This window comes from Vipera berus (genome assembly GCF_964194415.1).
Source record: "Vipera berus genome assembly, chromosome: 2".
NCBI classification, from domain to species: Eukaryota; Metazoa; Chordata; class Lepidosauria; order Squamata; family Viperidae; genus Vipera; species Vipera berus.
In genome coordinates this window covers 43,738,480-43,875,077 of record NC_138203.1, presented here as the reverse complement: position 1 = coordinate 43,875,077, position 136,598 = coordinate 43,738,480, and the positions used below count along the sequence as shown (strand labels likewise).

The 136,598-nt window shown below is 39.2% G+C and overlaps 3 protein-coding genes across 5 annotated transcripts; 1 reads left to right on the top strand and 2 right to left on the bottom strand.

The window, feature by feature from the left end:
* Window positions 1-1,299: 1,299 nt before the first annotated feature.
* On the top strand, window positions 1,300-36,090 carry LIX1 (limb and CNS expressed 1; the record flags this gene model as incomplete). The annotated part of the gene is made up of 6 exons (XM_081316433.1): window positions 1,300-1,503; window positions 14,917-15,080; window positions 27,389-27,529; window positions 32,039-32,134; window positions 33,638-33,715; window positions 35,806-36,090. Exons 1-6 carry the CDS (start codon window positions 1,422-1,424, stop codon window positions 36,088-36,090), a joined length of 846 nt encoding a protein of 281 aa, XP_081172559.1. The 5' UTR covers window positions 1,300-1,421.
* A 3,037-nt stretch (window positions 36,091-39,127) lies between these two features.
* Window positions 39,128-50,294, bottom strand: LOC308662718 (2'-5'-oligoadenylate synthase 1A-like; the record flags this gene model as incomplete). The annotated part of the gene is made up of 8 exons (XM_081318860.1): window positions 39,128-39,284; window positions 39,723-39,932; window positions 40,313-40,502; window positions 40,710-40,834; window positions 40,959-41,119; window positions 43,814-44,004; window positions 45,599-45,785; window positions 50,247-50,294. 8 exons carry the CDS (start codon window positions 50,292-50,294, stop codon window positions 39,128-39,130), a joined length of 1,269 nt encoding a protein of 422 aa, XP_081174986.1.
* A 9,933-nt stretch (window positions 50,295-60,227) lies between these two features.
* LNPEP (leucyl and cystinyl aminopeptidase) lies at window positions 60,228-135,918 on the bottom strand. 3 transcript variants are annotated; one of them, XM_081315719.1, is made up of 18 exons: window positions 135,219-135,918; window positions 109,032-109,872; window positions 107,201-107,339; window positions 102,963-103,094; window positions 102,079-102,199; window positions 99,366-99,520; window positions 98,344-98,457; window positions 87,522-87,653; window positions 86,498-86,629; window positions 84,162-84,322; window positions 81,861-81,949; window positions 77,771-77,957; window positions 75,875-76,031; window positions 74,600-74,784; window positions 70,696-70,857; window positions 69,099-69,239; window positions 67,933-68,014; window positions 60,228-66,777 (listed from the first exon to the last, which is right to left on the bottom strand). In XM_081315719.1, the coding sequence occupies exons 2-18, from the start codon at window positions 109,847-109,849 to the stop codon at window positions 66,646-66,648; spliced, it is 3,039 nt and encodes a 1,012-aa protein (XP_081171845.1). In that variant the 5' UTR covers window positions 109,850-109,872; window positions 135,219-135,918; the 3' UTR covers window positions 60,228-66,645. The 3 variants fall into 3 exon arrangements, with proteins under 3 accessions (XP_081171845.1, XP_081171844.1, XP_081171846.1); XM_081315718.1 differs by lacking the exon at window positions 135,219-135,918 and adding an exon at window positions 119,783-120,664; XM_081315720.1 differs by lacking the exons at window positions 60,228-66,777; window positions 67,933-68,014; window positions 135,219-135,918 and adding an exon at window positions 119,783-120,664 and having other exon boundaries at window positions 69,156-69,239; window positions 70,805-70,857.
* Between the last annotated feature and the right edge of the window lie 680 nt (window positions 135,919-136,598).

Genomic DNA, 136,598 nt, shown 5'->3' with positions numbered 1-136,598 from the left:
CAGGTAAACCCTAAGTTTATGACTTGCAGATATAGCTGGGGAGAGTTTCTTGATCGGGGTATTGCTTCCTTGATCGTTGGTCTGAAGTTGACCTTGGAGTTAAGCTATGCTGATCTGAGTGCTGATTACTGGTGGAGGTGCTGGAGTCAAGTAAGCAATACCCCAATCAAGAAACTGCCAACAAGCCATTAGTAAACAGCCCAACCAAAGAATTCCCCAAGACTGCCCCCACCCACACAGAGAGGCAAAACAACAGAATATAAACTGACAGCAAACAGCTCTCCTTACTAGTGCTGATGATGTTACCTAGTTAGGGTAGTGAAACGTCTGCAAGAAAACAAGCTCAGAGAGCACCATATGAGCCTGCCCAATTTTAACATCCTTGGAAAAAGTCATCCTTTGAAAGCCACAGCCACCAGAAGCCCATTTCTGGGGAACTGAATAGCTTGGAGCCTCTGGAACTATGGGCTACTTTCTCTCAGATATCCTTTTGTCAGAGAAGAATGTTTCTATTCAGACAACTTTTGGCAAATAAGCCAACTTATTACCAAAGACAACTGAAGTGTGAAAGTGCCATTTATTTCTCACTGAAGTATCTTAAATTTTACTTTCAATTAATTTGTAATATCAATTTTGCTTTTAATTAATTTGTAAGTGGGGGCTTTTTTACATTTTATAAGTCTTACTTTTATTTCTTTTTTTACTCTTCCTGGCTGCCTTGAGTGCTATTTTCTACAAAAAAAAACAGTGAAATGTAAAATGAAAGAAACCATGATGATCTACCAACAGCTAGTCTGCAATTCATCTTAATGCTAAAGTGATTGTAGGATGAAATTCGGAGGCAAGCGTAATCATGAAAAGAATATTTGGAGTGGGGCTAAAATGTTTGAAGGTGTCAGGAAATAAAGGAGGGTATTTAAATCCAGGCAGAGCATGTTTTCATTTAAAACGACAGCATTATGGATATCTGTTTGCATTTTACCACTGGTTGAATATGTGAAATTCTATATACCTTTTCAATCTCTTTAATTTTTCCCCTTTGTTATTAGCGTCATGAGGTTGGATTCTTATTTAAGTTAACAGAAATCCAAACTCTGGGTCTGTCGATGTCAGGATGAGAAGAGGAATACCTTTTTCATGATTAGCTTCTCCAGCTAGCCAGTAGGGGGTATGTTTCACAGAGGAAAGCAGTAGTCAGCCTCCTCTCACTAATTAGCTCAGCCAACAACAAAGATAAGTGAGCCAGGGAGGGAGACCCCCTGAAGGGTCTTTTGAATCTGGCCGATGTCTGATTGGCAGATGTTGAAAGGGATTCCTTGGTAATCCAGTTCATCAATGAGCTGCATAAATTCAAGACAGGACTGGAAGAATTCTGGCATGTGGGCACTTTGTGGGGGCAGTCTGGAAAAAAGCAGCTCAAGATGGACAGAACTTTGGAATCTCTACAGCACATCATTTCTCAAGTCTTGCCGCACAGAGATCCTACGCTAGCATTTAAAGACTGTAAGTACCAAAGTTTCTACACTGCTGAGAGAAATTGCTGAAATCTGTAGGACAGAGACATTGCAAAGGTCTGTTCGCAATATCTTACGTACAGATTCAATATTGAGAAAGATTAAGAGACTCTATGGTATTTTACTTTCTATCAGTAGCATATTTGACTTTATATTAATTTACTGCTTTTAAAATAAGCCTCTTAGAATTCAACCAAAAAAAATCAACTGATATATGGTTTATTATATTGGGAAATACCTTTGTCTCTAGGTAGCTTTAATGTGTCTTATAAAAAGCTTATTGCAGAATATTAAGACTACATTGTGATCTTTATATGATATGATATATATAGTTTTGTGTCTGGGTGTTAATACATTTAATGCAATTCAGAATCTCAGTAAAATATGATTTTTTGTGATTAGTGTAATGTATTCATGCAGACACACAATTACTGCATGGAGCTTTTAGTTTGTAGTAAATTCTAAATTGGTGTTAGTATTTGTGCTGTGTTTATTTTTCCTATTAAAGTTTATACTATAATAAATTTAGCTCTAAAAATGCTAGATATCGGTATCTAAAAGCTCCCTTTCTTCTATGTAATCTGAGCTTGCTAGTTTTGACTCATGCTTCTAAATATTCAAACATGAACTCTCTTTTTTTAAAGACTAAGTATTTTACATCTGAAAGAGGATCGGGATCCTGCAATCCTAAACTCTGAAAAGTAAAATTCTCGGAACACTACAGAAAATCAGTTTTAAGCACTTTGCGAAAAATGTCCTAGACTTATTTAAGAATGTTCCATCACCTTCTTTAATATCACTTTTTGTTTACTGTGAGTGTGAGGTGGAGAGACAATGGAGAGAGAGAGAGAAAGAGGAATAGTCAGTTATCCTAAATTTCACATTTTTTCCCCAGAATTAACATTTTTAAAAGTAGCTAATCTTGAAATATGTTACTAAACATTAAGGATATGCTTAATTCTTACGTTAAATGACACTGCACAGAATGATTCTTTCTAAACTGAATGGCATTAGTGCTTGAAATAAGCAGCTGGCAAAGAACAGTTATGTATTTTGTTACTGCATACAGAGTTTGTCAGAAATCAACAGTTATATAAACAAACATGAACAGAACTTCCTTAGCCCACCCAGAAGAAAAGCTCCCTCCTGTTGCAACCATCCTACGTTAGACTGAGTTTTTTTTTTACTCTGAAACCTTGTAGGAGCAGATGCATCTTATAAAGCAAGAAGCATTGGGTGAATAAAAGATGGGAAGCTTTCTTTCCCCTTCTTTGTGGTGAATTCCTGAAAATCATCTGGCAAGGTTTTGATTGAAAGTATATTTACTGGCCTCTCAGATGGTTACTGTGACCACCCACAGATTATAGGGTGAGAAAATGGCTATAATAAACCAGAAAAAGCACATGTCAAACAAGAAGGGTTTAAAATATCATTTTAATGGAATCTTACCACAAAAGTGGAGCCAATCATCAAAAAAGTACTTTAGCAATCTTCGCACTCTTTGATTATGTCGTTACTTCTTATTTGCTGTGTTATGAACTGACAGCTCTAAATCACTTCTAAAGTAGAAACTACCTTTTAGTACAGCAGGGGGTTTGAGAAATCTGGTAATCATATTTCAGTATAGGTGGCAAGTTTCCTAAACTTGAAAATGAATGTGGAATCCAGTTATAAGTTACAAGTTCTACAGAGTACTGCAGAAGTATTCAGAATACTCTACAGGGAACTGAAAAGTAATGGGACCTCATCAAGCTATTACTTAGTCTCCAGTTGCCCCTCAGGTTTTCAGGCATCTTATGTTATGGATCTTTAAAGCGTGCTCTTTCTTTGGTAATTATATTTACTAAGGGCAGATTTACATTTTGTATCCCACAATTTATATTCTGTGTTTATATATATACTGCTCAAAAAATAAAGGGGACACTTAAACAACACAATGTACTGTATTTAATAGGATGTCTTATTTTGTGTTTATATATATATATATATATATATATATATATATATGTATGTATGTATGTATGTATGTATGTATGTATGTATGTATATGTATATGTGTGTGTGTGTGTGTGTGTGTGTGTGTGTGTGTGTGTGTGTGTGATAATAATAAGTTGGAAGGGACCTTGGAGGTCATCTAGTCCCACCCCCTGCTCAGGCAGGAAACCCTATACCATTTCAGGCAAATGGCTGTCCAGTCTCTTCTTAAAAACTTCCAGTGTTGGAGCATTCACAGCTTCTGGAGGCAGGTTGTTCCACTGGTTAATTGTTCTAACTGTCAGGAAGTTTCTCCTTAGTTCTAGGTTGCTTCTCTCCTTGACTAGTTTCCATCCGTTGCTTCTTGTCCTGCTTTCAGGTGCTTTGGAGAACAGCTTGACTCCCTCTTCTTTGTGGCAGCCCCTGAGATATTGGAACACTGCTATTATGTCACCCCTCACCCTTCTCTTCGTTAAACTACACATACTCAATTCCAGCAACCGTTCCCTATATGTTTTAGCCTCCAGTCCCCCAATCATCTTTGTTGCTCTTCTCTGTACCCTTTCTAGAGTATCGACATCTTTTTTACATCGTGGTGACCAAAACTGGATGCAGTATTCCAGGTGTGGCCTTACCAAAGCATTGTAAAGTGGTATTAGTACTTCACTTGATCTTGATTCTATCCCTCTGTTAATGCAGCCTAGCACTGTGTTGTGTATGTATGTATATGTGTATATGTATGTATGTATGTATGTATATGTATATGTATTTAAAAAGTGGTACTATCACTTGTTTATGGGATATCACTAGTGGAAGAATTTGCTAGTTATATTATCAAAGAAAATCAAGATGGGAAAATCAGTTTGGTAAAGATTAGTTTGGTGACAATGTCAGTGGAATTACCTTCCAATTCTTTTATTCTGTTAAAGGTTTCTTGTTATAAATATTGGTACTATATAGAGAGACATCTACAGTATGCAGGACAAAATATATTTCTGCCATTGTTCTGTGTGTAATCAGTTTTAGATAATACCTGAATAGGAGTTACAGCTTAGTGTGGTGTATGCATCGTTTAAATGTGCAAAAAATGTCTCTTTCAACTTGGCGCTTTGGGCATAGTGATCTCAGAATCCATCATCTAACCCGGATATTGACATGCTAGCTGAAAATTCCAGGAAGTATCCTAATGCAACAGGAGGACAACAAGTTGGAAAGACAGCCTCTGACTTATGGGAATGTTGTTAATTTATCTAAAAATACCAGAGACAAGTTACCAGCCAAGCCCTTCATTCATATTCTAGTATGGCTCTGGACTAGCTTGACTAATTACTGGTAGTCCTCAACTTATCTGTCACTAAGCAACTGTTCAAAGTTATGACAGATCTCTCTAAAAGGTATTTACAACTGGCTTCCGAAGTTTCAATGGCTGCCCCCGCCAGGCATATGACTGCATTTCAGGTGTTCAGCAACACAGTTGTTTGCAGCATCATATTGTCACATGACCATGATTTTAAAAAATTTTTTTATGGAAACTGACATTTGCTTCCAGTTTTCGGTGAAAATGCCCTTAGCGAACAATTGCTTTGCTTAATGACAGTGGACTCACTTAATAACCATTATGATTCACTTAATGATCACTGCAAAACAGGTAGTAAATTCTGGTTGGTCATATGATGACCCATTATATGGCCATCACTACTTATGACCATAATGGACAGGTTCCATTATGGTCATAAGTCAAAGACCATCTGTAATCAATCAGCAGCTGTTTCAAATTGAAAATAAATAGGAAGCCATGTGCTTTTTCTCTTCTCTTCTTTACAGGGACTTTTCATGAATCTGTGTGTATGGTTGGGTTGATAGAAGAAATATATGTTGGTAGACAGGTAAAGACACCTGTATAGTTGTCAGGGTCCTAAATGTTGCTCACCTATACAGTAGAAAAAAAACATTATTGTCTCCTTTTTCCCCCCACACCAGAACAATTTGAATTCAACCCATTAGGGAAATATCTATGGAGATTCTCAGTCATTCAGGTCATGGTTGTCCCAAATGTGCTTTTTCAAAAGGCAACTGGACTTCCTTTGTTGTTTCTTGAAAACATTTCATTTCTCATCCAGGAAGCTGCTTCCGTTCTGACTGAATGGTGGCAGATGGAAGGATTTATATTCCTTGCAGTCATCCGGTCGTTAGCACTCTTTCTGAGAGTTGTTGAGGCCACTTGGAGTTTTATCTATTCTCTCAGGGTCCCCTGTATAGTGCAAATGAGTGTGGAACCTTCTTGGAATTGCTGAAAGGACAATGTTGTAAACAGGAGATAGATGGTGTTGTATCCCTCCTCCTCTGTTGAGAGAGACCTGTTCAGTCTTAATGTAGATGGCCTCTTTGACCCCTTTTTCAAATTAGTGGTTCTCTCTGTCTACATTCCTTGCTTCTCTAGGTTGAATCTGCTCACCTCTAGAAATCAGAGAGTTTTCCTGAGGTTATCATCACTGAAAGAATCACACTACTACTTAGGACTCAAGCTTTCTTGATGTTAGTGCCCCCGCCTTTGAGGCACCCTACCACCCGTTATTCAAATCTCATCTTTATCAAGCTTCCAATCCAAAGAGTTGTAAATGTAGTCTAGGAGGACATTTTGGAATAAATGAAGACCTTAAAGAGAGATGTATTGTTTTGTTTGTCATTGATACTATTTACTTGGCCCTATTATTATGAAGAATGCACTTGGCTGGACATGTGCTCTGTGACATCTAGCAAAGACCGCAATCCATTGGATACCACCAGATGGTCGGACAAAAAAAAAAAGGCCAAACAAAACCTGGTGCCAAACATTTCAGCAAGACATGAAAAACATCAGTCTTAAATGGAAGGATATGAAGATTGTAGGTGCGGATTGAAGCTTTTAGAGTATGCTTGTAGCCCAATGTGCTTAGCACAGGACATAAAAGAAAAAATATTATTATATTAATCCTATTCATTTTAGTTTGCTGTAAGCCAATGAAAAGCTTTTGGTGATGATTGGCATATGCATAAAAGTAAATAAACTGTTTTGCTTTTGTTGTTATTCCTGTACCTATATAGCTATTGCAGTATGCATTTTTCTCTTCATTTCATTTAATATGTATGTGCAGAGCTGAGAATACTTTTTGCAGCTTCAGTGTGAGGTATTGGTTAAATTATAGCCCCTAATGGGAGGCAGCTGCCAGAAGGTGAACATTAAAGTTATGTATGTTTAAATTATCTAATTTTACTTATTACATGCTGCAGATTGATTGAGGAAATGGAAGGCAATTTTAGTAGCCTTGCATTAAAGAATCTTCCTTTAAAAAAAAAGAGGGTGAGGGGATCTTGAATATATACTAAACTCCAAAGGACTGTTATTTTTCCTACTCAATAGTCAAACGGTTATTTAATATTAATCTGACAAGTTAAATAAAACAACCTTTCTGTTGAAAAGTCTTTACAATTGACGAAGCAGAAAATATACACTGCTTGTCTTCTTTATAAATGGTTTTTTACTTGTGACCATGAAAGAGTATTAGGATTCTGTCTCAATACCAGACACAGCTAGAAAGGCTGCAACAGGCTTCTGCCCTAACATTCCTTCATCAGTTCTAACAATTCATTCCTCAGCTTTGGGTGGCTTCCTTCACTTCTGTGTGGTCTCTTTATTGCAATTTAAACCTGAAACTATTATCTTCTTTGCCTCTTTGATGCTTTACATAGCCAATGTAAGTCTATTAATTTTGCTGATTTCCAAGGGGCCCACTTCCACTTGATTGGTAAGGCCACTGACCTAGGAATAAACCTCCGCTGAAAACAACATTTTTTGCAAGCAGTCCTAAACAGAACTATTCCAAAGCAAGGATGTTCTTGGTGGTGTATTATTTTATCAACAAGAACATAAGGGAAAGGAAAGGATAGGTTCCAGGTTACATGCTCGTTAAAAGAAATATTTTTCATTAAAAAATAAATCTTTCCCAAAATCTAGTGAAAAAAAATCAAGCAATCATTTTTATGCGTTCTCTGTTTTGTAATGAATGGTCAAGAATAAAGATACTTGTCCTTCAAAATATGAAAGCCTTGTAGTGACACTGCTTGAAAATAGATAGATAGGTAGCTAGGTAAGTAGATAGGTAGGTGAGAGAGAGAGAGATAAAGATATGGAGAGAGAGGGAGGGAGGGAGGGAGGGAGGGAGGGAGAGAGAGAGAGAGAGAGAGAGAGAGAGAGAGAGAGAGAGAGAGAGAGAGAGAGAGAGAGAGAGAGAGAGAGAGAGAGAGAGAGAGAGAGAGAGAGAGAGAGAAGCTAATTTTCTTGGTCTGCAGAATAATTTTGTTTTCCTAATTCACACATCTTGTTCCCCTTCCATATTGAAACTGCAAGCCCAATTTGTATATGGCAGCATAGTGCACAGGAAGAATGTCACAGAGATGAATAAATGTCATGACTGGAGGGCCAACAGAAACAGAGAATCCATGACCAGAAATCCATTGGTTTCTCTACTGGAAAAGCAGTCATGCTGTAATGGTTCTTCAGCCATTAATATTGACCATTTCATCATTTCTTGTTCTATAAATCGAAGCACATTGATAATTTGTGTGTAAGTAGCAATAAACAAATTGTACAAAACCATAATGAAGTCTGTTTGTCTTTATCTTTCTAAAATAAATGATGCACCAATTATGGCTTAGATTAATGGGTAAACTAAGGGCACTATCGTGTGTGCGTGTGTGTGTGTGTGTGTGTGTGTATGTATGTATTATGCATGTCCTAGCTTTGTGAATGCAGTCAAAATAAATAAAATACAATTTGAGATATACAGGATGTGATGTACAATCACAATTGAGCCCAAAATTTGTCTTATTAAGTGAGACATTTGTTAAGTGAGTTTTGCCCCATTTAATGACCTTTCTTGCTACGGTTGTTGAGTGAATCACTGCAGCTGATAACATAGTAACCCGGTTGTTAAGTGAATCTGGCTTCCCCATTGATTTAGTTTGTGAGAAGGTGGCAAAAGGTGATCATATGATTTTAGGACACAGCAACGATCATAAACATGAACCAGCTGCCAAGCATCTGAATTTTGATCGCATGATCATGGGGATGCTTCAAAGATCATAACTGTGAAAAATGGTCATCAGTCACATTTTTCAGTGCCTTTGTAACTTTGAATGGTCACTAAACAAATTGTTGTAAGTTGAGGACTACTTTTACTTGCCTGTTCGGCAATTTTTGGCCAATTCATCTGATTACAGCTTGTGCATCAGAATGGGTGGAGTATAAATGTCTCATTTTCAATTCCATTTCTTTCAACTTTTAAAAGAAAAAGAAGTGCTATTAAAAATATCAGCCCCAAACTTTCAAGGGCAGTCAGACCAGACAATCCTAGGCTTTAAGAACAAATAGATTAGGTAGTATCCCTTAGTGCTGATCAGAATTCAATTTTGTTAATTTTCTGTATCAGATCTTAATTCTACTATCTACTACTATGAAATCACCTGTTTTCTATTTTAGTTTTTGTTTACTTGGATCTCCTTGCTCTTCTGAAAGGTAATCAACAGCCTTTCCCTAATCAGGTACCTTTCTAATTCTTTGGGACAGCGAATCTAGAAAGTTAATCTTACTGGTAGTTCTGGCAGTCTGAATTGCTCCAGGATGAAGAATGCTTTTTGATAGAGTTGGAGATTGTCCATTAGATTACCCATAACAGGATTGCAAAACAAAACTAACTACAAGATTAGCATTATGTTATCCTTATATAAAGCTCTTCAGTATAGCCAGACTATACACATTTTTGAAGTAGCTATCATTATTTTGATGGACGACATGAGACAAGAAGAAAATAAGAATATAAAATGCATGTAGTTTCAAAAACATTTAGAACCTATTCTACAGCAATGGGATTTTTCATCAGAAATTGCATTCTGTTACCACTCAGCTATGTACTAAAGATAGCTATCAAACACTCTTGCTTCCATTAAATTTTAAATGGATCTAAAACAGGTGAGGTCAGCTCAAAGCTAGTTTGAAAGCACATTACTTTGTTGTAACGGAGATCAAGAAGCTAAAAGGAAAAATGTACACAACTGATACTTTGAATATCACATTTGAGGTTTGCTTTGAGGTGTGTTGGTTGACTATGATATGCAATGGAGGTAGAGTTTTTGTGATATTTTTCTATGCATGTTACCATTTTAATTTACTCTTTTACCCCCAAAACCATTTATTTCCTGACAGTGTGAGCTATTTGACAACAGAAATATTAAGAAAGATATGATTTAATTATTACTTTTATATTCTGTTGAATACATACATACATATACATACATATATGTATATGTGAAGGGATGCGGTGGCTCAGTGGGTTAGGACGCTGAGCTTGTCGATCAGAAAGTTGGCAGTTTGGCAGGTCAAATCCCGAGTGCCGCATAACAGAGTGAGTGCCTGTTATTCGTCCCAGCTTCTGCCAACCTAGCAGTTCGAAAGCACGTAAAAATGCAGGTAGAAAAATAGGGACCACTATGGTGGGAAGGTAACAGCGTTCCATGCGCCTTTGGCGTCTAGTCATGCCGGCCACATGACCATGGAGACGTTCTCGGACAAGCGCTGGCTCTTCGGCTTTGAAACAGAGATGAGCACCATCCCCTAGAGTCAGAAACGACTAGCACGCATGTGCGGGGGAACCTTTACCTTTATGTATATGTGTATACATACACACACACACACACACACACACACACACACATAATCTCAGAAGGCTGGGAAGAAACATATTCTCTAATCTTAATAAAATTTAAATTAGGTCCAGTTGTCTTTATGATTAAGAGGAAGAGAACATGTGGATTTTAACTAAAATTATCCAAACAAGAGGCATGTGGAAACCGCACTTTCAACCCAGAAGATACTGGCTTCCTTGAGTTATATTCCATGGACAGGAGAAGGAGATGTAGGAATCTGAATCCTGACTTCGCTATAAGTAGATTTTTTATTTAATATGCAGCAGTTGCTGGGATTACTTCATAATAGCTTCATTAGCTGTTTTACAATAAATCTAATCAGAAGTTCTTGTAGTCTGTATATCTTGTTTCCAGTTCATCTTGTTAAGAAAAGCACTAATCTCACAGGATATGATCAAGAATTATTCTCTCTAAATCCAGAGTGCAAGACATGGAATTCTGTAATGGATTTAAGTTTTATTTATTCATTCATGACAGGAGCATCACAATTAAAATAAGGCACTATATGACATAAAATTTAAAACATAAAATACAAGATTAAAATGTGTACAAATTAAACAGGTCTTGCCCCAAAACTAGCAACATTAATTGTGTTCTGTCATGCTGCCATGAGGAATGGATTCAAGTGATAGTAAGTCAAGACAGATTCCAACTGAATGTTAAGGGGGAAAATTTTCCCCAAAACTAAGAATAGTTCATCAGTGAAACCAGTTTTCCAGAAAGATGGTAGCCTGTCTTTCCCTGGAGATGTTCAAATACAAACTGGATAGCCATTACATTTGTTTTAAACTGGATTCATGCACTGAATAATAGGTTGGCCTCAATGACATACTCTGCCTCTTCCAACTTCCAAATCTGAAACATTGAAATAATTATTGAAGTTCTATTTTAACTAATCAGCTTTTCTACCTTGAATGAAAAATGCCAGTCTATGTGAATACTTCAGAAACAGAATCATACTTAGCAATGCTTTTTTTTCTTTAAAAAAAAGGTGCCAGAACTCAGAGGTGCTGTCACTGGGAGCGATACCGGTGTCTTGCAATGGCGTTGCCACCCGTCCTTTGCACCCCCACCCCTGGAACTTGTTCACTTACTGTCCCATCGCTTCCAAATGCAGTAAGTGAGTGAGCAAGCAAGTGGCGTTTGGAAGCGTTTGGAAGCGATGGGGCAGTAAGGAAGTGTGTGAATGAGCAAATGGCATTTGGAAGAGACAGGGCAGTAAGTGAGTAAGTGAACGAGCAAATGGAGTTTGGAAGCAATGGGGCAGTAAGTGACCAAGCGAGCAAGAGGCCTTTGAAAGAGAGAGTGAATGGGGAAGAAACGGAACGAGGTGCCTTTGAAAGAGATGGAGAAGTGAGTGTGAGCGACGGGAGGCTTTTGTGAGCAAAGTGTGAGTGGGTGGGGGGCTTTTGCGAGTGAAGGGTGAGAGAAAAAGGGAAAAGTGAGGGGGAGAAGGGAAAAAGAAAAGGCACTGACTTCTGACTTCCTCTGTTGCAGGAGTAGAAGGAAGCATTAACATTGAACCTCAACTTTTTGCTTTTCTATAATATTATAAACTAGCCATTTCTATAACAATAAATGAATCTAACCAATGAAACCCAAAATACCCCCCCCCTTTTTTTTTAGTCATCAAGTTTTTGACACCTTGTTAAGCACTAGTGGTGCTTGAATATTGTCATGTCCTAAAAGTGCTACAATTTCTGAAAAGGTTGAAAAGCCCTGATGTAAATGCAGCCTTAATTGTTTATTGCCATCCTATTTGCAAATAATATCTTTCTTACCTAGTTGAGATGGTATAGTTGGGCAGCAGGGAGGGGTGCAAAGTTCCTGCCTTCGCTGCAGACAACTTGCCTGTGCAACGTTTGCTGACCAGGTCTTTTGGTGTGCTCAGCAGCAATTCCTATTGGATTTCGAAAGCCAATAGGCCAGGTGTAGGCAACCTTGGCTCTTTTATGACTTGTGGACTTCAACTCCCAGAAGATGTTACATAACATAACATCAACTGGAAGATGTTAAACTGTCCTTCTGTTTCTTTCCTTCCCAAAAAAATGTGTTAATGAGTCCTCTCTAAGCTCTACTGATCAGCTTGTCCTGGACTGTTTTGCCGCAAAACGGAATGGTTTGCAAGTTGCAGTTGAGACAGCCCATCTCATTTTAGATATATCACATATAATTGAAGATTGTAATTAGTTGCGTGTGCACGTTCAGCAAGTGTGATGTATTTGTGCTGGCATTTCTAGGCCTCTTTCCAACCACATCCAGAAAAATTTGTAACAAACATTGGAATTCTGAAGGCCATGTTTGGTATTTCCCAGCAATCTGTTACTGGAAGGAAAAAGCAATCCCTGCTGCGTTACTGATCACAGAGAAGCATTTGCATGTATGCAGGTATCCTTCGGGTGCCATAGTTATGGATGAGAAAAACTGGTTGCAAAGTTGGCATTTCTGGATGTAATACAGATATTTTGGACTTATATTTGTTTCTTTGTATGTCTGATATTTTTAAAAAGGCATATGCTAGTGACTATGCTTATGCACATATGTAACATCTTTTGCTAGGATACATGACCACTGCTTGTCCAGAATATGAAAAGTGGAAGATTGTGATTAAACAAAATTTTAATGTACAGATAATACCACCAGAAATTATTTTAGCCTTTTTAATAAATGTTGTTATTGTTGTTGAGCTCACCATGGACCCAGATTGTTGGGGGCAATTAAGCTGACTTTGTAATAATGCCGCTTGGGGTGTGTGTGAAAGCCCTAATAAGCAGGCATATACATAGAATGAAGGCTACTGCTAAGCTTGTAAGCCGCCCTGAGTCTTCGGAGAAGGGCGGGATATAAATGGAATTAAAATAAAAAAATTAAAAAATCATATATTGTTATGTATATACTAGGTTAATTATTTAAAGACTGAAGTGCAATATAACTAGATTCTGAATAATCTATTTTTCAAAACACACAACAGTCCAAATAGTAAAAATAAAGTCCAAATTAAGAATATTTCATTTTTAAGAATTGTTTAATTTAAAGTGTAATAGAAAAGTTGTAATAGAAAAGGGACATGGTGGCTCAGTGGGTTAGGACGCTGAGCTTGTCGATCAAATGGTCGGCAGTTTGGTGGGTCGAATCCCGAGTGCCACGTAGCAGAGTGAGCGCCTGTTACTCGTCCCAGCTTCTGCCAACCTAGCAGTTCGAAAGCACGTAAAAACCTAGAGTTGGAAACGACTAGCACGCATGTGTGGGTGAACCTTTACCTTTACCTTTAGTTGTAATAGAGCAGGGCTTTTCAACCAATGGTACTGGTACCACCTGTGGTACATTGGCACCTGGTAGGTGGTATGCAACCATCCTAGAAAAGTGGTAGCCAGGGAGGGGAATGAGCTGAATTGGTGGCAGCACTGAGAGATGGCTGGAGCTGCAGGGCTGTCAAGGCTCAGTGGAAGCACCAGGATCAGTGCCAGGCTTCAGCTGGAGCTCGGCACTGATCCCGGCACATCTGCTAAGCCCAGAAGAAGCACCGATCAGGTGGAATGTTGCAGCATCTCCAGGGTCTTGTGATTTACATTCAGATGCTTGACAATTGATCCATATACATATGATGGTCACAGTGTCCCAGGGTCATGTGAAGTGACCAAAACCTGCTGCAACCACCCAACAAATGGGGGGAATAAAAACCAAACACCCCACCACCCCACCCCTGCTGCCAATCCTCAACAGAAATGCTCACAACAATGAAAACCTTGGACAGGAAGAAGAGTGCTGCCAGGCGGGTGGGCAAGTGTCTTTCTCGGCTGTGGCTTGGGGAGCACTTTTTCCAGTGCCATTGTAACTTTGAACAGTCACTAAGCAGACTGTTGTAAGTCGAGGACTACCTGTACTTCATCAGTTTTTCCCTCTTTTTTTTTGGTCATCAAGTTTTTGACACCTTGCTAGGTGACTAGTGGTACTCAGATATTGTCATATCCTAAAAGTGGTACAATGGGTGAAAAGGTTGGAAAGCCATGTAATACAGTATGTACAAAAGATACTATTTTTTTTCTAGCATCAGCTAAATTAGACATATTACATTGAGAAAAATGTTTCTCATTTCTTTCCTGTTACCTTTATTGATTTCCTTGCAGAGATGTTAACATAGGAATAGATTATTTTGTTATCTAATTTTACCTTCCAAAAGACAGAAGCAGATGAAAAATGTGAGGTTCTTTCCTGTTGGCTTTTTTGAATTAGCTGTTTTAGATTCTAAAAGTTTAGTTCCTAAAGAAGTAACCTTGTAAATAATTTTAATGTCCTCTTCTAGTGCAGGGTTAGGCAACCTTGGCTTTTTTATGACTTCAATTCCCAGAATTCCTGAGCCAGCATGGCTCAGCTTGGAAACCTCTCTCTTTCCCCTCAGCGTGGCTGGCTCAGGATTTCTGGGAGTTGAAGTCCACGAGTCATAAAAGAGCCAAGATTGCCTACCCCTGCAATAGGCTTAGGAAAGCCAATGGAGGGGATTGAAGCTCCATGCATGTTCAGGTTGTCAAGATTGGGAACCCCTGACCTAGACAACTGCTTTCTAGCTACAGGTTGATCAGTTCAACAGCGGCGTAACTCTTTCTAAATATTTTGCTTTTAGTATAGTTAAAAGACAATTTTTAGGCAATGAATTGTGACTAAAACATTCACTCCTATATTTTGATAGTGAACGTTGTGGCAATACTTCAGGAATTCTGGGAGAACAAGCAGAAACAGAAAGGTGTATTTTCAAGTGAAGGCACTGTGGTATATGAGTCACTAAACTTACCCGGGCCTCCGTTTGTAAGTTATGTCACCCTGCCTGGAGGAAGCTGTTTTGGTAACTTTCAGGTAAGAATGTATACAGTAGTGTATTTAATGATGAAGTATGAAATATGGAAGAAATCTGGTTTATCATATAATGAGCTTATCAGAATTATGTCAACATCACGAGAGCCAAAGTGCCAATATATTTAAAAGGCAATATGGGAAAAAGATCAAATGACCTAGTGAAACCTATATGGAATTTCCCTTCCATTGGAAGCCTGGACTTTTTCCCTATCTGTTCCTCAAGGTCTCCCTATCTTCTGGAACAAATGCTCAGGAGACTTCAGAAGGGTGGAAGAATCAATGATATCATTGTCTCCCTTGCCCAGTTTGGTCTCTGGGATTCCTCAACTGGCCTCGAACCTCTTGGGGTTGGAGATAGTTTCATTTACAAAACAAATCATTGATACATCTAACAAAAATAGCAACATATGGAGGTCAGTTGCTAGACAGCTTTTTCAAAGGGAACATTGGCAGATAACAATCACCAACTGAATCCTTTAAATCCAAATATAATATTTGACCCCCTGTCATATGGCAGGCCAAAAAAGGGAACAGTCTTCACCTTCTTATCCATTTCATGTAGACATCTGATGGGATCTGACTTTTAAAAAAAATTCTTCCTAAAGTACAGTGTACAGTTTTCAAATTAACTAGAGTATTAGATTATTGGATCTAATACCTAATATTAGATCAGGTCAAGATCACAAAGCAGTCAAGAGTATGTCACATTTGAACAAAGCAAATATGGAAGCTATTCAAGTATTATAGTTTAAGCTTTCAACTTCAGTCCTTCTATATTCTCTCCCTTCACCCCAATGTCAAGCCACTAGCAGTTCAAATATTATATAATTCTATATTGTTTATTTCCAAATGTAGAATCATATATAAATAGTGATGAATATGAAATGTTCAAAAACCAGGAACCAGAAAGGTGCCTTCCTTTTTAAGAATATGTGTCTAAAAGAAACCTGTATACCACTAATATTCTTGTACCTGTAACCTTTAACTGGGTGAAACATTGCATCATAGGACAACCATTTTTGAACCAAGGTGCCTCAAATAAGCTAACTTACAGAATGTGTCCAAAATCTGGGTCCCATGACTCCTATTGAATTGAAAATTGGCAAATTTTATAAAACATTTTATACATAAAATTATGTATTTCGTGACACTAAAATTATCATAAAGTTTATAATGCAAAACATCATAAAACATTTCCCACACTGATATTTGACTGCTATAAGTTCAATATGGGCTGTTTTCAAAACAGGTACATCTCTGAATGTATTCCAATTTTTCCAGTAAAGGCAGTCCTGTACATTAGAAGTTCGGTTACTGTTGAAGGTATTGAGGAAACTGCTAAGGAAACATCTCTGAAAGGATGACCCAATGAGTCATGAATTGTCTAGCACACATCATAATAACAAATGAAAGTTACTCTTTACTGTAAATGCATTGTATTAACAATTCTTCTACCTTGATGCAAGTGGGATTGAATTATTTCTCTGAATTTGGAATAGTTGTAGTTTTGGCTACCAGGGATTTGCATCTAATAGGACAAACATAATGGGAAGATTGTCACTAGTTTTCCTTTAAAATTTTTCATAAAAACTATGCAATTACTACCTGTTATGCCACCATCACTGTATAATATTTCACTTTGCTTTGCTAACATTTGCAACTGCGTCAGTACTCCTTCTATTAGTCTCATCACCTAAACCAAGGGTGTCAAACTCGCAACGTCACATGACATGTCGTGATGTATCGTGACTTTTTTTCCATTGCCGGCAATAGGGTGGGCGCGGTTTCGCCATGTTGCATCCGGCCTGCAGGTCAGCAGTTTGACACCCCCTAATCTAAACTAATATCTCCTAAATGCATTACAAAAGAGCTGATGATACACTTTGGATGCTGTTAGTTGAAATGGAACATCCATTCTATTTAGCCTTCTTTATCGTAGATATGATTCATTACTGAGTTTATCAGTGGAAGTCTTGAAAGGGTAATTAGACTGATTAGACAAGATAAGCATTATGTGCTCTTTAGATGGGCACCACTACTTTTTTTTAAATAGATTGTTTCAGGAACAAAGTAAAGGGAGAAAAAAATCCTAATTGCAAGACCAATTTCCAAAAGAGGGAAGCGATAACACTGATTAATGGGTTGGCTTTTAATGTAACCCAATGCATAAGCCACCTGTCTCCTTTCCTACCTATGATACATTCTCAACAATAACAGTATACAGGCAGTATACTCTATTCCATTGACTAGGAATCAGACAAAGAGCTTGTGAGTATTTCTTTTGGGTGCATGTGAACTATCTTGCCAAGGTTTTTGCCACATCCGCTAATCCATTGATGTTACCTAATAGGATATGGGATTTCAGCATTAAATTTATCATCTTTTTTTAGTATTTGGATAAAAAGAAAAAAGCCTATTATAGCATTGCAATGGCTTCACATTAAGACTAGGAAGAATGACATAATTTTATTCTTAATAATTATAGTTAAATTAGCTCATATCTCAGCTAGAGTGCTTTTCCTAATTACGCGGTGGCTCAGTGGGTTAGGACGCTGAGCTTGTCGATCGGAAGGTCGGCAGTTTGGCGGGTCGAATCCCGAGTGCCGCGTAGCAGAGTGAGCGCCTGTTACTCGTCCCAGCTTCTGCCCACCTAGCAGTTCGAAAGCACATAAAAATGCAAGTAGAAAAATAGGGACCACTACAGTGGGAAGGTAACAGCGTTCCGTGCGCCTTTGGCGTCTAGTCATGCCGGCCACATGACCACAGAGACGTCCTCGGACAAGCGCTGGCTCTTCGGCTTTGAAACGGAGATGAGCACCGGCCCCTAGAGTCGGAAACGACTAGCACGCATGTGCGGGGGAACCTTTACCTTTACCTTTTATTGTGTTTAAGGATTTTTTTTAAAACAGAATCAATTAAAATATCTCTCATGCACATTTGAACAGTAGCTCTGAAAGGTCTGGGAGCAATGAAATTACCTGCCCTTCATGACTATGTAAAGTCCAAGAAATTCCATGGATCCATATAATTCTTATTTTCTTGATGCCTCTTATACCAGGCATTAGCAGAAAAATCCACCCATGAAAATGGTACTTCATTTTCCACTTACTATACAGGAGGGCAACCAGAGGCCTATCTGATAAGCTTTTGGCTCCCCTTTCACTGAACTCTGATGTCAACCCACTCATTACTCTAGCAGATGGTTTTGCTTTTTCACCAATACAAATGTCACTCACAAAAGTATTTACTTTCATAAACTGAAGAAATTTAATATATCTTTAATTTTAAATAGGGTTTAAATTTTCTTTTAACATTTAGGAAATAAAGAATTCTTGTAAAAGCCCTAATTAAAATTCAACTAGTATTGACATTAAGCTACAAGTTCCTACACTGCATCATTTGTGGGCATATTTACTAGGTATTAAACATGTATCTGCTTTAAGTTCATTCTAGATGTTTATATATATGATGTTATAAACAAAAAGTTTCTACAAGTTGTATATAGCAGTAATCAGCTAATGAAACCAGGAATCCCACCTCAAAGGTGATTTTATTGTTTGATCAATCAACCAAGAATTATTTCTTTATCAACCTCTATGTTGCCTCAAACACAGGAGTAACTCTGGGCAATTTCCTCTTTAGATTAAAACAACTTGAAAGTAATAAAATACAAAATAGTAAACAGCCATATATCAGAGAGAATAACCAATTCAAAATAATCATAACAATTGGGAATAAACTACAAAGGAGTAAATCACTGCACTGCACCTGAAGAACTAATTCAGTTGGGCCAAGATTCTATGAACCTCAGGGCACATGAAGCTTTAGAGAAGACACACCTTCAAGATTCCACAGGATGACAGCATTTTACTGTAGCAACTTGAAGCATGCAAGCTGATCCAGATTTTATTGGTCAGGCAGATCCCCCATAGGTAGCTAATTGCTAAGGCATGTAGACCTTTATAGGTGAGCCAACACTTTGAACTGTATTGTAATCAAAATGCCACTCCTATTCCATCAGAGGTCATCCACAAGTATGGTGAGTACCATCTTGGTGTTCTACTCAAACTAATGGGACTTTTTTCACCTATTTTTCACTTATTACTAAAAGTTCCTCTTTCATATTCTGTTTTTATCCAACAAACCTCCCCCCTTTTGTATTCTGTTTTTACCTGCTTAGGCACTAGCTAGGGACCTAAATTTATTTTAACTGGGTTCAAACTTATAACAACAGCTGAAAAGTGTCATCGTGTATGCATTTGTCTTCTATATGAGCGGTACACTGAACTATAAATTAAAAAGGAAAACTTTTAGACATAAATGTCAGTGCAGGAATCATTGTGCAGGCAAAACTCATGAAGGAACAATTAAATAGTAAATATGATCTTACTTCAAAAAAATCAAACATCTTACTCCAAAATCAATCTGACATGATTTACAATAATATAATGTATTGATGGGAAATTTTGATTCAGAGCATATGCTGTAGTTGAGGTGCCACTGACTATAATGCAATCTGTTTCACATTTTAGCTGAAATATGATCATGATAAATAATGTTCTAAGAGAAAGTTGAACTCTTTATTTAGATGAATTAAAGGAAACCTGAATATAAGATTCAGGGTTTGTATTACAGCTAAGAAAATGAAAAGTAGCCAATAGCTAGGTCAATTTATATCTTAAGATGCATGTTAAAGTTAATGCAGCAAAAAAAGAAAAGAAATGTTTCTAGAGGTTATTAAACTTTTGCATGTTTGCAGTTGAAAATTGCTAGGGAGAAGTGAAAGTAATATTACAGAGAAAAGACCAATATTTTATTTAAGGGATTGATCTAACAGTGTCATATTGGAAAGTATTGTTTTATACTTAACACTATATGTTTAGATTTTGTTTGTAATCCATGGAATTTTTTAAAACTATCTTGGGATTAGGCAAAGAATTATAATTCCAGGAAGATTATTTTTTCTAAACAGCAAAAGCTACTGGAGAGAAAAATAACCCTTCAACAAAAACTGATACTAGCAATCTTGAATTTTGAAGGAATATATTAGTGACTTTCACCTTAACCATAAGGCTTAGCCTCCCAACACACAGGAGTATTGCATTCAAAGGGCTTTTTGGTTATCAATCTATTTGATGATAGAGTACTTTGCAACACATTGATTTCTGAGAGACCAATCTTGTGAGCCATATTTTTCACAGATAGGTAGAAAATGCTTTCACGGATTTGAAGCATAACAAAGAGAAATGGGGTTAGAATTGCCTCAGTGTTCACAGAGTGTTTCATGAGGTCTTTTAGATCCCAGCAAAAGCATCTGGCATATTCCTTTATCAAATTTCACTGTCTCAAAACATGGGAAGCATCTGCAATGATATCTAAAGTTGATTGCAACTGCTAGGCACAACTTCAAAAGATCTTGTGAAGCATAAATATCATGAATGTTTGTTTAGCAGATAGCAAAAGGTGTACACACTACAATATTTCACCAATATCGGTGCTGAAGATTGATTCATGAAGCATCTTAAAGTTTGCATTTATTTATTTAAATGTATGTAGCTGCCCATCTCACAAAATGTGACTCTGGGAGGCATAAAGAATCAAATAACAACAAATATAAAAACAGACAATATATATATTTAAACTAGTAAAAAATCATGCTAATTATAGCTATCATAAGGGATAGAAAAAGAGACATCACAAAATAATACCTTTGCTGGCATGTGCTATTTGTACTTAAGTTGATAACTCCTTCTATCATGGTGACTGACCTGCCTTCTCAGCCTGCTCCTTAATCAGATTTCTTTCTGTTAAAAAGAGAATTAAAATGTGCCTGTTCACTCAAACCTTGTAGGCAAAGATCCTTAGATCACCCTAAGACCCAACAATATGTAGAAGCTCATATATCTTGTTGTATAGTAATACCTGATTTAAAAACCAAAATCCCTCTCAGGAAAAAAAAGAGACCACTGCAATTATTACTAGAATGTAATAATTTAATTTCTGGGAACAAGATACAAATATATAAAACACAATTTGGTGGAGGGTAACGTAATGAATACATTAAGGAACAAAATGCAAAGATTCTACATGAACAACCTTAAGGCTATTTCTGTCAGATATACTACAAGATAATTTTCTATCCCTCTTTATTTTAGTTTCTTCAGATTTTTATAAGCCTACTCTTTTCAAGAAGTGCCACCTATTTAGAACTGATAACCTAACCTTTTCCACTCCCTGAAGATTCATTCATAATTAGAAAAGAAAACAGTGCTGAAGCAATGTTTAAACTAAGTACTTTTAGCTTGAAATATATTTCTACAAAGCTTTGAGATATATAATAGATCTTCTGATACAACTTATTTATTTCTACACTAGGAAGAGCTCAGATTTATTATCCCCAGTTTATTGTGATTTACAGAAATCTTTAATCCACTGGCCATGGACAATCATCACCTAAAATATACAAACATGTGGTTTTCATCTTCTTCATTGTAGCCTTAGGTAACTTCCTGAAACCACATCCTTGGCTCTTAGAAGGCATATGCAATTGGGCCCCAGTCTCTGCCTTCTGTTTCTATCCAGTGATATTTTGTATAGCCTTCCTTTAATCTCCAAACTACATATAAGCTGCTGTGAGGATTGCAATAAATAAAGTCTTTCAATTATAGCCCCCAAACTGCATATTCTTCAGTTTCATTTAAATAAAAGGATTTGGGCAACTGAGTAGCTGTATCATATTCCCAAGTTATGCCTTCTTGGGTTTATGCCTTCTTTTAGGCAACCTAAATATATCCATAGACCTGTAAAATATTTTAAAAGATGCAACCATATTTCCAGTATTCAGGTTCAGTGGATCAAATAGCCATTAGGAAGCTCAGCTATGTGTGGAGGTGAAAAACAAAGATCTCATCATAGTTCTATGGTATTGCATTCTCATTTCTGCTGCCTCTCTGAAAGTAACTCTGGACAAAGAAGTGTCATAGCTCATTCTGATCTTCTTGAAGAAGCACAGCTCAAAGAAAGTTATTGGGAAAATGGGAAAGCACAATATTCACATATAAAATTCCTGTGATAGATGAATTATTTCTTATAAGGTCACTTTCTATGTTCCTTAGACAATGCAGGTGTAATGGGTTGGATCCAATTTTCCTTCCCATGGAAGTATAAACAGATGCTGACATTTTTGCTTTCTGTTCTCATTGCCATCTCTTCCATGCTTCCTTAATTATGAAACACTTCTCTGAGATGTCCTCATTTCTTTACATGACAGTTGACATATCCCCTAATCTTATATATGTAGTGGTGAGGATACTGGTCCATAGACAGGAATAGGAAAGCGAGCAAGTTCAACTTCCCTATATTCACTTTTGTTAAGAGATGGATCTAGATCTAATATTATCAAGTAGCAGTAGCCATAAGGATAGCAAAAGCTTACAAAGAAGATCAACACAACTGATACACAAACAGCATATTCATGGAACAAGCAGAGAGCTTTCAGTACAGCAAATATGCCTCTGCAATTTAGAATCCATTGGTTGCATCAGGCAAGCAGTAAATGGACACGTGATTCTGTTCCTCCCAAAGTCAATGTGAAAAGCAGCATTTTTCAGAAGATGCTTTACAATGAGAAGAGCCTGAAATAAATGGCAAGAGAATATGAGAACTTCTAGGATCACTTTTTGAATTTCTTGTTGGCTCAAATCAATTTCTACCCATTCTGCTTTCACAATTATAAGTAGTTTTGCCTGGATTTTAAGGAGCAATAGGATGGTGCATCTCCATTCAATTATGTGAATTGCCATTAAAGATATTTTAGATCCTTGTGGTTCCATCTCTCCTTTATCTATGGAAGAGATAGAAATTGTACTACTGTAAGAGTGTTAGTATCTTAGAGAAATCTAGAAGCAAAGACTGAAATATGGAGAATTGGGAATATCAGTTTAGAAAGCAAGAGAATGTGTATGAAAAGCTGTAAAACAGAAAACAAAAGATTCACTTTTCCATTTATTAATCTGGTCCATACTATGTACCCTTGAAAATAAAGTTTCACAGAGTGAGGATAAAACAGCAGTGCAGGATTTAACAGGATCTAGGCTATTAAGTCCCATTTGAAATCATCCTATAAAAAAATAGTAATTGGGACTGTAATGTATTGGCCTTTCTTATATGTGTAAGTGTTTGCTTATGTTGCACTGCTTGCTAATTGCTTGAACTCAACTGTTAAGTGCTAGTTCACGTGTATGCTTGTAACAGTTGCTAGCCGGCCCAGACTGGTTGTCTCCAGCTGGCTAAGTAGGTCTTTGGGCGGGAAACCTCTGCTTCAAACCTATTGGTCGCACCTATCAGCCAACCGTATAAATAGCTGCGCAGCAGCTCCCTTGTTGCTTCTGTTATGTCTGACCTTCAATAAAGCCTGTTGCTGTTTTGAACCTTCCGTCTCGCTCAATGCCTCCAAGAAACTGGCTACACAACAGGGACTACCCTAAATCCTATTGATTTCAATATATCTGTATTACTCATTGTACAATACATTACAGACTAAGGCTGGACACATGCAACGGATTGTCCACAGAGCTTCTAAAACTCTTCAGTTCCCATAAAAAAGGTAATCAAATTGTTTCGGATTTCAAAGGGAATCATAAGGAAATGTGTTTACTCTGCAGGAGCTTCTACTGTTTTTGTTCAGTCACTAAGACATGTCCAACTCTTCACAACCCCATAGGTCATAGCACACCAGGCCCCTCTATCCACCACTGTCTCCCAGAGTTTGCCCAAATTCATGTTCATTGCCTCAATGATACTATCTATACATCTCATTCTCTGCTGTCCCTTTCTTCTACTTTCAATCTTTTTCAACATCAGGGGTTTTTCCCCAATGACTCATCTCTTATTAGCTGGCCAAAGTATTTGAGCTTAGCTTCAGGATCTATCCTTCCAAAGAACAGTCAGGATTGATTTCTTTTAGGAATAACTTCTATAATCAATTATTAATGCAGTTTGTCAGTCAGGCTGGTGGTGAGAACCATTTAAAAATTATACTGTATTGGACTTCTTTTAGGCTGAAAACACCCACACAACAAATTACCAAATTCCTTGACATTCTGCAAAGTCCACCTTGCCCAGCCAGCCCTCAGCTGCCTGGAAATTTTCCCCTTTGCCTTATATACTTGGTTCCTGAACCTCATTTATATTGCCATTCCATTGTCCTGACTTAAAAATATGTGTTCCTACCTAATGCTGAATATTGAAATTTCTTTCATAGTTGTAGAGTATCAGCTGTAAACAGTTTGGTGTACTACCACATTGCTTGACTGCATCTCATATCACCAATTGTTTTGTTCTTTTAGACCAGACATCTCAAACTTGTGACATCACGTGAGGTCGCGCAACATATCTGGACAGTTTTGCCATTGCCAGCAATGGGGTGGACGCAGCTTCCGGATGATGCGTCTGGCCTGCAAGCTGGCAGTTTGACACCCTTGTTTTAGACCAATACATTGCTGTGAGGGAGTCTAACATAGCATACAACATGTCCATTAATTTATTTATCTAGCGTATGGCATACAATGTCATATGTGCTAGGCACAACGCAGTCCTGACAGCCTAAATTGCTAGTCCATTCTGTTTGGCGCTTACACACCTATCCTTGGTGCACTGCAGGGGAAAAACTAGCTTACACCAACTGACTAGTGGAGCTCAGTTTGCTAGCTCTTCCAGGCTCCTCCCACCAGTCTTGCCTTGCCTTGTGTTGCTTTGCCTCGCATCCAGCCAGGTCCATTAATTAAAACGAGATGGACACCCCCCCTCATGTTCACACTAACTACTTAGTTCTTTTCACCAAAAAATGTTGCCACACTTATTTTAACAAGTCTGTAGAACAATCTATGGAAATACCTTTGCCCTCAGAAAAAAAAATGCTAAGGTTTCCACAGTTCTCATGGATTCCCAGAATGAAGAATACTGCTTATATGAGGGTGGGTATTAAGAAGGTCACAGGACAAAACATAAGTACAGGAACTAAAATATAATGTTCAAAACTACTTAAGCTTTTGTGTCATTGATTATTTTCAAAAAAAGAGGTAAGAATTATTCTTGATGTGAAAATCTCTCAGCCTGCAAAGATTTTCTATTTGCTTTTAAATGTATGCAGCCTCTTTGATCTGCTACTTTGCTGGTCGTACTTAAAATAAATAGTTTCTTTTATCTTGCCTTTTTACTGGGTTTAGCCTTTGCAAAGATGGTTTAAATCCAAATTGTTTGGGTTGGTTTCTATTATAAGGTTTATTATTAAAAGCATGCAGTTCTGAATTTGGTCTAGGAATTTGAAAAAGTAAATATTCATATAACCCACAAGAGAAGGTTAAAACTAATAGAAGAAACTGGTAAGCTACATTGGCTTAGGCAATTCAAGAAAGTTGTAAAAGATGTGCAAGAAAAAGTTCAGATTGTTCAAGAGTGGTCTCATGCAGTACTTCTTACCAGTAGTAGATTTTTTAAAAATACATTTGAATTAGTAAGTAAAAAAGAAAATGAATTTTACTTTTCTTTTAAGATTCTATTTAAGGAAAAATGCTAGCAATTATAACAAGCATAGGCCAATGCTACCAATATTTAATCACACTGAAGAATGAACAGTCTTCACTGCATCAGGCAGTGTTGAAGCATCTGTTTCTCTACTAAACTAGACGTATGCAAAATTCAGCATTGCAAAAATTTTGCAGGGGTGATGAGCTTAGATGGTATTCAAAAAAAGATTGCACAAGACTTTAGGAAATGGAGCAAAAAAACTAATACTAGCCATTCTCTTGAACTATCCAATTAACCATAGGCTAACGATGTAAATTGTGGAAAACATCAGTAGATAGGACTAACAAACTATGTACAACTATAGCTTATCTGTAGTTTGTTAGCTGTTTTTGCTAGTCTTTCCCATAACTACAGTAGTGAGCCAACATTCAGCAACCTGAATCTGCTGAATGTTAACTTACCAGGGAATCAGCAGTATGCTAGCACATGTTGCTTTGATTACATCCATTAGTTTCTTTGCCAATGGACACCAGTAAACCAATTATTCATGGGTCTCCTTGTAGTTTTATTACTGGGCTCTCCAAGCTAGGAATTTTAAAAAAAACTTTGTCAAATATTCAGACCTCCCATCTTACTCTCAAAGTGGCTCTGGGCAGTGTACTATTAAAAATGTAAAAATCATGTAAAATACTATATCTCAATAAAATGATATAGATAAAACAGAGATGGGTTAAATTAAAAGTTTAAAAAAATATTGGTAGGGCCTTCAATACCTAACCAATCCCAAGGTTGCATGCTCCTCTGTGAGTCCAATGTGAGTCAGCAGACTCAAGTCTTCAAACTCTTTCAAAAGGCCAGGAGATTGGGAAAGTAATTTTTTTAGTTATCCAAAGAAATAAACATGGTATAGATTCTTTCCCTGACTTGTTTCAAGTGGAACAAGTGCTGGATACTATTGACAAAATGAACAAGTGTGCACGTTTGTAAGACAAGCAAGAAACATTGGTGAGGAACTGCAATTTCATTTGCACAAGCGTCATGGTGCATATGACATCATTATGACTTCTATAGTTGTAAATAAGCCACCAAGCTACCTATAGTTTGCTTCCTAAGTTGTTGATCGGAAGGCATGTAAATATCATGTATTAACTTAGTGCTTGTTTTCTGCTAAGCCAGAATCCTGATAATTATAATTTGGCACGGCATACAAATATGCATGGTGTTGTTACTATTTGCCTGTCTCAATATATGTCCCATAACCTTCACTGCATTTACCTTGAGTTTAAATATTCCACCTGAGTGGGAGAATGCACCTTTTATTCTCATCATGCACCATTTTATAAATCTCATCTTCCCACTATCACTTTTTTTCCTAAACTTTAAATCTCTGAATATTTTAGTCCTTCCACAGAAGGAAGGTGCTCCATCTCCTTGATTATTTTGGCTGCCCTTTTCAACACCTTTTGCAGCTGTCTAAGTTATTCTTGTGAGATGGGTGAGTGACCAAAGCTTCAGAGTATTATTGGAATCTGTACAAAACAAGCAGTTCCACATGAATTACAAGGAAACAAAATGGTTTTTCTAACCCCAGAAGAAGTGAAAACTGGCAACCATGTGGGAACATTCAGCTGATGATGACTCATCTCAGAAGAATGATTTTCTTTTTAAAATTTCAGGTCATCAAGTATTCCTCTCTTTGGTGTTAAGTACAATAAGGACAACTTCATCTTATAAAGATAGGAAATATGCTGTCTCAGGTCTTATATTTATTTGTATTTTAGTGTTCCCTGAGTAGGGCAGAAGCACGACGAGATGCTGCAAAAGTGGCTCTTATCAATTCTCTGTTCAATGAGTTGCCTTGTCGCAGGATCACAAAGGAATTCATTATGGAGAGTGTCCAGGAAGCTGTGTCTTCCACCAGTGTAAGTATTAGCCATCATTTTGTGTGCTGTATTCCTATGTATTTTTGATAAAATTATAAATAGGAAGGAAATTATTCACATAAGGACAGTATGAGAGGGTCTTGATTGATATATTTTTGCCATTATGATGAATGTTTCCCTTTTGACCCAACCACCCTTTCCCTCACTACATACATGTCAAGGCTACATTTTAAAAATTGATAATCTGTTTTGTTTCTTAAGAGGAACATATCAGGTTTTTCTAGTGTATTGTTGAGAAATAGAAGTTATAAGCACTCATGTTACTTATGCCAGAAATAGGGATTATTATTTTTTAATCTGAGCTGCAGTTTAGGCTTTAGGTACAATAGAGATGGGAAGATGGTGATGATATGGTGGTGTCAGTGGGTTATAGAGTTGAACGTTTTTGATTGCAAGTGGGAAAATAGGTATTTAGATTTAAGGCACTCATACTGTATTTACACCAATGTTACACCATTGATTACAGTTTGCTTGCGATGAGATGTTGAGTGACAAAATGGAAGTGAAGTGTATGAGCTCTGGTGCTCTGGAAGTGATAAAAAGAGGGGAAAACTGCATGTGGCTCTGATTTAGCCTCCTGACATATCCCAACGACTATAGAAATAGCAATGGCCCTTAGACTTATATACCATCCCATAATGCTTACAGCACTCTCTGGGCCTTTTATAATGTCAGCATTTCCCCCAAAACAATCTGGGTCACCATTTTAGCAATCTCAGAAGGATGAAGTCTGAGTCAACCTTGAGGCCATCAGGATCAAGCTACAGGCTGTGGGCAAAGTTACCGTGCAATACTGCTTTCTAACCACTGTGCTACCAGGGCTCCCACCATCATTATCATTTCAAAATAAAGCTGTAATGATAAAAAGTAAAATAGGCACCAAGTCCTGAAGAAGAATATTGATTTGATTTGATTTGACTCTGAAAAGCTGAAGTCTGAAAAGATTTAGATTGGGAGACACATTGGACATAATTTTCACATTTTAGTGGAGCTAATAGCCACTCATGCTGTGTAGAGCACTCACCAAAAATAGGACTCAAGAAGTTGACCACATCTGATCTAAGTCAGTGGCTTGATTATCCAGTTTCAGTACAGAAAATGTATTTTGTTTCAATAAAAAGTATACAATCCAAGCATAAGCCTGAATTAGAAATATTGCTTGACTTATCATTAGAATATTGATGCAATGAAAGAAAAAATGTACATTGAATATTCATTCATGCATACTTAGTGTATTAATTAATTTTAATGTTATTAAGACAAATGCTTAAAAATGTCTAGTTATATACTGCCATTCCCGCAGAGAATATATACTTTCTTGAAATGTATTATAAAATATAAGGAAAGTCAGTAATGGCCCAAAGGCTAAAACAGAAGTATGAATTATCTGAGCCCTTTGATTCATTTTCCTGTATTTCTGTCCTTTTTTCTTTATTATTTAACTGCCTCTGGCAAGGAAATAAGTTGGCAGGAGCTTTTGTGAAACAGAAACAGACTCAGATGTTAACATCTGCATTTGAGGTTACCTCCATATTTTTCATGTGTTCGTTTATAGCTACCATATGTTGTCATCAGCTATTCTGTTCCTATCATGGAAGTTTCTGCATTTACTAATAAATGATTTTTTAAGTCATCATTATGCTCATCCTGAACAGCCATTGTATATGTTTCCTAGTTATAAAGATATAAAAACATCAAGTAAATGCAGGTTGTACTATAGGGATTTAAAAAAAATATTCTATTTGTATTATGGATTTATTAAATACTAAATCCATTAATTTCCTTGAAACAAGACTCTGAACAGTTCTAAAACTCAGTCACCCCTCTAGATTTTCTATATGCCAGCTAAAGTTTCCAGTTTTTTACTGCTGCATAAGTAAATATTGTAAGAGAAATATATAATCTTGGTTTTGGTGTTCCAAATATTTCTAAAGGACAATTAACTATGTATATATAGAAGCCCTATACATATAACAAGAGTAGGTGATCTGGGACTTTAGAATGCCTTGTCATAGCCCCAGAGACTCATGGGGAGGGAGGGAGAGAGGGAGGGAGGGAGGGAGGAAGGAAGGAAGGAAGGAAGGAAGGAAGGAAGGAAGGAAGGAAGGAGGGAAGGAGGGAAGGAAGGAAGGAAGGAAGGAAGGAAGGAAGGAAGGAAGGAAGGAAGGAAGGAAGGAAGGAAGGAAGGAAGGAAGGAAGGAAGGAAGGGTCTTCCTCTTTTAAAAAAGGAAAGATCAGATAAATTAGAAAATCTCACCCACTTTACATTACCTTTCCAATCACTGCAGCCCTCATCCAAACAAATATTTAGTGCAATTCAAACGCAACATAAGAAAAAGTTGCTGATTCTAGTTATGGAGCCAATAGGCCCACTTGGTTCCTGTCAACTTCTGTGATTGACAAATAAAATAACCAGAAGGAGAGAGAATGAAGTCATCTCCTCTCCATCTCCATCATCATGATGGAAGTAAATCTAATGAATGTGGTACTGATGGGTAAAGATAATCTTACTGGAGCCATATTATATCTTACAGTTTTTGCTAATAGGGGTAGAATTCTATTTCAGTAAAAGCATGTGGATAATCTAATCAATAATTCAACAAAAGTTATGGGAAGAAAATAAATATGCTGACTTCTGCTGAATATATTACTTTAGGCTCCAACAAACTTAATGAAATCTTCCCTTTTCTATGGAAGAAATTGCTGAAAAGTTGAATACTGTAAATTATAAAATGCAAAGTTGCTGATAGGAAAGGAACAGATAGACTGGAATTACTCGGAGAGGGACAACCCTCTGGTAAAATAGATAATACTGTTCCTCCTCTACTAAACAGTTTGATGGAGACGGTGTTTAACATTATGGTGAATTTATAAAGCTTTCTTTTCAAACCACTTTACAAGTCCTAAAAAAAGGTTTTTAAAAGTCCTGTTTTATTTTTGAAAACAATGCTATACATTTGGGGAAACTAAGCCATTACTAATTTACACGTGACTTTTTAAAGAAAATTCATTTCATGCAATATGTATTTTTTTCAGTGGAAATTTTTTAAGGCAAAAGCTTAAAATCCCAAAGTTCTATGCAGTTATCCTCAGGGATATTTAAAAGCCAGCATAAATATTGTAGCAGCAGCATGCTCACGTTCTTGCATTTCCAAAGCTATAAATCTGCTAACAGTTCCAGTGCAGAAACCATTTTGTGGACAATGCTCTGTTCAGCTTTGCACAGCTTATCCAGAAAGATTGTGAAAAAGAAAAGAAAAATAAAATCAGCAAGTATTTCATTTTCACATGGTTCCTACAGAATGGAAAACAATAGCACTGGATATAAAGCTTTGATTCAAGCAGCTGCTTCCTCCCCCAGATGTGGCTCTATGATGCTAAGGTGTGCTATTGCATGAAATAAGCTATGAAATAACTGTGCCCTCATAATTTAATTTAAATCTTCACCCTTTCCATATTGAATTTGACAAACTCCACAAGTCTGCTTACAACAATAGTTTTGAGCTGAACTTTAAACCCCTCATGAAAAGGGAAGAAGGAGAAAGGCAGAGAGAGAGAGAGCAAAGGAAGGTTCCAGCAAGTATTATTCCTTCCACAAACGTATAGCTTTCTCACATCAGTTGTGTGTGTACAAGGGAGGGAAAGAGAGAAATGCATATGAATGCAATTCCATTCCTCATCTAGCCCCCCTTCCGGGACAAAGGTCGAGATGGTAGTTGAGAACAAATATTTACACACCCCATTTTTTACATGTGAAAAGGGCTGTGCTTTCAATGAGTGATCCCAGTCTCCACCTTGAGTTGTTTGACTCCTCCTGCAAACACCTCTTATATCAGACCACAATTTCTAACAGCGCAATTCTTCTAATTCCTCTTTTAAAATATGAAAGAAAGATGTGGATAAATGCTAAGAAAGTAAGATAGGCTTTGATTTACAACCACAATTGAGTCCAAAATTTCTAAGTAAGACATGTTGTGAGGTGAATTGTGCCCCATTTTATCATTTTATTTATTTATTTTGCTACAGTGGTTAAGCAAATCACTGCAGATGTTAAGTGCATCATGCGGTTGTTAAGAGAATCTGGCTTACCCCATTGGGGGAGAAGATTATAAATAGCGATCACATGACTCTGGGACAATGCAACTGTCATAAATACATGCCACTTACCAAGTGCTCCAATTCTGATCATGTGAACATGGGGATTCTGCAATGGTCAAGGGGTGAAAATCTGACATGAATCACATTTTTCATGCTGTTGCAACTTTGAACAGTCACTTAATGAATGTTTGTAAGTCAAGGACTACCTGTTCACTTAATTAAGGCTCAAACTAGCTTTTCTATTCTGGGCATATATATAAAAAGTATCTCATTGCTTTTGTTGGAAAAGACTCGTGCATATATGAGGTGTAAAAACTGCATACATTTTTTCTCTCTGCTTAAAATGAGCTTTCATAATTCAGTTTTAATTTATCTCTTTTTCCTTTCCAGGGTACTTTAAACGATGCAGATGATCCAAGCACAAGTATTGGAGCATATCACTATATGCTAGAATCAAACATGGGGAAAACAATGCTAGAATTTCAGGTATTTGTGGTGGCTTTTATGTGATTTGTTTGATCCGGACTGTCCAGAATTTTAAAGATATACAGGAATATATATATATTTCCTGAAGTCATGGGAAAACAAGTTTCTATTAAGGGAAGCCATAATTTTTCCTATCAAAAATACAGCTTCACTTTCTTGCTGTTTTCTTTTTCTTTGGACCTTTCATAAGGTGGCATTTGCGGTGTTTCATTTCAACACTGCAGAAAATGATCTTTCAGCAACAATTACAATCTGTGGAATTTGCATATTGACATTTCTCCTTTTCTGCACTGCTTTCCATTTTGGAATCCAGATGGACAAAGTTGCATTTTAATTATCTCTGACATGATTTTTATATGCACTGTTTTGTTTTGTTGCTGTTGTTTTGATGTTTCATCCCTCTAACCATGTCTGTCCAATGAACAAACTTCCTTTCCCAGTTTAGCTCTTTCCAAGTTTAGCTCTTGGTTTCTTTTTTCTTGGGTTTCTGTAGTAATCTATGAAGAACTTGATTTTTATTACAGTAGTAACACTAAAATCAGATAAAGTGTTATTTTACATAAAATAGAATAAAATACTAAATCAATACTACAGTAGATCAATAGTAAATTAACTAAACATACGGTATACTAAATCTTAAAAAATCAAGTCAGTTGTCAATTTAGAACAGTGGTCTCCAACCTTTCTTGCGTGGCAGCCCAGCCCAGGGAGGGAGGGCGTGTGAGTGGCAGGCACACGTGCACGGACACAGCTCCATTTGTGTGAGCGATACGCATGTGCCCTTCACTCAAGCAAATGAAGCTTCGCACATGAGCGGAGGGTGATTGTGCTTGCGTGAAGCTGCATTCATGGCAAGCAAAAGGTGCTTGAGTGGAGGGCACTTGTGCTCACATGCAAAGCTCCACTTGCGAGAGTGGAGGGTTCTCGTGCAAGTGGAGCTTCCCGCGCCTGCGCACTCGCCCATCTCTCCCATGGCCTGCTTTCTAACAGGCTGCAGCCCAGTAGTGGGCCACAGCCCAGGGGTTGAGGGTCCCTGGTTTAGAATATCCATTTATTAGTTATTGCTTTTTAAAAAAAGAAAAAGGGCAATAAAATAACGTAGCATCTCAAAAGAAAGTCCTATTTCTTTCGATGGATGCACTTCCAATAAATGCGTAGGATATTACAACATTAACAGAAAAAAAGGTTTGACCCTAGCAATGAACTAACACTGTTTTTTAAAAAAAGAGCTCTAGAGTTAAAGTAGCTTTTGTAAAAGTAGAGAACTCAGTAGCTTGAGTTCTACTGTTCTAGTTCTACAGTGCTTTGCAGAGGAAGTGTAATTTCAAATCTAATCCACAGCTTACATACCAAATCCTATATTTTCATTTAAAAATGCTGTGCAATAATTATTTGTTAATAAAAATATATACATTTTCTAAAATTGATTTGAAACCAGATTCTAGTTCTGGGCTTCTGAATACATTCTTCTTGTTATCTCACCTCCACACCCCATTCCCCTAGGAGCTTATGATCGTGTTTCAGCTTCTGCACTGGAATGGAAGCCTTAAAGCCCTGCGTGAAACCAAGTGTTCCCGGCAAGTAAGTAGCCTTCTAAAATGCAACACTAATTGTCAGTTATTCCCAACATTTGTTTTAAAAAAAAGTCTTCTTGAAGTTCTGCTGTGTAATATGCTTCCTCTTTTCTATAAGTCATTTATTGTGGTTGTCTGGTTTAACCGACTAGTGATTTTCAAATCCCATTGCTAGAAAATGTTTAGTTTAAGTTTACCACTTTTCCAACTGAGATGCCATCCTTTGCAATCAGTGTTGCATCTAAGACATCAGAGCGTGAACTGGGCATCACAACTCAGGAGAGCAATCAATGAAAATACAATATGGAGGCAGAGAATGCCCAAGAAAAATGTTGTAAAAATGTATAATCAGAAATTGTGAACAAGAGTTGGGGGTGGAATGAATAGGATCTACACGTATAAACAATGTAAAACATATATACATAACACCAAACATTTAAAAAAATAAATAAACACAAGAAATCTTTGATTTCAAGAATATATAGTTCTGGCTTATATTAGTAGTAAACAGAAATGAATAGGCAAAATTCATTTCATATTAAACATGCTGAGAAATATCCCATACAGTCCAATAAACATGTTTTATTTTTATTACTGTAAGTAATTGCTAAGTTAATTAACAATCACACCTAACTTCAGTTTTTGTTGATGATAAACTGGTAAGGAGGAATCCTCTCAGAGATTGCCTGGATTCTAATAAAACTTCCTGTATCTAGATGAAAAGCTGAAATGTTAATTCTGTAGCATAAAAGATCCTATTTTTAAAGAATCATGGCAACCCTTATCAACACAAGCCCGCACACTATTTGGTGATGCACTTTATAGACAGCCAAAAAGCATGCAAAATGAAAGATTGCGATCTGGTAGGTGAAGAAATGGGTATGGAAATATGAAAGCAATAATTAAAAGGGCTTTTAAGATATTTTAAGTACAATTTCTAATTTTATGGCATTAGAAAATAATTCAGTCCTTGCTGTACATTAACCTAAGGCTTTTGGGTGTGCCTTCAAGTCAGTGATGACTCCTGGTGACTTCCAAGACTGCTGCCTTGTATGAAGTAAAAAAAGGATGACCTTGACAGGTGAAGGAAGTGCAGACCCGCAGCATTCTGGTACTATAGCCAACCTTAATAAAAGTATTTTTAGCCCTATGGGGATTTTCTTTCTTGGTCTTTCTTGTCATATGGCCAACATTGCAGTATTCTTGGCAATATTTTCAGAAGTGGTTTGCTATTGCCTTCGTCCTGGCCCAAAATCTTCTACCTAGCTTCATGCCTAAGGCATGACTAGAACTCATAGTCTCCTAGTTTCTAGCCTAGTACCTTTAGTCACTACTCCAAACTGACTCACCACCCTCTTAGTTGCTCACATTAAAGCTCCTACACAACTAGGACTGCAGTTCATGACACGTTTCCAATAAAGGAGAATATTTGTAGCTCAGGGTTGAAATGAGGGGTCCTTGGTGCTCTCTGAGGTTGCTTGTTTTCTTGCAAACATTTCATTACCCTAACGAGGTAACATCATCAGTGCTAGTCTAACATCATCATCAGTGTTGTTAGGTAACTAGGTAACTAGCACTGATGATGTTACCTAGTTAATTTTAATTTAATTTTAATTTTAATTTTATTAGATTTATATACCGCCCTTTCCCGAAGGACTCAGGGCGGTTTACAGGGTATTTAAAATCAGCAATACAAAATACAAAAGTTAAAAAACAATTAAGAAAGATTAAATTATCCCTTAAAATAAAAACCCCAGTTAAAAAATTCTCAGCCTGGGCCGGAGATCTCAAAGAGCCAGGTCTTCAGGTCCCAGCGGAATGAATGAAGGTCAGGGGCAGTCCTCAGCTCCACGGGCAGCTGGTTCCAGAGGGCAGGCGCACCCACAGAAAAGGCCCTCCCCCTGGGTGTTATCCGTCGGCAGTTAGAATAATGAAATGTTTGCAAGAAAACAAGCAAGCTCAAAGAGCACCAAGGACCCCTCATGACATGTTTTTTTGGTGGATATGTTACCTGGTTCTCCAATATCTATATTTTAGGATGTATTTAATTTGCTATATTGATTACTAACTCTTCTTTTTGGGGTGGGTGGGTCATAGGAAGTGATTTCCTACTATTCCCAATACAATTTAGATGAACGGATGAGAAGTCATATGGCACTGGACTGGCTCATGAAAGAGCAAGAAATTCCGGGCATTATATCACAAGAGCTACAAGTGGCACTTAGAGAGCTCGAAGAAGCAAGGAAAGCTGGGCAAGAGTTGCGGTTTTACAAAGAAAAAAAAGAAATCCTTGGCCTGGCACTGAGTCAGCTGTACAGCAATTCTGCAACTACCTCTGCAAATGATGATCGCATGAGCCTAGTCCTCAGTGGCTATCGTTAGCCTACATTTGAGAGATGGGGTTATAGTATGGTTGCATCTTGGTTATTCATATCAATATGAAGTAACTGTTTACCTTACCTAGTGTACTGTGTAATGTTCTACCATGTTTTTCCTGAAAATAAGACCCAGTTTTAGTTTTTTTTTCCTCCAAAAGAGGCACCAGGTCTTATTTTGGGGGGGTGTCTTTTCCATTCATTTCGCTGTGGCAGTATGACAGCCCTGCCCAGCTGGCCCACTTTTGCGGCCAAGGAGCAGCTTCATTCTGCAGCTGAGAATGGAGCTCAAGCCTGCATTTTGCAATCAGAGGCCTTTCCAGAAGGCCTTGGCAGCCAAGAACCGAGCTACGGATTGAATCCATAGCTCAGTTCTCGGCTTTCTTCCGGAAAGGCCTCTGTCTGCAAAATGCAGGCCAGACCTCCATTCTCAATGGCAGAATGAAACTGCTCCTTCAGCCGCAGAAGGTGGGCCAGTGAGGCAAGTGTCAATCCATGGCTGCAATTGTAAGGTCCACCCCTTAACCCCACCCCTGCCGTAGCTTGATTTTTAAGTGTGTGCCTCAACCCAAAATTAGGGCTTATCTTTTGTGGTAGGGCTTATATTAGACCCACCCCCAAAAAAACAAACTAGGGCTTATTTTCAGGGTAGGTCTTACTTTTGGGAAAACACGATAAGCTGAAAGTCTCAGATTTCTTCCTTGATGAGAGGTATTCCAGGTACATAAGGAATCCTTGCATATCAAACTAAAGTTCCCAGGAAGTATGGAAAAGACGTATGCTTCAGTTTATGTTTCTTGCATTGGATGGGCAATGCCTAAAACTGACATGATACAATCTGAGAATGGACCAAGGGACTTTTTATAGTAACTGTTTAAGTAAAACTAACATTTAGGCTTCCACCTTCTTTAAAAAGAAGCACAGTCAGTTAAATATTGTTGTTCAGACCTTTTAGTGTATTAATTGAGTTTATTCATTGGGGAGACATTCAGGAAAGAAGTGATAGCCTTGCAATATGCAAAAAACCAAAACCCTGTAAGTTTACTAACCTTTTTAATAGAGAACAATACAGTTTTTATATTAAAAAGTGACATGTTCTCAAAAAAACAACACAATGAGATAATTTAAAATATACTCAGTTGTAGCAAATCTATATCAATTTCTTTTTACCCAAGAAGAGGAAAAAAACCCTACAGATAATTCAAAGAAACCAAATTTGATCCAATTTGCTAAATAAATTAGGGAAATAACACATCAAGCTTGTTGCTTCTGAATATGGAATCAAACCATTGTTTGTTAGACTATTTTGTTTTCCTCTGCAAATCAGAGAAAGAAGGTAATATCTTTGAAACGCAATTGAAATAACTACACATCTTATTCAAATTTCCCATATAGAAATAGGCTCTGTAAATACTTAGCAGGCAAAGACTGGCTGCTATATCAACACAATGCCCAATCAATGCTGGAAGAGTCAGAATAATACTGGAGTGTACAGCTACCAAATCTGGACTGCAAAAATTCAAATTAGGATCTCTTAAAGCAAATACATCCTTTTTCAGGATTGCACAGAAGCCTCAGAAAAGATGACTGTCACCACAGCAAAAGAGCACATGTATTTTGGCACTGAAAACAGTAATTTAGAATTATTCAGCATATTTCCTGCAACCGTGTTTTCCATCTATCTTCACATGAAATAATGATAATTTAACAACCGACTTTTTAGTCTGCTTTTAAGATTGCTTAACTTAAGACCTTCAAGCAAAATTATTCAGTACTACTAGCATTTCATTTATCATAGATTTCTGATTTAGCAGTAATCTTGACTGGTTAGCCTTTTGTTGTTTCTGTATCACAATACATTGTTTGTCACTCACAGTCCAGACAATCTACTCTGATTGTCCGATGCACTGTGCTTATCTATAACACAAAAGAGTCAAGTATATTACTGTATTATTGTGAATAATCTTATGTTCACAACATTGCCACAAAATGCTATATATAGCATACCACATAAATTGGGTGGGGTTTTTAGTATTCACAGTTGTCCTCCTTGTGCTACAGCAAATATTAAAATGAGAGCCATTGTCTACACGGAATTACAAGAATGGGCAAATGAAGGAACCATCAAACTAAAAATGGCTATTGTGTATTAATGTATTCTGTTTGATCATCCTCCTATGTGGAATTTGGACAGTAATTCTGTAAAATAAAATGTTCTGAAACTTTCTCAGAAAATAAAGCAAATGAATGTTTTGCATACAGGTAAAACACAGAAAAAAGAGAGTTACTGTGATAGCTTATTTCTCTAGGGCATAAAAAATTATTGTAAGGCTTCTTTCATTCTGTGATTTGTTTTAGGCAGGGCTTTTTTTCTCATAGAATGCTCAGAACGGAGTTCCGGCACCTTTTTTGGATGGAACCTTGTAGGGTAGGCAAAGCGGGTTGTATGACGTGTGAGTTCTGGCACCTTTTTCTTTTACAAAAAAAGCACTGGTTTTAGGATAAGTGTTCTTGAAGCCTAACTTTGTAATCAGATGTCAAAGATGTCAAAAGAGAAGCAAGTTTGCCAAGGGAGAAAACTAATCTGCCTCTTGCAAGGCAGGAGAAGATAGAGGAGGACAGAAGTTCATCTGATTTTATTTTCAACATAAAAATATGAGTCTTCTGAAATCTCTAAGCAGTCAGGCCCATTGATTTGCATTCAGTGTGGCCAGTTGATTTCAACCTAAATGTTCTCCTCTTGCCATTTCTTATCTTACCAAATCTAAACCTATGTTTACCTTGGAAACATGGGGTGAAATATCGTGGAAACAAAAGCTGTGTGCATCTGTTGTGGATATGAGGAGCGGAGTAGAAGAAAAGGTCATAGTTTATGTCAGCTTCTCTGATTCACTAGATGCCTTCCTATTGTATTTTTGAAAAGGGGAAGAAGTTGCAAGTAAAATACATGTGCCATGACTCTTTGTCTGGTAATTTCATTTCCACAGGTGGCTTTCTCCTAGCGGTAGGAGACCTTGCTGATTGTAACAAAGACCTACTTGAGTTCACCACTTGTTTGTAAAAAGCCAAGGCTCCTTTGCTGCTCTGCCATTGAAGAGGGGCTTGAGGAGGCTCTGCCTGGCCACGTGGGCTACTTCATCCCAAGCATTGCTATTTTCACACAAATTGAAGGTTGGGTTAACAGGATCCAGCACAAATGGCCTAAGAGAGAGAGAAAATATCCCATGTTGACAGGTGATGATTTATTGGACATTCAAATATGCCATGCGACAAGACACTTGGATGAGTCCATCTATTCCTAATGATCAGATATGCATACATCCCCTTCCATCCATTGTACAGTTCCAGTTCTACCTGTTCATCCTTTTCACAAATCATCTTTATTTCCGTGGACCATTGCTTTGGTACAGTATTGCCTTCTGCAGTAGCAATTTAATCCTTCAGATGGCTATTAAAATATGCCTGGAACAAAACCCAGAAATATAGAGCAAGCAAACGTGTGCTCTATAAGTCTAACAGAGCCATTCACTAAGAACAACATAGAACATTGATAAAATATCACAAGCCCAGTCCTTCTTCCTGCTTGCTAGACTGGGTCTATAAGTGAAGAACAGTCAAATGTACAGAAGTTTTACTTACCTGCGTTGCTTCAAAAACATTTTCTGGAAAATTGAAAAATTTGGTCTGTAGTGTCTGTGCCATGTGATGCATATCTCTTGATACTGAGTCAAAAGCTTCAGGACAGCTCTCATCCCCTGTACAAAGCTGAAAAAGATGGGCTTTCCAGCCAGTTCCCAGACATAAATGGTGATCAATTCAATTGTATAGGAGGAGGGAAGCCTGCGAAACCTAAAGGCAGAGAAAAGATATTCAGTCAGAGAAGTTTCAATTGCAAGAAATTGTTAAGAGCAAAAGTCAAAACCCCTAAATGCTAAAAACGAACAACAAAATGTCATTTTGTTTTTAATTTTCAATTTGTTAACTGTTCCTTGCATAGGAGCAGCTGTGGGCTTAGCATTTTTCATAGTTCTCCTGTTGACATCAAGCTTTTGATTTATATTTTCTAATTTACAAATTAGCCATCAAATGGAGCTGAAAAAGACATGGGAAAAATTATAAAAATCTATAAATCACACCTCTACTGTGTTAGAAGTGTTTCCCGTTATAAAGCTGGGAAACATGAAAATATGAAGATGAAAAAAGGAGAGGTTTAGATGCTAGCAACTTACTTATTTTCTTTAGTTGGTTCAGCAAATGAAGTTTTGAACCAGTGCTTCATTAAACGTATGAAATCCTTCACCATTTCTGTTGATGCTTTAACAAATTCAGCTTGGTGCTTCAATAACACCATGGTGTACATCTGGATCTTATCATCATCATTGCAAAGGTACAGCTTATGATAAAAGCTCTCTTTTGGACCTGTTAACACCAAGCAATCTATAAGACTAATGGTGCTTCTTTGACCTACTGTATCTTTAGATCTTAACAAAAACCAAACCTTACAAATTGTGAGCGCCTGGAAATATTGCATCAATCTAAATCTAAATACTAATGTAGAACATCCCAGTAGTGATGTTTTGGTGAGAGGAAAAAGAACTGCTTTTGTAAATAATAGCCACATCTTACCTGTTGATAACACAGATGCAAACATGTCACAGCAAGGCATGACGTCAAATGAGTGACCATGATGATTTTTATAACACTTAAAATAGAACCTCAAGGAAAATTTTGTCCTTTTCTGCATGACTAACCTTAAAAGAGGAGGAAAATAAAAGATATAATGATGCTTTAATGTAACAGCTTTAATGTAGTTAGGAGCTGGGGGGGGGATGAAAGTAGAAGAGAAAAGAACATGAAACAAATAAAAGTTCATACCTGGCTGTCCACGAGGATTTTATCAGGGCATTTCCTAACTCTTCTAGGATCCCTGGAGTTGTCCTTTGGCAGTCTTCTAAACTGGCAAAAGCTTTGCTAAAAAGAACTATGTCCACATCAGAAAAGTCTTGGGTGTCCGTTCCTTTTACATATGAACCACCCTGTTGCGTGGAATATTACCCCAAAAGATGGTTAACACTTGATTTTAATCCACAAAGTCTTGAATACTTTAACAGCAAAACAGAAATACCAGCTGCACACATGCAGTATTTTAGGCTATTAGCGGAAAACAGGTACATCACACTAACTGCTTATAGAAAGCATTACTGGACCTTCACAAAAATAGATCGCGCCATGTATCCAAGTGTCTTTAAGAACATGCTTACTCTAAAAACAGGGATCAAATATGAGGGGGATTGTTTTTCTTTACTATTATCCCCAGCAAAGGAACTTTATCTCATCTCAGCTCTAAAATAGACAACTGAGAACTGGAGATATCCACATTAGACCAGTGCAAACCACTATGGTGCATCATGCAGACTATCTTGTAATCCCAAAGATTTACTCACTAGCACAAAGAGGAAGCCAAATAAAAGAACTAGGCTCCTGTCACAAAGGCAATCCTTGTAAGTCGTGTGAATGACTATAAGTGAATAAGCCATATACAGGCTTATTGCCTAGCTTTTTGACAATTGCCTTAGTCATAGACCAGGATATCCAGAGACTATCAAGTTTTGTTTGCAATTATTTGAAATTCTTCAATTGATAGTATCATTTCAATATGGATTTTTGTTCCTGTTGATTAATACAGTTACTTCTGCTTTTTACATGATTTGGAAAATGATGAATTTAACCTGTTCAACAAATACTATAGAAAAGGACCATTTTCTATCCTTTATACTGGATTTGTATTGTCATTAAGAAGACATATGCTCTCATAATACTCTTGATTAATTTTTAATTTAGAGCAACATTCTAAATTATATAAATCTTGTTTATATAAATTTCTTTGTGATTCATCTATCAAAGCATCTGAGTATCTTATGGAGGTTGAAAAACAATTTTGGTTTGAACAGCCAATTTTTCTTTGCTTTTTGAAAGGGAGCAGTTACTATTTGCTTTTCCTTGTGTAATCCAACACTACTCATACACTTGATAAATCTCAATGTACATGTCTGGAGATACTTCAGTAGTTTAGTCTAACATTACAGTTGGATGCATTACGATTTACCTCATATTGCCACACTTTTTTTTTCTTTAGCCCTCCCCCATTTCGCCTGCATTTCTAACAATTTTCCTTGATGAAGAATTCTTTGAAATGTGGAAGCTTGCTAGAAGGTCTAATCTAATCAAGGTATTACTATGGTATGGATTTTGGGGTTATGGTTAGAACTTAAAGAAAGTTCCTTGAGCCCAATGATCTGGAAATGATCCTGTTATCCCCATTCTCCTGAATTCTGGATCTGTATTGGATGACTAGGTCTCCCTGTTCCTATCAATCTGGCCTTTTGCCATCTTCTGCATCTTGATTTTACCACTGAGTGTTGGCTAGATGCATTAGTTATGCATGGGCTTTACCACCTTAGAACAGGATAATTAACTATGAAGCTTTACAGAAAAATTCCTTAATGAAATGTGGCATATTTCCAACACATATCTCATGCATCATTGATCCATAAAATTAATTGCCTGGGGATGCAAGACTATCATCTGCTTTATCAGTTGCATTGCTTCTTACAGATAATACATACAATATAGCTGTCTTGCATAATGCCCATCCATGCGTTCATTTTGCTTCCATATGCATAATAGCTCACTGCCATACATGTGAATGGAACACATTTGTTCAAATCAATTCCACATGCTCTTTTCCTTAAACAGAGATTAAGATGAAGAATATAATGCATGAAGAAATCTTAAAACACTTGATTTAATTAGACACCAGAGACCTCAAAAGTTCAGAAAGCGACAGTGATTCAAAGGAATTATACTTTATTCAAAAATGTATATACTGCTTCCCATGAGATATTGCCTAATTCCTAACTTTGGTCATGGTAAATCATATCCAGCTTTTGGTGATATCTGAATGTTAAAGGAGGAATTATTCAGGTCCCATATTCACTTCAGTAACAGTCACACTGACACAGGCAAGATTGTCCTTGTTTCAAACTCATGAGATTGAAAGAGCCAGGTTACTGCAATAGAATTTGATCAAAGGGCCACAGATTGGTAATTTACAGAATATCCAAATATTCCATCAGATAATAATATCATAGTAAAATATCCTGGCAAAATCTCTAGCCAAGGGAAAAATGCATATATTTCTCTAAGTAAATTGAGCGCTCCTATAACAGATCAATCTCACTGCAAAGCATTACTCTTGAGAGAAAATATGAAATGGATGATACTGATGAGAAGCTAATGTGCACACAAACTCGCTAATCCAATTATGTGGACAGTTAGTAAAATATGAAATGTCAGATTAAAAAAAGAGTAACTTTTTAATAGGGAATGAGAATGTACTTTTGTGATCAGAGAGCCTTGGTGGAGCAGTGGGCTAATGCCTCCTTAAGTAACACCAGCTGCCTGCAATTAGTGCAGGTTCGAGTCCCACCAGGCTCAAGGTTGACTCAGCCTTCCATCCTTCCGAGGTAGGTAAAATGAGGACCCAGATTGTTGGGGGCAATTAAGCTGACTTTGTAATAATGCCACTTGGGGTGTGTGTGAAAGCCCTAATAAGCAGGCATATACATAGAATGAAGGCTACTGCTAAGCTTGTAAGCCGCCCTGAGTCTTCGGAGAAGGGCGGGATATAAATGGAATTAAAAAAAAAGATGCATAGCAAATATAAATACCTTGATAATGGAGGTTATTGGCAATGGAAAAATTTCTTTGATAAATGCAATAATGCCTTCAACTTCTGAGGTACAGGCTAGCCTTAGAGGACCCAAAATGGGTCTGAGTTTTTCTTCCACAAATGCATTTATCTCCATTGGTGTTGTATACTCCAAGAAGCTTTCAGGCTTAAATTTAGTGGCCATTTGAGCTGTACCAAAATAAATAAATAAATAAATAAATAAATAAATAAAAATAAAGACAAATTACAGGTTTTCTTAAATTATGATTCATGGCTATTCTGCACTGAATTAGTAACTCCTTTGGAGCTTACTGCTATCATTAGTACCCTAACATAGATTTCTAAGAAAAAAATGTGGGGCTCTTTGCAAGAAATTTCTCTTAAATTTTGGAATGTTCTGCAAGCCAAGATAACTCTGTGTGAAATGGATGATGCCATTTGAGCTGGGTGGCTTTAGAGTTGTGGCCAGAATGGCAGTTCTTTTTCCCCATGTTCAATTACTTGAAAGGAGCCAATTTGATCAGCCACTTATCTCAGCTCCTTACAGCACCAAGGTTTTGTGCAACTGTGGAGAGAAAGCACAACCTTTCATATCAGAGTAAATATCCCAAATGCTGTTAGGGCCAGGATGTCTTCCCCTCAAATCCTTGTATTCCCAAGATGTTCCTAACCTTAACCCATTCCTATTTATTCAGCATACTTTAGTCAGTCAAAAAAGAGTGAGGCAACATGCAAATTAGATGTTTTAATCTGAAACTTTCACAACTAAAACAACGCCATTCTGTCAGGCATGCCATACTGTATGAACTGATCTGGTTGATAACTGCCCCTTCTCCATTTTGAGATAGAAATTAAAATCTAGAAAAGCTTTCCAAAAACAGACCAGCTTTAAGACGTTTGTCTATGTTTCATTTTAATTTTGATTCCTACATGATTCTCCATAGTTCAATGAGTAAAAATTCTGGAAAATAAAAGTCCCCCACTTGCTTCTGAGATATGTCAGACTACTTATGAGAAAATGGTCACTCATTAGTTGATGATCATTGGAAATTGTTACACAGCCAATGTACAGAGTTGTGTCCATAACCAATATATCGAACATGTGGTGGAATGTAGCCTGGATTCCAGGAGGGAAGGCTGCATTCCAGAGGATCAAAAGACAGCAAAGTTTAGATAGTTTGGTTTGGAGGAACAGGATCAAAACAGCTCCTTCCCAAAAGTTCTCAGAGTATAGTGCAATTAATTTGCTTTAGTTTGGCAAGATTCTGTTTGTAGGTGAGGAATAATAAAGGAAACTGCTTAGAACAGGTGTCCCCAACCTTTTTGATTCCATGGACTGGTGGCAGTGGCGGTGGTGGCTTTGGCAGTTTTGGTGGCAGAGGGGAATGGTTTTGTGCACGCGACTTAAATCCCATGCACACACAAATGAAGCTTTACATGCTTGCCTGCCACTTCAGCAGCCCAGTTCCCAACAGGCTGCTGCCCGGTAGTGGTCCGTGGCCCAGGGGCTGGGGACACTTGGCTTAGAAAAAACTTTGTTTGCCTTTCCTGGTCTTTGGGCCTGATAGAACATGATCACCATATGTTTAATAGCTTGCCCTGTTGTTATACTGAATATTATAATTTCATGGCAACTTTTATACTGGTTTTGGAAGGCCATAATTTGCATACCTCATCGCAGGAAAACACAACATATGGGGCAGTTTTAAAAAGTAAAACTGAAATCACACAGATCCTCAGCAATGAAAGACTTCAGAGCTAAAGTTCAAAATAAAAATATCACCTCTTTTATTGGCTGTAAAGTGGTGCTTCTGTTTCTCATGGTGTTCCCTGGCATGGACTGATCCAAACTGCTTGCAGCACATTCTGCAAGATATGGCTGTTCCCATGGCTACAAATGTTGTTTCCCTTTTCAGTGTCATATTCCAACAACTCCTTTGATTGTTCGCCAGTACCACTTCATGCTCATCCTGTTAAACAGTGATCTATATGAGTGAATTAATACTGAATCACCTGGATCGGGGTGAAAGAAATTAATAACTGGAGGAAGAGAAAACATAACACAAATTTAAATTTTATTGAGGTAGATTGAAAACCATGGGAAGCTAACATTCTGCTTCTACCATAGCCAATCAGACACTCATTGGAAACCCTGCAAATTTTACACAGAGGCATCATCTTCTCCACCTATGCAGCAAGTATTAACTGGAATTACAGCTAGTCCTCATTTAGTGACCACAATTTGGAGCATTTGCTCAGTCATTAAGCAAATCTGTTAATAAGTGAAACTGCAGCTTTCTTTTGCTTTAGAGACGATGTAAGTTGTAAATACAAGAATTGGTTGCAAAGTTACATTTTCCTCACTATTGTATCAGTACATAGTTGCTGTTGGAGGCAGTTGTTCAACAAAGACTACCTGTAGTAAATGTTTATCATGACTTTATGAAGCTTTATACTCCTTGAAATTGTTCCATGAATCTGCTGGTCTTTGCAGTCCTCCAAAATAGTCCCATCACTTTATTTGCGGACAAAGAGTAGGTCAATCATTTAATATGGAGAAATATGTCTTTCAATCTGTTCCAAATTTTCCACCATATAACTTCCATGGATGTCTTTAGTCATTAGGAGGGAAGAAAGCTCCATTTTTCCATCTACTTTCTCCATATGGCATACAATATTATGTAACTTTATTTATTCCCCAAGCCCCTGAAAATGTTGTAATACTATCTCACAGGAAAGACCTTTGATCATTTTGGTTGTTCTTTTCTCTCTTTTTTCTGTTCTACAATATACTTGTACTACACTGTAATCAGAACATCACAATGTTTAAGACACACATTTTGTATTTAAATCTCCCCCCAGGAAGGCAAATTCCCTAATTTTGACCCAGATTTAGAATTTTCAGCATGCAATGAATGCTTTAAGTTTTTGTAAGACTTAACATAGTATTTCATCCCTTAACACATCTTCCTCTTCAAAGAGGGGGAAACCAATAGCCTTGAACATCTGAGAATATTATGTTCTTACAATGTATGTCTCTGCAGCTGGTAGCCAGGAAAAAAAAAGATACTTCTATGTTGTATGTAGGGGGTCTGTATTCAAACAGATCTTAGTAGTGCAATTAGCTCAAGAATGATAACTCAAGGTAAACAAAGAGATTGCTAAGGAACTTGCAGATGTCTCAAAATTCGTTGCTTCAGGCTTTGAGGAATCATGGAGAATGACTATAATGCCCATGATTTCTTAAATGGTTATATTGAGAGGAAAAATTGTTCCTATCTTCAAAAGTGCATTAGGAAAAATCAAAGGTCTGAGTATGGGATGGGGGAATTCTATTGGTAATAGTGCACACAAAAAAGTTCTGAGTGTCTAGCTATATCGCAAGATGAACATGAGCCAAAACTTTGACACAGGTGCAAATAAGAATAGTAATAATAGTAATAATAAGCATAGTGCCAATATGACAAGAAATCATTATTCCTTTCTATTCTGCAATGTCCAAACCTAGAATATTGAAATCACATTTTATGAAGGACATTGTTAAATTGGAGTGTAGTTAGAAGAGATGAACCAAAAGTGATTAGGGGCCTGGAAGGAAAAATGTATCAGGAGCAGGTGAAGCTGTTGAGTATATTTAGTCTGAAAAAGCCTAAGACTGCATATATATCATAATTGGATATATCGTAATTGTTTTCAAGTTTCTGATGTAGTGCCTTGCAGGAGATAAGCCAGAGTTGTTCTAGAGGACAAGAGAATTAAAAATGGGTCTAAATTACAAGGAAGCAGATGTCAGTTGGGCATCGGGGGGGAAAAACCCCTCCTAATTGTAATAGCTATTCAGCAATCCAGCAAGCTGCCTCAGGATGATGGATGATGGATGCTTCACTGGAAATCTAAGGCTAAATGGCCATTGTTGGGGACTGTGATGCATTTCCATCCTGAGAATGCTATGCTTTAACGGCATGCAATTTGTACACTGACAAATGCCTTGCTCAGTCACTTGGCCACCTCATTCCGTGCCATCTGCAGGTTTGGAGGAAGCACAAGGATATCCCCATATGTACAATAAAATGAAAGTGGATTAACTATTTCATGAACAATTACAGCTATGCTATTTCTATTCTATTGGAATTAAGATTGCCGGAAGAAATATCAACAACCTAAGATACGCAGATGATACCACTCTAATGGCAGAAAGTGAAGAAGAACTAAAGAGCCTCTTGTTGCGGGTGAAGAAGGAGAGTGCAAAACTTGGGTTGAAACTTAACATTAAGAAAACCAAGATCATGGCATCTGGCCCTCTCAATTCCTGGCAAATAGATGGGGAAGAAATGGAGGTAGTGACAGATTTTATTTTCCTGGGCTCCAAGATCACTGCAGATGGGGACTGTAGCCAAGAAATTAAAAGACGCTTGCTCCTGGGGAGGAAAGCCATGACAAATCTAGACAGCACACTAAAAAGCAGAGACATCACCCTGTCAACAAAAGTGCGTATAGTCAAGGCTATGGTCTTCCCAGTTGCAATGTATGGCAGTGAAAGTTGGACCATAAGAAAGGCTGAGCGCCAAAGAATTGAGGCCTTTGAACTATGGTGCTGGAGAAGACTCCTGCGAGTCCCTTGGACTGCAAGGCGATCAAACCGGTCAGTCCTAGAGATCAATCCTGACTGCTCTTTAGAAGGCCAGATCCTGAAGCTAAAACTCAAATACTTTGGCCACCTAATGAGAAGGAAGGACTCACTGGAGAAAAGCCTAATGCTGGGAAAGATCGAGGGCAATAGAAGAAGGGGACGACAGAGAATGAGGTGGCTGGATGGAGTCACTGAAGCAGTAGGCGTGAGCTTAAATGGACTCCAGAAGATGGTAGAGGACAGAAAGGCCTGGAGGAATGTTGTCCATAGGGTCGCGATGGGTTGGACACGACTTCGCAGCTAACAACAACAACAATTTCTATTCAGGAAAGGGCATAAAGGACATAAATATATAACCAAAGGACATAAATATACATTCCTAGCCACAAAGATTATTGGGTGATTGTAGCATCCTCCATTATTCATTGATTCATTCACTCCTTAATTCATACCAATAACATTCCATCCTTTTTCTTTTGTTCCTCAAAGTAGGTAAAAGTAATAAATATACTTAGAATGCTACTGCAAAAGAGGGGAGGAGAGTGCAGATGGAAATAGAAAGCTTGCGGGAACCTTGTCTCTTGTATACCTAAAAATGACTCTCAGAAAATAAGGGAATTTCTAAACAGGTTCTTGTGTTGACCTTAATGTCTGAATCTATATACTACTAAAACTTTCTTGTCTGTGACCTTTAACTGGGTGAAACAGCATCATAGAGCAACCTTTTTTGAACTAAAATACCTCAAATAAGCTAACTTAGAGTATGCATCCAAAATCTGGGACCCATGACTCTAATGAGATTGAAATTGAGCTTCACCGTCACCTGAATTTTCAGTAGACTGGTCCCATCCTAGCCTTCCAGGTAGACTGGCCCCTCTGACCATTGGAATTTGGGTAGACCAGTCCTATCCTAGCCCTCTAGAGGCCCGGTAGGTTGGTCCCATGCCAGAGGGTGATCAACTGCAATCAAGACAGCAGGAAGTCAGAAGCTGTTCCTATTCCCACTGTTTGTTTTGCCCTTGACCATTCTGCCTCTCTGTTTAGGTAAGAAAATATCTCAATGAGTCACAGGTTGTCTAGTGGTTCATATTTTCATAGGCAGCCTCCCAGATTGCCCAGCATTAAATCAATCATGCTTAGAAAGCAATCAAATCAATCCTGATTTTTCAGTTTGGGTATAATTTGTTCCTAGTACAATAGTATTCTCATATGGCCTTTATTCCCCCCTTTGTTTCAAAAAAGCACTTCCAGGTACTTAATAAAGTCATTCAGTGACAACAACAGCAACAGAACTTAGCTAAGAATGAATAAAGTTACATCTTCCAGCTTACCTTTGAGTCATGTGAAGGAGCCTCACACAAAAACTCTGTACTGCATGTTTCACAATGAACCCTCCCAAGATGCTTAGCATGAAAATGATATCTCAGAGCCGCACGGCTAACAAAGTCATTCCCACATCTCTCACAGTTATATGACTTCTGCTTTATACCCCACATCCTGTAAAAACACAGAACCAGGCTCTTAAAAAGTACTTTTTAAGCCTTTTGATCATAATACAGTACAATAATATAACTGCTATGTACATAAGAGCAATCAAATCTGAAAAAATTGCCACAGATATCAGATAGTCTCCATATTTAGAATAACCTGATTCAGTTCTGATCAGCCTGGAAACAGAGAAACCATCTAGATCCTAAAACTATCTAATTTATTTTAAGAGTGCTGATTCCTTTTTCACATTCATTTCCATCTCCCTAGTTTAATTAGAAAGGAGTCATTTTCTGCCAAAAAGAAATCTTACTTGCCAAAGCCATTGTGTCCTTATTTCACGCAAGTCTGTTTGTTTCATTATTGCCCAGTTACCCTGCCAGCTGGCCAAATCATTTCTGTACCACCCCCACTGGCTTGGAATTGTGGGTGTTGTAGTTTATGCTACCTTAATAAGAGACTTGGAAATTTCACTTCATAACAAACTTGGCTCTAATAGCATTGGAATAATAGCTGTAAACAAGCAGTATGCACTGCAGCTCTTGTGCATTTTTACAGTGCCTGGAAGAAGGGTTTAATATGAGACCTTAATCCATATTATTTATTTATTGTCAAATTCCTGATATTTTGAATAAAGTATAAGTGGAAGTTGTGACAATGTGGGGCAATGCTTTATAACCAATTATTGGATGTGTTTTTCTCCCATATTTCCCATCACATAAACTGTTTGATTACAGTGAAGAAGCTGGCAGCTCCTTTTGCTTTGTTAGCAGAGAAACAACTGGCAGGACTGAAGATCTGAAATCTGCAACGTTTCCTGGTGGGGGTTTATTGAATGATAAAATTCTAAAATTCACATACTGGGCAGATTACAGGTAAAGAATTGATTCTGTAAATTAAGATAAAAAGAAGGCAGGAATGTGATCTCTTTCTGTTAGTCTACTTCTGCATGCTTAAAGAATGTATGCTAACTAAGCCATAGTTCAGTTAATTTATGGTCTGATGAACAAATCATTTCACTGGATATACATATGTTTTTTGCATTAAATTGCAATTTTGTTATCTCTAATATTTATGTTGCTTGCTACTATTGGGATTCTCTGAGCTGTTATTTCAGGTTTTCTTATTGATGGTATGAGCTGCCTAGAATTATACAGAGGCTATTAATATTTTCAGCGAATATTAATAAATAATAAAACATGGTTTTCAGTGTTCCATATGGCCTAGTTCACACAACAGGCTAAGTCCAAATAAAGCAAGCCATATTATACATTAAATTTGATGCACCAACCCAATCACTGCCTTATTGCCAAATCAGATCATTCCACTATCTCCTTCATCATGGCCTGTATGGTTTCAGGACTGCCCTCCAGGACTTCTGATAGGCTGAATGAGTATATTAAACATTAATCTGAGAGGGTTTTGTTAAAATTTCAGGTATTCGGACAACCTCAGGCTTTTATGTCCTGCTTTCTTTTAAGTCAGGAAAATAGGCTGAACCTTCTGATGTCAAGCTGTCATTGAATACAGAACCCTGGTCAGCTGGGAATTCTCAGACCCTAGAATGCTGGGCTGGAGAAAGGTTGGTGACAGAATCAGAACCAGAACCAGAAGCATAAGAACAAGGGAGCATGGAAGTCACATCTCTTTGATTCTTGAATTCAGCTGCTTGGGATAACAAGTATATTTATTATTTTCATATTCCCCAGACTAATGTGAATACTAATGTCTTTCATTGTAAGAAAACATCAAAAGAAGGAATTCTGGTCAGTCTTGCCCAGAATAGGAAGACTTGATATACCGTATTTTCCGGCGTATAAGACGACTGGGCGTATAAGACGACCCCCCAACTTTTGAGATGATTTTCATGGGTTAAAAAGTCGTCTTATACGCCGGAAAATACAGTATATATATTTTGACACTTGTGTATGAAAGTGTTTTTATTTGATTTTTTTGGATTTTTCAATTATCTATGCAAGTATATCAGAATGTAATGTAATGTAATAATTACATCAAAGAAAATAGAACTACTATTTTTACGGCCTTTTGGGCGGAGCATTTTTTACTATGTCTTTATGTATCTATTCTTTTAGCCCAGATAGTTTAGTCATGGTAAAAAAAAAATCCTCTTACCTAGTCCATTCAAGCTCTCTTCAAAGTATTCCCTCTGGTCTCAGTTTTCCAACACTCTCAAGGTTGGCTGCTTGCCATCTCTGCCAGTCTCATAATATGTCAATTATGATGTGTGAAATGGAGACCAGATCTACCCACCCTGCCAATAATAAACAATCACAATTGCCTATACAGACCCATTACAAGTCTTTTCAATTTACCTTTTGTCTCTGTCTTCACTTTCCATTCATAAATCCTGGCAGCTAATTTAGTAAATATTTGCTATGTCTGAAGAGAACATTTTGGGGCACATGCACAAAGAGTGTGAACGACAGATATTTAAGGTTGATATCAGAAGGGATAATGATTTGTATCTAATGAAACGAGATGAAGCACTGCTAATCAAAGCCAGTTTTCCCAGAATGGTTTTAGAAAGAACCATTGGGTAGACACACATTCCAGCACAGATTCTAAGGAATATTTTTCAAAAATGTTCATTTTACCAAATACTTAGTGACATAGCCCAAAACATACAAAGCTTACAAAGCTGTAAGTAAAAACCATATAGAAATGCAAAATAATTAAAAAAATCTAGCTTACTGTAAGAGCTCCCCACCGCAAGTATATATCCTTGTTGATAAATTATTTATATCAGCTAATGGCTATTGGGGGGAAAAATCTCTAAAGAAGTGGAAGGAAATTGGTAGAGGTTAAAAGCTGGAAGGCCAGAAAGGAGCATGATTGCATACAATTAGAAAGTGATCTCTTCCACAAGGTAAAAGACCCACACACATACTAGATTTATTCTATTTGCATTAGGCACAGGGCACTCATGATGAAATAATAACATAATCACTACAACTCTGCATTTCATTCTGCTCTACCTCCTTCTATCTTCATTTCTAAAGAAAGTCCAACCAGTATATATGTTTTCTGCCTTGTTTGAAGCAAGGACACAATAAACATGAATATTATGTTATTCAGATGACCTGCTATTCAAATCAAGATCCTTGAAACATAACAAGGTAAAAAGAAAGATAACTCTTTGGAAACATGTGTGGGCAGACAGTCCTGCATTAGAAAGAGAACATAATTTGATATCAAAACTAGGAAGAAGCATAGGAAGAGTGTGGGAAGAAAGTCAAAATGGTAGCCACAATCATGTGATCGATGTTCTTTTTTCTTCTGCACACCACCTTGGACTAGGGATAAATTGTCCTGTGATGTTAAGCCTTTGGACTAAATAGTTTCAAGAGCATGGTCAGTTTTGAAAGCTTAATAGGGGATTTGGGGCCAACCTATGTTGTGCTATTGTGATTGTAGACAATAAAGGAGTATTGCTATACTGCCTTGAGTTCCTGAATAAAAGGTGGGATATTTACGAACGCAATTCAGAAATAAACCTGTTTGGTTATCAATGGCAGACACTCGCAGATACAGAACTTTTATTATACACATTAGAAACTTACAAATTATATTAACTTTTTGACATAATCACCATTCAAATTGAGGCACTTGTCATAATGTCTTAAAAGGTTTGAAATTCCTTAGTAGTAGTCGCTCAGCGCCAAATCTGGGCTATGGGGGGGTGTGATCAAAAACATCCTAATGGAACTGCTTCAAATGTTCCTGGGTGCATCTAGCGGTGTGTGGGCGAGCATTATCGTGAACCAACACCACACTGGAAGTCAGCATGCTCCGATGCTTGTTATGGACTTCTGAATTGATGGTCGAACCATGTTCCATGTACTTTACTAGAAGTACTCCTTTGGCATCTTCACATTTGCTGGGATTTTCTATGGCACCACTTCCAGTGTGGTGTTGGTTCACAATAATGCTCATCCACGCACCGCTAGACATGCTCAAGAACCTTTGAAGCAGTTCCGTTGGGATGTTTTTGATCACTCCCCCCCATAGCCCAGATTTGGCATTGAGCAATGACTACTAAGGAAAAAACTTTCAAAATTATGCAATTCTTCATCAGATTTACCCATATAAATCCATACCATCTGGATTCAATGAGCTTGCTAGAATCCCATCATAGACAGTAATATGTGTTGATTGGAAATACTATCACATATTTGAGTGTAGTTTAGTTTTATGGCAAGAACAAATGTTCTTGAGGATACGCAAGAACAAAATTGGATTAAAAGATGGAGGAAGGAGACCATTGAGAAGGAATGTCATTAAAGGAGGATGTGGCTGAAAGATCCAACCTCCCTTATACTACTTGGAGGAACATGAATAGGTTGAGGGTTGGAATGCCTAAATGTAAAACCAATATGTTTAAATGGAGGCTCTTAGCAGATAACAACATGCTATGTAAATGTGGAGAGTCACAGAGTCCAGCCCCTCTATTAGTATGTCAGCTACTACCAGATAATGACGTATTTTGGCCAACAGCAAAGCCAAGAAGGTGACTTCATTCCAGCAGTTTAAAAGAAGACAAAGAAGATGAAGAATTTATTGTAGTTGTTAAGGTGTTGGGCTAGAAACCAGGAGACTGTGAGTTCTAGTTTTATCTTGAGCATGAAAAAGTAGCCGGATGAGTTTGGAGCAGTCATTCCCTCTCAGCCCTATTCATCAAACAGGGATGTTGTTGGGAAAATAGGAGGCAGGAGCATTAGGCGTGCTTGCTGCCTTGAATTGACCAAAATATACATTAAAAGGCAGGATAAAAATCTAATAATATTAAATATCTTAAAGAATATATTTTTCAATTTAAGAACATGAGCATTTGTGACTATTTAGAAGCATTTTAGCCAACATAAGTTAGCTAGACATATCTACAGTATCTATCTATGTAGCTAACTGGCTATGCATTTCAGCAACTTGCTGGGAAGGCACGTGACAGTTCTATTCCTGTTGTACTCAGACAATAAACATTGTAAGGGACAATCATTCATCTAAAATAAACCTGGATAGCAACTATTTTACTGTTACCCAAGAGCACAAACAAAATAATCTGCTACAAATCTGCCAGCATTTAAATTAAAAAAACCCTGCTATTTCATTATTTTTTTTGAAAAAAATTGCCCCATGGTTTGTTATTTTAAACATACACAATATAGTCAGATGTTGAAATAGAAATGTGTACCATGTGGAGGAGTAAAACAGCTCCATGAAATGTGATATTGAAGGTCCAGGAGTTAACATATACATCCGGATACATAAATGCATACAAAAGTATATGGCTAGATGAGGCATTGTGGTTTTATGTTTCAGAGTGGAATGAATGATAGCATCAGGAAAGAAAGAAAGAGTGAAAAAAATGTGTTCCCTTTTTAATAGGGATCAAGCAAAATATGTCCATATAAACATGTACACATACCTCAAATTTTGCTTCTTGAAGCACAAGTGAAAGTGAATCTATTTAAGTTAATTCTTATACTGTATTTTATCTTGCATTTGAAAGGCACTTTATTGTATTTTATTTAACATTTGAAAGGCACATTAATTCAACCTTGCTGGATTTGTCTGAAAAAGCAATCAATCAGAACGGGAAACATTTGGTTTTAATGAGAGGTTGTATTTCTTCTAGCTATATGCAAAATTAGTTGCATAAGACAATGAATAACAATCTGGCAGGAGTTAGTGTTGGAATAGGATCTGGGGTCAAATATGCATTAGGGCATAAACTAATTAAACTAGATAGTATTTTCCAATCAGAGTGTCAATGGAGGTTAAAATAAAGGAGAAAGTCTACCTGCTTTATATTAACCTTTTTGGAAGAAGTGGGGTAACTAATAACTTAAATATGGGATAGTTTTTTGCATCCTGTAGGTATCTTTTGACAAACAGACCATCATTCTTTCAAAGAAGTATAGGTGTTCTTTCAGATGTTAGTGAGTTACAGTTCCTACCAACTCTTATCATTAGGCATCCTGGCAAGAGGTTGATACTCAGCAAAAATTAGGGATGGTTCAAATTCCTCAGGCCTAGTTTAAATCAACTTGATCAGTAGCATCAATTGGAAGGCTCTAGAAACAAGAATAGTCTGTTCACACATTATTCAAAGCCCGTTAGTGGAGTTCACATAATCTGCTAAAACAACAAATATATTGTTTATAAATTAGAATGCCTGGATTATCATCCCACACTAAGGCGTTAGAAGCCACAATCACAACGCTTGGATTTACACATTGTACTAAACTGTACATTTATGTGTTGCATATCTTATATCTACATACCCAGGGCTTTTTTTCTCATAGAACGCTTAGAACGGAGTTCCGGCACCTTTTTTGGATGGAACCTTGTAGGGTAGGCAAGGCAGGCTGTATGACATGTGTGAGTTCCGGCACCTTTTTCTTTTACAAAAAAAGCACTGTACATACCTATCTTCATATAAGATATTTACGTAGTGTGGGAGAACATGCAAGTGACTGAAAAGAAACATTGTAAACGATTGGTTTACATGTGTCCATGCTGCTGACTGATCAAGAAACTGGTCTGAGAACTTACGTTCAAGCCATTTTCTCAGTTTTACTAGAGTTTTGCTGTAAATCAGATAATGGAACTGAACCACGTCTCTTGTTATTTATACTCAAGGATTAAACTGAGACTAAGAGATGCTGAAAGAATAAAAATTAGTAAAATCACAGAGTTTATAAATCATAAATGGAATATATACTGCTTGAGCATGTAAAAGTGAAAGAAATGTAAGAAAAACAAGGTACTAATGTAACTTCTCAAGTGATAACTTAATAAGTTCAGAAATAAGACTCACAGTAAGAATTTTGTTTTTTCTGAGTCACCAGATCTCCCCATTCCCGTCAAGAGGTAGCTGCAAACTTAACAGTTTCTCTTAGAACTATTTTTTTAACCAGAGGCTCAGCTGACCATGCTTACTCTTGAGTGAAAGGAGAAAACTTCAGATTCAGAACAAAAAATTGCCTTTAAGCTTGTCAAACATATCTTGGTTACAGAGTTAATGCTGGGAGAATGCACAGTGAGCTTTGGGAGTTGAAAAATATTAAACTTTTATGCTGCTACTGAATAATCTTGTTTTTAAGCTTAGGAGTGCTGAAATGCAGATGTTAACAATTTGTAACCGAGCTCCTGATCTCATTCAATAACACTGAAGGGTTCCTTCCCCCCCCCAAAAAAAACCCATCCCTAACATAGTTTCTTTTGCTTTAAGTTTATTAAGCAATGTATTTTCTTGTGCAAATCTGAGTAACTTTGGAAAACTCACATTGCAAGTTTGAAAAGCCAGGTAGCTTAACTGCAGTGTACAGTTAATAGATCTGCTATTCAAGTCACATCTGAAAACCACACACACCCCCACACACACACTCAGAAAAAGAATATTGAGGTAAGAGATTTCAGATAGTTGAAGGGGGGCTCTCCCTGCAGAAAGCAGTTCTGTTTATTTCAGATTGACTAGCATAACTGCAGTGTAAGCATTTCATGTTTTAACGTTTTCCCATCAGTCATCCAGTCACTACATCATCTCTTCCAGGTGCAGAAAATGACTTGCTTTGAAGAGAGTAATGTAAGAAATAGAAGTGAGGTTGGCTATCATTTCCAGGTGGGAGCACTTGAAAGGGGGAAAAAAGATCTTTTATTTATTTTTACATTTAGGTTCAGTGATGCTGGTTTGAATGCTATAACAATAATTAAACACAGTTATCAGATCTTGGTAGAACAAGGCTATAAAATGTGGTTTTTCTTCCTGTGTGGTTCACATGGCCACACAGGATGTCAAATCCTTTTTGTCCTCATTTTGTCATGATTATAAAACAGCAAGAAAAGTGTAGAGAAAACAAATCTACCACCCACATATCCAAAGTGACAGAATATATAAAACAGGAATACTGTAGATCTTTTCATTTACCTCTGCAAAGCTGCAACGGGATTTGTTGAGCGTATTAAATATGATCCTGGCAATCACTTTTTAGACTGTAATGTGCACATTGAACCCAAGAGAATAGTTGATGATAGTAACTCCCCAAAATCTAACATACCATAATTCAGTTGACTGTTGGAGAAGTATGTCATGTATAAACACAGCTCTTGTGTTTTTATTTCAAAGATCATGAACTTTAATCTACTAAAAATGTAGGTCAGAGATTCAACCTTTTGGGAGTGCAAAGAGTTCACCGGAGATAGAAGAGATGCTAAGAGGGAAAAGCTAGGATTTTCTTTTTTGGGATTTATTGAACCGAATCACTTTTAAAAACTATATTAAATTATGTTGAGAAACTCTCAACCTGTATTTGCTAATGCAAGGAGATCTATGGAGCTGGGGGAAAAGAATTTAGGAACTGTGTGTCCCCTCCTCCTCACAAATATTATTTTTTCTTATCACTATTTGTGGATCTGGAAAGTCCAGTCATACAATTCTCCTAGATGAGGTCATCTTTCCTTAGGTAAAATGAGATCAATTATTTTGGATCACCTGAAAAGGCAGCAAATTTGTCTTTACAAAGGCTTACTTCCAGGATGAGAGGTAAGATTCTCTACCTTTTGACCTCAATTTTATTATTCAATTTATATACTATATTTCTCAAAGCAGTAATAATTATGTCAGCCTCACTTTACACAAGAAAAATTTGGTGCGAAGGAACGTTCTTTGCTGTTCCAGCTTTGTTTTCCAGCCATTTGGAAAATGGATACTAGCAGTCCTTAGTCAATATGTTCTGGGATTTGAAGACAATAAACTCACATCAGGCTGAATGTCAGAGATCTTGTTGCGTTTAGATTAATGGAATTATTGAAGAAAAAGGAAAATATACCAGATCACATCCCTTGTCAGGTACCCTCAAAATGTCAGCAGAGCTAACTTTCTGCTGCCTAACACATACCCAGGTTTTCAGCTCTATCCCTAGATAGGCTAGATAATACATGTTCAGAGTATAGAGAACATGAAAAGTCTAAAACCTGGACTGATAACGCATATAAATGACTTTGTTGTAACTAAGTTCACTAACAGAAAGATCTTAAGATATTGTTACTGATACTTCCTTCTCAAATGTAATGGAAGCACAAGCTGTGAGTTTTTAGATAAACGTGGGTGTAGGCCTGGAGGAACATTGTCCATAGGGTCGCGATGGGTCGGACACGACTTCGCAACTAACAACAAGGAATTTTATCTTATGGGGGGGAGAGAAAAATTGTACACCACAGAATGCTCAATGCTTCTTCTGGAATGAAACTACAGCAAACACTTCAGTTTTAGCATCCTTCCTCATGCCGTTAAGTCTAAGAACTTCCAAACCTCTCACATTTGACCATGCTGCCTGAAATCCAATGTTGCAATACCTGCTCATCCAAAGTCCCAAGTAGGGGAAAGCTGTTATATGCGTTTTCAATAAAATTAAATAAAAAGCAAAAGGCCAATCAGAGGTGGTTTAAGAGTTATTTAGAACAAGCAGAAAGATCCTTTAGGCTGGTGAAGAGGAACAGATGCCAAGCCACCAACTGGAACCACAATAAGGTTTAAGGTTTATTAAATTTTTATACCGCCCTTCTCCCGAAGGACTCAGGGCGGTGAACAGGGCATATCATAAAACTACAAAAATACAAAAGTTAAAAAAGAATTAAATTATTGCCCACAGTAAAAACAATAGAAAATATAAATATTAAAACCCTAAATAACTCCCCATCAGGCCAGGCCAGCTTGTTCAAATAAATGGGTCTTTAACCCGCGCCGGAAGGAGCAGAGATCCGGTGCCATCCGGAGCTCAACCGGCAGCTGATTCCACAGAGCCGGGGCGCCCACAGAGAAGGCCCTCCCGCTGGGGGCCACCAGCCGACATTCTTTGACTGGAGGCACCCTGAGGAGGCCCTCTCTGTGGGAACGCACGGGGCGGAGGGGAGTCGACGCCGGCAGCAGGTGGTCCCCGAGGTATTCCGGACCCATGCCATGTAAACTTGCAACCCCCTCCCCAACATCAGTGAAGGAATGAAGCAGTATTTTAAGAACTTAAAGGGGAAAAAATGCTTCATGGGACTCATTTTAATACTTGGCAGAACTACCAAGAGAGAAAGAAATGTTTACAAAAAACTATAGTGAAAGAGAATTGTCCATAAATCAATGAATGCATTAAATCTGTGACTTAGAAAGTCTCTTTTTCTAAAGAGAGAATTTAATTAAAAAAAATGAAGGCTCATGCAATGAATTTGAACTACCTCTATTTATGTAAAGATACACGATAGTCACAAAAATACAAGAAAGTCATAATATTTAAAGAGTTTTATTTTTATTTCACAAAAAAAGCAATTGTATTCGCAATATATATGCCATTCAGCCAGTGCTGGTTATACACATACCATTTTATTCAAAGTATAAGAAAATAGGCTTTCATTTGTCCTTTACATATTAAGGAAACCCACAGATTTTCATATAATGTGTATATCTATATACAGACACAAACACACATCTTGTTTTCTAAAATATTCCTCCTGAAAGCAAATATTCTACAACTTGGAGTTACTCTTTTGATAAAAATGTATGCTATGTTTTCTATAAAGATAACAAGGAAGTCTGTTGCGTCCAATTCTGCATCAATTCTGGTTACGTTGCTATGAAAAAGATGTTGAGACTCTAGAAAGAGGGAAGAGAAGAGCAACAAAGAGGACTAGGGACCTGGAGGCTAAAACATACGAAGAACGGTGGCAGGAATTGAGTATGTTTAGTTTAATGAAAAGAAGGACTGAGGTGACATGATAGCAGTATTCTAATATTTGAGGGGCTGCCACAAAGAAGAGGGGGGTCCACCTCTTCTCCAAAGCAGGTGAAGGCAGGACTAGAAGCAACGGATGGAAATTAATTAAGGAGAGAAGCAACCTAGAACTAAGGAGAAATTTCCTGACAGTGAGAGCAATTAATCAGCTTGCCACCAGAAGTTGTGGGTGCTCCATCATGGGACATTGTCTATAAGAGATTGGGCACCCATTTGTCTGGAATGCTATAGGGTTTCCTGCTTGAGCAGGGGTTGGACTAGAAGACCTCCAAGGTCCCTTCCAATGCTGTTATTCTGTTAAATTTAATCCCATTCAGTGTCTAATACTTTGATATTACTATTATTCAGCTTCCTGTTATCAACAGAACAACAATCTCTCCACAGATCTGGTGCAAATTTACTCTTAAATCCATTTTTTTCTAAGGCCTTGTAAATTAAAAGTGTTCAGTGGCTTTCAATCATTCATTCCAACTTCCTCACACTCTTGCACGTTTTATCAAGGTAACTCTTAGATTTCAACAATAATTTGTTACATGTGCCATGACTAACTTAAAAAAGATGCCCAACCATTGCTTTGATCAAAGCGGCGATTTCATGGGTAAAGATCTAAATTTCTTCTGTAAATTGCAGGTTTTAGTAACATTTTAGGAGGCTTAAGTTCTTAAATATAAAGACCTGAGAGTATGGCAAAACACCATTTTTAATTAGCTAAAATTTTAAATATTTTATTGTGGATAAAACATTATAAACATACAATGGACAAAACATCAGCAAACATTTTTTAAAAAAAAAAAACAAACTATGCACGTTTGGAGGATTAGCAACTAGCATTTGAAATGGAAATTAAGTAACATGTATCTAAACATTGGTTGGGAGCGACCATTTGTGAAATATGTACAAAAATGTATCCTTAAATGAAGCAATCTTTAAAAGTTCAGAGTGCAGTAAAAGATAACATCTTCCAGAAGGATTTTTAAAAGCCAATCTATCATCAGAGGGAGAATTGTTCTAACACAGAACAGGTGGAAGACAGTCATATAAACATATAAGAGTCAGCATGCTATAACATGATGTTATTAAAAAAAATAAGGCCACATTCTTTCAAGTATTAGCCTCACAGTGCATGTCCAATTTCACCTGTAATGGAGCAGGCCGTTTTTAAAAGCAGCAGGATCTATTACATGAATTCCATCTCCCACAGCTATATAAAGATACTAACATTACAGTTAAAATGTAGTAGCTTTGAGAGCATTCAAAATAAAACAGTTTCATTATTTGAAGTAAAAAATAATAATTACTTTGGGGATGGGCAATTTTAAATGGCTAGATTGCTTTGTGTACATTTTGATAGAATTGCAGCCATAATATGGCTATAGATGTACACATTTATAGCTGAAACCTGCACTTTTAAGGCCCTTTTACACTCACCTACAACAACCATCATGTAATATCTTTTCAAAAACATTATTTGTAATACTCTCACCTATTCTAAAACCACAAGTTAAATGATAGTTTACTATGCATCGCATTTTTTTCCAAAATTCTGTAGAGATCACAAAATGGCACAGGAAAATTTTGTCTCCCAATGCTTTGCTGGAAGAAAATAAACTTTAATGCTCAAACTTGATAAGTGAATTCTAGGTTGAATACAAATTTGGGGCTTATGTCTGGCACCTATTTCAAAGAGAATAAAAACTGATTCTAAATATTGGAGTAGGTATACTTTACACTGAACTCCATGCATTCAGCCAAATATGTAGAGAGCAAACATACCAATCCTATTCTTAGTGTATGACTTCCCCATATCCAGTGCAACTTTTGAGAAAGAGGCACATACAAGTGTAAAGCAATAGATCTGGGCTATTTTTTGGACCAAGAGTTAATTTACTCTTTGGGTAGCACGCCTGGGGCCTCCAAAATCAAATAGGTGGAGACAGGATAAAAATGGTATTTTCCTTTACATTTTAAAAAATTAAATATAGCTACTATAATGACTCTCTAGTTATACATATCTAGTAATTTTCTCCCCAAACATGTTGAAAATAATTTGGTTTTTGAGAACCACAACTAAAACTTTGGGGTGATTATGATTTCAATGTGAAATAAAATAGGCAGAAAAGTTATCTGTGATACATACATATATTGCTAGGCATGTATATATAAACATATTTAAGATGCAAATAATTGAGTATTTCTCCAAAATTTGTAGACTTAAAAGATGTGCTTTAAATATATAGAGCCATACATTTTATTCACAAAGCCAGATTATTGGGACTAAGCCCTATTTAATTATCTCTTTAATAAAATGCTTCAATGCAAACTTTTATAGAAACACACAATGCTCCATGTGCAGTTTAAGTATACACACTTCTTAACGCTACAGAGAACAAACTAGCCATTCATATACAATGCCCTTGGATATTTAAAGTTCTATGGGACTCATGGCTACAAAGACCAAAATTGTTGTTTGGTTTTTTAGACATTCAAACTGACATGTTGATAAATTGAACAAAAAGATTTTCCTTCACTGATTAAGTGCTAACATTATAGTTCTCAATAATCTTCAAAGTTATGGAGATTCATAACTATGAAGGGCTTTTAAGAAAAATAGACTTTCATTATATATATTTTTACAATACTTATAATATACTTTAAGGCACATGAACTATATTTTCAAACAGATTGAAAACACAACCAACTGATCTTGTTTATTTTTTTCCTCCAATACCAATCTCATCTATTACAGAAAGCTTTGAACCTAATTGGGGGATTGGAGGTACAATGTACAGTTTGTATCACTCTATGCTGTATTTCTGTAGTAAAGTAAGTGATTTTAGGAGGGGAAAAATTCAAAACAAAATACACTACTGCTTCCGACAGCATACATGTAGAAAATGTTAAGATTTCAAAGCAGCACAAAAGCTTTGATCAAGATTTTAGAATCAGGCATTTCTAAGCTAAAAAGCCATAAAGAAAAATGAGGACATTCAAATTACTTTAATTAATCCTTGATGTAGTAGAAAATTCTCTATTCCATTAAAGTCATCCCTAATAATTGAACTGGATAAAAGCATTTCATACTATTACAGAAAATTCTTCTTCTCAATGGACTCAAGACAATTATATTTAAAGTATAATACCTATCATTTATGGTTTCAATATATGTACAAATGCACATGCACAGAAAGTCCAACTCTTCCAGATTACCCATTGTTGGAAATCAAACTTTTATTTTATTTTATTTTATTTTATTTTAATCCCATTTATATCCCGCCCTTCTCCGAAGACTCAGGGCGGCTTACAAGCTTAGCAGTAGCCTTCATTCTATGTATATGCCTGCTTATTAGGGCTTTCACACACACCCCAAGCGGCATTATTACAAAGTCAGCTTAATTGCCCCCAACAATCTGGGTCCTCATTTTACCTACCTCGGAAGGATGGAAGGCTGAGTCAACCTTGAGCCTGGTGGGACTCGAACCTGCACTAATTGCAGGCAGCTGGTGTTACTTAAGGAGGCATTAGCCCACTGCTCCACCAAGGCTGTGGTTGGAGGCTATTTTTTGGAAACTAATAGGTGTATTAACTATTTTGATAAGGACCAAATCCAGAGATTATTATTTTTAAATAGTTTCTCCATTTAAGCACAATTAATCAGATGTAAATCAAAATCAAGCTACAATCATTTTAAAAAATATAAATAATTGAAAGTATTTTCAAAATATCAGTGCTTCATTTAAAATATTCTAATTTAGAACATATGTGTACTACATTTTCAAATCCACTTCACATTTCCAGTAGCAAGTACAACTATATATGATTTTAAGTGTCAAATGAGCCAACAAAAAAGCAGAGAGGGAGGGAGGGAGGGAGGGAGGGAGGGAGGAAGAAAGGAAGGAAGGAAATATATAAAACATATGAAAGAAATATAGCAAACCTTGTGTAACAACCAGGTTAGATGTTCTTCACATTGTGAAGTCAGACAATTTTCATTTTGGGGTTATCAAGATAAGTTATTTTAAACCAAAATTAAGAGTTGAGCTATTATTAAATTAAAACAACTTTATCTAGTTTATGTTTTTATGTTAAATTCATAACAAATTGTTTGTTTCAAATGATTCTCTTAATCTAGAAAACTGCATTTTTCTTATTGACCCCAAGGTGCTTCAAACACTGAATTTTGTATATTCTTCAGCAATGACCCTCACTTTGAATTATTTGTAACACAAAGGACATATCAGCTTTTCCCCACTTATATTTCAATTTCTGGAATATAAAGAAAGAAAACACACTACCTAATACTGATTTATGAAACATTGGATTTTATGGCACAGATCTAAAATGTTCCAGGGTATGTAATCCTCCATGAAAAATGAAGTAAAATCAGTAGTAAAATATTGAACCAAAGAACCAACTCCTGATTGTTTCTATAGTAGAATCTATATAAATTTCAAGAAAAAATGGGATTTCCGCCCCCCAATCCTGAGAAAAAGACATGTCTCAAAAGCAGCGTCAAATTGGATCCATATCTTTCCAAGTAGAAAGTACTCTATAGTTGTTCAAATTATTGAAAGCACTACCCACCTGGCACCCTTTCAGATGTGTTGGAACTGCAATTCCCAGAACTGAAAATCTCAACATGATAGCTAAGCATTTCGGAATTTATACTTCTAAAACGTTTAAAAAAACAACATGTTGGGGAAGCTGGCCTAAATCAACACATTTCATTTTTTAATCTGTTTTTATTCCTCTCAATTCTTCTATAATGTAACATTTTATTGGGGGATTTTAGAATTATATTGAACAACATATAAAATTGTTGACAATAATGTCTCAAATGCCAATTTCTTACTTTACTATAAAGGTCAGCACAGGGTAGAAGAGTTTCACAAGTATAGGTTAATTTGTTATAATAATATGGCATGCTTTATTTTTAGTGAAAAGTTTTAAAACAGGGATGGGTGACATAAACAGCATGTCTCATGATTTAACAGATAGTGACTTTGGTCAAAGCATAGGCATGATCCACTTTCAGAAATAGCTATTTACAGAAAAATGTGAAACATCAGGGCAGTATTGAAAGGAATTGAAACCAAACCAATAATTCTGAGATTGGTCAATCAGTGTACTACATACTTTTAGGAAGCTATATCAAAGGGAGAAACAAGTCTGAAAACTGTATAAAACATTCTTCAACCTATAATTTTTAATTTTTTTGAAAACCTCTATGGTCTCTCTCTTAACACTTTACTTATGTTTACAAAAGGTAATTTAACTTATTCAGTACACAGTACTAGTAACATCTAGCCATGTTGTACACAAATTAAAAAATTCTGATATTTGCATAATTTCTAGATAAATCAAAATCCAGAACTCAACGAACCTTACTTTTTACTTCATCTATTCACCTTATTGTGTTTTAGCCACTGCGTATAATGGTGATAAAAATGCTTTACAACAGAGACATTATTTACATTTCAAAAAACTATGCGTAATGAGAAAGACCAAACTAAACTTGCAAAGAAAAAACAGGTCTCAGGAGTGTTTGTCTTGCTCTCTTGTCTTTTCATTTAGTAAAAATGTACTGTATATGTAGAAATGGAATTCCATATTTGTATAATGAAAGGGACCTGTAATTAAATTTTAAAAGTTATTACAGTATCCTTGTTTTATGTAAATATCTGGTCAAAATGAGCTTTCCCCTTAATTAGCAATTATGTCCAGTCCACAAATACTCCAAAGAGAGCCAATTCAGAAGAGATTAACCCTGAGCTAACTACAACCCTCTCTCACAGTGCAAAAAACAAAAATTGCATTGCTCATGTTTAACTTTTTTTTTCTTTTTTTGCAAAAGCAAAAGACCAAGAGTTGCAGCATTCCTAGTGATTAATACAAGTTGTAAGAGAATTGTGATTACTATAGCAATTTTTCAAGGAGTGCCAAGTTTTGTTCCATCCACTGCATATTCAGTTGAATTGTCTCAATAGCTTCTTGGACATATTGCAATTGAGCAGTTTCTTCTGACTTTGATTCAAAGAATGACTTAACCTAAAGAAAAGTAACACATGAAAAAAGAGAAAGAAAAAGATCTCAGGGCAATGAAAAGAAATAATCCCTTAAACATTTTAAATAGTCCAACCAGCTGTTATCTAAATGTATCAGCAAATGAAATAGGAAATGAAAATTTCATTACATATAGTTCAGCCCTAATTACATTATAGAAATGGTAATTTTTGAAATCCAGAGTATTTCACCCTATCCCTAACCCAATTCAAATAATTATCTTAATGATTTCCTATTAGAAACAGCTTCTCTGATTTTGAACAAAAGATTTTTCACATTATTCTATCCCCAGGATCTCTTATGAAAATTTCTTGTGTTCCATAAGAGCTTGAAAGCCTGGCTCTGCCAGCTGGCCTGGAATCCCAATGAGGGAGTGGCATCTTGGGGGTAGTTAATAGATTAGACAGAGTCCACCTCATCCCCATGCATACTTTGTTTCCTTCCTCCCATTTTGGTTTATTGAATTTCAACTTAAAATGTTTGGCTGTTATTTAGTGTTTTAAGGTTTTACATTGTATTTTAATTATACGACCAACTATCTGGTGAGATGGGCAGTATAGAAAATGATAGATAGATAGATAGATAGATAGATAGATAGATAGATAGATAGATAGATAGATAGATAGATAGATAGATAGATAGATATTGAGATTGTAGGAGAAGGACTAGCACAGCCAGGAGAAGGAATAAAAAGGAGGGATCACCCTAAAACAGGGGTCTTCAAACTCGGCCCTTTTATGACTCATGGACTTCAACTCCCAGAATTCCTCAGCCAGCATGCCTGGCTGAGAAATTCTGGAAGTCCATGAGTCATAAAAGGGCCGAGTTTGAAGACCTCTGCCCTAAAATGACTGTAAGTCCACAAAGGAACTAAGTCCAATCTTTCCTTCACTTTTGTTGACCCTTATCTAACTCTAATCAGGGGTGACCATTAGTTGATTCTTGTGCATAGGCTTTTAGAAATAAATCAGTTAAATTAGCCCTTCACGTGTGGACCTGGTCTTTCATGCCTGACACAATTATTACTACTGTGAAGCAATGTTATAATATAGAATTGTAATCTGTATTACATATTGCCTTCTTTCTACTTCAGTGACAGTATTATTCCAAAATACTTTCAGAACAATTTATCCAACTAACCTCTAGCAGATGTTCTAGTGTTGAGAACTGACTCGTTGTTGAAGTTACAATGCTTTGAATAGTGTATGATCCACGATGAAACCTGAAATTTAGAAAAAAATGGAAGAAGAGTAATCTGTTTCATTAATCTATGCTAATCTGATATATATTTCACTAGCTACACAGGTAGTCCTCAACCTCTGACTACAGTTGGGGCTAGAATTTCCATTGCTAAGCAAGGCAGTTGTTAAATGACTCACATCCAATTTTATCACTTTTTTGCCCTACTTGCTAAGCAAATCACTGCAATTGTTAAGTGAACCAAGCAATGGTTAACTGAATCCAGCTTTCCCATTACTTTGCTTATTGGAAGCCAGCTGGGAAGATGACAAATGGTAGCCACATGACTTGGGATGCCATCATAAATCCTGGGTGCCAAGTGAAGGGGGGGATGCTGTGATAGTCGTAAATACCACAATCAGTCATAAATTCCTTTTTTCAGTGTTGTTGTAATTTTGAAAGGTCGCTAAATGAATGGTTGTTAAGTCAAGGACTACCTGTATTAATCTAAAGCATTTCGTATGATACTAACCAATTTTGAGGATCACAGAAATTCCAGAATCAATTATCTTACATTCATCATCAGCCACACAAAACAAACTTTGGTAAAATCATTAATATGCTCAATACTTTTCACAATTCCAGAAAATACAGGCTATCAAACATATGCTCTCCCATTCATGCATTTTACAGACAGCAGCAGCTGAATTATACTGTATCTGGAGTACAGAAGAATCTAAATCAATCTCATCCAACTTACAATTAAAATAATTAAATAAATAATAATTTTAAAAAATAATTAAAATAAGCATGCTGGGTAGTCTTCATTTGGAAGGTACCAAATTGAGAGGACCATAGTAAAGGCTCTTAAATGTCATGTTTGTCACAAGGTACCAGATCTCCACGCACTAAATCAAACTGTCTTTAAATAACTCAGTATTGAAGTACCTCCCTCTGACTAGTATAAATTATAGACAGTGATAAGGGCACAGTGGATGATATAAGAAACTAATGTGAGTCCCAAGAGAATAATTACTCATGTCAGAGGTTAGCAACTACCTGTTTCATAGCTCACTCATATAGGGGGACAAGGAATTATTATAATGAGAATTCAAGCAAAGTATTACTTTTTGATAAGCTGATCCCAATTTTCTTTGACAAAATCCCATGCCAATAAATGTCCAGGCAAATTCTGACTGATAGTTTTTATGACCGTTGGAAGATCCTGTGATCTGATTACAACTCCTTGAAGGCTTGTTTGCATTAACCTATGAAACAAAAAACAAGAAAATCACATTTTTAGGCATGTATGTAGACTTTTTCCAGAGAACTATATCATCTATAATTTCAGCACTGCCATAACTTTGGATAGTTGCTAAACGAATGGAAGATTATTTGTGTGTGTGTGTGTGTGTGTGTGTATGTGTGTGTGTGTGTGTGTAAACACATGTACACACTATTTGATTAGATATTATCATGCCTGCCATCTTTTATTTTTATTGTTTTATTGATTTTATTGTATTTTTATTATTGTGAACTGCCCTGAGTTCTGAGAGTCAAGTGCCATACAAGTTTAATAAACTATTATGACAAATATCAGCTGTAGTACTTCAGATTAAAACATGAAAAAGCGCTCCTTTTGACATTTTTGGGGTGGAGGGATACATATATGGATTCCAATTCACAGCCCACCATTTAGATGATTAAAGAAAAGACATTTCATGGACATCCAAAACAAAATGTTTCAGATCACAAATCTCCTAGCAGCCTAATATATAGTAAAATATAGAAGATGCATGAAAATGCATGCACATACAAGCATAGGCCTAGCCCTTTTGCGAAGCACACAGAAAAAGCCAGGAACAGCTTCTAAAGACACTACTGCTGCTTTAACAATTTGAAAAGAAATGCTCATTTTGGAGTCATGTGAATGAATGCACAACACTCTGGTATTAATAAACTCAAGTTAAAGTGTATGTGTGTGTGTCTTATAACATGAGCATGCCCTTAGCTGACAAAGTTCTCAATATACTGAGATCAATGCAGTAAATTACTTAATCCATAGACCATAATAGTATAAAATATCCTTGAGCTCCTAAAGAAGGAAACTGAAGTGGGTTAGTCTGAGAGGTATCCTTGGTGATGGAGGTCAAATGTGAGCAAGAACCTGGATTTAAGAATTAGTTCACCAAATCCCATTGCATAGTTGAGAACCTCTTATGTTTGTTTAATAAAAACATACTTTTTAGTTTCAGTTGAATATTAAAAAATTGATTGATTTTATTAAATTTAGAGCCACTTTGATGATGCTAGTTATCTAAAACTTTGCAATTGCACCTCACTGAATATTTTAATTATAAGACAATAAAGCTATAGAAAACATAATCTGTTTTACCAACTTTAAAGCAATTGAGTTATATAATTAAGGGAAGAAACAACGTTCCCCAGATACAGGTGTTTATAAGCCAAAACATCTGTTCATTAATCCAGATGTCAGTGCATTTCTCTCATTGAATGTAAAAGATTTGAAAGATTACAGAAAGCATGCTAAATGTTCATGTACTTTCTTAACTTCTTTGTACAATGATGTAGAGGAATCTATCAAATTTAAATAAGTTAAACCAATGATTACTGACCATAACTAGAAAACTAACTTTTATTTAAGATTTAAAATCTTCAATTTTAAAAAATACTGCGTATGGGAATAGGAGAAAGGAATTGTACCAGATGAGTTTTTTAACATCACTTGTGCTGGCCAGTGATTCAAGAATTTTGAGTTTTTCTGGTTCAGAACCCACAAAGGAATACATTTTTAAAAGGAATTCCCAGCCACCTTCAGTTTTTGCTCCAGCTGTGAATATGATCTTCATAACATTTGGCGGCAGGCTGCAGAGATATAAAAAAAGAATGCATATGTATTCTTAGAATCTCATATAAACATCCATGTTAAACATAAAAACAGTATGAATACTAACTGATAGAGCAGTGTGTAATAGGACACGGATATTCCCCCTTGTAGTTAGTCTTTTTCATGTTCTCAAGTCATTTTTTCTTTGCCATTTGTTCTCAGTCTTCTCTTCTTGTTCTCAGTTGGGAATGAAGAATTAAAGTTATTTAATACTCAGAATTTGATTTTGTTATGCCAAATGGAAAAAAAGACCCTAAAACTAATACTGGGCTGAGTCACATTTATCTAATGGCACACACTTGTTGCTCACAGAAGGTTCATGTATTGGCTTCTGGCCCAGATAGAACCAAGCAAGAACAACTGCAACTACCAGCAAAATTGAATCTTCTGATTTCAGGCTTCACTGAGGCAAAGCCGTCAATTGCTCCCAATAATAATCCTCTGTTCAGGAACTGGTTATTCAGTAATTTCTCACAAACACAGCTCAGCTAGATTAGATTTTTTAAAAATTCTAGGTCTTTTCGAGTCATGGCTATTTAGACATTTTCTTAACGGTCTCGAGACTGAGATGCCATAAAACAGACATGTCAAACTCAAGGCCCGGGGGCCAGATCCGGCCCGTGAAGTGGTTTCATGTGGCCCGCGAAGCCATCCTGGAAACAGTGAGGGAACGGCCCCCACTGCCTTGGCCCTGGCCCAGAGACCCTCCGCCTGCCAGAGACCCTCAGATCTGTCCCACTCCTGCCCAGGCCTCCATAGGCACCCTTGATGCCAACGATGTAGAGCTGGCCATGCCCACCCAGTAGGCCATATGCACTTTAGCCATGCCCACCCAGTAGGCCATACCCACCCTAGCCATACCCACCCGGCCCCTTGAGGGCAACCGCAATGCTGATGCGGCCCTCAATGAAATTGAGTTTGACACCCCTGCCATAAAAGGTCTAACAGGCCTGGGAATAGGTGAATCCTATCTCTCAGCTTCATGCCTTATATTTGACACTATAAATGTCTTTCTTTCAGCAAGAGTCATTTCTAACAGACATTGAGCTGGACCCTGCTTTTTTGTTCTTCCAAGTGCTGTGACAAGTCTGACAGTTCATCAGCATCAGAGAAGAGGGCAAAGGGATAAACAATAATAGTGCAATACTCAAATGATTATAACAGTGATCAAATAAATTAATTAAATATTAGGTGGATATCAGCCTGCTCCCATTCTTTGCTATGCTGCTGAAATACAAGCACAACGGAGAACTTCCAAGGTACCTGTCTTCAGAAGGGCAACATATTCTTCTTACATAGCCTTTTATACGTCTGCATGCTTTTGAGTCAATGTTGACTCCTTGCAACTGCCTGGATTTGCCTTTCCAGTTTTTGGCATTTTTAAAGAAATGATTTGCCACTAAATTCTTCCTAGGGCTGAGAATAACTAGCCCACCTAGCTTTGGCCTAAGGCAGGGGTGTCAAACTGCCGGCCCACAGGCTGGTTTTATCATACCAAAGCCGCGCCCATCCCATTGCCAGCAATGCAAAAAGAGTCATGCTACGTCACAACACGTCACATGCTGTGGCAAGTTTGACGCCTGTGGCCTAAGGTGAGACTACAAATCACAATCTCCTGGTTTCTTGCCTGGTATCTTAACCACTACACCAAACTGGCTTTCTTTTGTTTCCTGGCTCTTCCCTTCTTCATTGTGAAGAACATTTTTTTTGGGGGGGAGGGGTATTCTTGCACCAAAACCTTTCCATTTCATGTTGTGTTCTGAAATATACAAAAATGTCTTAATATGGCTACTTGCCCTATTAAGAATGGTGTTCAAAACAGAAATAAAGGGATGGGTAGCCTGTTGATCACATGCAGTCTTCAGCTCTCATTCATACATGACCAGCCACTAGATCATGGGTAGGCAACCTCGGCTCTTTTATGACTCATGGACTTCAACTCCCAGAATTCCTGAGTCAGCATAGCTGACTCAGGAATTCTGGGAGTTGAAGTCCATGAGTCATAAAAGAGCCGAGGTTGCCTACCCCTGCACTAGATCTTAAAATCGGTGTCAAATTATTTTCTTCCAATTTTTGGAAGAATAAATAAAGTTTTTCCCATTCTTACCTTTTAAAACTCAAACATCCAATAAAAAATAAAGGCAGAAAAAATATCCTTGCCCCTCTCATTGGTCACCATATTGCGAGGCTTCCTGTAGCCTCTAGAAAGTCAGTGGACTTAGTTGAGCACCCGAGACCAAAAAGGCCACCCACTGCTCAATCCTGTTTTAGTCCCTATTAGTGGTCTGTGTTGTCTTATATGTTTATCCAATCAGCATTGGATTAATATAGCAGTAATGGGAATACAATCCTCTCTGAAAGACAGTAAAGATTCCTAGTAAAGAAAGTACTCATGAAGTTTATAAACTCTGATGGAACTGGAAAGAAATGTTCTTCAGGATGAAAAGGAAGACTTTAAAATATGAAGAGTCTTACCTATCCCTACAAGTTCAAGAAAATGCTCTCATTTTCGGCGTCAACTTCCCTTCGTCCAGTGCGCTCCCACAGAGAGGGCCTCCTCAGGGTGCCTCCGATCAAAGAATGTCGATTGGTGGCCCCCAGGGGGAGGGCGTTCTCTATGGGCGTGCCAGACCTATGGAACCGCTTGCCGGTTGAGCTCCGGACGGCCCCCGACCTTCGCTCCTTCCGGCGCGATCTAAAAACGTATCTATTTGAGCAGTCTGACCTGGTCTGATGGGTTAGGGTTGGGGTTTTAATACATCTTAATTATTGTTTTAACCTTGGGCATTTATTTAATTCACTTTTAATTTTTGTATCCTGTTTTTGTATTTATTGCCCTGTACACCGCCCTGAGTCCTTCAGGAGAAGGGCGGTATAAAAATGCAATAAATAAATAAATAAATAAATAAATAAATTATATACTGTATTAGTAAATGAGCACATAATTTGTTCTTCATGTTTTGTAGCATGCCAAAATGAGCCTTACTTCCCAAGCAGTGTAGGGAGAACAACTTTCAGTGAACTGTGTTGAGACATCTTATTCAGTCAAGTTTTGCCTAAGAATGGCTTACTGAAATTTCAAAAATTGGTTGTGCTCACAAAATACACTGAATTACACAGCGTGGTTTATACACTGCGGTAGATAGCTTTACGGTGTCTACTGTAGTTTATGGTACAAAGTACATGGTAGCACAAAGTCAATCAGATTATACGGCATTGCATAAAGAGATAAGCAGGTCTGTGACTAATTCAAATACAAATAGTCCTCGACTTACAACAGTTCATTTAGTGACTATTCAAGGTTATAGCGGCACTGAAAAATGTGACTTATGACCATTTTTCAGAGTTACGATCTTTACAGCATCCCCATGATCATGTGATTAAAATTCACATGATTTGTGAATTGACAACTGGTTCATATTTATGACCGTAGCTGTGTTCCAGGACATGTGATCACCTTTTGTGAACTTCTCTCAAGCAAAGTCAGTGGGGAAGCCATTCATTTAACAACTGGGTTACTAACTTATCAATTGCATTGATTCACTTAACAACTGCTGCAAGAAACGTCTTAAATTTGGCAAAACTCACTTAACAAATGTCTCATTTAACAACAGAAATGTTGGGCTCAATTGTGGTCGTAAGTTGAGGACCACCTGTAATTAGCATCAAAAATTGGGTTTGTTGTCATATGAAGTCCCCAGGTTTTTTTTTATTGTTTACCTTTCTGTCCCATTGGAGTCCTTCCACGTGTTAAACAGATTAGAAGCATCTGAACTACAGTTTCTTAAATCATAGGAACAGGCAAAATTTAGTAGACTTGACTGTAGCTCTAGTTCTGAGAGGGTCTTATTACTGTTCCATGTTTGTTGGTCAATCTTCTCTCCAAATAATTTTTCAATCCTATACTAGAAAATAGCAAAGGAAAAAGATTACCACTGGTCAATAAAAAAAGCTTTGTTACAATTGTGCTATGACTAACTTCAAAATTTACCAAAATGATGTAGAACACAGATCTGAGCAAAACCTGACTAATTCTTCTTCACTTCTGTCGACTATTACACAGCCTGATCTATTCAGAACTATACCAACTCCAAAGTGAGCATCAAAGATCCCATGTGTGAGAGAGATCTGCTAGACACTCAGAATTTATTGCACAATGTTAGTTTGATGATATGATGTGAAGGTGAATGAATTTGTAGTAGAAATCCAGAATGATGTAAGTAGAAAAAAAATATCATAGAACCCTATTTTTTATTGGAAGTAATATTTATAGTATTCCCTCACTATCATAGCACTAGAAGAGCCAGCAGTTATAAATATTGAGACCATGAAGAAATGAAAGCAACCATATGCTGTTTCTTCATTCTAAGTATCCATATTTATTTATGCACAAGAGAAAAAGATGCAGTTACGAGCAGGTTTTGTCATTACAACGCGCTTTTAAATGACAATGCCTGTAGATTAAATTATAAACTATTAAAAGCATAGCATTTTTAAACAAAAATAAAACAAATGCCATATAAAGACATATCAGTTCAGACATTATCCTACTACATAATACAGGTAGTCCTCGACTTACAACCACAATTAAGCCCAAACTTTCTGTTACTAAACAAGATGGTTAAGTGAATTGCACCCCATTTTAGACTTTTTTGTCAGTTATTAAACAAAATCACTGCAGTTAAGAGAATCATGCGGTTAAGTGAATTTGGCTTCCCACACACACAAACACACTGACTTTGTTTGTTGGAAGGTTACAAATGGCAATCACACAACCCTGGGACACTGCAACTGTCATAAATATATGCCAGTTGCCAAGCACCTAAATTCTGATCACATGACTATGGGGATGCTGTGAAAGCCAGTCTTAAGTCACTTCTTTTAGTGCCGTTGTAAATTTGAACACTCACTAAACGAATGGTTGTAACTGGAGGACTACCTGTATAACTTTCTAGTTATCACACAATTGTTACTTTCCTATTTTCAAGAACTTACCAACACTCTGGAGGAGAGTTCCAGCATTCCCCTTTTCTCAACTAAATTGAAGATACGACTGATTTGGTATAAAGCTTGCATGATTGGAGCTGTGCTGCTTTCTTTCGCTATATAGTCCGTTAGATTGAAAGCCATGGTCAAAGAGACTTTTCCTACCCTAAAAAGATCAGAAAAAAGTTAAGACCAGTATTCTAAGTTTAATATTATAAAGGTTTGTACTTTGAAAACTTGTGGAAATTTGTATTTTTAAAACTGAAATATATTGCTCCAAATAAATTCTGAGCTAGCTTCATTGCAGAAACTATCTAGTATTATTGATTGGGGAGGCAGAAAGAAATTATGGATAACTGAAGCAATTCATTTAAGATTTTTCCTTTTAAAATGAAACTATGACAAAACAATAGAATTGTTCCCTTTCTGAAGTTTAACATTATGAACTTTTTTATACTGTTAAAACATTCTGAGCTACATTTAGCAGAATCCAATCTGGGTCAGTCACCAGGACCCAAGCTCTGAGACTCGTACTGGAGCCCATCCTCAGGGAATTTCTCTCTCACCAGAATGTGTGCTTTGGGCTATGTTATGCATAGTATTTACGTGGTGCCTGGTTGTGTGTGTGGCGTTTTAGTTGTAGATTTGGTTGTTGATAGCTGATTATTAAGTTGCTGGCTGTTGTTTTCTTGTGCTACCAAATCCTCAAGCACCTAAGTACCTGATAAGCTGGTAGTAAATCAGCACTCCTGTTGTCTTAAAAGGGCTATTTCCCAGGCTAATTTTGTGCCTGCTGGGCCAACAATTTTAGTAGCTGAGAAACTGAATGTATGTCCTTGTCCATTCAATGTGAGGCTACCAATGAGTTTGAGTCTCCTCATCTGACACTCGCTTCTGTTCTTGCAATGTAGTGGTTGACTTCCTCCCCATCTGTCTTAGTCAAATGCAGGGGATCCAAATTACATTAGAAGTATCCCCCAACTTCAATCAATTTTTGCAATGAATGATTTGTCCTTGTATGGTAGCCTCTGGGCGGTATTCGATGCCAACTTGCAGATCTCAGAAGCTGCGTTTTACTACTTCCAAAATGTTTTTGATGTATGGCAGGGTGTGTCATATAGCTGATCTTGTACCTTCTTTCTTCCTTTCTTTCCCCTGCCAGTTGCACAGGCATCTTGTAATTAACTTGTAAGATTTATTTATTATCTACAGGGGAGAGAGTAGTTCTTGAGGATGGGCTCCAGCATGTGTCTGAAATCTTGGAAGACTAAACCTCTGGTCCTGGTGAGCAACCCAGACTGGATCTTGCAACATTATCTAGGGACACGTATATGTGCTTTCATTCATTGTCTACATTAAGCTTGAATGGGCACCACTCACAAAATGTGGAGCCAGATCCCTAGTTTTCTTCAATTTAGATCAAATCAGAAGCTATCTATTTCATCCTGGAAAACAATCAGACGGAGACATCTGCACCAGGGATGTCAAAAAAATCAAGATGGCTGCATAATTGTATAATCACATACCCATCTCTTTTTTACATTTGTTTGTCTATTTAAAACTGAACTCTTCTAGCACAAAGCTCTTCTAAAAATAATGTTGTTTCTAAACTTTTCATGGTTTTTATGAATTCATATGACTGGAGCTGCTACTTGGAGGAAGAACATCCACAGTGGTATAACTATAGTGCTATTGACATCTGCTAAACTATTTTGTGTTAAATTCCAGATTCATTTAACTCCCCCCAAAACTATTCTAAATTAGAACTGCTATTTTTCTGCTTCACCAAGTTCCTGAATCTCTAAAACATTGTAATATCATGTATATCCCATTCTCTGTGATAGTTGAATATTTCATATTTAAGTTTTTATTTGACAAAAGGAAATTTTCATTTTGGATAATTACCCAGCCAGAATAAATATATTATGAATCAAATTGGCTCTGTCTTTGGCATCAAAAATATTGGGATTTGTCTTCAGTAGTTCAATTAGAGCAATCCAGTCATTATCAGCAGCATAATGCACAATATAGTAACCATTTCCCTTCACATTGAACTTTACCCACTTTATTTCATGAGGGTACTCAATTACACCTAAGCAAAAAGAAAAGGAGAAAAAGAAAAGAAAAAAAGCATCAGTTTAAATCAATGCTAATTGCTAAGCATTCACAAGGATAAACATTATTTACTGATAAAACCTGGGCAGCCATTTGTCTTTGTATTTCTTCCAAAAGTTCAGGGGTACTTGCAATGACAAACAGTTTGTGTTCAGTGCTATAAGAGACATTTTGTAGAGTAGTAAGTTGCACAAACTGAGTTTTCATAGATCAGTCCCTAATACAGATACCTTCCTCCAAAAGCAATACAAGCCAAATTTGCTTGATAATATGTAAGCACACTACAGCATCATAAATCTTGTGCACATGCAACTTTCAATATCACAGTTAAACCTTGTGCAGTATGGTTATTTATTTCATTTATTCTCACAGCATCAGGTCTAAGCTTTGAACACTCCCTTTCTGAGTGGTTATTTGGCTTCAGACAGTCCCTGTGTTAAGAACAAGTTCAATTCCTTAACTCTGCTTTTACCCAAATTTGTATTTACTGTATGTCAGAATTCACTTAGCAGCTTCTACTAAAAATGATGGATGTCACTGTCCTTCTTTAGCTGACAAAGCACTGAAACTGTGCAATACTTTAGGGATTTTCTGAAAATAGGCTATTAAAACACATGGCCTTAGTAGTTCGTCAGCTTGAGGAAGGGCACCACTATCTACCATTTTTAGTAACAGGCAGCCTGTTTGTATCTAGGGGTTCTCTTTTAAGTCAGACAGCCATAACTACCTATATTCTTTGAAAAGTTACAGAAGACACCTGGTATTCATTACCAGTTCTCACTGGCAACAGAATTGCTATGAGTTTTATTCCTAAATCTAAACAGTACAGAGAATGAATACACACACACACACACACACACACACAAATAAATATTAACAAACTAAGCATTTTTAATCTTATCAAGGAATACATATATATATTCTTAATAATCTTAAAAATGCAAATCCCAGGCATATTTACTTAAACTATAAAATAAACAACTGCTTTTTTATCCATCCCGGTGTTTGAAGATTTTATACATACATACATACATACATACATACATACATACATACATACATATATGTATATATGTCTTGGCGTATTCAGGTCTTTTCCTGTGTAGGATTGAGGGTGTCTTGGCGATGTTTTGACGAGGTCCCACTCGTCATCTTCAGGCTGGTGTCTTCGGTTTCGTGATTGTGCAAGCGAAGCGTGATCGGAGCTGCCGTCTCTCTATAAATACTGGTGGGGATGTGTGGGGTGCTGGCTTTGTTGCTGTAAGCGGATTGGTTGGCTGTGATGTTACATCATGATTGGTTGATGTATTGTTAGGGGATTAGTTGACTGATTTGTAACATCCTGTGTGGCTGAGGTGCTGGCTGTGTGCTCATTAGTCCTTTGTATTGTAACGACCTGGGTAATGGGCTGAGTGATGACATCCTGAGCTCTATTGTAGTGACTTCCTGAGTTCTGTGTTGAAATGTCCTGGGTGGTTTGCTGTGTTGTGATATCCCGGGTTTTAGCATTGTAACCTCCTGAATTCTGTGATGTAATGTCCCGAGCAGAAGGCTGTGGTGTAACATCCTGGGCTTTGGTTTGGCTTCGGGTTTGCGGTCTGGCCCTGTGTTCATGGCGTATGTCAGTTTGCTTTGTGTGGGGGTCGGAGGGGGTGCAGCAGCTGGAGATGCCGCCGAGGTTTGGCTTCTGGATGGTGGTTGCATTTCGTCTATGGGGTGGGTTTGGGTTTGAGTCTGGTGACAGTGATTAGTGGTGGTGTCCTGTGTTGTTGTGGGTCCGGTGTCGGTTTTCGTGGCTGGGACTCGTTTGTCGACTAGGGCTAGTTTGCAGATGTCTGGTAGGTGGGAGGTATCGTCACGTTTATTTATGTTATGGGGGTGTTTCTCTATTTCGATGGCTTCCATAATTATTCTCTTGTTGTAGTGTTCAGTTTTGGAGATTAATTACAGCAACAAAGCCAGCACCCCACACATCCCCACCAGTATTTATAGAGAGACAGCAGCTCCAATCACGCTTCGCTCGCACAAGTACGAAACCGAAGACACCAGCCTGAAGATGACAAGTGAGACCTCGTCAAAACATCACCAAGACACCCTCAATCCTACACGGGAAAAGACCCGAATATGCCAAGATATATATATATCATCCGTCATCCTCAGGCTGGTGACTTCAGCTTTGTTCTTCTGGGAGAAGTGTGTGGTAGTGGCGGTTTTTTCTTCTTTTTTAAACTGCCAGAGGGGGTGTGTTCTGTGTGTCCCTAGGACACACTATCTACCATAAAAAAACACACACAAACCGCTACCTGAACGCACTCTCACACCACCACCCAGCACAGATCAACTCCGTAGCCAAGACACTCATCTCCAGAACAAAACACCTAGCTGACGAACACCTAAAAACCGAACTACACACTCTCACTAATGTACTAACAGCCAACGGATTCCAAAGAAACATGATTACCAACTTAATCCGAAGAGAGACACCCACAAAAATCCAAGACAGAGAACAAGAAAATGGCAAAGCCCTCCTCCCATACTTAAAAGGGACCACAGACAGAATCAGCAAGATCCTCCAAAAACACAACATCAAAACAGCATTCTGCACAGACAGAAAAATATCCACCATCCTAAAAAACCCCAAAGACATAATTGGGTTAGAAAACCAAGGAGTATACGAAATCCCATGCCCCACCTGCCCCACCACATACATCGGACAGACCAACAGAAGAATAAGTGCACGCATTGAAGAGCACAGGAACTCACTCAGAAAGGGAGAACAAACTTCATCCCTGTTCCAACACTTTAAAGACACAGGACATGAAATTGATTTTAAAAAAACCAGAACTATCGCCAAAATTGAACATTTTAACAACAGAATAATCAAAGAAGCCATCGAGATAGAAAAACGCCCCCACAGCATGAACAAACGAGATGATACCTCTCGCCTACCAGCCATTTGAAAACCCGCCTTGATTGACAGACGAGTCCCAACCACCAAGAATGATACCAGACCCAAACTCATGATAACATCACATGATATCACCACCACACAACCATTCAAAAAGCAAATCCAAACCCACAACGATAACAACACACAACCACAAAACAGAAACCTAACTACAGCTGCAACATTAGCCACTTTAAACCCCTCCAAACCACACAATAAGCAAATTGACACCCACTATAAAAACATGGCACCACCACAAACACGGAGCCGAACAAAAGCAGCACAACTCACCAGCTCAGGTCTAAGGCTGGCAGCTGAGACCAGCCCATCCACTCAAAACACACCCCCACCCAATCAGAACACAGCCCCCATTCAAAACACACTCCCACCCAATCAGAACACAGCTAACCCCCACCCAATCAGAGCACACCTCCACCCCATCAGAACACAGCCAAGCCTCCACCCACAGAACACACCCCCTCTGGCAGTTTAAAAAAGAAGAAAAAACAGCCACTACCACACACTTCTCCCAGAAGAACGAAGCTGAAGTCACCAGCCTGAGGATGACGGATGAGATTTCATCGAAACGTTGCCCTGATACCTCCAATTCTACGTGGGGAAAAACCTGAATGAACAAGGCTTTGCTTGAGAGCATCTGAAGAAGTGAGACTGACACTGTTCAAATGTAAAATAAAAGGACCACTTTTCTGATTAACACCAGAACCCTATTTGTTCCATAGTATTAGACTAGATACCAAAGACTAACCCCAAGAGAATACAAAATGTTATAGGGCAGAGTTGCTAGGTGTCTTCAGAAGTGTTAGTTCTTTGTGATGACTGGAATATGGTTTTATCATGACTGGACCACGTTAGAACCACTGAAATTTGCCCTTAGCGCAGCATTTTCTAATTTTCAAAAGACAAACAGCATACCTGTCTTTTTATCCAATAAGTATGTCTGCAAAGGGAGGGATGAGTTTTCATTGTTCGTGATGTAAGAAAGAGGGATCTGCCACAGATAACTGGGGGGGAAAAAAGGTACACACTCTTAGAGCACAAAGTTTTATAAGACTGATGAAACTATACTACAGAAGCTACTGCATTACATGTTTATGAGATTACGCCTAAATTAATATACATTTATAAAACAAATGTGCAATGACAGAAATCAAACGGCAAATTCTTCAAGTATCCAGAGTTCCTTTCTCTATCCCAGTAGCTGACCTTGCCTATTCAGACTTTAAATATTCAAGCAACCAGGTGATTTCAGGAGTACAAACTAATTTCTTTTTTGTACTACTGGTAATCGACTTACAACCGTTCATTTAGTGATCGCTTGAAGTTACAATGGCACTGAAAAGAATGGCTGATGACCATTTTTCACACTTACAACCACTGCAGCACATCCATGGTCACGTGATCAAAATTTAGACACTTGGCAATTGACTCATATTTATGACAGTTGCAGTGTCCTGGGATCACATGGGGAGGCCAGATTCACTTAATAACTGTGTTCCTAACTTAACTGCAGTGATTCACTTAACAACTATGGCGAGAACGGTTGTAAAATGGGACAAAACTCACTTAACAACTGTTTCTCCTGGCAACTGAAATTTTTGGCTTAACGGTGATCGTAAGTTGAGGACTACCTGTACTCCTATGCTTTCTGCAAAACAATTATCCTCTTTAATTTAAATCTGGTCACATCAATCCAGGAACAGATAATTTTTTTCTGCCAGAGATTGTCCTTTAAAAAAAAAAATTTTTGCCTCCAGGCAAAAACTAGGTCATAGTGACCCAATGACATTATCAGAGACGGGGTTTTGTTTTTGTTTTGCCTTGCCTCTTTTTAAAGAAAATAAGAACATAAAACTTACTGAAGATTTATTGGAGGTGGTATTTCAGGAGAGAGTCCCAAACAGGACACCATGGAGAAAAATGAGGATTGGAAGTTAATGGCAATATAGTTACATGCAGATTCTTGTGTTGCTCCTGATATTCTGTAGTTGGTGGAATTCATGGTTTGGTACAGAAAAAAATCAAGTAATTCAACCTCAGGTTACATACAAAATCACAGCTGTGTTTCTGTATGCAACCTGAGGTTGAATTATTTGATTCTCTATTTTTGACACGTGATTCTGTTTTTGACACTTGTCATATACAAAACATTTCTACTTTAATTTTATTTTTTATTTCAAAAAAAAAAACTTAAGATTCCCTTATGTAATATTTATATATTATATTTCTTCTTATCAGAGTCAAGGCTGTAGGCATTTTCTAGATGAAATTTATTCTTCTTCAAGTTAAAGTATTTTCTCAATATGAAAAAATCTATACTGACAAAGACCCATGGGCAGATATTTTTAAAAAACGCAGTTTACAAAGAATAATGGTTTCTATCATGTAAAGAATGTCTTCACAATATGTCTGCCTTATCAATTTAATGTGACATTATACGTGACAAGTGTTATTGCCTGCCTGATCCATATGCTTGATGATTTTTGCAAGTAGTGCAAAGGTAAGGCCTAGCCTGGTAGTGGCACTTACCTGACCTGACCTTCACTGATCTCAAAAAGCTAAACAGAATTAGATTAGCACTTGGGTGGGAGGCTACCAGGAAATCTCAGGATTGTATTTATTTATTTTATTTATTTATTTTATTTCCATTTATATCCCGCCCTTCTCCGAAGACTCAGGGCGGCTTACAAGCTTAGCAGTAGCCTTCATTCTATGTATATGCCTGCTTATTAGGGCTTTCACACACACCCAAGCGGCATTATTACAAAGTCAGCTTAATTGCCCCCAACAATCTGGGTCCTCATTTTACCTACCTCGGAAGGATGGAAGGCTGAGTCAACCTTGAGCCTGGTGGGACTCGAACCTGCACTAATTGCAGGCAGCTGGTGTTACGTAAGGAGGCATTAGCCCACTGCTACACCAAGGCCATACTGATATTTTTTTTAAAAAATGCAGAAGGCAACTGTAAACTACTTTGATATAATTACCAAGAAAACCATATAGCTGTGTCCATGGAGTCACCAGGAACTCAGCTCAATTTACAAATAACTACCTTTAAGAAAGGTAACAAAGTCTTCATTAGATTTCCATCTAACTATTGTTCCCTCATATATACACAATTTAATAGTTATTCTATGTATCAGTCCTTTTAACTTTTTAAAATCCAAAACACAGGCTGAAAAATTAAACTATGCAAATTAAAAAGGAAAAACAAACCTTGAAGGTAAGATCTGATCATTCAATTCTGTATTATGCACAAATCTTTCCTGCTTCAAATGGATTGTTTTTCCTTCTCTTTTGACGGTCACCAATGGAAATCCCTTCTGATTTGTCCAAGTGTTCATAATTGCTTTTACATCATCTGTTCCATGTGTCACCTTAGGAAATAGATACACATGCAAAAAATAGTGGTAGCAACATAATCAATAGCTTCATGTTATTAAATAAAGAGCTAAATAGTTGAAATATAATTCTCAATAAAAGCTTGTCAATCATAGTTTAATACTATAGGTTCTATTTTTTAAGACTTTCTGCCTTATTTCTATACTGCTTTAAAAACACATTATGCAGAAGTGCAAACAATTGTCTCCAACACCTTAATGCAGCTTCATCTATTTGCAGAACTTGCTGCTACCATTTCAGCAGTCATACAATCCTTGGAAAGATCATGGCTGATTTAACATAATTACTGTGTTTCCAACAATTTTTATTAGATTTTTATCCTGCCTTTATTACTTCTTAGGGAACTCAAGGCAACAAACATATAATACTCCTTTCTTCTGTTTTCCCTACAACAACCCTGTGAGGTGGGTTGGGCTGAGACCATAGCTGGCCCAAGATCACCCATTTTTAGAAGTCAAAACTGAAATGCTACCCAGTATACAGTAGATGCTACTTTAAGCATTCCTTCAACTATCATCTCTCCAAGAAGAGAGCTAGAAGCAGTAGAAACAATACAGCTCTTAATAGCAAAATAGCCTCAATAGACTCCATTTTTATAATAACAGAGAATACAGAGGAACTATAGATACAGGGTCATGGAATGAAAAAATGATTTTTAAGGAGTTTTTATCATTTCTGTTTTGGAAAGGGGTTTAATTTAGTTTTCTGAAATGGGACCTGCCTGAGTAATATGCTAACCAGCCTTCTCTAACATGACACTCTACCAATTAGTTGGAGTACGCCAATTGCCATGTTGGTGGCTAATTCTGAAGGCTGAAAGTCCAGAATATCTGTGGGGTGTTAAGTTGAAGAAGCCTGTTTTAAATTACTAGTTATAATTAAACCACCACTCAAGAAACAAAGACTAAACTCTTGGAGGTGGATTTCTTCCTGATTAGTGGCTAGAATTAGAGCAGTACTAAAGAAGAATCTTCTAATCCACAAAGAAAATTAACCAAATGGCAAACAATTTCTCAAAAGTTAGAAGCAGAATCTGAGCAAACCTCCTGCTGAGGGAAAACAATCAGGGCAAGACAGTTAATATGGAACTTTCTTTTTTACAAAAGACAAACAGACATTGGCTCTGTAATGTTTAACACTCTGAATATAAACACATCCACACAGGAGAAGGATGGTAAAAAATACTTGAGAAAGGAAGCATCTATACTGTATCTCTTTTTCCCATTCAATTTCTCCTGCTAAAGTTGAAACTTAAAATGACTTTTCCCCTTTGGGGAGATCTGGAATCTAAGAAAATGGTCTATCAAATTCTAATCTATTCTTACTTATGTGTGACTGTCTGGTAAGCATTTGTGCCACGGTTCTGATTACTTTATAGAATAAAGAAATTAATTCAGCAATATGATTGATGACCAAAATGTCTTTTCCTCTGAAGACATGGTAGGCAGCTCCACAGTCTATACCAGGAGTCAGCAACCTGAAACAGTGAAAGAGCCACTTGAAACCGGTTCCCTCACAAAAGGAAAAACTAGGAGCCGCAAAAAATGTGTGTGCATGTGTGTACATGCGCAGAACAGGGTTTGACTGAAGAGTGGAGCCAAGGCGAGATATGCACCTACCCTGCATATTTGAATTGATTGGTTGAAATTTTTTAGTCCCACTTTTTTTTTGAACTGCACATGGCAGAGGACTGGGAGCCACAGGAGACAGGTGAAAGAGCCGCATGCGGCTCTGGAGCCGTGGGTTGCAGACCTGTGGTCTATACCTAAGCTGAAGACAATGATAATGGAGATGGCTAAAATACAAGTGAATATGTGTGAAATTAAATCATGAAAGAAAACGTTTTTATTCCCCAGCTAGTTCATGAATACAGATCATTCAGCCAACCAGTCCTGGGGAACTGAATGTTTACACGCCAGTCTGCTTCACCTTTGCTTTTCATAGCTTCTTATATTCAAGAACGAGGGTATCTCCATCTGTAACAATGAGGCTATAAATTTCTCCTTAATGGAGGGAACAACAGTAGTCCCTTTAAAGAAAATAGTGATTAGTTTATCCTAAAAGGCAAACTTAAAATATATGGATAACTGATTGCTGATATTAGCTGATTGATATATCTTCTTCTTTAGAATGCATCCATAGAGATTTACCTTATTCATACTGTCCCATAAGTTATCACTGCACGTGGAACCATAGCTGTAGTCATGCAAATAAGTCTGAATGCCAGCTTGGAAAACATCTTTATGAAGATAGTTTTTTAACATAAACAAGAGAGAAGATCCCTGTAGGAAGAAAAATAAATTATAAAGTTAAATGCAAAACTACAGTTCTAATTTCAATTTACATAAAAACATGATGATTAACTTAAAACAAATGGTTATACACAAATGGTTATACTTGAAAATGCAAGAGTTGGTTTTAAAAACAAAGAAAAAGGGGAAACAAACTTGATTTGTTTTGAATTTAGTGACACCAATTAGTGATAACTAAAGTGAACTAGAAAGATGCAAGTATAGAATAAAACTGGGTTTCTTCTCATAATGCCAAACATGGTTTAGAGCAGGAAGCTTTTTTAAGAGACACTGTACTTTACAAACAACTTTTATAATGTTTTCTGGCCTTCAAAAAGATACTGATCGTGGCAGGTTTACTACAATGAGAAGAAGGGGCATTATAAAAATTAATGACTCCCTGAGGCTTGGCCCTTATTTTGGAATTTAATTTGGCGGGGGGCAGAGAATGGAAAACACAAAAATTATTTTGCAAAATTAAATCACAGGAATTATTTAAATTCTATAGATTTCCCATCCATGATTTAATGTTATATTCAAAAACATTCAAAAGAGCTGGAATTAGAAATTATTTAGGATGCCATCAGTGAAGAGAGAATGAAATTATTCTAACTCTTTTGTTTTTAGAGAGATATTTCTAAAACCAAGCATTTGTCTGCTAAAAAAAATCAGATTAAAAATAGTTCCCAATAGGGTATATATTTTCCATTATATTCTCCTCTCAACACCTTCCTCATAATTCAATATTCTTGAAATATTTTTTTCCTTCAGCTTCTGACCTTTTGTTGCCCATACTAAGAATGTGATTTGAAATAGATCTGTGTCAACTTTGCAAATGCATTTAGTTTTATAAAAATCATATTTACAGGACATCTGAAGTTACCTTGATGTAGGAGACTACATCAAACATTTGTTCAATCTCTGCTGATGAATTGACAGGAAGAGAAACTGGGTGAGATGAATTCATGGAATCTTTCTCCATGGTCTTAAATTGCAGATTTAAAAAAATGTCATCCTGAGGAATTGAAAGACATTTAAGTTAAAATGAACATTAACATTATAAATTTCACCAGTCAATAAAGATCAGAAGATTTTTTTTTCTAATTATCGATGGGTCCTGTGAGAATTTTTTTTAATTATTGTATTTATCACAAAGATTCTTGTTCTTATTGTATTATTACATTTATAACTTGCCTTTTCTCTGGGAGTTCAGGACAAAACACCCACTATATTTCTCATTATATTCTTCATCAACTTTGTTGAATAGGTTAGGATGAAAAATATCATCTGGCTCAGTCACTTGGTCAGTTTTATATTTGAAAAAGGATAAACAATTGCACTATTGGATCTGCTTCTTTTAAGTTATACTAGGCAAATAATACAGAGGTCCAATCATCTGATAAAGAGTACATCCAAGTGATTATGCATTCCTGAAAATAATGAGCCTGAGAAGAGGCAAAATCAGCTGAAACAGGTGGTCCTCAACCCACGACCACTATTCAACCTGGAATTTTGGTTGTAGGTTATTGTGATTGTTAAGTAAGATACCCACGTGGCTACTCAATGACCACAATCCCAGCTCTTCCCGTTGTGGTGGTTAAGCAAGGGATGAGTTCCCCCATCCCTTGAGGGGCACTCCCTGGTACATGAAACCTGCTATGGGCTGAAAAGCTTCCGCTAGCTAGGCCCAAGAACATCGCCCCACTCTCAAGAAGCTTTTTTACTGCCCCACCACATTCAGAATGCCAGTGACACACAGGCCTCCTTACTCCTCCTACCCAAGAAGCCTGGCACTCTCCCACACTCCCCACAACTCAAAGGCAATCTGCTACAGGCTGAAAGGCCTCAACCAGCTAGGCCCAGCAGCGCGCAAGCTTCCTGCCTCCCCTCCATCAGTCCAAGAAGTCTGGCTTTCTTCCCATTCTTACATCACTCCCTGAAGGCCTCAGATGGCGATGCCCAGTGGTGTGCAGAAACTTGACATTAGCTGGAAGGCCTCAACCAGCTACCACTCCCAAGAAGCCTGGCTTCTTTCCCCAAACCACTGGCCTTCTCTCTGCCTCACCATGCTCAGAACCATTTATTTATTTATTTATTATTTATTTATTAATTTAATTTATATACCGCCCTTCTCCCAAAGGACTCAGGGCGGTGAACAGGGCAATACATAAAAACTAGGTACAAAAATTAAAAATTATTAAAAAGTACCGTATATACTTGAGTATAAGCCGACTCGAGTATAAGCCGAGACCCCCAATTTCACCCCCAAAAACTGGAAAAAGTTATTGACTCGAGTATAAGCCGATCCGCCGTTCTGCAAGCCTCTGCCGCCAGCAGAGGCTCGATCCGCCATTTTGCAAGCCTGAATACACAGGAATACCCTGTGTGGCCGCGGCTCGTCGGCAGGTCTCCGTTCCTCCTGCCGACCTTTGGGGAGGTTTGGGCGCCTCCCCAAACCTCCCCAAACCTCGGCAGGTCTCCGTTCCTCCTGCCGACCTTTGGGGAGGTTTGGGCGCCTCCCCAAACCTCCCCAAACCTCGGCAGGTCTCCGTTCCTCCTGCCGACCTTTGGGGAGGTTTGGGCGCCTCCCCAAACCTCGGCAGGTCTCCGTTCCTCCTGCCGACCTTTGGGGAGGTTTGGGCGCCTCCCCAAACCTCGGCAGGTCTCCGTTCCTCCTGCCGACCTTTGGGGAGGTTTGGGCGCCTCCCCAAACCTCGGCAGGTCTCCGTTCCTCCTGCCGACCTTTGGGGAGGTTTGGGCGCCTCCCCAAACCTCGGCAGGTCTCCGTTCCTCCTGCCGACCTTTGGGGAGGTTTGGGCGCCTCCCCAAACCTCCCCAAACCTCGGCAGGTCTCCGTTCCTCCGCGCAGACCTGCCGACCTTTGGGGAGGTTTGGGCGCCTCCCCAAACCTCCCCAAACCTCGGCAGGTCTCCGTTCCTCCTGCCGACCTTTGGGGAGGTTTGGGCGCCTCCCCAAACCTCCCCAAACCTCGGCAGGTCTCCGTTCCTCCTGCCGACCTTTGGGGAGGTTTGGGCGCCTCCCCAAACCTCCCCAAACCTCGGCAGGTCTCCGTTCCTCCTGCCGACCTTTGGGGAGGTTTGGGCGCCTCCCCAAACCTCCCCAAACCTCGGCAGGTCTCCGTTCCTCCTGCCGACCTTTGGGGAGGTTTGGGCGCCTCCCCAAACCTCGGCAGGTCTCCGTTCCTCCGCGCAGACCTGCCGACCTTTGGGGAGGTTTGGGCGCCTCCCCAAACCTCCCCAAACCTCGGCAGGTCTCCGTTCTTCCTGCCGACCTTTGGGGAGGTTTGGGCGCCTCCCCAAACCTCGGCAGGTCTCCGTTCCTCCTGCCGACCTTTGGGGAGGTTTGGGCGCCTCCCCAAACCTCCCCAAACCTCGGCAGGTCTCCGTTCTTCCTGCCGACCTTTGGGGAGGTTTGGGCGCCTCCCCAAACCTCGGCAGGTCTCCGTTCCTCCGCGCAGACCTGCCGACCTTTGGGGAGGTTTGGGCGCCTCCCCAAACGTCCCCAAACCTCGGCAGGTCTCCGTTCCTGTTTGGGGAGGTTTGGGCGCCTCCCCAAACCTCCCCAAACCTCGGCAGGTCTCCGTTCCTCCGCACAGACCTGCCGACCTTTGGGGAGGTTTGGGCGCCTCCCCAAACGTCCCCAAACCTCGGCAGGTCTCCGTTCCTGTTTGGGGAGGTTTGGGCGCCTCCCCAAACCTCCCCAAACCTCGGCAGGTCTCCGTTCCTCCGCGCAGACCTGCCGACCTTTGGGGAGGTTTGGGCGCCTCCCCAAACCTCCCCAAACCTCGGCAGGTCTCCGTTCCTGTTTGGGGAGGTTTGGGCGCCTCCCCAAACGTCCCCAAACCTCGGCAGGTCTCCGTTCCTCCGCGCAGACCTGCCGACCTTTGGGGAGGTTTGGGCGCCTCCCCAAACGTCCCCAAACCTCGGCAGGTCTCCGTTCCTCCTGCCGACCTTTGGGGAGGTTTGGGCGCCTCCCCAAACCTCCCCAAACGTCGGCAGGTCTGCGCGGAGGAACGGAGACCTGCCGAGGTTTGGGGAGGTTTGGGGAGGCGCCCAAACATCCCCAAACAGGAACGGAGACCTGCCGAGGTTTGGGGACGTTTGGGGAGGCGCCCAAACCTCCCCAAAGGTCGGCAGGTCTGCGCGGAGGAACGGAGACCTGCCGAGGTTTGGGGAGGTTTGGGGAGGCGCCCAAACCTCCCCAAACAGGAACGGAGACCTGCCGAGGTTTGGGGAGGTTTGGGGAGGCGCCCAAACCTCCCCAAAGGTCGGCAGGTCTGCGCGGAGGAACGGAGACCTGCCGAGGTTTGGGGTGGTTTGGGGAGGCGCCCAAACCTCCCCAAAGGTCGGCAGGAGGAACGGAGACCTGCCGAGGTTTGGGGAGGTTTGGGGAGGCGCCCAAACCTCCCCAAAGGTCGGCAGGAGGAACGGAGACCTGCCGAGGTTTGGGGACGTTTGGGGAGGCGCCCAAACCTCCCCAAAGGTCGGCAGGTCTGCGCGGAGGAACGGAGACCTGCCGAGGTTTGGGGAGGTTTGGGGAGGCGCCCAAACCTCCCCAAACAGGAACGGAGACCTGCCGAGGTTTGGGGACGTTTGGGGAGGCGCCCAAACCTCCCCAAAGGTCGGCAGGTCTGCGCGGAGGAACGGAGACCTGCCGAGGTTTGGGGAGGTTTGGGGAGGCGCCCAAACCTCCCCAAACAGGAACGGAGACCTGCCGAGGTTTGGGGACGTTTGGGGAGGCGCCCAAACCTCCCCAAAGGTCGGCAGGTCTGCGCGGAGGAACGGAGACCTGCCGAGGTTTGGGGAGGTTTGGGGAGGCGCCCAAACCTCCCCAAACAGGAACGGAGACCTGCCGAGGTTTGGGGAGGTTTGGGGAGGCGCCCAAACCTCCCCAAACGTCGGCAGGTCTGCGCGGAGGAACGGAGACCTGCCGAGGTTTGGGGAGGTTTGGGGAGGCGCCCAAACCTCCCCAAACAGGAACGGAGACCTGCCGAGGTTTGGGGACGTTTGGGGAGGCGCCCAAACCTCCCCAAAGGTCGGCAGGTCTGCGCGGAGGAACGGAGACCTGCCGAGGTTTGGGGAGGCGCCCAAACCTCCCCAAACAGGAACGGAGACCTGCCGAGGTTTGGGGAGGTTTGGGGAGGCGCCCAAACCTCCCCAAACGTCGGCAGGTCTGCGCGGAGGAACGGAGACCTGCCGAGGTTTGGGGAGGCGCCCAAACCTCCCCAAACAGGAACGGAGACCTGCCGAGGTTTGGGGAGGTTTGGGGAGGCGCCCAAACCTCCCCAAAGGTCGGCAGGAAGAACGGAGACCTGCCGAGGTTTGGGGAGGTTTGGGGAGGCGCCCAAACCTCCCAAACAGGAACGGAGACCTGCCGAGGTTTGGGGAGGTTTGGGGAGGCGCCCAAACCTCCCCAAACGTCGGCAGGAGGAACGGAGACCTGCCGAGGTTTGGGGAGGCGCCCAAACCTCCCCAAAGGTCGGCAGGAGGAACGGAGACCTGCCGAGGTTTGGGGAGGTTTGGGGAGGCGCCCAAACCTCCCCAAAGGTCGGCAGGAGGAACGGAGACCTGCCGAGGTTTGGGGAGGTTTGGGGAGGCGCCCAAACCTCCCCAAAGGTCGGCAGGAGGAACGGAGACCTGCCGAGGTTTGGGGAGGTTTGGGGAGGCGCCCAAACCTCCCCAAACGTCGGCAGGTCTGCGCGGAGGAACGGAGACCTGCCGAGGTTTGGGGAGGCGCCCAAACCTCCCCAAACGTCGGCAAGTCTCCGTTCCTCCGCGCCCTGCCTGCCTGCTTCTTTCCGCTGCGGAAAGAAGCAGGCAGGCAAGGCGCGGAGTTTGGGGAGGTGCGCGCGCACCTCCCCAAACCTCCCCAAACTTCGGCAGGTCTCGGACGGCGGTGGCTTGGGAGAGGTGCGGGCGATCCCGGAAGCACCAAAGCCTCGGCCGCGCACAAGTCCTCGGTAAGTTTTTTTGTTGACTGGAGTATAAGCCGAAGTGGAATTTTTCAGCCCAAAAAGTGGGCTGAAAAATTCGGCTTATACTCAAGTATATACGGTAATTAAACAATGCCCATAATAAATTAATACAGATTAAAAATTGAAGTCCATTTATAAAAATCCCACCCCGTCCCATCAGGCCAGGCCAGCTTGTTTAAAGAGATGGGTTTTAAGATCGCGCCGGGAGGAGCGGAGATCGGGCGCCATCCGGAGCTCGACCGGAAGATGGTTCCATAAATCCGGTGCACCCACAGAGAACGCCCTCCCCCTGGGGGCCACCAGTCGGCATTCTTTGACCGGTGGCACCCTGAGGAGGCCCTCTCTGTGGGAGCGTACTGGGCGGAGGGAAGTTGACGCCGGCTGCAGGTGCTCCCCAAGGTATTCCGGACCCATGCCATGTAGGGCTTTGTAGGTCATTACTAACACCTTGAACCTCACTCGGAAGACAACTGGGAGCCAATGCAGCTCGCGGAGCAAAGGTGTGACATGGGAGTATCGGGAAACTCCCAAGACAACTCTTGCGGCTGCATTCTGTACCAGTTGGAGCTTCCAAGTGGTCTTCAAGGGTAGCCCCATGTAGAGAGCGTTGCAGTAGTCAAGACGAGAGGTCACGAGCGCATGAGTGATCGTACGTAAGGCATCTCGGTCTAGATAGGGCCGCAACTGGCGCACCAGGCGAACCTGGGCGAAGGCCCCCCTAGTCACAGCTACTATATGGTCTTCTAGAGAGAGCTGTGAATCTAGGAGGACTCCCAAGTTGCGAGCCCTATCTACAGGAGGTAATAACTCACCCCCCATAGTGAGGGGTGGGATATCCTGAATATCCCGAGATGCCGGTACGCACAGCCACTCCGTCTTGTCAGGGTTGAGTCGAAGCCTGTTCCTCCCCATCCAGACTCGGACCGCCTCCAGGCATCGGGACATCACGTCGAGGGCATCACTGGGGTGGTTTGGGGTTGAAATGAAAAGTTGGGTATCATCAGCATACTGATGATACCCAACTCCAAAACCACGAATGATCTCACCCAGCGGTTTCATGTAGATGTTGAACAGGAGAGGTGAGGACCGACCCCTGAGGGACTCCACAAACGAGAGGCCTCACGGTCGACCTCTGCCCCCCTGCCAACACCGACTGCGAGCGTCCCAGGAGATAGGAGGAGAACCACTGAAGAACCGTGCCTCCCACTCCCAATCCCCTGAGACGCCGCAGCAGGATACCATGGTCGATGGTATCGAAAGCTGCTGAGAGGTCTAATAGGACTAGGACAGAGGAATATCCCCTGTCCCGAGCCCTCCAGAGATCATTCACTAGCGCGACCAATGCCGTCTCCGTGCTGTACCCAGGCCTGAAGCCCGATTGGTACGGGTCTAGATAATCCGCTTCATCCAGGACCAGAGGGAGCTGATGCGCCACCACACTCTCGACAACCTTCGCAAGAAAGCGAAGGTTGGAGACCGGACGAAAGTTATTCAACACAGCCGGGTCCAAGGCAGGCTTCTTGAGGAGAGGTCTTACCACCGCCTCTTTCAAGGCGGCGGGAAAACTACCCTCACTCAAAGAGGCAGATATAACCGCCTGGAACCAGCCTCGTGTCCCCTCCCGGGCTGCATAAACCAGCCAGGAAGGGCACGGGTCCAATAAACATGTGGTGGAGCTCAGCCTCCCCATAATCCTGTCCACTTCCTCCGGAGTTACAGGATCGAACTCCTCCCAGATAACATTGACAAGACCGCTCGTGTCCTGATCGTCCGATACTGCCCAGTCGGAGTCCAGACCGGTCCGAATCCGAGCGATTTTGTCCGACAGATGTTGACTAAACTCCTCGGCACGCCCCTGCAAGGGTTCCTCACTCACCTCCTGATTAAGGAGGGAGCGGGTCACCCTAAACAGGGCGGCCGGGCGATTATCTGCGGACGCGATGAGGGCAGCGAAGTAGTTAGACCTCGCCACCCTCATCGCTGCGAGATAAGACCTAATATGGGTTCTTAGTCGCAATCGGTCGGATTCAGATCGGCTGGACCTCCAAACGCTCTCTAGGCCCCGTCTCCGACGCTTCATCTCCCGGAGCTCCGCGGAGAACCATGGAGCCCATTGGGATCTGCGCCGGGTCAGGGGCCGCAAGGGTACAACTCGGTCAAGTGCCTCCGTGGCCGTCCTTTCCCAGGCTTCCACTAAGGCATCTGCCGAGCTGTGAGCTGAGGAGGCAGGTGGAGACCCCAGTGCTGCCTGGAACCTCTCAGGGTCCATTAAGCGCCTGGGGCGGAACCATCTGGTTGGCTCAACAACCCCACGGTGGGGAGTGGCAAAACGGAAGACCAGCCGCAGGAGATGATGATCGGTCCATGACAGCGGCATAACAATTGGGGAGCCCCCACCAAGATCATCTAACCACCGACCAGATAAGAAAACCAAGTCAAGGGTGTGGCCTCCCTCATGAGTCGGTCCATGAATTACTTGCGTCAGGTCCATGGCCGTCATGGAAGCCATGAACTCCCGAGCTAACTCAGATGCTCCTCCCAGGGATGGTAGATTGAAGTCTCCCAAAACCATAAGTTTGGGAAACTCAATCACCAGCCCTGAGAGGATATCGAGAAGCTCAGGCAGGGCTGCTGCTGCGCGACTAGGCGAAAGGTACACCAGCAGCAAGCCCAACTGTGCCCTAGGACCAAACCTCAATAAGAGAGATTCGCACCCGACTATCTGAAGAACGGTGGCCTCCTGCGGACATAAGGTCTCCCTCATAACCACAGCCACTCCCCCACCCCTACCCTGAATCCGAGACCGGTGTAGCACCCGGAAGCCTGGTGGGCAAAGATCAACCAGGGGGATACCGCCCTCTGGGCCCAACCAGGTCTCCGTGTTGCAGGCCAGGTCCGCATGCTCACCCTCGACCAGATCCCGGACGAGAGGAGCCTTGTTAGCAATGGACCTGGCATTCAGGTACACCAGCCGGAGCTCAGGTGGCTGCACATCCCCGCTCCCAGAACCTCGGGTCGAAGACAGAGGGTCGGAGCGCCTCACCGCTTGTAAATAGCGGAGAAGCCCTCCCGGAGGTCGGTACGGCCCTCTGATCTTACACCTGCTGCCATTCCCTATCGTCGTGGGAATAGGCAATCCCACGACCCGCTCCGGAGCTCCGGAGATGGCCGACCCCGGCTCCCTCTCTACGCGATCTATCCTGGGCCTGGCCTGAACAACAGTTGGTGGATTACCCCCCGTCTCCAACCAACCACAACCCTCCCCCCTCCCTAACCCTACAAAAAATTTGGCTAAAAAAGTAATCAGGGGCCTCTTATTAAATTTATATCTTAGGCCCCTGTTCCTGCCCAGCCATCTCTCAGGGTCCCAACAATCGGGCCCGTCATGAAGAGGCAGGGTAGAAGGTAAGGCGGGTCGCACCCAGGATGGGGGGGCACCCCTGAGGGCGAACAAAACCGTGCTGGGGTAACTCAGGACCATGATAATAATTGGATAATACAGCAAAAACAGACCCAGATCAAAATAAATAAAATGGGAGGATCTTAAAGTGGAAGGAGAATATCCAGACTGCAAACCCAGCTCCGCTGCCACTAGAGCTGGGTAACCCCGGAACAATCCCCGTCCTCTCACAACGGTCAGGACCGGGGAGCAGCCTGGGATATACAGCCGGGGAAAGAGATACCACCTAGAGCTCTCACCTCTAAGACGGTAACAGGTGGAAACTCTTAACCACTCTCCCACAGTGGTTATACACCCGGAACCTTCCAAAACCCAAGGGGAAAGGAAAAAGGGAGGACAGTGGGGTAAGCCAGTCAGCGAGGTGGATTAGGGCTAAAAACCCATAAAGTCACAGAGTGGTAAGAGAAGCTCCGGTTTCAGGTTCCATTTCGCGTCATGGAAGGGACCAGGTGACAATCGACCGATAGGGAGGGAACCAGGGCCCCATAGTACTTCAGTGGGGCCCAAAAGACATGGTCCAGTCAGCTACAGTAGTCCATGCCTCCAAATGTCCAAGCATAGAAGTCCACACTCCACCACCCGGCCATGGTCACCATACCAAAGCGGTCACGGCACTCCAACTCCCTCACCGCCAACCGTCCCAGACGCCAACCAGGACCATCTCCACCACTCCAACACTTAAAACGCTGACGCTGCTCCAAGCCGTAGTTCATAATAATAGTCGTAAATCGACCAGCATCCGGCTCCTCAAGCAACTGGAAAGTTCTCCCCAGAGTCGCCAAGCTCCGTCGAGTTATTCCGGGCTCCGCAAGACTCCACCAGACTCCCGTAACAGCATAGCAGCAGCCACAGTCAGCAGGTTGGCGGGGCGCGGGTCTCCCAAGATCTTCCAAGACCTCCACCAAACTTCTCCAGGCTTCACTGGATTCCCACAGCTCCGACAACCAGCCGGTCGGTGCTGTACAAAGCAGGGCTCTGCCGGGTTCTTCCGAGTTCTTCCAGAGCCTCCGGAGGACTCCATTAAGCTTCACTGGGCTCCCGCGGCCCGACAATCAGCTGAGCTCCCGCGGCCCGACAATCAGCTGGTCGGCGCCGCAGAGCACAGCACGGGGCTCAGCTAGTTCTTCCGGGCCTGCACGGCCCTCCCGAACTCCTCCGAAACTCCGGACTTACAGAGCCGACGACAAACAGCACAGCCGCTCCCTCTGGCTTCGTTGAGCTCCCGCGGCCCCGACAATCAGCCGGTCGGCGCCGCAGAGCACAGTCAGCTGGTCGGCGCCACAGAGCACAGCACGGGCTCAGCCAATTCTTCCGGGCCTGCACGGCTCTCCCAAACTCCTCCGAACAGCCGGGGCCCTCCGAAGATCCGGGCTTACAGAGCCAGACCAGCAGCACAGCAGCTCCAGAAGTGACTACCAGAAGCTTTCCTCGACCCTAATCCAGACCCCCGACACAGAGAGAATGACATTCCTGTGGGGCTCCCAGGGTCGCTAAAATTGCCAGAGCTCCTCGCGGAGCTCAGCCAAGCATGTCCGCCATCTTGGGCATGCGCAAATAAAAAAAAAAACCTTTCCCTTTCCCTGCAGCTATTGATAGGCATACCTAGTTGATGAGAGGCTCAGCTAAAAAGCTATGAAGGGCAATCTTCTTTGAGGCTGGCCAGCAACAGGAAGTCAGCCAGCAAAGTTCCTGTTCCTGGCCAGCCTATAGGACTGCCTCTCTAGCCTGATGTGGGGAAGGCGGGGGGGGGGGGGGAGGGTGAGAGGAAGAAGGCCAGGCTACTTGGGAGTAGTGGTGGGAAAACAGGAGGCCTGTGCACAGCTGGGCCTAGCCTGCTGATGTGGGAAGTTTGTATGTTTAGAGTTGCAAGATTTTATTACTGAAACTTACCGTAAACTACATTTAGCTCATCTACTTGTATTTCTTGTCTGGTTTACCTCGGAAAATTAGTATCAATCTTGCAAGTCTGAAAGTACTAATGCCCACTGCCACTTTTAGCCATCTACTCAATTAGGGTAGGCCTTTTCTAAGTTTCTTTCTCTGACTGTTAAGTTCTTGGGGGCTCCTGCCTCTCATCTGATTGTTTCCTAGAATCTTTCCTTTGTTCTCCCAAGGTCATCCACACCTTCAATTATACAAATAAGTCCAGTTTCTGAAACTAAATAGGAAGGCAGATCATGTCAAAAGATTTTAGACCCATAGAATAATACATGAGAAATATGCAAACCCACCAATTCTCCATGTACTTACAGTATATAAATCCGGAAAGACAATCTTCATGGCAAGATTTTCCATAAAAGTAGCAAATCCTTCATTCAGCCACAAGTCATTCCACCACTCCATTGTTACCAGATTACCAAACCACTGCAAATATAAAGTACACATTGTAACTCTGTTACATTTTCTGTCAAAAGAAGGACCACTACTAGGCTGAGCTGTATACAAGGACTTTCAGATCTATTCCAGTCTATTGGTTCTAGCCAGAGATACCAAGAATTCGGCTCAAGACATCTAGGGGACTACCATATGTTATCTTAAAAACAAAAAAAAGAAACATTCTCAAAAAACAGTGTATCAGCTACACAAAATAACATTAATCATTACAACAGGAAATAGAACAGCTTGCACCGGGGCTATATAGACTTCTTCTGCTAAAAAAGCCACATAATTGACTATATGACTGTTTAATAAGTCCCTGTGGTGATAGCTTATGGTGTGTTAATGTTCAATTAAGCAAAATATTCAGAAATATCTTACTTGCAGGACACCCTGCTGCAAATTGTTCTAACTATATCACAATACTGGTTGCAGAGGATTAGAATACTATAACAATATATACAGGAAAAGCCACATTAACCACCTAACTTGAGAGCTCACATGTATTTCCACTTTGTTATTGCTTAGGATTCCTTCTTATGGTTTTTTTGTGCAAAAATGAGTATGTATTTTTTAAACATCTTCTCTTTCCTTAAGTCTTTCATATATTTTGACTATATAACAGGAAAGGAGGAAGACTAAAATAAGGTAACTCCAGGATTCACAATTCTACTGCTCCCACATTGTATGCCATGTACTTTTGCTAGAAATGGTATGGCACAGGGAAAAAATAAAGAAATCACCTCCCATTTAAATGTGTTAGTTGCAGAATTGGCTTATTAAAACAACAGATTAAAAATTGCAAAAGATAAGTTTGCTTGTAGACTATCAGTTTTGGAATTTCAATTATTTAAAAAGAAAAATGTCTATAGTACAAAGAACAGTATATTCCATACCTGGTGGGCTATCTCATGTGCAATTACTGCTGTCACTCTCTTTTTATCAATTGCTGAAGAGGTATTATTATCATAAAGGAGTGCTGTCTCTCGAAAAGTGATCAAACCCCAATTTTCCATACCTGCAGCCTGGAAATCTGGAAGAGCAACTAGATCTGGAGAAAGAAGGAAGAATTATTTTCAATACACTAGCCAAGCATTCACTATTTACTAAGCCTACTGAATCTTTCAATCCAATATATGCCTATATATATCAATATATACAGTATAACAGCCAGCTGGGTGACTTTGGGCCAGTTATTCTTTTTTAGCCCAATCCATCACACAGTGTTGTTGTTATGGGGAAACTAGGAGGAAGGAATATTATGTGCATTCGCCATTTTGAGTTGTTTATAAAAATAATAAAGGTGGAATATAAATAAAATATTTAATTTAATGAACATATCTACTGCTGAACTTCTTGTCACTTTTAAACAACATATGATCAATTTGTCTAAATATTTAATCTGTCCCACATCTTTTATAAACTAAAGGATTTTTTTAAATTCTTAAACTTTTGCAGGCACTTAAATATGTGTATTCTCAAAAAGGTAATGTGAGCATTCCCCATTTCTAATCATAAAATAATGCAGTGAAGCAGTCTCTCTTGTTTACAAAATGCCAAAATAGCATAGACTGCACTTGTCATGACTGTAAACTAATTAGACATTCAAACATGCTTGATAGATGAACAGCAAATTTAATAAAATAAATAAATAAATATTACACATTTTGCCTATTGCATTCCCGTTCATTAAAAGCTGTTACAGTATTACATTATTATGTACATTCAACTAGTGTGTATACACATACCAGAAACTAAAATATAATAACTCAATTGTATTTAACTTTATAAATGGATGTATCTTTCTATCATATTATACTTAAAACCATACAATTTTATGTAGTAATTTATTTTGCCTATCTACTACTTTTGCTGACTGTTAGCATCATATCTCATCGTATTTCCCACCTTAATATTAGCTATGACTTCTAAAAGGCATTTTTGCTTCCTGAGAATATGCTCTCTTAGAGTATAATATCATGCTATGATAAAAGAAATTTGATTAAAATGAGATCAAACTGAAGATTTATTTAATCTAAGCATTCCCAAAATGGCCAACCTATAAGATGCCTATAGGCAAGTGAAGTGAGAGTAAAAGCACTCTCCTCTTTTGTTTCCTAGCCAATAAACATAAGTATTGGCAGGCTTAACCCTACCTCATGGTTAAACAAAGAGTTGTTAACAGCAATAACATTAATAATCCAGTTAGAAAAAGAAAGACAAAAAACTAAGACAGCTCTTTCTTCTTCTTCTAGACTTGTTCCCGATTACTCTTGTTATACCTACACATCGATTGCCATTAATTCTGGATAGTTTTATTGAGATTAGATATAAACCAGTTGTGCTCTTTAGGCATTCTCTTTAACTAAGTTTATATTTGGCATTAGGCACAAGCTCCTCCCCACAACCCCCCCCCAAAAGTTACCCTACTACTGTCTGCCTGAATCAATGCTATTGTAACTTTTAGATAAACAATCACCTCATTGTGTTATTGAACTGCACCGTCAACTGAAATCACTAGGAGATACCACTACATGTACCAAGAGCTGCTGAGTGCCATTTGGCAGGTGCTCATGTGTGGTTTTCGTGTTGGTACCCATACTCTGGAATGCCTTTTCCCCTTTGAAATTTAGAAGGCAATTATTGTAACATTCAGTTTGGTGTAGTGGTTAAGGCACCAGGCTAGAAACTGGGAGACTGTGAAATTCTATTCCTGCCTTGGGCACAAAGCCACCTGTTAATTTTAGACCAGTCACTCACAGACCTAGGAAGAAGGCTATGACAAACTACTACTCAAAAACATTGCCAAGGAAACTGTAGGGACTAATCCAGATAGTCACCAGAAATCAGCACTGACTCAAAGGCACAAAAGGGGGAAAAATACTATAAAATATTTAGCCACCTGCTAAAAATGTGCTCTTCCTCCAGGACTTCCTGACATGAATGTTGGAATACCCTTTTCCAGCCCTTTAATGAATATGTTTTATGGCATATTGTTTTTATGTTACTGTTTTATATTGTTTTATCATCTGTTTATTATAAATTGCCTTTAGATACTTTAGCACGTGAAATGGTTTATAAGTGGCATTAAATCAATACATCAATAAATATATCATGTGCGGGACTGACATTTGAAATTATTTAGAAGATTCACATAGTTCAGAGTACAGCAGGAAGAATTAACCTTTATTTCTTTATGCAGAAAGGTAAAATTATTTCCCTCATAATTTTCAACTGGGTGCAACTACTTCTTCAGCTTATTAATTATTTTAACCGATCTGACTCAATTATTATTTCCAAATACCTTTGCTTTTTTTTAAAAAAAAAAGGCAATAGGAGAGCACGTCACAGTTTTTGAAGTAACAGAAGTGTGACATCATTTGGAGACTTTGCATACCAGCTTTTTAAATCTTTTTGCAACATTAATCAGAGCTGTATAGCCTCCAGATTGAAATAAATGTTTTAATTTATTTTTCCATGGATTACTAAATGACGTGTCTAAAAATCCCAAAGTTCAACTTGCCCGTCTTTAAAAATATTTTTTTATAAGAGAAGCCCACAAAGTTGCTGATTTGATCAATAATCTCATAAGTATAAACAATCTCTCACCTATTTTGTTAAATGGGTATGTTATATTAAAATAATTCTGATAAAATTCAAGAAGCTTCACAGCTGTGTTCAAGGCATATTCAGTCTGCCCCAGCTTTTGTGGTACAGCATAAACAGATACCTGGCACAATAGGAAAGAGAGAATAAGTCAGAGGAAAGTTTCAATGGAATTCAGTTTTTCATTGTCTACATTACTTAATGAAAAGAACCAAAGATTTTCTATGCTTGTTGATAAGGCAGCATTAATGAGAGGATCCACCGATAACCATTTTTCATTATTTATGATAAAAAGGTTATGGTTATCTTAGTTCCATTTGTATAGCATATTACAAAACTAAATGCAAGGTGTTTTCTCATTTCTAAAGACTTATATCCTGATACCAGGGGAGCCACTTCTATGATGTTAACACATACATGTTCATAGTTCAAGTCTGAACCACAAGTTTGGTATTTCTCTCCTTCCCTCAAAACAGGAGTGGCTGACATTTCCCCCAGATAAAAATAGATCTCATCAGGTGGAAATAAAAGGAAGTGGTGAGTAAAATAAGAACTAAAGAAAAGCTTTACACTACTCTGTCTTCAGATTTAGGCCAGCAAATGGATCTTTCTTCAAAATGATTCCTAACATTTCTCCTCCAGCCCTGACAAATAGGCAAATAGATTAACATACACTACTGAATGCTGTAATAATTTGATATGGTCAAAACAAAGCAACTACCAAGTCAATTGTCGAGTCAAAAAACTACAATCTACTCTCAGTAGTGCAATGACACAAGCCAGTGAACATTACTAATTCAAATCTAAGAAGTGTAGCTTAATACACTGGGAAACAAGGGTTTTTTTTTGGAGGGGGGAGAGGTTACAGGAGCAAAAAGCCCACATACCAGAATCTTATTTATTTCCTTGCTGATATATTCCAAGTTTCCAACAATGACAGCTACTAGGTAAGTGCTCATTTTCAAGCTCACAGAGAATTCATCTTGAAATAATCCATTAGCCAAAAGATTGGTTGCTTTCTGGAAATATAAACTGGAGATCAGAATTCAATTATGTAAACAGAAGCTGCAGGTCCTGGAATATAAGTCATAGAAGCCATCTGTTCTATGTTGAGATACTTGGAGAATAGCTAAGACGCAAAACATAATGTACAGAACATTGTTATTTCCCATGAGTGCACTACGCAACAGTCAGCAAATTAAAATTTTATCAATAAATCTAAGAAGCAAAAATAAGTTCAGTATAAAACAGGTTCATCTGCCAGGATTGAACCAAAAATAATAAGCATTGATTTTATAAAGATATTTGCTCTGTATGTAATATGCTTCATGAATGTGTTAACTGAGAAAGAAGCATTCATCCAGAGTATTAGCAGGAACCACTGCTAATACTAAGCTTGACTTTTGCTTGCAGGATGCTTTTATACAAACACAATTTACTTCATGATATGATCTTAGTCTGACTAGGGTTTCTTCAAAAGGCTGCTGTAACAGTACATTAAATTAACTTAATATACAGTTTATTAAGAGCAATGATGCCAAATTTGCAAAGCATCAATGAAAAACAGGAACTCATAGCATGAAAGCAAATTGTGCAAGCAATTTAATGAACAACTATTAGTCTCCCAATTTTTGCTTTTATGTCAATTTCACTTGAAAAAATCAGGGTAGCCCATACTAGGGCTTATTATGCACAAAATGATACTACATGATGGCAAAGAAGTTAAAAAGACACACTAGAGAACATTTGTTAGGGTGCCAAATAATTGCATAATAAAATTTCCAAAGAGAACGGCTAATCCCACTACTAATCAGCTACTAATCAGCCAGCACTGCATTCTCACAATTATTAAGCTTTGATACTCAAATAAAAGCAAAAAAAGCCTTAGGATACACTGTATTTTGCTTTTATAGTAATTATTTCTGAATTCAAATAAATATATACAAATTAGCAAAAGAAAACAATCTAAACATCTTACCAAAACTCTTTTGCTTTATTTTTTTTCATTTTTCAGGCTCTCTATCATCAGAAATACCATGAATCCAATAATCGTATATAATCAGCTAGATTTCTATAGTGGTACACTCTACAATGATTCACAATCGTGTACAATAAAAATCAAATGTATGTAATGCAAAAACTAAGAATCTAGAATTATCAAAATATTTTATAAATTACTAAAATAAAATGAATAATATGATCCCAGAGATATATTATAAATTAAATGTTCTTCTGAACATCTCAGTTTCTAACATTTCTATAGAGGTCAGAAGTGATGGAGTCGCCCGGATTTCTGATGAAAGTCAACTACATATGTGCCAATGCTGAGAAACAAAATGTCCTTGTTTCCCCTTTGATCCCATATGGGGAAGGAAGAACTCTTCATCCCACATTGCAACATGTGTACTGTATGCATACACTCCACTTAAAGAAATTGCTCCTTAAGAGGCCAAGTTCCAAGACATGTAAGTCTGGACAACCATTAATTAAACCATGATGGGATTCAGCTTAGTTCAAAGTCCACCTTCCCCCCACCAAAAAAACACACACACATACATACACATTAAACAAATCACTATAGCCTCCCAAGCACCAAGTCAGGATTCCTACTGCATTACTGCTTGGCTCAGGGTGGAGATATATAACATATGGTACTGTGGCCTCATCCACCAAATGAATAATAGAATAATAGAATTGGAAGGGAGATCTTCTTTTCCAAACCCTGCTCAAGGAGCAGACTACACCATTTCAGACAAATGGCTGTCCAATCTCTTTTTAAAAGCCTCCATGATGAAGCACCCACAACTTTTTCCACTGGTTTATTGTTCTCACCATCGGAAAATTTCTCCTTAATTCCAGGTTGCTTCTCTCCTTGATTAGTTCCCATCCATTGGTTCTTGTCTTGCCTACTGGTGCTTTGGAAAATAGGCTGACCCCCTCTTCTTTGTGGCAGCCCCTCAAATATTGGAACACCGCTATCAAGTCGCCCCTAGTCCTTCTTTTCACTAGACTAGACATAACCAATTCCTGAAACCCTTCTTCTTATGTTTTAGCCTCCAGCTCCCTATTAATCTTTGTTACTCTTCTCTGCACTCTTTCCAGAGTCTCAACATCTTTTTTACATTTGGTGACCAAAACTGGATGTACGGTCTTATTAAGGCCTCATAAAGCAATATTAACACTTCACGTGATCTTGATTCTTTCCCTCTGTTAAGCAGCCTAGGATTGCATTACCTTTTTTGGCAACTGCCGCACACTGCTGGCTTATATTTAAGTGATTATCCACTTGCACTCAAAGATGCCTCTCAGTTACTGCTATTGAGTCAGATTTCACTTAATCTGTACAAATTCACATTACATTTTTGTTTCACTTTCATATCAAACTCTTCTATCCTCAAAACTTTCCTGTTGATCCCTTCCCACACCACCACTCTTACTAGACCGATCAAGTAGGAATCTCCCCTTCTGCCTCCAGAGGGGTCTCTTTTTTGAATACAACGTTAAATAAGCTACCCAATCATATGTGGCACTTCCTTAGCGACCGTGCCCCCAATGACAATCTGCTTTATGTTCCTGGTGTCTAAGCTGCTCAATGCAGGACCCATACCTACAGTCTGCATCTCTTGGCACCACCAACTGAGCTCACTTAATACAGGTGATCAGTAGTTTGGCCTTTCAACCAGCTGAACACTCATTCTTCTTGCAAGCCTTCTCAGTTACCTAGGCCAGATGTTGTTAATGAAAAGATTCTTCAGCTATTTTTTCCCCAGCTTTTTTTTCCTCCCCTCAGACTGAACAGCTATTTTTGTTAGTCATTGTTAACTTCTGAACCACACTGGCATGGATTTTAGTGAATCCTGTTCTTATCTTTTCCCATCTTCTCATTTTTTTTCTTTCATTTTATAATCAATTGCCACCATTACAATGCTTTCAATCTTCTGTCTAGTCCCAATCCTCAGGGTGCCTCCGGTCAGAGAATGTCGGCTGGTGGCCCCCAGGGGGAGAGCCTTCTCTGTGGGCGCTCCGGCTTTATGGAATCAGCTGCCGGTCGAGCTCCGGATGGCACCTGACCTTCGCTCCTTCCGACGCGGTCTGAAGACCCATCTATTTGAACAAGCCGGCCTGGCCTGATGGGGGATATGTTGGGGTTTTAATGGGGATTTTTATATTGTTATTGATTGTTTTAGCTGGGCTACTATTTAATTTTTTTAATTTTTGTATTCTGTATTTTTATATGTGCCCTGTTCACCGCCCTGAGTCCTTCGGGAGAAGGGCGGTATACAAATATAATAAAATAAATAAATAAATAAATAAATAAATAAATAAATAAATAAATAAATAAATAAATAAATAAATCCTACTTCAACCAGTTTCACCATGCCTTCATTTTTTTTAAAAAAAAATCTCGTCATACCAGTTCAACTGACTTTCATTCAGCAACACTGAAACTCTAATTAAAAGCAATACTTGATTATTTTTTTCCTCAGCCAGTTTCTCTTTCTTCCGTTTGCTCTCACATTTTCACTCTTCAATAGCTGGCCACCAGCATCCAACCTACTTCTTCATTCTTTTAAGTTTAGTGGGACCTTATATGGCTCAGCTAACGTGAACAGATGTCAGGCTTGGGAAAAAAGGTCACAATAGTCAAAACTCACCCTTTTATTGCTCACGCATCTTCTCTCTGATCCTGAAAACCAATTTTCGAGATCTGCCACTCACCTTTTGGGGAAAAAATATTACCATGTCCTTCCATTTAGCAGAATATCTCTGCAACCACACTACCATTTTTTCTAGGCCTTGCAGTAATTAAAAATCAGTCCCCTGAAATGCATAGTCAGTTACAAAATTCAGTTTCTGTTTCTGTTGACAGAAAGAAGATACATACTGCCTTTGTATCTGATGTGTGGGATTCCCACTGCAATCAAGCTAGCCTCCAAGGGAAAGTGGAAAGTAGACTAATTCAATTTTTTAGTTTTTCTTATCTTCTAAAGCTAGATTTATCTTTTTTATTGTGGCAATGCATAACAGATACATAAATTCAAAAAATGGTTCTTTACCAAGTAACACACTATGAGCATGTAACCATATAAACATCAAACAACAAAGTATATGGATAGCTATATACCTTCGGCATATTTGACAGAGCAATGTGTTGATGTTCTCTGTTGATTTTGACTTGAAAATTGGCTTTGAATGCTGGTTCATCAAAGCAAGGGAATGCTGCTCTTGCTGACAGGGGCTCAAACTGAGTTGCTGCAAGCCAACTGATAAAAAGAAATACATTCAAATCTTATTTCTTTTTAATTTAAATACATTACATAATTGAGAAACAAAATATAGAGAGAAAAATATAATCCTAACCATATTACTTTGATTCTTTAAAAAAAGTAAAATGCTACCCCATCAAGAATCTTGAAAGATTTCAAGGATACTGAATCCATATGAATGCTAAGTTATGTAGTGAACAGGGAAGTTTTACAAAGATGTGGCCTTCATAACAGCTCATCCAAGATTTAAAAGTATCTTCCCAAGTCACCTTTATACTTACATTTTAATCTTTTACCTGCTATAACTTAATCCATTTTATGATGCATTGGATTTCCCAATTAAGATAAGCAAATTGGATTTGGCATTAGCCATACTGATAGTAACAATTACATATACAGCTACATTTTAAAATTAAGTTTTCTGTATAACATCTCCAACTAGGAAAAAAATATTTATCCTTATTTCTTGTAGTCCTAAAATTTTACAAGGAAATCCATGCGTTCAACAAAATAATGTTTACATTAGCAAAAAACAAAAAAAATATTTATTATTATTCAGGTACTTTTGCATATAATTATCTGAAAATTAGGCCTGGTACATTTATTCAATCCATTGTGTTCAAAATTTACCATATCATTCATATCACTATGTACATGTGCACCCATTTTCAGTCTGCCTGGTGTAGTTGTTGCTCATGTTCATAAGTACTGCAGACAAAGGTACAGAAATTCCTATCAAAGTAAAACACAGGCTAGATCGGAGCCATTTCTCCATTTGCCAAGCTGCTTTATGCCAATACTAACCAAGGAGTAAGGGGATTCACTTATTCTCAGTCAGGTGGAATGCCAAATAGGTTGGTGAAAGAAAAATGAAGCATTTAATGCCTCCTTTCAGTCAATTACATTTTATATACGCTTCATTCTTTATTATTCATCAGACTGTCACACATTGCCAATATCATCCAAATCAATGGCCCAATATCACTTGGCCATAGGGTCCAGCCATAAACATGCTGTGCTTGGTCCAATTTAGTACAATACTATTAGTACTGATTGGTGGCAGTCTTTCTGGATTTAAAGCAAGGAGCTTCCATGAAAATACACAGATTTAAATTGGGGGCTTTTTTGCATGCCAAGTAAGCATTTTAGATACCAGGATGATGTTCTGATTCTAAATAAAGAATAGTGCTTTATTTCTACAATAGGGTTCTGTAATATTCAGCAATATAGATAAACTAATCTATAAAGATGAATATAATTATTTTAGCTATTTAATGTGCTAATCAGGAAGCCAGATACTTTGCTAGAGAAATATGAAATCTGAAAACAAATCAACAGGAAGAAAATGGGGCTACAGTACATCAGAGATGTGCAACCTTTTTCCAGCTGGGTTCTTTGGTTGATTGTTAAGTGGTATGCCAAGGGTGGAGGTAAAAAAAAATTAGCAATTCCAAAACAAAAACAGAGGCGTTAACAAAAACTGCTTCTGAATTTGATTCTTCTCCTTGTTTTAATAAATTCCAAACCTAAAATTTAAATTTTAGCAGCAAACGTCTCCATGATTTAGGTATAAGGCTTTCAAAAGTTGCATGCAGCCCCAAGTCCTCAGGTTGTATACCCCTCAATACATGCTCATATATATATATTTTCAGTTAAGATATACCGTAAATAAATTAGTTCTAAGCTTACCTTGTTGCACTGTTATTCTTAAAGGCAATTTTGTAAAAGCCAGAGTAAGTGTCTGATAAATTAGAGGAATACTCTATGCCAATCTTATATTTATGTCCTGCAAGAAGAGCTTCCGGAGCTATAATTGCAATCTGGTCATTCATTGGGTATTCCAGGAAATTGGCTGGTTTGGGCAGGCTTGAACCCACTGAAGCAAGTGTTACCTTGGTAATATTAAGCTTTGAACTATGAAGTATAATATGCATAGTAATCTGGATAACCTCCACAGTTATTTGAACAGAACCTGTTAATCTCATTGTGGTTAAATTTGGCTGCAGAACAATATCATAATGTTTTGGAACAACAGCACTGGGAAGCCTAAAATGAGCCCATGGAAAAGGTTTTCCGTTAGTTGCCAAAGGATATATATCTTCCATTGTGTGGTTTTTGTTGTGACAACCTTCTTTGGTAAAAGTGCACTTGGGGAGAAGATAGATCGCCATTATTACGGAGACAGCAATCACAAGAACAACTGCACAGATTATTGTAGTCCTTACGGATGGAGCAGAACATGATCCATCTGAACGTTGCCTGTAAGCAGCCATATTACTTCGCAGACCAGTACTTCTATTCATGAAAGACATTCCCAGAAGTTTGGCTGATGACGATTCATAATCCTCTTCATCCTCATCCATTTCATGATCTCCAAGGCCACGTACAAGAAGACGAGAACTTCTTGGCTCGTATTCTACTTCATCGGGCTCCAAAGGATGCAAGCTGGGCTCTTTTGCCAAGTCAACCACATCAGGCTCTTCCTCAAACATGCTGTTTTCAATCATGTTTCTAGGTAACTGAACTCGATCTAAGAAACACAAAAGCAACATGTTACACAAAAAGTATCTGAAATAGTTGTGGTTGCGTTTTTGATTATTTTACACATGGCTGATAAAAATTGGGGTTCATATTATAGTTCTCATGTAAGAAACTATTTGCAATGTCTCTGTAAAATAACAACTCATATAGCTGCTGCAATAGCTGCTGAACAAATGGAGGAATCAAAATGCTTTGGTGATTTCTTCATAATCAAAATGAATGATCAGAGATGAGATTAGAGATCATACAATCTGGAATGGACCTAACATTATGTGAATGGAAATCTATTTGCAAAATGGGGGTTTTCTAGTCTAGAGCCACCCGTTAATGTTCCCTCACATACAGATTTATAAACTTCCTTAAGAATAATTTTTAAAGAAGAGCTAGCAAAAAGATAAGTGGATCACTGAATTTCACCAATGCCAAAAGTCTCTTCCATCACCATACTTCTCTGGCTTTAAGGAAATTGCAGAAAACATATTCCCAATTCAGTACAGCTCAAATATCCTCACTAAAACACAATATATTTTCTTTTAAAATATATCATTAAGGTCAGATACAGTTTATAAAACTAAGAAACTGCAATCACTAGAAATACATAAGCAAATTCTGGTCATAAAAACTCTGTATCTATTGACATTTTTCATGAATGTCCTCACTCCAAAATGCATTGATTTAGCTCATGCTGAAGGAGTTTTGGCCTTATCAAGTTGACAAAAAACGATTTTCTATTCCCCTCTAAATATAAATACCTTCTAAATTTCATTGGAGTTTTCTGTCTTTAATAAGTATAGTGCTTTAATGTAAAATTTAAAAATAAGAATAGCAAACAGCAAGTATTCATTAAATACAGTACTGGATTACATTTGTATTTATACATCTGAACTCTTTCAACTTTATTAAGAATGACATATGGATTTTCCCCATAGCATTAATATCACCAGATAACTTCACTGCAGGCAATTGCTAAGATATCTGCTTCAATTATGCATTAAGCAGTCTGTCATATTTATAAGTATGAATTATTTAAAAAAATCAATGCAATACTTCCAGTAGCAGACTAGTACAATTTTCCTAAACATACCAGTAGTACTCTCCAGATGTTTTGGAATAACAACTTACAACATTCTTCACAAGCATGGCAGAAACACTAGTGGTGAAATCTGCATAATCCTGTTGCAAGATGAAAAGACCATCACAACTAAAACAAGTTCCGTGTACATGTCAAAAAAAATATTCAATTCACTGAAAATAACTAGATTAAAGTTGCTTTAAAAATTCTGGATAAAGATATGGCTCACTTCCTATAGGTTCATGATTAGAGGACTGTGACTAAATTGCTTCATTCCTTACTTCCCCTCCTCCCCCCCCATTACTAACTGGGCTAATAGACTTCTCCAATAATGACAGACTTTGAGTAGCATATGTACCACTCAATGGTATATATACCGGTAATAGCAATTTAAATACAAACAAATACAGTACATATAAAATTCCAACAATTTCTTATGCAAGATTGTAAATAATGGATTTTTAAAAGAAATGAAAAACAGTTTAGTACAAAACAGGAAATATAAGCCTTGTACAAGTGGGTCACTACAAGTGAGTGAAAATGAAACAAGGGAAATGGGCACACATTCTACTCTCCCCTCTAACCTTCCCACGCACTGCTTGATGTGGTTATTGCCTGCAGTCATAGTAAAGCTGAAAATGCTAAATCTCTTTTCAAAACTTTAAGATTATAAAAATGTCTTCAAGCAACCTGACCATCAGGAAGGTTTGGGATGGCACTTTCATGGAGGCTTAATCTCAGTTCTTGATGGACTAATTTTATTCTGAGAAAGGAAGGACAACATATGGATTACCAACTGGTTAAGCATTGGAAATTTAATGTGAAACCAAATTTTTAATTCCAAATTGAAACAATCGGCATTTTTTGTGTAGAGTTAGGCTTCAAGATTAAGTGAGTATGTCTAAACAACAGATTTCCTGACATTTAGCTGGCAACCATGGTTGAGGATCTTCTTAGGCAAGGTTATTTGCTACACAGACCATGGCTACTGAGCAGAGACTAGCCACAGTTGTCAACAAAATATCAGAAAATCTGTTGCCTAGACCAGAGGTCCCCAACCTTTTGGGCATCAGGAACCAGTTCCGTGGAGAAAGGTTTTTCCACGGACCGGCAAGTGCATGGTTGTATGTGCTGCCTGCATCCCACGGATGGGACTTTGCTTGTTTGTGCGGACCGGTTGCTGGCATGCCATGGACTGATACCGGTCCACAGACCGGGGGTTGGGGACCCCTGGTCTAGACCACCACATTCACTAAACCCAAAAGCCCAACGCTACTCAACAAATGTTGACTGTGAAAGCCCATACCAGAGTATCAATGACCAATTGCTTTCCTTGAATCACAGGAGTATTTCTGGTTTCCTATCAGAAATAAGCACACATTATAACTTTATAAAATAAGACAATTGTAGTAAAAAGGTATCTTTTTTTTATTCGGTCCTGTTTTTCATTCAACATCTGCTTAAGACTGCTAGACAGCAAAAACCCATCATTCAGAATAGTACTCTGTTTCCCTGATACTTGTTCTGACCTTTAAGACATTTCCCTTAATGTTTCACCAAAATCTGTTTCTTTTGCAGTTCCCCTCCGGGATTCTAATCCTGACCTTGAAAACGATTTTGCTTCATTATCTTGATAACTTTTTAAATATTTAGAGGACACTAACATATCTCACTTTCAGCTCCTCTTTTTAAGGCTGAACAATCTTCAATCTTTCAGTTGTTCCTTATACAAATATCTTCTCCAATGTGCTCAAATCTGTGAATGCTTAATTTATTTTTAGAATTGGACACAGTATGACAAAATCACCTATTTCTCTTATTTAAATGCAAGCTTTTAATTTATATTGTCTAAAACATATCCTTTTTTTATTTGAAATCAAATGTTAAGCGAAATGACAGAACCTGGGGGTAGAGTAGAGATAAAAGAGGGGTCTGCCTAGAATTCTTACGTAGCCACAATTGGACTAAGTGCAACCTGTCGCCCTTGATTTCTGTGGACCCTTATCTAGGCAGGTACTAACCGTTAGTTGAGAAGATTCCTGTGTATATGTCATTTAACAATAAATCAGCTTAACTGGATTTTCACATGTGGAATTGGTCTTTCATATCTGACATCAAAATTCCCTAATGTTAAGGGAATGATTCAAGAATACTAATAAAATCGGTGGGATACAAATGCAGCTGTACATCAATCACATAATCATCTGAGCACCTACCTATGACAGCTAAAGTCAGAGGTTGCAATTGTAAGAGTTCAACTCAGATGTGAGAAAATAAATACACAATCATATTGCATTCCATGCTATTCAATACAGCAAAATCAAGATTTAAGAAATAATATATACAAAGATATGGGGGATATGCGTGGCCAGCTTTAGTGGCATACTTTTCTAAGTATCTCAACAGGTTTTTGGCAAATCAGATCATGTTTTTTTTTTAAAAAGTGAGGGAATGCAGCAATTTTCCATTATAGAATTTCTATACACATGCTAAGAAGCCTGTCATATGTTGCCCAATTTGTTCAGCTCAAATATCCAACTTTGCTTAATTTGCAACAAAGGATGATGTTTTAAACAAGTTCACAATAAAAATACATTTTTATTAGACATTTTTTAAAAAAAGTTTAAATTTTTGCATCACTTTGGTTTTTCACATCTGCTTTTCTGACCATCAAATGAAAAAATAAATTTTCTTATATCCCAATTGAGAAGCCAACTTCCAGAATATTTTTGTACCTCTAGAAACAAAGTTCTATTGTGCCAGAAACTGAGACATGAATAGAAAAATTACATTTTCAATTAAAATATTTTATATGTCAAGCAGCAGTTGCATGAAAGCAAGGTTGCACATTTAATTATCTGCAACTTAACAAACAACCCATATTTTGGTTTCCTTTCGCTCACAAGTTTGCATAGAAATCTAACAAATAAATCAGTTGTTACACCATCCTTTCAATAGATAATATGGTTCATCCTTTTAAACAAGCATAAAAACAAACTTCAGTTTGCATTTATGAAACTATTTTATTTGCATTTCATCCCAAAAGCTCAGTGAACTGTAATTATCTAAGTCAGCCATGTCAAACTCGCGACATCACGTGACGTCGCACAACGTATCAGGACGATTTTGCCATTGCCGGCAATGGGGTGGGTGCGGCTTCCGCATGACGCATCTGGACCGCGGGCTGGCAGTTTGAAACCCCTGATCTAAGTGTTAATTGCATTCTCTGTGCATATGTGCTGATGGATTGCTTATGGAGAATTGTAGCAAGATATTAGAAAGAAAAAGGGACGCGGTGGCTCAGTGGGTTAGGACGCTGAGCTTGTCGATCAGAAGGTCAGCAGTTTGGCGGGTCGAATCCCGAGTGCCGCGTAACAGAGTGAGCGCCTGTTACTCGTCCCAGCTTCTGCCAACCTAGCAGTTCGAAAGCACGTAAAAATGCAAGTAGAAAAATAGGGACCACTACGGTGGGAAGGTAACAGCGTTCCGTGCGCCTTTGGCGTCTAGTCATGCCGACCACATGACCACGGAGACGTCCTCGGACAAACGCTGGCTCTTTGGCTTTGAAACAGAGATAAGCACCGCCCCCTAGAGTCGGAAACGACTAGCATGCATGTGTGGGGGAACCTTTACCTTTACTAGAAAGAACCAATTACCTGAACTAACTGAATTGATTTGTGGGGAGGGGGCAGATGGAAAAATTGTTTTATATATATCTTACAATATATGTTAATAGGAAACATTCAGACATATTCTCTATATCTTACATCTATTCTTTGAAATTCTGTGAACATATAGTGAGCAAGGAAGTCCTGGGAGTTCATCTTCAAAACTCATTAATAATACTGCACTCAAAAGGAAATAATCATATCCTGAGTAAGCAGAAGGCAGAGGATCTAATCATCAGCCTCTTGACACATAGCATTAAAAAATCAATTATGGATAAAAGCTTCTTTAAGACTAGCTTTCAGAAAATGCCAAAGGGATCTTTTAAAAAAGGCTAAGAAGAAATCCAGCATGATTTTTAGAAAATATTTATCAAAGAAACCTGATGCTAAAACTATTTCTTCACCAACTCTTCTTTCTGTGGGCCTTTAAATATAGCTTTATGGGTCCCTAAGCCAACACATATTTACTTAGTGGAAAAAAGTCAGCATTGGTTTTATTTTTAAAAATACAAGCTTCATTGTAAGTGGAGCTTGTAAGTTAAAGTATTTGTCTAGACACAGTCTAAGAGTTCAGCTTTCACATACATTTTACAAACAAGATTTGAAAATTTAAGTAGGATTATGAATACCCAGAAGAGCTCTGAAAAGAAGCATTTGCCAAATTACAAATCTATTTCCAAGAGCTCAATACAGATATATATTCACACTAATCAGTTTTTTCATGAGTTTATTTACCAAGTTTGGGAAGTATTTTGATCCACATTTTTGCCATAAGGGGACAGAAGACAGAAAAATATCAGGAACAGAAAAAATAGCGTTCCCTTGCTTCTAAGAACAAAAGGGTCTTCTCTAAGTACCACAAAATCTGAAATCTTCAAATTAGAATAGCAATTTGGCATAACAGTTATTTACATGAACTTTTGAATGAGGAGTTTGAATGTTGTCTTGATAAATCCGTGGAATGTCATTTAAGACTGAAGTGAGCTTTTTGCTGTATTTTAAAATGAGCTTTATGCAATGAAAGATATATTTCATATACATTGAGCACCTCCAATATATATGAAATGCCAGAAAGTATTACTTGCAGAATGTTAATAGATAACGGTACAAATCTTATTTACTAACATTTGTATGCTAGCTATTCTAAAAAATATGCCCAATTGTTAACATTTTTAAGGCTCAAATGGGACAGAATGTTTAATTGCTGATATGTATTTCAGTTCTCTGCCAGGAACCCAGGGGAATATACAAACCACTTTTTCCAATATTTTTTCGCAACAACCCGCTGAGGTAGATTGGGCTAAGATTTGGCCAAGTTATTCCAGTGCTGAAGTGGACAAACCTGGATCTCACCAATCTTAGCCTAGCTCTTTAGCTACTACCCATATTTTAGACCAGTGCTTCTCAACCTTGGCAACTTTATCATGTGTGGACTTCAACTTCCTGAATTCCCCAGCCAACAGGCTGCTAGGGAATTCTAGTGGTTGAAGTCCACACATCTTAAAAATATAAAACTTGAGTAACACTATTTTACACTAAGTGACTTATGAAAGACACATGTTCTGCTTAGCTATAACCTCAATATTTGGGATCGGTCAAGTTATCAAGAATTGTAAACTTTTCACAAATGATACTAGCCAAAATATCTGCAGCAAGGACTTCATCAATATTTGAATTAAGAGGTATTTTTATACAAATGGATTGGGAAGAAAACTTTACAGCAATTTATTCAAATCTTTGGAATATTTTTAAATATAGTTTTCATGGCTTCTTCAGAAATGGAAATAATCACAATAAGGCTATTCTTTATCACTTTGATCAAATATCCTTTGATAAAGCCAAATATTTAGAGAAACAGAACACATGCTTAATAAATTACTCTAGATTCTAGAACAGGGGTGTCAAACTTGCAATGTCACATGATGTGTTGCGACTTATCATGACTTTTTTTCCATTGCCAGCAATGGGGTAGGCGCGGTTTCACTATGACACATCTGGCCCGTGGGCCAGCAGTTTGACACCGCTGTCCTAGAAGAAGAATCTCAAGTATACTTGGAGTACTGTATTGTGTAATAAGTTCAGGACATCACAACTTAAAAGGAATAGGGAAAAGCTGAAACAGATTCAGTGTAGAGCTACTAAGATGTTAAGGGCCCTGAAAGGCTAACAAGAAGTCATTAAAACAACAAGGAACATAGTGCCTAAAAGACTATCACATTCAAAGGCTATTCTCAGTTGAAAATAAGGACAAAAAGATAACAGGGTAAAATTAAAAGAAGTAAGGCTCAAGCTGAATATTAGGCAGATTTCCATAGGTAAATCTGCCAGGAACATAATAGTCTTTCCCACCCAGGAAATTTCAGATAGGGGCTTATATGGCTACCTCTCAGGAATACTGGGGCAGATGGTTGAATTGAATGGTTTATAAAATTACACCCAATCCTCTGATTGTAATTCTGGACAAGAGAAAAGTTTGCTGCTCTGATCTAATCAGATCAATGTATAACTTTGCAAGAATATTATCTATATAAATTTTATTTCATGCAAAATTTATTTCATGAAAATCCTGATTCTTACCTCAACATATACCAAACCCTTTAATCCCAGATAACTTCATTGTTCTTGAATTAACATATACACTATTTTTGCAACAGTTACAATAAATGATTTCAAGTTGTATGACTCATTAAAAAAATATTGCAATGTTTTTCCTCAGGCTCAATAGGTTTACAGAATATATCACAAAGTAGTAGTGAAAAGTTGATTACTCAGCCCTGGCTGGAGATCAGAACTTACTTGTTTCTCAGAGATAAAGACCTAGACATCCTTTACAATCAACAAATAAAAAACTATTTATGGATTACAATTTTATCCAAAGAAGAATAGTCTGTTCTCTAAATCTCCTCTTCTAATTCAAGCACTACTGAAAATCTGGATATACTTAATCAAACTTTAATGCTTCATAGTAAAGATCACTGCACCTTCCTTGAGGTGCGTTCATCAGTATTTCCAGTTTGCCTTTTTTCTTTTCCTAGCTTTTCCCCCCAGATTTCCCAATCTAGTATATAGACCAGAATTCCCATGAAGACTCCCATCCTAATAAATACTTCACTCAACCCTATTTAGTTTCTAATCCAAGTGTTTAGCCAACCAACCCTGCTTAGTTTCTAATCCAAGTGATTAGCCAGATGCTGACATCAACTGAAGCTTCTTAAAATCTAGAAATGAGTAAACAATCAAAAAATGTAGTTAAGGATGTACTTGGCAACAAAAAAAAAAGATATGCAACAGAGATTTTGTTAATAATCCAACCAATATTCGCTGTTCACTGTAAGAAACAAAAATAAAAAATACACATAATTTTAAACAATTTCATAAATAAATTGTAAATAGGACAATAGTAGTATTTTTCTCACTACCTCTTTCTTCAATCTTTTCTGATCACTCAAAAATGAGATTTCTGAAAAATGTCTTAGTAAATTATCAATAAAAGGGGATATTTGTAGCTCTGGGTTGAAATTAGAGGTTCTTGGTGCTGAGCTTGGTTGTTTTCTTACTGGAATATCTCCTCTAAAATATCCTCTAGGAGAACCTCTCCTTTATGAACAAAAGCTTTGGTTCATTGATTAGTACTGAATGGTATTTCCATGTTTCCAGTTTCAAGGTTCCAGTTATTTTTTCACTCTAAACTGCTGGCATTTTGAAGTATCAGTTGCATTGTATAATTGAATTGTTGTTAGTTGCAAAGTCGTGTCTGACCCATCACGACCCCATGGACAACGAACGTTCCTCCAGGCCTTCCTGTCCTCTACCATCTTCTGGAGTCCATTTAGGCTCACGCCTACTGCTTCAGTGACTCCATCCAACCACTTCATTCTGTGTCGTCCCCTTCTTCTCTTGCCCTCAACCTTGAATTATATATGGTAATTAAACTCTATATGAAATAACATGGATTGTAAATCCATCCTCATACCTAATCATGTAAAAAAGCTTTACATGTTCTAATTACTGAACTGGATCCATATGAAATCTTCACTAATCATAAAATAAATATAAGTTCAAGACCTTGCACAAAGAATTCAAACTGTTCTTGTTATTTCTATCATGATAAGCCAAATGAGAATTGCTCTGTTGATATTTCCTAAGCAACAGTACCCATCATCTTTGAATCAAAACTTATGCTTGGGAATGGAGAACCTTCTACTTGGCCCAGTTTCAAGAGGCAAATTCATTTTCCAATCGGCTTAAGGACACATCTAGTCAGACCTAGATAGAAAAGCCTAACTGTGGAACCCAATAAATAGGAAAGAAAATATTTAAGGAAAAATCCCCAGTAAGTCAGAAAGGATTTACATCACTTTAGATGCAGTTGGCTGCCAGCCAAAGACAGGTGTTGACAGAGATTCCCTCCTCCTCCTCCTCCTCTCCAAAGGAGGAGGCTTTCCCTGCATTTCAAAGTCACTCCAATTCTAAGAGCGCTTGTAAAAAGGCTAATATCTGGATGCAATTATCAGCATGTGCTCTTTTTTACACGGTAGTTCCCTCTTTGCTGTGCCCCGCACCACCGAACTGGTGTATCCGCTTTACGGGTCGGGTTTATTCTCCCTGTCTCTCAGGAAGCCAAATGAGATGGGTTGAAAACTTATTGCTCGACCTGCGAGACCTTTTTGGAAGGCAAGCAGGGGACGTCCTTCCCCCAAGCTTTCCACCGGCGACTCCCAGGCTGTCACCGTATAGAGCAGGGGTAGGCAACCTCGGCTCTTTTATGACTCGTGGACTTCAACTCCCAGAATTCCTGAGCCAGCATAGCTGGCTCAGGAATTCTGGGAGTTGAAGTCCACGAGTCATAAAAGAGCCGAGGTTGCCTACCCCTGCTATAGAGCAACCTTACCTTCAAGGCATTCTATGGTGCAGGGTCGCGTTGGTACGGGGCGGCGCTGCCACCTTCGTCCCAACCGAACGGGGGGGAAGAGTCAGGGAGACACTGCGCGGCCTTGAGGTTTCAGGAAGTTTAGAGCCGGGCCGTGGCCTCTCTCGAACGGTCGCCTGAGGGCCGGGCGGTTCGTGCCGTAACTCGAGGTCCTCCAGCAGCAGCTTGGAGGAGTCGGGTTACCGCTGGCGCGCAGGAAGGCCAGAAAGAAGTACTGCTTTTCACTCACCGCTACTAGGGAAGGACTCCATTTTCCTCCTCCTGCCAGGCGAGCCGAAGCACGAAAAGGGCGGAAAAAGACAAACACGTCCGAAACCAAAACAAAACAAAAAAAGCAGAACCCGCCGCGGCTCCTCCTCACACCTTGGCCTGCTGCTCCTCCTCTTCCTCCTCCCGCAGCTGCATCTTACCGAGGCGGACGCGGCTGCCGGCTCTGACGTCTTAGGGAGGCTTCGGGCAGCTTCAGTCGCCGCTTGCCTACAGAATAACAAGCCCTATGACGGGAGCAGGAGGACAGTCCCGGGAGGGAGCGCTGGTCCGCTGCCCGCTCGTCTCGCTTCCCCTCCCAGCCAAACGGCTCTGACGGCTTGATGTGGAGGGCAGGCGCAGCCCTCAACCATTTTCTGCTTCTCAGCTTCTCCAACCCCTCCCCTGTCAGGGACGGGCTGTTTACCGGCCGCCTAGGCTGCCTCCTCTCAACGCTTCGGTACCCGCTGAGGGAGGCCTACGTTATTGGCTGAATCCAGGGGCAGCTGCGCCCGATCCAGAGAGCCTTGGGGCGTTTTTGCTTTTGTTTTTTTTTTCCTTTTCAGGATGAATCACGGCCCTCCATCGTTTAGAGCCCCCCCCCCCCGCTGTCTTAATAATACGATTGAAAACAAGTCGAGCCGAGATCTGAAGTTACACCTTAGAAAGTCTTGATTTCGGGCTCAGGCCCGAATAGTTTAACGTGAACGTGTTTCGCCAGATTCTTCTTTTTCTCTTCCGTGTTTTAAGATGTTGGCCTCCTCTGCCTTTTTTTTAACCCCTTGAATTTAAAGCCAGTAAAATTCTCATAAAGTTGCAACATCTCACAACCAAATAATAGATGGTATATCAGGGGTCTTCAAACGTGGCCCTTTTATGACTTGTGGACTTCAATTCCCAGAATTCCTCAGCCAGTGTGCCTGGCTGAGGAATTCTGGGAGTTGAAGTCCACATGTCATAAAAGGGCCACGTTTGAAGACCCCTGTGGTATATAGACAGGCCGTAAAAGGTTTGTTGCTTGCTGCGTTTGGGCAGTGCTGTGGTGTCTCAAAGTTGTGTAAGGAGTAACATAAACAAAAACAAAAAATTCCTGAAATATGCATAAATAAACTGTCATCCTGCTAACTTTTTTCATAGTTGCTGAGACACAAGGGAATCTGCCAGGACACAGAATCCTTTTTTAAAAAAATTCCTAGACTTGCTCTTTGTTCCTGAAATGATTCTTTTTACAGTTTGCTACATAATTGTAACCTGATGGCACTGAAAATGCTTCAGAATTAGTAATGTCAATTTGCTTAAACTAGCTGTCAAAATTATCAATTATAGTTCTTAGTTACAGGCTCCTTAGATATAAAAGATTTATAGACAACCACCTTCATCTCTTCTTGTAATTTAAAACATATTTTACTATCCTCTTGCAGTTCTAGGAAGCTCACATCATCAGTCAAAATAAGAAAATATAATCCAACCATTATAGCAGCAAAAAAGTAATTCTGTCTGGATGCTCCCTCCCAAAAGGAAGGTCTTCACCAATGCAACAGTGGGACAAGATTCCCTGAAGTAAATTCCAGAATAAAGTCATAACTACCATAGAACCTCAATATGAATCCTGCCACATGAATGTTCAGGACTACATCTAATTCCATTGATGTTGCCAGGATAGGTCCAGTATCAATCTGACTCTTTCTACTGATATATATGTTTTTGGAAAAGATAATGAGAACAACTCCAGTTATCTAGTTATTTGACTACAGTATGTAATTTCTTTTCTTTTGACTAGCTATATGTTACAGGCAATAAAATAAATAATAAATAAAAAAAATTCAGAGTACTAAAGTGATGCTTGCTTGTTACACTTTTTTTTCTCTAGATCTTCCTGGTTTGCATTTTATGAGCAAATTAAATTCATTCTAATGAAATGGCTGCCATAATGGGTATGGAAGATCACAAAATGTCTAATTACTAAAAAAAACTAATGAAATTATCATTCTGTGGCATCACAAGATGTTCTTTGCTATTTCAGTTTGTTGCTCCTGCTGATGCTGCCACTGCTCCTTTTTCTGTTCTTGTCTAGACAGACATGGAGATGCAGCTACCACTTTTTTTTCTAAACCAACATAATATTCAAAAGAAATTATGCAATGTGGGGCTCTACACTATCAATAGGAATATTTCAAAAAACAGAACAGTATATGACCAAATTTGGTATTGGGAGAGAAACTGGCAAAAGAGAGATTTTGTTAAAAATGTGCCACACCTGGCCAGGGCCTGTAAAAAAAAATCTAGAAAAAGTCTCCCCTAATCCAGGGGTGTCAAACTGCCGGCCTGCGAGCCGGATGTGTCATTGCCGGTAATGGAAAAAAGTTGTGATATGTGGTGACATGCCACGTGACGTTCTGGAGTTTGACACCCCTGCCCTAGTCTTTTCAATGGGAGAGGCAATTAGATTTTTAACTGAATATTGAAAACATTCTAAATCCTCTTCCTTTTAGTCATGTGGCCAAGAATAACCAGTATGCAGCCTTCTGAGTGACCCTGTACATACTAGCAGATGCAATATGCAAGTACTCACCCTCATTAGATCTTCTTTGTCTATAAGTGTATGTCTGACATGCACATACACCATAATTAACCATACCACATGGACAAATTTATTTAGAGTTATAAGGCTGCTTTAATTATCTTTGGGAGGCATACAGATTAAAAACAGATACAATACTTAAAAATTAGACAATAGCAAACATAACAGAGGAAAACATACATACCCAACAGAATGTCAGATGAACCCACCCTGACCTATCCTAGAAGTTCAAGAACAGACCAGGTTTCAAAGATCATTTAAAACCATTGTGAGTTGGGCCAACTTGAACATTTAAGGAAATACCATTCCAGAGGAGAGGCATTCTGACAAAGAAGGTGTACTATTAATAAATTGATTTTGTCCTGTTAATTATTTCATGCCCATCTCTAGGGAAGACTAGGAACTGTTATTTGGATTTGATCAATCTTCCTTGTATACTCTAAATATTGGATGATAACTAGTTCCTATCATTCCCATGCTGTTTAAGGATAATTTAAATCGTAATCCAGCAAAATTCAAGATTTTTTTTAAAAAAAAATCAGTTGGAAAACCTGCTAGTGAAGCAAAGGGATTTATAACCCTGCAAATAAATCTATTCAGTAAAATAGCTCTTATGATACAAAAACCAAATCCACAATATTAGAATTTAGAATATAACAGCCTATGACTCATTGGGTCATCATTTCAGAAATATTTTCTTACCTAAACAGAAAAACACAGCGACAAAGGGCAAAAAAGCAATGGAAGCAGGAGCAACTTCCAATATCCTGACAGCCTGACAACAGCTGACCACTCTCTAGCAGCCAAAGGTGAGGGTCATCACCACCCTCTACCTAGTCTCTGAAGGGCTAGGGTCAGACTGGTCTACTGTACCTGCAGGCAGAGCCATTGAAGGGACCACAATTTTGCCAAATTTCAATCTCCCAGCAGTCATGAGTTCCAGTTTTTGGATGCATTCTGTAAGTTAGTACATTTGAGGTACCTTGGTTCAAAAATTGTTGCCCTATGTTGCACTGTTTAACCCAGTTAAAGGTTACAGACACACAAATTTTAGAAGTATATTGTGTTATAGAAACTACAATAAAATGGCTACAGTGGAGGAGATGGCAAGAAACAAAACATGCATTTATTGGAAAACAAATGGGTGAATTTGCATTCTTCCTTCTTGTTTCCCTGGATGCTTTCAACCACCTGAAGTCCTGCCTTTTGTCTCAACTTTCCATAAAAAGCAGCAGTACATTGCACCCCCTTTTTATTTTATTTTTTTAAGAATGCTGCAACATATAAGGCACATGCAATACCTGAAGTATTTTTAGAAATAGATTATACTTGAAGCTGGTGTATTTCATTATAATATTCTAGCTCCCGTTCCCTCCCTCTCTCCCTCCCTCCCTCCCTGTCTCCCTCTCCCTATCTATCCACCTATATGTGGAACTTTAAAGCTTGTAAATATCAAAGAAAGTATCCACAAGTGATTGTGGCTTATTCTGCAAACCATCATTTTAAAATAATTGATTATCCTGAGATGTAAACTGAATCTTAAACAAGTTATAAAACCAGCCCATCATACCATTGTGCTGCAGGCACATTTAAATGAAAGACATTCTTCTCTCATGCCAAATGCTGGCTAATAATCCTGGAAATTGAAGTTTAATACATTTACAGCCCCTAGCTTGAAAAAAGTTACACTAGTTTGTGGTTAAATAACAGTTTACACTGCACACTAAAAGGCTGCTATGATTCTGTGATATTTTAGTATACAATCCAATATCTGGAATAATACTGTAAGCTCATCTCAGATAACACTGTTATGTATTGGACTTAAGTGTAACACCACGTGGTAAGCTGGAGCTAGCTAACGGCTCCAAGCAACTCAGACACACCGTCTCCGGGGCTGCTATTGGCTGCCCCTAGGCGGCAATGGGTTGCTTTAAACCTATTGGCTGCCGCCTAGGGGCCAGGCTATAAATTGCTGCATACCCAACAGAATGTCAGATGAACCCACCCTGACCTATCCTAGAAGTTCAGGAACAGACCAGGTTTCAAAGATCATTTAAAACCGTTGTGAGTTGGGCCAACTTGAACATTTAAGGAAATACCATTCCAGAGGAGAGGCATTTTGACAAAGAAGGTGTGTTTCCTAGGTCTTATCAGACTGCTTAATTCATGTTGTTAAATCTTAAGAAGTGGGCAGAAATGGTAGAGAGATCCTCCCTCACATAACCAGGCTCTATAACATGAGGGCTTTGTAAATTATTCCTGACACTATGAATTGCACTGAAAAGCTCGCTGTAACCAGTGCAACTCATGTAGCAGGTGTTATGAGCACAACTTAGTATGTCCAAATAAGTGTTCACGCCATTGCATTCTGGACCAGCTGTAGCTTCCATGTGGTCCTCAAGGACAGCCATGTATTGAGCATGTTACAGTAATCCATGTACAGCATTATTATGAATTATATTAAAAAGGGACTCTCAATTCAGGAAAGAACACACAGATTAATCTGTGAAAAGGCCTTTCTGGCTAGCTGCCATTTGCTCTTTAGAAAGGAGAACCCCCAAATTGTGCACAATGTATGTTATTGCCACCCCATTCAGAATTAATTATGGAGATTCTCTAGCACAGGAAGACTCACGCATCCAAAGGCACTTAGTCAACTTATGGTTTAATTTAAACCTGTTCCTCCCCATTCAGACCCAAACAGCCTTCAGGCACTAAGACAATTCCCTTGACACATCACTTGATTGGTGAGCTGATGGACTGACTGTAGGTGTTTAAGTTTATCAATCAGTTATTTGGAAGAGTTGATGCAGAGGTCCCTGCCAATGATACAATTGTTAAATCCATAGATACCAAGCTTCCTCTTCTTGCTATAAAGTGGCTTATTATAAATTCGGAAAACTATTCTTTGACTACATGAAGTTTTTTCCAATTCATTTGTACTCTAAGAAACAAGATATTGTATGCAAATTTTCACAGAATTGTATTGAATCATTAAATAAGCACATATGTACAATAAATACGTTTCCTGTCCCTGACACAGCAAGACAGAGGAGAAAAGGCACACACACATTAATCAAAAAGTTTTTTTCCCTTTTATAGCTAACATACTTTTTCAGGCTAATAGTTTCTGCGCAGCTAAAGATTTTTTTTCGTCCGAATACACATTTCCTTATCTATCAAGCACAGCTTGTTACAACTCTACACTCCGAATACACAATTGCTGGCATGCAGGGGGGCGGGTTCTCCTTGAGCAGTACACTTAAAGTTACAGTTAAACTTTTTCTCTTTGGTCACCACAATTTTAAGTTACATCAAAGCGAGTTACAGAAAGCAAGCAGGAAAGAATGATCAATAGCTGGGCCATACACAAAAGACTATATTCTGGTTCCTTCACAAATACTGAGGAAAAACCACTAGACAGTGATTGCATGCTGGTATAATGCTAAACACTTTGTCCAATACTGAACTGTCTGATAGCAAAGTAACATAATTGTGCCTTTTACATATTTAAAAATTTATAACAGAATTCATCTGAAGGCCAGATGTGGTATCCTCTCCCACTATCAAATAATCCTATGTAATGTATATGACTGAGTAGTTCATCCATATACAGTATTTATCTTAAAATCTCAAGATGGGCAATGCATTTAGGTGGTATTTGACATATATTTGTATCATAAACAGTACTATTAATAAATTGATTTTGTCCTGTTAATTATTTCATGCCCATCTCTAGGGAAGACTAGGAACTGTTATTTGGATTTGATCAATCTTCCTTGTATACTCTAAATATTGGATGATAACTAGTTCCTATCATTCCCATGCTGTTTAAGGATAATTTAAATTGTAATCCAGCAAAATTCAAGATTTTTTTTTTAAAAAAAATCAGTTGGAAAACATGCTAGTGAAGCAAAGGGATTTATAACCCTGCAAATAAATCTATTCAGTAAAATAGCTCTTATGATACAAAAACCAAATCCACAATATTAGAATTTAGAATATAACAGCCTATGACTCATTGGGTCATCATTTCAGAAATATTTTCTTACCTAAACAGAAAAACACAGCGACAAAGGGCGAAAAAGCAATGGAAGCAGGAGCAACTTCCAATATCCTGACAGCCTGACAACAGCTGACCACTCTCTAGCAGCCAAAGGTGAGGGTCATCACCACCCTCTACCTAGTCTCTAAAGGGCTAGGGTCAGACTGGTCTACTGTACCTGCAGGCAGAGCCATTGAAGGGACCACAATTTTGCCAAATTTCAATCTCCCAGCAGTCATGAGTTCCAGTTTTTGGATGCATTCTGTAAGTGTAGTACATTTGAGGTACCTTGGTTCAAAAATTGTTGCCCTATGTTGCACTGTTTAACCCAGTTAAAGGTTACAGACACACAAATTTTAGAAGTATATTGTGTTATAGAAACTTCAATAAAATGGCTACAGTGGAGGAGATGGCAAGAAACAAAACATGCATTTATTGGAAAACAAATGGGTGAATTTGCATTCTTCCTTCTTGTTTCCCTGGATGCTTTCAACCACCTGAAGTCCTGCCTTTTGTCTCAACTTTCCAGAAAAAGCAGCAGTACATTGCACCCCCTTTTTATTTTTTATTTTTTTAAGAATGCTGCAACATATAAGGCACATGCAATACCTGAAGTATTTTTAGAAATAGATTATACAGGTACTTGAAGCTGGTGTATTTCATTATAATATTCTAGCTCCCGTTCCCTCCCTCTCTCCCTCCCTCCCTCCCTCCCTGTCTCCCTCTCCCTATCTATCCACCTATATAAAGTCATGTGGAACTTTAAAGCTTGTAAATATCAAAGAAAGTATCCACAAGTGATTGTGGCTTATTCCACAAACCATCATTTTAAAATAATTGATTATCCTGAGATGTAAACTGAATCTTAAACAAGTTATAAAACCAGCCCATCATACCATTGTGCTGCAGGCACATTTAAATGAAAGACATTCTTCTCTCATGCCAAATGCTGGCTAATAATCCTGGAAATTGAAGTTTAATACATTTACAGCCCCTAGCTTGAAAAAGTTACACTAGTTTGTGGTTAAATAACAGTTTACACTGCACACTAAAAGGCTGCTATGATTCTGTGATATTTTAGTATACAATCCAATGTCTGGAATAATACTGTAAGCTCATCTCAGATAACACTGTTATGTATTGGACTTAAGTGTAACACCACGTGGTAAGCTGGAGCTAGCTAACGGCTCCAAGCAACTCAGACACCCCGTCTCCGGGGCTGCTATTGGCTGCCCCTAGGCGGCAATGGGTTGCTTTAAACCTATTGGCTGCCGCCTAGGGGCCAGGCTATAAATTGCTGCAGGCTGCAGCTCAGCTCCTCAGTTCAGATTCTGCAAGCAAATAAACATGTTCATTGCTGAACTCACTCGCCTCGTCTTCATTCCTGCGCAACAAACTCACTACACAACAAACACCATTCCTGATTAAGTGAAAATTAAGTATACTGCAAACATATGCCCCATCTTTGACTTGTAGGAAGCATTACTTTAAACCTAAGCTGTGTTATGTGTATAATCATATCATTTCTGTTATCATATTTCATCTAATAACACTCCATGTAATAGTACCTCCATTAAGAAGTAGCAAATGGATTACATAAAGGAGAGATTTTTAAAAAACAGAAAAACAGAGAACTGTTTGACATCAAATAATTTAGAAATGTATACGTAGTGAAATAGGAGTATCTAAAGCTTGCCTTTTATTGAGTATAAATCATACTTTTAAAGTCAACTATTACCAAGACAATAAACTGTTTAAAGGTAAGAGATACCAGCCTTATTACTCTGAGGCTAGAATCCTGAGTCTGTGTGTTCTTACCAGTAAAGCTATTGAAATCAAAATGTTTAACTTACCATGTTACAGATTAAGGTAGGCTTATTTAAAGTTGCCTGCAACTGCCTGTAGCCATTGCTGCATATTTATCAATGGGGTTGCTGGATAAGCATAGGTTGTAGATGGCTGCAAACACGCTATGCAAACAGGTCCCAAATCCCAACTGTGCATTGTGTGGAGGTGCATGTCCTGCGTGCTGATTGGTTGATTCAACTTCCTGTTCTGTGCTTTGCTATTTGAGTGCCCCCTAGCCAGAACAAACATTTGCAGTAATATAAATGAAACACCTATGCAACCATTCCTGAACAGCAGATGCATACTTCCCTGATGTGCAATGCTGGAGAAATCTGCTTGATCTTCAGACATGGAAGATGTAACATGTTTTGTCATTGTCTTGTTTGTCATAGAAATCAAGTTCAGAATTGATGCACTTAGCCTATTTGGAGCTAGATGTAACTATTCCTACATTTAACACAAACTCCAATATAATAATAATAATAATAATAATAATAATAATAATAATAATAATAATAATAATAATAATAATAATAATAATAATAATAATAATAATAATAATAATAATAAATATAATAATAATAATAATAATAATAATAATAATAATAATAATAATAATAATAATAATAATAATAATAATAATTTTGAATTTGAATTTGAATTTGAATTTTATTGAATTTATATACCGCCCTTTCCCGTAGGACTCAGGGCGGTTTACAGAGTATATAAAACATCAATACAAAAATTAAGAACAATTTAAAAAGATTAAACTAAATCCCTGAAAAATATAAAACCCCAGTTAAAACCCCAATTAAAACTCAGCCTGGGCCGGAAAGCTCAAAGAGCCAGGTCTTCAGGTCTCGGCAAAATGATCGAAGGTCGGGGGCAGTCCTAAGCTCCACGGGCAGCTGGTTCCAAAGGGCAGGCGCCCCCACAGAGAAGGCCCTCCCCCTGGGTGTTATCCGGCGGCATTCTTTTACCGGCGGCACCCTGAGAAGGCCCTCCCTGTGGGAGCACACAGGACGAAGGGAGCTTGATGCTGGCAGCAGGTGTTCCCTCAGATATCCTGGACCCAAGCCATTTAGGGCTTTATAGGTCATCACCAGCACCTTGAATCTCACCCGGAGGGCAACCGGAAGCCAATGCAGCTCACGGAGCAGAGGTGTTACATGGGAGTAACGGGAAACCCCCATCACAACTCGCGCAGCTGCATTTTGCACCAGCTGAAGCCTCCGAGTGGTCCTCAAGGGCAGCCCCATGTAGAGAGCGTTGCAGTAGTCTAAACAGGAGGTCACGAGCGCATGAGTGCCTGTGCGTAGGGCATCTCGGTCCAGGTAGGGTCGCAACTGGCGTACCAGGCGAACCTAGGCAAAGGCCCCCCTGGTCACGGTTCCTATATGGTCTTCAAAACTGAGCCGCGAATCCAGGAGGACACCCAAGTTGTGAGCCCTATCAACGGGGGGTAACACCTCACCCCCCATCGTTAACAATGGAATAGTCTGGTTAACCCGAGATGCCGGTATGCACAGCCACTCAGTCTTGGCAGGATTGAGATGAAGCCTGTTTCTCCCCATCCAAACCCGGACCGCCTCTAGGCAGCGGGACATCACGTCGAGAGCATCACTGGGTTGGTTCAGGGTGGAGAAAAAAAGTTGGGTATCATCAGCGTACTGATGATACCCCACCCCAAAACCACAAATGATCTCACCCAGCGGCTTCATATAGATGTTGAACAGGAGGGGAGAGAGAACCGACCCCTGAGGGACTCCACAAACGAGAGGCCTCGGGGTGGATCTCTGCCCTCCCGTCAACACCGACTGCAAGCGGCCCAGGAGATAGGAGGAGAACCACTGTAAAACGGTGCCTCCCACTCCCAACCCCCTGAGACGCCGCAGTAGGATATCATGGTTGATGGTATCGAAAGCCGCTGAGAGGTCTAATAGGACTAGGACAGAGGAACAACCCCTGTCCCGAGCCCGCCAGAGATCATTCACCAGCACGACCAATGCCGTCTTCATGCTGTGCCCAGATAATCAGTTTCCTCCAGGAACAGAGGAAGCTGATGCGCCATCACACTCTCAACAACCTTCGCCAGAAAGCGAAGGTTGGAGACCGGACGATAGTTGTTTAAAACAGCCAGGTCCAGGGCAGGCTTCTTGAGGAGGGGTCTCACCACTGCCTCCTTCAAGGCGGCGGGGAAGATACCCTCCTTCAAGGAAGCAATTATTACTGCCTGGAACCAGCCTCGTGTCTCCTCCCGGGCCGCAAAAACCAGCCAGGAGGGGCACGGGTCCAATAAACAGGTGGTGGAGCTCAGCCTCCCCATAATCCTGTCCACATCATCAGGGGAAACAGGATCGAACTCAGTCCAGATAACATACTCAAGACCATCCGATTCCTCCACATCAGACTCTGCCCAGTCCGAGTCCAAACCAGTCCGTATCGGAGCGATTTTGTCTGTCAGATGATTACTAAACTCCTCGGTCCGACCCTGCAAGGGATCCTCCCTCACCTCCTGGATAAGAAGGGAGCAAGTCACCCTAAACAGGGCAGCCGGGTGATTATCTGCGGACGCGATGAGGGCAGCGAAATAATTAGCCTTTGCTGTCCTCATCGCCGCAAGGTAAGACCTTATGAAGGTTCTTAACTGCAATCGGTCAGATTCGGATCGGCTGGACCTCCAACCGCTCTCCAGACACCGTCTCCGACACTTCATCTCCCGGAGCTCCACAGAAAACCATGGAGCCCAACGGGATCTGCGCCGGGTCAGGGGTCGCAAGGGTACAACAGGGTCAAGTGCCTCAGTGGCCGCCCTTTCCCAGGCATCCACCAAGGCATCCGCCGGGCTGTGAATGAGGGCGATGGGTATAGGCCCAAGTGCCATCTGGAACCGTTCTGGGTCCATTAGGCGCCTGGGGCGGAACCACCTGGTCGGTTCCGCAGCCCAGCGGCAGGGGGTGGCATAACGGAAGACCAACCGCAGGAGATAATGATCGGACCATGACAGGGGGAAAATGGCTGGCAAACCCCCTCCCAGATCATCCAACCACTGCCCAGATAAAAACACCAGGTCGAGAGTGTGACCCTCCCACATGAGTCGGGCCCTGAATTACCTGGTTCAGGTACATGGCTGCCATGGAAGCCATGAACTCCCGAGCTAACTCTGACAACCCTCCCAGGGAAGGCAGGTTGAAGTCACCTAGCACTATAAGCCTGGGGAACTCCACCGCCAACCCTGAGAGGGTGTCGAGCAGCCCGGGCAGGGCTGTTGCCACACAGCTGGGTGCCAGGTATGTGAGCAACAAGCCCATCTGTACCCGAGGGCCAAATCTCAGGAGGAGGGACTCACTCCCGCCTATCTGGACAATGGTGGTCTCCCGCGGACATAAAGTCTCCCGAATAATCATCGCCAACCCCCCACCCCTACCCTGAGCCCGTGGCCAGTGTAGCACACAGAAACCTGGAGGGCATAGCTCAGTCAGAGGGACCCCTCCCTCCGAGCCCAACCAGGTTTCGGTAATGCATGCCAGATCCATGCATTCCTCCTCGATCAAGTCGCGAATGAGTGGAGCCTTATTAACAACGGATCTGGCATTGAAATACACCCCCCTAAGCTCAGGGACCTGATCACCCTCATCCCCAGGCAAAAGGGTGCTAACCGGAGGGTTGGAGCGCGCCACCGCTCGAAGGTAGCGAGGGCGCGATCCCAGATATTGATGTGGCCCTCCGTGCAACCACCTGCTGCCATTCCCTATCGTCGTGGGGATTTGACACCCCACCCCAGCACATGCAGAGCCAGCAGCCTCTACCCCCAACCCCATCCCACCAGAGCCCATCACGGGCCCAGACTGAGTGCCGGTTAATAGTTCCCTCCCCTCCCCACTATTCCTCCCCCTCCCTAACCCTTTAAAATAACTGGCTAAAAAACATACCAGGGGCCTCTTAGTGCGTCTCCCCCAGAGTCCCCTAGGTAAACCCAACCACCTCTCAGGATCCCAACAATTGGGCCCGTCATCAAGGGAGATGGTAAACAGAAAGGCTGGTCGTGACCAGGAGGGAGAAACCCCCCTAAGGGCGTACAAGTCCGACCTAGAATATTGTAATCGGACCATACAGAGCAAATATCCGTGTGAGCCATTGTTCACAATGGAAATAATAATAATAATAATAATAATAATAATAATAATAATAATAATAATAATAATAATAATGTCTTTCAATCCTATCCACTCAACAATCCCACCATAAGGTAGAAATTTTTTACCAAAGGTAAAAATAAAATGTAGCCCAGACCAAACAAAGTTGGTTTCCCTTTCACCAAAGCTGTCATTCTACTCTTTTTTTAATATCCCATGTTGGATAATTATCTGACCACATAAACAGATATAACAACTGTTGTTAAGAAAGACAAAAAAAATTTTGGATAATGGACATCACAATATCTGGAGACAGCAGACTAGAAAAGAAAGAACTGGAGAAAATAACAAAATATAAAGATCTGAAAACAGAAGTAGAACTGTGGAAAAAGAAAGTAAAAATAGTACCAATAGTAATGGGGGCCTTGGGTGCAGTCCCAAAATATCTGAAGCACCATTTGAACACCAACAGCATTGACAAAATCATTATTAGCCAATAGCAAAAGGCAATTTTACATGGAATAGCTTACATCCTGTGACGATACCATAAATATTAATAAGCAACAATAGCTACCTACCCCAGATCCTTGAGAAATATTGGATAAATGAACAAAAATGCAAAATCCAATCTAAACATCTGTCTGACTGTGTGACCAACCATAATAATAATAAGTCTGCACTGCCACATTAGGGGAAGCTTACCCATTCTTTCTACCCTTGTTTCACTTCTATGCAGTGCTTTTTTTGTAAAAGAAAAAGGTGCCGGAACTCACACACGTCATAAAACCCGCCTTGCCTACCCTACAAGGTTCCATCCAAAAAAGGTGCCGGAACTCCATTCTGAGCGTTCTATGACAAAAAAAGCCCTGCTTCTATGTGAAATCAAAAAAGAGAATTGAACAATAAAATAGACATGGACTGTCTAATGGTGTCCTATTTTTGCAAAGGGCTCTTATCTTTGTATTCTAGCCCTCTGAACCCTGTTATGCCTATTTGTATGATAGGGTTGGTCAGGGAAAATAAATTTAGCCCTAAATTAAACCATTAAGAGATGGATAGGTTTAGTTGCCTCCATGACAATGCAGTTCGCTGTAATCTAATTAAGCACAGACAGTTAAGTTTTCAAATATAGGAACTCTTGTATCACACATTTTCCTTTTATGGCTTAAATGCAGCAAAACTACCAGATATTTGATGCGTTGTTTTTTCATGTCTTCTAGTCAGTCCTGAATCCTGGCAATTGCCTAGATAAGTCTTTGCAGTTTTCCTGGCAAGATTTGAGAAGTGGTTTGTCATTGCCTCCTTCCTAAGACTGAAAGAGAATGACTGACCCAGCTTAGGCTTTGTGCCTAAGGCAGAATTAGGTCTCCTGGTTTCCATCTGGATACCTTAACAATTGCATCAAACTGGTTCTTGCTAGATAAATACAGTACTTTGACTGCATATAAAATGAAAAAAAAATTAAATCAGTTGATTGTCCTCTATAAACATTAAGATATTCTTTCTTATAGACATTGCAATTTAAATATGGTGCTTTTCCCTGCCTTTTCCACAGTCCACTTTTTTCCCAATTCTCCTATTACTGGCAATTGGTTATTTAGATAATTGGTATTCCTCCTTGTAAAATCCTATTTTATTTGTCCTACCATCATTTTCAATCTCTTTTATCTTTCTCCTTCCAATTGTCTAGAACAGGGCTTTTCAACCTTATCACAGATTGTACCACTTTTAGGACATGACAATATTTGAGTACCACCAGTGCTTATCAAGGTGTCAAAAACTTGATGACTAAAAAAAGGGGGGGGGAATTTGGGGTTTTACTGATTAGATTCATTTGTTGTTATAGAAATGGATAGTTTATAATATTATGGAAAAGTAAAACGTTGAGGTTCAATGTTGATGCTTCCTTCTACTGCAACAGAGGAAATGTGTTCTTTTTCTCTTCTCCCCCTCACTTTCCTCCCCTTTTTCCTCCCCACTGTGTCCTACTATTTGCTTATGTATTTTTGTATTTTATTCTATAATCTAATAAAATGTTACAAACTGTAGGGAAAAAAAGAAAAAAGTACCAGTTTTAATTTCTTTGGTGGTTGTTCCTTTGCTGAATCATTTTCCCTTTGTACTGACAAATGTATGATGAATTTATTAATATGCACCACTACCAGCTAGCTCAGGGGTCTTCAAACGTGGCACTTTTAAGACTTGTGGACTTCAACTCCCAGAATTCCTCAATCATCATGGCTGGATGAGGTATTCTGGGAGTTGAAGTCCACAGGTCTTAAAGTTGCTAAGTTTATAGACCCCTGAGCTAGCTGGTTGGCCCTTCTTAGCTCTCCTTCCACAGTGTAGTAAGAATGCACCCCCCTCCAATCCCTTCCCTGTATCCTTAAAGACACAGGAATCAAGTGCAAAGCAAGAAAGGCTCACAAAATAAACGCATAAACTCCATTTTTTTCCTTTAAGCTCCCTCAGGGATGTCACGTGTCACAATGTTGCAATCCAAGACTGAAAGGTTCCGGCAATTGTGAAAAGCTTACAATTAAACCTGTTCACCTTCAAAGAAAACTTTCTAAAAGCCATAGACAGACTCAAGATAAGGGGGTAAAACTAATTACATTTGTTTAAAGGGATTAAACCTATGGAAGTCAACACTTTGGACTCATTGCTAGCCTAAAATACAGACTAAAATATTCCAATAACCAAAGCACACAAAGGAGCCTCTGAATTACAAAACACTGTAAAATCTATACAAAATTCCTTATGGTAATCCAATCAAGCTGCCAGCTGATCCAAAACTAAATAAACTCACCTCCTTTCTCACATGCCGACTTTTCATTTCACCAGCGCTATTTGCATTCTCCTGGCTGGAGAAAACGAACCAGGGGACCTTTTCTTCCAGCAACAAATGCTGCTTCTCTGTCCCTGTTTCCTCCCTGCCGGCTGACCTCTCCTTCTCTTTCCCTGTTCTTTTTTTTTCCCTTTCCTGCCCAAACCACCTCCTTTTATAGCCTCTCCTCTGCTCCCCCCTTTTTTCCTTCAGTTCACCTCCAGCTCTGCTGCTTCCGAAAGCACCAATCAGCTGGAGCCAATCAGCTGGAGCCCTGCCAGCTTCTGGGGCTTCTGCTGAGCCCAGACAGTCCTGCAGCTGCAGCTGCCTCTCCCTCAGGCTCGGCTCACTTCAGCTCATTCCCCTCCCCTGCTACACTTGGCTACCAGTTGCATACCACCTGCCACGTGGCAAAGTACCACAAGTGGTACGCGTACCACCGGTTGAAGTCTAGAAGGATCAGGAACAGTTCTTTTCCCTCCTCCTTCAGAGCAGCAGGAAAGGAGTATGTTCCATTCCTCTATCACTGTAGCTAAGCACTCCTCTTTGGCTAGATTTAAAGTGTCAGGAATAGGCGAAGCTTCTCTTTATTGTCTCACTGTCTTCAAAAGCCCTTTCCTCTTTGTCCAAAGTGAACAAAAGACCCTTGGGATTGCAAAACTCTCCCTCTCTTCTTCTAACAATAAAGTGTCTTTCAGTGCAGAAATGTAAGGGCAATGGGATAGTCTACTCTTATATTTCCCCCCATCAATTACTGAACTCCCAGCCTCTGCCTTCAGGCTGCCTTGTATAGTCTCGGTTGTTCTTGAAGAAGTTTGAGCTTCCTGAATCTCTGGAATGAAGCAAAAGATTTTTGGGACATAAAAATTCCGGGAGACAAAGTGAGGATGGTAGCTATCTGACTGATTAATTATGTGTAATCAAGTCAGTGTCAAATCTTATTAATTACATAAATATATTCTGTCCATGAATTGAAGCCTAGATTACTTTGAAGGATGATGACTTAATTAAAAGCATAGCCATAATTGTAAGTAAACTCTATTATGTTGAGTGAAGATGTTCTCCCTTGTAATTTCACAAATGCAATCTGGAGATGCTCCACAATATGGGGAGAGGGTAGAGCAGTCAGTATGTCAGTTGTCCACCTTTTTCTAGGATAACAAAAAAAACAGCAGAGATGGTCTTTGCAGAAAAATACTAGGAGGAAATGAACAAGGAACCCCATAGCAAGAATAACTTTTTCTTTTTTTTTTTAATTGAAAAGTTTTAAAATACAGTTTTCCTTTAAAAAGCCCCCCTTCCCCCTCCCTGCTCCCCCCCTACCTCCCCCCAACCAGCAAGAATAACTTTTTCAAGTGGATC

Bases quoted from the DNA above. Each gene is read 5' to 3' on its own strand.
- LNPEP (XM_081315718.1), bottom strand. From the start codon at position 119,804: ATGGAGTCCTTCCCTAGTAGCG. The intron at 81,950-84,161 runs GTTTGTTTTTCC...TTTCCCCCCCAG, and splicing joins GATCAGATCTTACCTTCAAG to TTATCTGTGGCAGATCCCTC. The intron at 74,785-75,874 runs GTAAGTTCTTGA...GCTATTTTCTAG, and splicing joins AACTCTCCTCCAGAGTGTTG to TATAGGATTGAAAAATTATT.